This window comes from Cryptomeria japonica, chromosome 6 (assembly GCF_030272615.1).
Source record: "Cryptomeria japonica chromosome 6, Sugi_1.0, whole genome shotgun sequence".
NCBI classification, from domain to species: domain Eukaryota; kingdom Viridiplantae; phylum Streptophyta; class Pinopsida; order Cupressales; family Cupressaceae; genus Cryptomeria; species Cryptomeria japonica.
This window is the reverse complement of record NC_081410.1, coordinates 650,866,434-651,010,612: the sequence shown is the minus strand read 5'-3', so window position 1 is coordinate 651,010,612 and position 144,179 is coordinate 650,866,434. Positions and strand designations below refer to the sequence as shown.

General features: G+C 37.6%; 1 protein-coding gene across 2 annotated transcripts; it reads right to left on the bottom strand.

The window, feature by feature from the left end:
• Positions 1-32,545: 32,545 nt before the first annotated feature.
• Positions 32,546-143,644, bottom strand: LOC131033161 (indole-3-acetaldehyde oxidase). 2 transcript variants are annotated; one of them, XM_057964296.2, is made up of 10 exons: positions 143,323-143,644; positions 140,773-142,512; positions 134,398-134,657; positions 133,964-134,173; positions 133,553-133,771; positions 77,385-78,353; positions 52,437-52,532; positions 52,259-52,357; positions 33,108-33,297; positions 32,546-32,981 (listed from the first exon to the last, which is right to left on the bottom strand). In XM_057964296.2, exons 1-10 carry the CDS (start codon positions 143,471-143,473, stop codon positions 32,773-32,775), a joined length of 4,143 nt encoding a protein of 1,380 aa, XP_057820279.1. In that variant the 5' UTR covers positions 143,474-143,644; the 3' UTR covers positions 32,546-32,772. The 2 variants fall into 2 exon arrangements, with proteins under 2 accessions (XP_057820279.1, XP_057820280.1); XM_057964297.2 differs by lacking the exon at positions 32,546-32,981 and having other exon boundaries at positions 33,177-33,313.
• Between the last annotated feature and the right edge of the window lie 535 nt (positions 143,645-144,179).

The window sequence follows — 144,179 nt, the reverse complement described above, 5'->3', positions numbered from 1 at the left end:
TAACAATCTCAAAAGGTGTTTTTCAGGTACTTCTATTCACTGAATTGTTGTAGGCAAACTCTGCTTGTGCAAGGATCAAATCCCAACTTCTGGTTTTATCTCCCACTAAACATTGATGAACTTATAAGACACTGAGAGGGGGGGTGAATTAGTGATAGTAAAAACAATACAAATTTGAATATCACCAACTTAAAACTCAATAGACATGTAAGAAATAACACCAAGTATGCAATCACCACACAAAGAATAAACCACATGACACAAGAGTTTATACGTGGAAAACCCAAATGGGAAAAACCATGGTGGGAGTTAGTACCCACAAGATCCATTATCTACAGTATAGAGATCTGACTGGTTAAGGTCTACAACACCCGATTAGGGGTACACCCTGTTAGAAGTGTCTAAGCCCGGTTAAGAGCTTTACAAAGGACTATGAGGACCAGCCCTATTAGGAGCTACCCAAGTAACTAGGATTCACAAACACAAGTTAATGTGTCACCTGGTTAGAGGATTTAATGATAAGAACTATTAGGATCTGACTGCACCCTGTTAGGAGTGACCTTGTAAGAGGATTTTCTTGCTACAACTGTTAGGGAGACAACAAGTATAAATCATCTCAGTATAACACCTTCTGTGTCTGATAAGATCCACTTTAGAACATTACAACATCACAAAGACTTCATCTCTCAACTCCTTTGATCATCACACTATGAGAAATACAAAATTCGCTCATCATATATCACACTATCAAGCTTATGTATATCTATCCTTTTATACCTCATCACACAATTAAAATCATCATAAGGTCAGCTAGAACCTTGTTACAATTCCCCAGGTTCAATGCATCTAGACAATCTTGCATTGTACGCTTTAGTTATGTCGGCCATCGACATAACAAATCCAATTATGTGTCGTTTTACCGATTTGAGTGATTTTCATCACTACCGGTTAAGTCTCCATCAACTAATCTATTATGTCAAACAAATCTTGTTCACTTGATCGATTCAACACATTTGGTCATGAACATATCTTCATCTAATAGTCTTTGATGCTTCTGCAAAACCACGTCATATCAATCTTCATGATTTTCATGTACCGGTTGTCAGAATGTAACATTGTCTATCATTTACCGGTTGAAGTCCTAATTATCGGTTCTGATAAAAATGTCTTTGCTTTACCAGTTAAGTCTATCCGATTGAACTGTAGGACTTAGATGACTCAAAGAAACATAATTGCCATCAATGACAACATACAAAATAGTCATCATACATAAATCAAATCTTGATGTACAACAAACATATACCGGTTGCATCAAGCAAACACACATTACCAGTTTAGTTCAAATGAACAAATTCCAACAATCTCCCCCTTTGGCATTGATGGAAATACTTAGGAAAATTTTGTCAACCAAGTGTGCAAAACAAAATAAAAGACTTCATGGCATACATTCCCCCTCAGCAATTGCATTCTGTTACAAAAATGAAATCATTACTCTCCCTTAACAGTACATACAAAATATACAAAATTTTGACTAGACTCTTAACTATTTCTTTTGACTGGACCCTTAATTATTTCTACTCCCCCTTTGACAACAATGCCAAATAAAGAAGTAAAATACATACATATCAAAATTGGTCAGCAAAACTACATGTATATAAAGAAATAAAAGTGTTAAGGTCTTTACAATGCAATTCTCAAGAAATTATCACTATAATGAAATTTCAACTATTTAAGATCATTGTCCCATGTTTCCAACAGTGTCTCAGTAATCTCAACATGTGTCAAGACCTGTGTTGTAAACTCCTTGATAGCGTCAATTGTACTCATCTCAGAAGTATCCAAAATTGCCTCTGACTCCTTCAATGCTCTCTGAAGAATATCTACTTTTGGAAGTAGTTGAATCTGGAGTTCTTTCAGTGATCTGACCCATTTCACTTGCTCATGTTCACAAAGCTCTAATTGGTGTTGTAGATCAACAACTCACTGAGTCTTGTACTGGTATGAAAGTTTCACTTAACTTTTGTATTTCCTTCTTAGTATTAGCTCTCTTCTTTCTCAAGTCTGCACAAAATAGTGAAAATTGGGAAATATTAGCCAAAATCTTACAGCCAATTTCCAATCTAGTCTTCAACAAGTCTTTATTCATCATTAAGGCTACTTTACCTTTATCAATCTCAACCATTAACTATTCTCCCCTTTTTCTTCTTGTAGTCCTTTTCAACAGAATTGTATGCAGCTTCTTGAAGGGTTTTAAGTTGTTCACCAACACTAACAACTAACTATCCAAGTTTGACAATAGGGGAAGCCAAATGTTCTGTATCAGTCTCTGGTAGGAGACTTGACAAAATAGCAGTCTCTTCTTCTTTTTGTTGTTCCTTCAATCTTTTCTTTTGTGCCCAAGATTGCATTGCAGTAGCAATCTCCATTAACTCTAAAGAACTCAAATTGTCCATATTAATAGGACCTTTTATGCTCACAAAGTCATCATCATCATCATCAACTATTGTTTTCTTTAGTTTGTATTCAGGAGGTAACTTAGGAGTTGTTTTTATTTCTTTTGTTCTCATCTCCTCTTCCACCTTCTTCATTTTCTTCTCTTCCTCCTTATCTTTTTTTGTCTCCTCTTAGTGGTGTCTTTGACTGATTGCTGATTTTCAAAAGTTTGTTCTTTCACTGGTGCTTCCTCTTCCTTATCAACTGAATCCTTCTGATTATCCTCAGTAGCAACATTTACATTTGCATTTGCACTTACATTGACTGGTGTAGTTTGAGTTGTCGTTGACTGTGCATTACCCGGTTGCTCAGTTGAGCTTTTGTCTGCTTCTTTCTCTTCTCCTTTGTTCTCAACCTGTTCCTGTTGAGTATCAAACATTTGTACATCAACTTCAAAAACATCTACATTGTCAGCAGTGTTAGCAACATTATCAACATCACCGGTATCATCATCTGTTTAATCTATAGGTTCACTATACATAGGATCATCTTGCATATACTTGTTGTCCAGTTCAAAGTCTATGATCTTTACACCTTCAGGAAGTTATTTTGAGTTAGGATTATCAGGATTAATATCCTCAATTACTTCATCTTTCTCCTCTTCTTCATTGGGAATGAGACCTAAAACCCTTTTCACCAAAATCTCAGTCTCCTTTTGAACTGATTTGGTCTCTCCAACAAGCATTCTTGTTAATCTCTTCTTTGATTTGAACAATGCTTTTGTATTATCCTTTATCTGTTCAATTTCCTCTTCATTTGCAAGTGTTTAAGTGTATAATCAATAAATTCTTTATCTTGGCTAATTTCCCCTTGCCACCTAGCATCAATCAAATTATATAAGGAATTTGGAATTTGCCCTTGTAATTAAATGAGGGCTCAACTAAACTTGTGCATACTGAAGATGACTGCATCTTCAATCTCCCTTCGTTGACTTTTAGACAAATGAGTAAAAAGTATGTTTAAACCTTTGTAAATACCATACTCCTTAATAATTCTAACCATTCTAGTGAAAGAATCTTCAAGTGTCAATATTTTCGTAGTTTCTTTACCTTTTAGAATAGTCTTCTTCTTAGCACTTGCCCTTAGTGCTCTCTTATCTTCTTATGATTCTATTTCCTCTATATATGTCACCGGTTTGTGAGATTTCTCCCTCTTTCTTTTTCCGATTTGGGCAGGCACAACATGAGGTTCAACATTTTTACCTTTCCTTCAGAATTGTATTTTAGAGGGTTTCCCTCTTTGGGATTCAGCAGGCTTCACCTTAGGTTCTTCTGCTTTCTTCTTCTCATCTTCTTTGGTTGCTCTGGTCTTACCAGTGGAGGTACTAGTTGGTACATTGGAAGTTCGACCTTGTTGAGCCTCATATTTGGCTCTTGCTGCAGCTATCTATTCTTTTGTGAATCTGTCCTACTCAACAAAGGCCTCAAGCTCTTTCCTTACTTTCTTTTCTATCACTAGTTGTTGTAATTTAGAGTGCACTTTCAGTAGTTTCTCCTTGTAGGTTCCAAACCTCTCAGTGGTGGTATCGACCGGTTGAGCTAACAAATGATCAGCATAAGCAACAAGTAGATCTTTATCTACTTCATAATCCATGGAAATTACCCATGTGGTCCTGGGAATAACAACTTCCATCAAGCATGTATTTGTCAAACATAAAACAGATAGAAACCTCATACCGATTGACTACCTCTATTGGTATGTATTCCCTAGGATGCATTTCCTTCTGAAATTTCTTAAAATATCCCATTGAAATATCATCAAACTTGTTTTTCAACATCCTAATGTTGTTCTTCATCTGCAATATAGTAGGTGTCTCGGTTATCCATTGTACATCACCAATACCAAGGAAAAAGTTTTGGAAATAAAAGAACAAGCCCATGATAATCTGTCCAAACTTAAATCTAATCTTATTGTCCTTCTTGACTGCTTCCAAATTTTCCACTAATTAACTCCTTAGAGCTTCGGTCAAGTCATAGTCCATATTTTCCTTAATCATCCGACATGCAGTGTGAATTGTCGCTGCCGGTATACTGTTCATTCTGCTTGAATAGAAAATTCTATAGCCAATCACCATAGATGAAAATTTAATAGTAATATCATTAATATCATTCACAGTCATGGCTCTTCTATCCCATCTAGATCCAATTAACTTCTCAACATAATCCTTAGGTACATACCTAAGCAATGGACTTCACCGACTAAGTAGAAACTGGTTACATGGAAACTACATGAAATGATCATAAATGCGGCTCAAAACAAATCTTACCAGCTCATCATCAAAATCATCAATGAAATTGATCGCATGATGAAAATCTTTATCGGCTATGCTTCTGAACTGTTCTTTCAATCTTCCCTATTCATTACATAGAGATCTATATTTCTCATAAATAATTGCAACTCCCAAGTCTTAAGGTTTGTAGTCATAAAAGCATCTTACATCCTCTACATGCAAAACACCATTCGGTACACCGGATAGGGCACCGATAGGGTTAGTTTCCTCCTACTTGTATCGATGTCATTTGAATTCTGGTCTTGCCCTCTCGGTTACATCGATGAGATGAGGTGTATCCATTTCAAATATGCAAATCACCAAGAAAATAGTAGAATTTCTCAGATAAATACCTCTTCTGCTTCGGTACTAGGGTTTCCAACCATAAAAAACTTTCAATACTCGATCACTGATTCAATCTTTACTTCGATTGCCTCAGATTGCTGGTAAATGGTCTGAATGCTGCTTGCACAAACTTATCTCTGTTCTGCTCACTTCGCTAAAATTTCTCAAGACATAAATTGACAAATGAAATTAAAAAAGTTCTATTTATTTGTACTTTAACTATTGCAATAAATGCATTTACCGACAAAACCCTAAAACACCTTAAAATACTCTAAAGCATATTACCAATAGCAATAACTCAATGATATTTACCAGTTATGATCCAAAAACACATCAAAACATCAAAATGCATTAGAATATGCAGATTTAACTTATAGTACATCATCTAGGGGTTCAACTCAAGATTTGACAATAAGCTCACTCCAAGTTGTAGATACAACTTAGTTCGCCGGAGATGGATTCTCCACATTCAGTGAAGAATCTGATTCCTCAAATGGTTTTCCATCACTCTTCTTCTTCCAAGTCTTACCCATATCTGCTCTGGTTTCATCAATATCAACCTTCTGCTTTCCTTTGTGGTCCACAGGATGGTTCACCAGTTGGTTCTTCTGTGTTCTGCAAAACTTGGCAATGTGTCCCAGTTTGTTGCAATGATAACATGCCATTCCAGATGCTCTCCAAGGTCTTGAGTTGCCTCTACCTGTTCTTCTTCTACATTTCATTGCCACATGTCCAAAATTGTTGCAGATTGAACAAATCACATTGACTCTCTTTTCCATCTCATAAGGACTAGCCCGGTTAACATAGGGTCTTTGCCAATTTGTGTTCCTCCGGTCAGTGAAATTCCTTCTCCAATCACCAGTAGGTCTTAGGTCCATGTGAGGTGCTGGATTTTTTTCTCCATATCCGCATTCAACTGATCTATCCCCATATATGTTGCATGTATAACAATAACCTTCAAATCTCCTAGGCACATATCTAGTATTAGGTCTATAACCAGTATTAGCATCAAATCTTCTTCCACAAACATTAGTAGTATGTCTTGGTTTATGATAGTTAAAGCAAACAGGTTTGTAAGCTTTCTTACCAGTAGGCTTCTGAGCCTTAGGAGCAGTTTTACCTTCATACATGTTGCTCTTGGTATCGAAAGGTTCTCCCTTCTCAGATGTATTGTATCCAAACCCAGATGTATCACCTTTTATCCTCTGAGATTGGAGCTGTTCATCTAGCATAGAGAAGCTCTTGTTGAATTTATCAAGCTTCTCATTGGCCTCAACAAGTTCCTTTGTAAGATCTTCATTTCTTTTCATGAGGGTCTCTCTAAGAGACATTTCCATTTCAAGATCTGACTGTAATGATTATTTTTCTTCTTTCTCCTCATGCCAATGTTCATACAAAGTTGCATTCTCCTGGTTGATCTTAAATATTTCATGCTCTTTATCTTGGATCTGATCCTTAGCCTTTCTTCTAGCTTCAAGTTCCTCACTCATCCGGATTGTAAGTTCTTCCAGCTCTCTTCTCAGGTTAGTGTTCTCACCATTCAACTTATCCACTTCTTCAACCAGTGCATCAATGTTCGCCTCATCTGAAGATATGCTGTCAGAGATCTCCAACAATTGTTTGGTTAGTTCCTTCCTTTTAGCTAGTGATGTCTTATACTTGCCTCTTAGGATTTTTAGCTCATCCTTGGTTTCAACAAGTTCTCTATCCATCTCTCTATAGCTCATTCCTTCACCCATATTTGCTTTAGGATTAGAGATCCCTTCCAAGCGGTTAAACCTTAAGGAGGTTAGGCTCTGATACCAATTGATGAACATATAAGCCACTGAGGGAGGGGGGGTGAATTAGTGATAGTAAAAATAATACAAGCCTGAATATCAATTTCACCAACTTAAAACTCAATAGACATGTAAGAAATAACACCAAGTATGCAATCACCACAGAAAGCATAAACCACATGACACAAGAGTCTATACATGGAAAACCCAAATAGGAAAAACCACGGTGGGAGTTAGTACCCACAAGATCCACTATCTACAATATAGAGATATGACTAGTTAAGGTCTACAACACCTAGTTAGGGGCACACCTTGTTATAAGTGTCTAAGCCCAGTTAAGATCTTTACAAAAAGGCCTGTGAGGAACAACCCTGTTAGGAGCTACCCAAGTAATTGGGATTTGCAAACACAAGTTAATGTGTCACCTAGGTAGAGGATTTAATGATCGGAACTGTTAAGATCTGACTGCACCCTATTAGGTGTGACCTTTTAAGAGGAATTTCTTGCTACAACTGTTAGGGAGATAACAAGTACAAATAATCTCAATATAACACCTTGTGTCTGATAAGATCCGCTTCAGAATATTACAACATTATAAAGACTTCATCTCTCAAATCCTCTGATCATCGCACTATGAGATACAAAATTTGCTAAATATATATCACATTATCAAGCTCATGTATATCTATCCTTTCATACCTCATCACGCAATTAAAATCATCATAAGGTCGGATAGAACCTTGTTACAATTCCCTAGGTTCAATGCATCTAGACAATCTTGCATTGTACATTTTAGTTATGTCGACCACCAACATAACAAATCCAATTTTGTGTCATTTTACCGATCTGAGTGATTTTCATCAATGTAAGTTAAATCTCCATCAACTAATATGTTCTGTCAAACAAATCTTGTTCACCTAATCGATTCAACATGTGTGGTCATGAACATATCTTCATTTGATAGTCTTCAATGCTGCTGCAAAACCACATCATCTCAATCTTCATAATTTTCATGTACCAGTTGTTGGAATGTAACATTGTTTGTCATTTACCGGTTGAAGTCCTAATTACTGGTTCTGATAAAAATTGTCTCTACTTTACCGGTTAAGTCTAGCTGATTGAACTGTAGGACTTAGATGACTCAAAGAAACATAGTTGCCATCAATGACAACATACAAAATAGTCATCATGCATAAATCAAATCTCTATGCACAATAGACATATACTGGTTGCATCAAGCAAACACACATTACCGACTTAGTTCAAATGAACAAATGTCAACAAACATATCAACAAGTTTCCCAAACTTTGGTTAACAACTTATGTCTGTCCATCAGTCTATGGATGAAAAGTAGAACTAAATTTCAAATATGTCTTCATCTTATTTCAAAGTGTTCTCCAAAAATAGCCAACAAACTTCATGCAACCTTAGCACTTCCTTGAAAAATAGGTCTACTACATGCAATGCATCTGATGTCTTCTTACAAGGTATGAAATGAGCCATCTTCAAGAATCTATCCACTACCACAAATATAAAATCATTCCCTCTTAGTCTTTTAGGCAATCCAAGTACAAAATCCATGCTTATATCCTCCCAAGGTCTTATTGGTACTGTCAAAGGTTTATACAATCCCCCATTCTAACTACTACCCTCTGCAACTTGACAAACACTACAAATTTTCACATATCTCTTAACATCCTTATGAATCTGGGGCCAAAAGTACCACTCACTCACCAATGCTATTGTTTTGTCAATGCCAAAATGTCTAGCTAGTCCTCCATTGTGTTTCTCCTTTATCAAATTTTCCCTCATAGAACTCTTAGGTATGCACAATTGAACTCCTCTGAATAAACATCCCATCTTGAATGAAGTAAATCCAACCACTTGCTTCTATCTACCATAACCAGTTCTCTACATGCTTTCCAAGGTTCTACAAAATTTGGGACATCATCATACAAGGTCTTCAAATCTTCAAATCCTAATACTGTCACTCTCATCTCTGTCAGGAAATTCCTTCTCCTACTCAATGCATCAACAACTTTATTAGATTTCCCAATTCTATGCTTCAACACAAAGGTGAAACTCTGCAAGAATTCTACCCATCTCATATGTCTCTAATTCAACTTACTCTGACTCTTCAAATACTACAAAGCTTGATGATCTGTATACAACACAAACTCCTTAGGAAACAAGTAATGTCTCCACTTCTTCAAGGCTTGAACTATGGCATAAAAATCCTGATCATACACTAAATATCTCCTTCGGCATCATTCAACTTCTCACTAAAATAAACTACTACTCTCCCTTCCTGACTCAAGACTGCTCCTATTGTTGTTCCACTTGCATCACAATCCACTTGAAATACTTTATTGAAATCCTATAAAGCCAACACAGGCTGCTTAGTCACTTTCTGCTTCAAATGTTCAAAAATTTTGTTTGCTATGGTGGTCCACTTGAATTACTTCCAATCTCCTCTCATAGTCTCAATCATAGGGTTACAAATTGAACTGAAATTTTTGATAAAATTCCGATAAAAACTAGCCAATCCATGAAATGATCTTACCTCTCCAATGCTTTCCGGTGTAGGCCACTCAACAATTTCTTTCACATTCTCATGGTCCATCTTCAAACCATCCTCAGATATCACAAATCCCAAATAGACTAACTCATCCTTCATGAAAGTACACTTCTTGATATTGATCAACAACTTCTCTTCTCTCAATCTCTGCAAAACTTGTCTTAACTGCAACAAATGCTCCTATTTTGTCTTACTGAAAATCATAATGTCATCCAAATACACAATAATAAACTTACCCAAGAATTTCTTCAATACCTCATTCATCAACCTCATGAAAGTACTTGATGCATTAGTCAATCCAAAAGGCATCACCAACCATTCATATAGTCCTTTACTTGTCTTAAATGTTGTCTTCCACTCATCACCTTCTCTAATCATGATCTAGTGATATCCACTCTTCAAATATACCTTTGTAAATTATTTTGCTCCACTCAAACAGTCCATTATATCATCCATCCTAGGCAAAGGAAACCGGTATTTCACTGTGATCTTGTTTATTTCTTTGGAATCAGTACACATTCTCCACTCTCCATTCTTCTTAGGTGCTAATATTCTTGGTACTGCACAAGGGCTCAAACTTTCCCTAATCAAAACTTTCTTCAACTGCTCCTGCACTTAACTATTCAATTCTTCATTCTTTGTCGGTGTCAATCATTGTGCATCTTTGTTAGGAAAACTAGCTCTGGGAACCAAGTCCATGCAATGACTAATAATTCTCATAGGTCGCAATCCATCAAGTACATTATCTGAAATGATGTACTCATATTCTGTCAGCAAATCTTTTATCTCTTCTGGGTGTTCTCCTTCCAGTTCTTGTTTCTCAGTCTTCTTAGGAATTACGACAAAACATGCATTCTCATTTCTCAATCCATCCAGGAATTTCCTTCCATCTACCAAATAGATTCTATCATTTGTATAGACTTCATTCTTCAAAGGTTCCTCCAAGGGTAACAAGTTTTGCTTCATACCATTGGCCACAATAGTGTATGTATTCTTCCTCCCATCATGTACTGCCTGTCTATCAAACTGCCAAGGTTTACGCAAAAAAATATGAGAAATAATCATAGGCATAATATCACACAAGACTTCATCATGATAAATTCCCAATTTTTAATTTCACCAAACATTGTTCACTTACTAACAACTTATGTTCATCCTGAATCCATGTTATCTGATAAGGCTTAGGGTGTTCCAATGTCTCCAATTTCAGCTTATTCGCCATTTCTTCTGAAACAATATTATCTGAACTACCACTATCAATAACAACCTTACAACACTTAACAGATACCCTACATCTGGTCTTGATAGATTCTTCCTCTGCAAGGGCTCTTCATCTCCTCCGGTATGACACAAAGCTCTCCTCATCACCAACAGTTCTCCATCTTCCAGTTTATTGTTTGATCTACTGGGGTTTTCTTCCACCACTTCTATTCTTCCCGTAGTTTCTGTCTTCTTACACTCGAATGCATGATGTCCTTCTCCTCCACACTTAGAGTAGGTTCCTCTAAATGTCTTCTTGTCTTGTCTTCCAAAATTCTTATTCCGATAACCATCCTCCAGTAGAATTTTCTATCATCGTTCTGATATAAATTACCTTCTTTGTTCACCTCCTTGTCCTTGTTTTGATCTGTACTAGTTTCTCTTCCTCTAGTATATCCTCTTCCTCCTTGAAATCTTCTTCCGATAAACCTTCCACCTTTGACTCTCTGCCTCTACTCATGTCTTTTGTTTTACTTCTCTTTTGCCTTTAGGGCATACTGGTAAGCCTCTTCAACACTCTCCAATTTGATCATGCTAAGTTCATCTTGTATAGACATCTGCAATCCATTCAAATATCTCACAACTTGTTCAATTTCATCATCAACATGTCCATATTTGATATTCAACTTGTAAAATGATTTGGTGCACTCCTTTACACTAGATTCCTTCTATCTCAAATTTTGCAACTTCTGGACAGATCCACTTGATAATTCGTTGGCACAAACTTTGACTTCAACTTAGAAACCATCTGATCCCATGTCTTAATCTTCTCTTTAACTCTTCTCTATCTATCAACTTGTAAATGCTCCCACCAAAGAGATGCATGACCTTTCAACCGGGTATAGGCATATTTCACCTTCCTCTCTTTTGCAGTGTTCAAAATCAAAATACTTCTCCATCTCTGAGATCCAATCCATCAATTCATCTGAATCTAACTTCCCATCATATTCTAGTGGGATAAAATGAGGTTTAGTATTCACCCTACTCAAAACCCTCAAAAACTTTTCCTCATCCAGATTAATTGCCGGTAGCTTTTCTTGTTTTGTCGGGGCTTCTTCTCCTTCATCTTCACTTACATCTTCAATATGTCCACCTCTTCTCTAGGATGTCTCCACGACTTCCAACTGGGTTGCTATACCTCGCAATATCTCCAACACAATAGGTTCTGCATTCTCACACACTCCACCATTCCTAGCTCCTCTTCACACCATCATTCATGCTGGTCCTTTGCAGCTACAAGTCGGATCCACAATCCGCCACCCTACAGCAAAATTCAGGACACACAACCTCTGAAATGAAACTTCACTTTGATACCACTTGAAGCAGTCACTGGTGAGGAGGGACCTAAAAGAGATCAATCCAGACCGGTCAGCAAGAGTAAATACAATGGAAACACAAAGATATGATGGAGGCAATGCAAAATAGATTGTTTTATTGCATGAAAATTGATTACAACCAATCGGTAACAACCGGGTTATAGCATACCGGTTCATAGGACTAGTAGAACATACATAATAGGTCACAATCAGGACCTTGAATCTTAAGATCTATCTTCTATGCACAATCTAGCTACTTGATTCTATCCTTGATTACATTTTAATGCGAAATTACAATTATATCTATCCAAAGGATCTAGTCAGCCCAAAAGGGATCAAAACCCGAGAACAATACCTAACGTGTAAAAATAACAAGGTCGGCCTCTGCCAAGAGATTCCTCCAAAAAATCCAAAGATGAAACGTAGATCATGGGAAAAGGTTGGTCACATGCAAAGGAACATCGGAATCAATGCCCAAGGCTCCGCAAGCTTCAGAAGGGGTTCCAGTGGATCACCAAAATAGGTCCAGGCAACCGGTAACAAGAATTGCCAACCGATAACAGGAAACTATCAAGGAAACCAATAGTGATATCTTTCCGAAAAATGATCCAAATGCGATGCGGTCTGGAAGCAAGAAAGATGATCAAGTCTTAAAGTGTAATCCAACTCCATAGGATCCAGTGAGCGAAAACCAGGCACACAGAATGGAAAATTGAAACTGCAAACAAAAAGGAAAACATTTTTGGTTGATGCAAGATTGCTATGAACTGGGGATGCTCCTGCATCAAGAAGACCAGAGATGGTCAGCCAAGGATTACAATTGATTTGTCTCTATCATACTACTTTGACATACACAATATATTTAAAGGACCAGATAGTTGTTAAGAGGAACACAATCGCCAATCAACTAACATTATAACTACTCGAGAGTGACGATAACTTAATTTAGACAATTAATACATTGTTGGATAACCAATAATATCAAACATAACAATCGGCTGACTGCAATTTCTAAGAGTGAAAAGAGGTTATAATTCAATCTTTATTTTAGCTAGACCAATTTTTTAAAATAGTATATTTTATGCTTTGAATCTCAAGTTATTAATTTATCCTTTAAGGAAATAGTAAGACTCAATGGATTACCAAAGAACATAATCTCAAATCAAGATACTTATTTTGTGAGCCACTTTTGGCATATGTTATGGAGGAAATTGGACATTAAGCTAAGCTTCAATTCAGCTAAATGGACAAATGGATTTTGTTAATAGGAGTTTGGATAATTTGTTGAGTTTGGTTGAAAAAAGTCCACACAATGGGATTTGGTCTTAGCAGAAGCTAAAATTTCTTATAACAATTCAATTAACATAAGTATATATAAAAAAAAGACTTCTTTTCAAATCGTATATGAGCACCATCCAAAGGGGATAGATAAGGATACTGCGTACTTTAGAAGAAAAAGTGTAGTAGTAAAACATTTTGCTAGTTATCCATCCTTGTCGAATGGGTTTTTATGCCCTTGTTTGAATGTATTGGGAAAACAAGAACCTATCTTAGTGATGACTAAATTTCAGTAGGATTTCAAAGGGAATTTGGAGAAACGTGCAATGAAGTATAAGGAGCATGCGGATCATAAGAAGAGGGAGCAATAATTTCAAGTTGGGGAAATTGAATTAGCATATTTGAGAAATGAGTGGTTTCCTCATGGAACTTATAACAAATTGAAACAAAAGAAGATCGGATCATGTAAGGTCTTAAAGAAAATTTTAGCAAATGCCTATGAGGTTAAACTTCTTGAAAGTATTGACATTTCACAATTGCGGATTTATATCATTATTATGAAAAGCCAAATTGTGGAAATCAAAGTCTAGATTCCTATAAACAACTAGAATGGGTACAACAATTGCCTGAAAAAGAAAATGAATAAATTGAAACTATCTTTGACTTTCAAACCACCAAGAGAACAAGGAGAGAAGTGTCCATAGAATATTTGAACAAATAGAAAAATAAGGCAATGGAGGAAGCATATTGGATGCAAGAAGTAGAAATGTCCAAGCAAAGAATTTCAATTCCAAAATTCTTAAAGATGTTGATGAGTTTTAGATGCATGGAATATTTCCTTCTACCTAGGGTGTCTCATGTAAGAGCATATTTAGGTGATTTATGAAACTCAACTTGAGGAGGCGGTTCCTTTTTTTGACACGTTCTTTAAAATTTGTGGTGGTTTGTCTTTGTAGCTTTTTCTTTAAGTCAATCAAGTCTAGAAAAATTATGGTGATCACTATTAATAAAACTTTGGTGGCTAGTAGTGGTAGGGTTGGTCTTAAATTAGAGGTTTTTTCACCATATGTACATGGAGAAGCTCTCCATGTTGAAGGGGAGAAGGTGAATGTTTACAATAAAATTTGAAATCTTGGAAGTCCTAGAGGGGAGTATGGTAGTGCAGGAACTCAGAGCTTGATTGAAAAGTTTGAAGTTTGGATGTCATCATGTCTTCACACACATTTTGGCCATCAAGCTTGTGTGAGCTATTGTTGATTCAATTGTAGTGTTGTGATCTATTGAGGAATTTAGGTTTTATTTTTCTAGATGTTAAACGAGTCTATTTTGTAGTCTCTATTGATGTTATTGTTGTCCGTATTTTTGTATTCACAAAAATGGACAACCCCTTTAAAAATTTTGTTAAAAATGAAATTTTTTACTCTAAGGCATGCTTCTCGAGGTAGAATTTTGCTTCGCCCTTGGACTGGCTTAATCCTCAGTCCACGTTTCAAATTTCATCGCATTCTGAGTTCGTTTCCTATGAATTTTCTTCAATTTCAGGTTTTTTCTTCTTGACTGCAAGTGGGAAATTTTCCTTTGATTGCAAGTTTTATTTTCTCTTGTTTTAGTGTCGTAGGGAAATTTTAAGTCAATTACAAGTGCACTTTATGTAATTTTTAAACTTGTAACTTACTTTTTATTTCCCTCTTGTTGCTTTATGTCTTTTAAGTCATTGTAGGAACTTTTTGGACATATTACAAGTAAATTTAAAATTATAAGTTAAAAAGAACTTGTAATTTCTTTTAAAAGATCCTACTTAAGTGATTCTAAGTTCTAATGGGGATTTTATTTCCCTATTACATGTTTTATTTTTCTTTCTAGTCAACTTGTAAAGGGAATTTTATTTCCCTATGGCAAGTTCTTTTCTGAGTTAAGTCATTAAAACTTGTAAAGGGGATTTTATTTCCCTCTTACAAGTTATTTCGACATGTTCTTTTCTCTCACAAACCCGATTTGCCTAAGAGATGAAAAGTGAAGCAAATTTAAGCTTGTAAGAGGATTTCTAAAACCCGATTACATGCCTTTTACAAGGCATTTTAAACTTGTTTCTTTTCCTCAAGAACCCAACTTGCTCTTCTCCCTTTAGAGTTCAATTTTGTCACAACTACTAACCGATTTTGGTGGAGGAATCTATGGGATGAGGGGGCATTTTGAATTCAAGGTGGATTTCATGCTTTTTGAAACACGTTGTAGCTCATATGGTTTCCATTTCATTGTTCTTTGACTGTGTTTTTCCCTCCATAAGCCATTTTTGGAATGCCACGATTTGGAGTTGGACTGCCACGTTTTGCAGTTGGAACTTAGACATTTTGGTTCGTATTCATCCTACATGGGTTTTCCATGAGGTTTTGACCTATTCTTCCTCCATATTATAAGTCATTTTTGCTGCAATCTTGTTTCTCTTTGGACGTGGCAAGGGTTTCAGTTTTATGGTTTTATTCTTTATTTAAGGAATTGGTTCTTCCATTCAAGGATTGTTTCATCTTTTGAAAAGGCATCTTGATTAAGCAAGGTAAGGTTTTTTTTTTCTTTTTTCTTTTTTGTTTGCATTCGTTGTTTGATCATTCTAGATGTATGTTTTGTTTTTGTTTTAGTTCGGGTTTGAGAGAGATCTTCCCCTTTCTTTCCAAGTCTTGAATATAATTTAAGGATTGCATTGTCTTTCCCCTTCTATTTTTCCCTCTTTACTTGCATTTCGAGTTTTTAAAATTTGATTGCAAGTACAATGAAAAGTGAGTTTTTTCCCCTTTGGTTGAAAAGACTTAATCATCTTTTGCCAGAAGTTCAAGTTTCAAAGTTGTTAAAAAGTTTGTCTTTCCAATTTTGGGTTTTAAAAACCTGATTATAAGTGAAGATTTTTTCCATTCTCTTGAGGTTAAAATAGAGACGATCTTCCAAAATTATTTCCTATTTCATCCACATTCATTACCCTTGTTCACACATTCCATTCTCATTATCTTTTCCATGTCAAAATTCCATTTTCACACATTCTTCCATTTTTCTTATTACAAGTATACTTGCATTCGGGTTTTACAAAATCGATTGTGAATATGTCCTACCTCACTTACATACTTGTAACATATCTCCCAAGATCTGAAATTGACCAAAAGCCAATTTCCAAGTGTTCCTATTTATTCATCATTTTCCTCTCAAAGAGGGATATAGTTTTTCCCATTGAAAAGAAGAAATATGTTTCATTCGGCTCATCTCAATGTTGCTTTCACACTTCTAGATCTTCATCACAACGTGTCAGTCTCTTGTTCAATTACTGGTCTATCATCATCTTCCTCTCAGAAGAAGATGAAATATAAATATGATAAGTACCAAAATGAGATCTCTCCATCTCAAGTTTCCATTTCCATGGAGCATATCAAAGATATGGAAATAGGGCACGTTGACATGTCAGAGTTTGTTAAACGGGTGGAGGATCCCAAGGATAGCAATATGCAGCTCTTGTTGGACAACCACATTCATCATGCTTCTTCCTTTCTGGTGGCTGCCCTAGAACCTGAGTTTGTTCTTGCTTGTGCCAATCATTTTGACAAAGAGACAAGAACTATCAGGAATGATGATGGGGAAGTGATAATCCAACTTGATGTAGATACTATTGAGAAGGTTTTCAAGATACCATCGACACCTATTTACATAGAGATCTCCAAAGATAGTGCAGCTGAGTATTATGCTTCAAGAGAAAAATATTGCAAATGTCATATCAATAGATGGATTAGTGAGCCACTGATTACTTTTACAAGGTGGGCAAAGTTGTACCGTAGTGATTTTAAGAGGGATATTGGAGACACAATCACTCTTCTCGGTAGGATGATGGGTTTAGAACATTCTAATATTTTTGAACCATGGATGTATAAGTTCATCATGCTCATAAGATAGTCTCAACACATCTGTTGGGGTGAAATCATCAGTGATACCCTTTGTGAACAACTTGTAGCATTCCTTCCACCATGATGTTCTACATGAACTCATATTTGGTGTATATAGCAACATCACTCAGACACTTCCTTGGTCTTTCTACCAAGGGTGATCGCTCACTTATATCGATGTGACATTATTATGACCAATTGCCTTTGAGACCTAGCAGATTGCACTTTAGGAGGGTCCATGATGCCTTCTTTGGTCATTATATGTTCCTATTTGATAAGACATTGAAAAATGGGAGAGTATCAAATTCTACCTGGGAGAAGGTGAATGAATATGGCTGCCTATTCCTTCAATTCCCAACTTTCACTTACATGAGAATTGGATGTTATAGCGGCCAGCCATATATGCTTCCTAGATATCCAACCGATAAGATCATTCTTATGGAGTTGGGAAGAAAGATCACGGTTGTCCATGCACATCAATCTGTTAAACATAAGGTTGGAATGGGAATTTCTACAAATAACCCATTGAAAATTGGCCATTATTCCCCTCATTACATCCACCAAAGCCAAGACCATGGAGATCAAAATGTGGGAAATAAAAGTTAGGAGGTTCAAGACAAGAGTAGATTTTGATTACTAAGGCATGAAGGAGAAGATCAAAAAGTCCTTCATGCATGTGCATCAGATAGAAGACATTTGGGTTGATCTTTGTATAGAAAAGGAGGTTCATAAGATGGATTATTGCAGACTCACTCTTGAACAAATTGTTGACCTAAACTTGGTAAACATTCCAGAAGGAATGATTGATGATGGAAAGGTACTTGATCCTGAATATGTTGAAAAGAGAGTTGATGAAGCATCACTTCCATCAATTCAATGGTCGCATAAGGAATGCACTTCCATTCTTGATAGATTTCAGCCTATCTTAGCTAATACCAATACTTGGCTCAAGGGTAACGGTGTTAGACGCATTAAGATCAAGGTTGGAAAAGAAGACGATTCTACAGGACTTGTTAGACTTAAGTCTGAAATCAAAGTAGACAACAAGGAAGGTGCATCATCTTCAAGTATAAGAATCAAGTTGAAGGTTCGTAGAGCAATGGTACTTCCTCTTGAAGAAGTGGCAGTTTGAGGGAAAGAAAAGCATTAGCTTCATATTCATGTAATTGATGCGGAAGATCCAGAGGAGGAACTACAATCATATAATGCTCTTGAGTCATCCATTTCAGAATCACCTCATGAAGCTCCCCCTCAGATTCCTTTGGAATTACCTATGTCATCTCTTGATGCGAATGTGGATGCTTTTTCCATTGTTCTTATGGTTCATGTTTCAGCAGGTGGATCTCCTCAGAGAGTCATTTCGATTTCAGCAGCAAAGCCGTCTCTTGATCATCCTCAAGAGAATTTGGTGAATATCTTTGAGGATAATTCTAGATATGCCCCTTTGTTAGGGATTGATACTTTTGTTTCTAGTTTTGATGAGTTCATGATGCAGTCATTAGGGCCTTTGACTAATGAGCAATTTATAGTTGTTCAAATAGTAACTTCTCTCAGGATGACAACTGTTGTTCAAACAAAAACTATTTCTCCCTCACTTTTAGCCGTTGCTTAAGGAGAGTTGATGACTTTACCTCCATGGCTTAGTTCTTTTACGCCTAAAAGATAGAAGCAAGAAATCTCTCCTGGCATCTTTGATTTCCAACATCTCAAGCAATCAAAACCCAAGGTTGCCAAAAGGGCTAAGACGATCTCAAGGGTTACAATTGATAGTAATGGGATGAAGGTGGCCTAAATTGTTGAGCCAAATGTAGACAAGCCACAAGAAGAAATGCAAACTGTTGATTACAGGATTACAAGAGTGGAGTTGGGCAAACAAACACATGAATAATTCAAACATGATGCTCAACATTCTGTAGCTTCATTGGTGCAGCGGTGTGACGAACTTCTAGCAAAGAAGGATAAGCTAGAAGAGGAAAATGTGCAACTTGTTGCAGCAATCCAAAAGATTACCAAGTCCTCCAGTGAAGATATCAATCCTTCAACTTTCACAAGTACACAGGAACCAGTCCAAAGAGTTGAAAGAGTTGCTCAAAAGGTACAAGCATTAGACTCTTGGGTGGATCAACTTTATTATCTGTGTGCAAAAGTGCTGAAAGACATATTCCAAATGATGGTTAAGTTAGAAACCATTGGAGGAAAGTTGAATCAGGCTTATGAGACTTTCAAACAAGACCTAGAAAGGGTTGAAGGTAGCTTGACGATTTGGTGCAAGATGCTTGAACAACAATTGAGTATTCTTTAGGAGCATGACATTATTCCTTCCAGGGTCATGTATCTAGAATTTGAAGAGCTCCTAGAGAACAAAGCCCTCGTTCTCAAATCCCTCATTGAAGATATGGATGACACTATGAGATTGTGAGTAGAAGTATTCCAAGGTGTTGTTTCTCACTGTGAGAAAGCCTCTTTCAATATCATGGATCAGAATGGGGAGTTGCTACCAGAAGAAGAAGTTCTCGTAGATCTATAGATGAAGATTAATAACGAGTCCAGAAGTTAACAATTTTCAGCTACCTCAATTCAAGTTTTGATGAAACATCAAATCTTCTTGCAAGAAATCCAATCCACTTTGGAGAAGAATAACCCTATGCTTCTTCTGTGCCATGATACCATTGTGAAGACCATGATTGTTGCCAAGAACACCCATGAGCCAAATATTGCTGAGCTACGAACAGTTATTCAGAAGTTCGAAGGATTCATGTCTAAACATGTTGCAACTTAAGTGTTTTTCAACACTTATTCGTATTTTTAGATTTGTAATTTCATAGTTGTAATTTCCTTCTTGACATGTTTGCTTGTAAAAGCATTTTTGTAAAATGCAAGTCATCACTTGCACTTTTGTAATTACAAGTCAATTTAAAATAGGACTTGTAACTTTGAATAAGTTTTAGTTAGTTGTTGAATAAGTCATGGTGGTTGAGAGAATTTCTCAAGTTAGTTGGGATCCTCCCACCTTTTTCTCAAGACTCCTCTCCTATAAATACAAGAGGGGGTCTATTGTAATCTGGATCTTTTGAGAAAACAAGTAAAAACTCTGCTAAATTTGTAGCAAAGAAGTCTTTGAGCTTTTATGTGTAAATTGAAGAATTGAAAGAAATAGAAAAAGATTGCTCAAGTGTTGAAACTGTGTGCTACATTCTTGAGTTTATGTTGAATATTATCTTTCTTGCAAGTGTTTCTTGAAGAGTTTAATCAAATTTTATTTGCAGACTTTGTGCTGCATGTATTGGAGATTAATTTTAGTAAGAATAGAAGTTCTATTGAGAGAAGTTGTAAGACTTTGTGCTTACACTTGTTCTTGAGAGAGATTAGAGGTAGTTTTTGTGATAGGAAATAGCTATGAGACTTTGAGCTCACACTAGTTCTTGTTGTTCTGTGTAGAAAGAAATAAGTTATTTTAGACTTTGTGCTGTTATATTTGGTTCATGTTATTATTAGTATAGAAAAGGGTAGATATGACTTCACATATCCAAGACTTTGAGCTTAATATTGTTGTCCCATCCCGAAGGAAGTGACAAAAGTTTTTGAGCTTTCAGGAAACTTCATTTCCTTTCTCTTATTTTATTTCAAAAGTTGTTACTGTTGTTTTACATTAAATTGCTATCACTTTTCTATGAAGAGAAAAGGATATTGGCTTTCTTGAAAAAAAAAAAAGATTGTTGTTCCATCCTACTTTAGTTTTAGTATTAGATAGATAGGTGAAGCCTTCCCTTAATTAGGAGAGTTTATACTCATACACTATGGTTTGAAGCCACAATTGTGTATATTTCCCCAAGTGTACAGAATTTTCAACCAACAGTTATGAGTATAGTTGTTGCTAGAAGTCAGTGATATTCTGTGTTGGATCTTTTCCTGTTTCTATGATATGTTGATTTAATGCAAGCATTTTCTGGTTTTGATCGATATTGTTGAACCTGCCTTTCTTAAGGCAACTTATATTTGGTTGCATCAATTTTGTTTGGAATACCACTTAAATGACTTGAAATACTCTGCAGAGCAATAAGAAATCTGACTTTGACTAATTTTAATGACCCAACAAAGGTAGAAAACTCTCGAGCTCAATGCCCTAGTAGGGTTTTGAACGTTGGTGGCTGCCTCACCAATTGAGTGTTTCTACCACAACACTTAACGTCTGAAGACATATATGATATATATAGATATAGATATATGATTTTTAATTTATAATTGACACAGTTAATTTTTGCTCAAACAAAGACATACAATTCATTATGTGAATAATATATCCAAAGTGCTCCACGAAATAAATTTGAATGACAACAAACAAGCTTACATAGTTGTAATAAAAGAGCCTCTAACACAATCATTAAAATTTGTCTCTATCTAAAATAGTAGTTGCAAACTAGGTATTTGCCAAAACCAATCGCTTGCTAATCTTTTACTTCAGCTAAACAAATGTCTTTCGTTGAATTCTACCCCATATAAAAGACTTATTAATTGCCATTAGGGAATATAAAGCATTGCAACTGTGTAATATGATTTGATAAGCTTTCTCAAATTTTGAACTACCCCTAGAAAACTCCCTACCTCAATCACAATGAAAGTCTTGGATCACTTCAAAATGGCTTCCAGTTTTACTAAATTCCTAACAATTGTTGGATCTTTGTCTAATAAATTTTGATCTCAGCTACTTCATAGACTTAGTTAATCTTTGATCTCAGACTTACACAACTATTTGGTGTATTTGGTGATTTCCTTTTTAAAAAGTTAAATGAATATTTGCCTATGTAATCAGCAATATGAATATAAACAACAAAAATCTATTTTCTTGTGTTTATTTTTCTACAATTTTTTACAATCCATTTTTTTACCCATTTTTTCAAAAAATCTTATACTTCTGCTTTGCCAACTTTTTCCCCAAACAATTTTTGTTGCTATGATATAAAGCATTGCAATTGTGGAATATGATTTGATAAACTTTCTAAAATATTAAATTAACTCTACAAAACTCCTTGCCTCAATCGGAATGAAATTCTTGGGTCACTTCAAAATGGCTTCCACTTTTACTATTTCTCTGTTAACTTTTGTTAACTTTTGATCTCATTTACTTCATAGACTTAGCTAATATTTGATCTCAGACTTAGACAATAATTTGGTGTATTTGGTGACTACACTCTTAAAAAATTAAGTAAATCTTTGCTTATGTAATCAGCAATATGAATATAAACAACAACAAAACTATTTTCTACAATTGATGGGTTAAACTTTATTTTATTTTCTCTTTATATCTCTATGCTATGGAAATGCCCTTTAAGCTTTTAAAAAAAATAGAGTTTGTCTCTTTTTCTATAAATTTTTTTATGTTTTTTTTAATCTGATTTTTTCTGCATTTTTTTGCTGATTTTTTCAAAAAGATTTATACTTTTGGTTTGCCAATTTTTCCCCCAAACGATTTTTGCTACTATGCGAGTCTATAAAAGTACAGCTCAATAAATATGTCTTTCTTAAATTTCAAAAAGAAAAAGAAAAAAACCTATAGTGATTTCAAGATCTTTATACATTTCTGCATGAAGAAAACAACAAACTATACTGAGAACTTAAAATCTGCATGAAAACAAGTACATTAAATTTTGAACAGTTTTTCTTAAAAGTGCACGACATGAATGACAGAGATATTTAACATGGAGAAATCATTCCTTGATGAAAAATCTGGAACTTGTTTTAATCTTTTTAGAACACCTTGTTATGAAATTAATTGAGATATTATTCCGCATTTACAAAAAATACTATAATAATGTTATCAATGGCCTAGTAGGGTTTTGAACCTTGGTGGCTGCCTCACCAATGGAGTGTTTCTACCACAACACTTAACGTTTGAAGACATATATGATATATATAGATATAGATATATGATTTTTAATTTATAATTGACATAGTTAATTTTTGCTCAAACAAAGACATAGAATTCATTATGTGAATAATATATCCAAAGTGCTCCATGAATAAATCTGAATGACAACAAACAAGCTTACATAGTTGTAATAAAAGAGCCTCTAACACAATCATTAAAATTTGTCTCTATCTTAAATAGTAGTTGCAAGCTAGGTATTTGCCAAAACCAATCGCTTGCTAATCTTTTACTTCAGCTAAACAAATGTCTTTTGTTGAATTATACCCCATATAAAAGACTTACCAATTACCATTAGGGAACATAAAGCATTGCAACTGTGTAATATGATTTGATAAGCTTTCTCAAATTTTGAACTACCCCTAGAAAACTCCCTACCTCAATCACAATGAAAGTCTTGGATCACTTCAAAATGGCTTCCAGTTTTACTAAATTCCTAACAATTGTTGGATCTTTGTTTAATAAATTTTGATCTCAGCTACTTCATAGACTTTGTTAATCTCTGATCTCAACTTACACAACTATTTGGTGTATTTGGTGATTGCCTTTTTAAAAAGTTAAATGAATATTTGCCTATGTAATCAGCAATATGAATATAAACAACAAAAATCTATTTTCTTGTGTTTATTTTTCTACAATTTTTTACAATCCATTTTTTCACCCATTTTTTCAAAAAATCTTATACTTCTGGTTTGCCGAATTTTTTCCCCAAACAATTTTTGTTGCTATGATATAAAGCATTGTAATTGTGGAATATGATTTGATAAGCTTTCTAAAATATTAAATTAACTCTACAAAACTCCTTGCCTCAATCGGAATGAAATTCTTGGATCACTTCAAAATGGCTTCCACTTTTACTATTTCTTTGTTAACTTTTGTTAACTTTTGATCTCATTTACTTCATAGACTTAGCTAATATTTGATCTCAGACTTAGACAATAATTTGGTGTATTTGGTGACTACACTCTTAAAAAATTAAGTAAATCTTTGCTTATGTAATCAACAATATGAATATAAACAACAACAAAACTATTTTCTACAATTGATGGGTTAAACTTTATTTTATTTTCTCTTTATATCTCTATGCTATGGAAATGCCCTTGAGCTTTTAAAAAAAATAGAGTTTGTCTCTTTTTCTATAATTTTTTTTATATTTTTTTTTATCCGATTTTTCTGCATTTTTTTGCTGATTTTTTCCTGATTTTTTCAAAAAGATTTATACTTTTGGTTTGCCGATTTTTCCCCCAAACGATTTTTGCTACTATGCGAGTCTATAAAAGTACAACTCAATAAACATGTCTTTCTTAAATTTCAAAAAGAAAAAGAAAAAAACCTATAGTGATTTCAAGATATTTATACATTTCTACATGAAGAAAACAACAAACTATACTGAGAACTTAAAATCTGCATGAAAACAAGTACATTAAATTTTGAACAGTTTTTTTAAAAAGTGCACGACATGAATGACAGAGATATTTAACATGGAGAAATCATTCCTTGATGAAAAATCTGGAACTTGTTTTAATCTTTTTAGAACACCTTATTATGAAATTAATTGAGATATTATTCCGCATTTACAAAAAATACTATAATAATGTTATCAATGGCCCAGTAGGGTTTTGAACCTTGGTGGCTGCCTCACCAATGGAGTGTTTCTACCACAACACTTAACGTTTGAAGACATATATGATATATATGGATATAGATATATGATTTTTAATTTATAATTGACATAGTTAATTTTTGCTCAAACAAAGACATACAATTCATTATGTGAATAATATATCCAAAGTGCTCCATGAATAAATCTGAATGACAACAAACAAGCTTACATAGTTGTAATAAAAGAGCCTCTAACACAATCATTAAAATTTGTCTCTATCTAAAATAGTAGTTGCAAGCTAGGTATTTGCCAAAACCAATCGCTTGCTAATCTTTTACTTCAGCTAAACAAATGTCTTTTGTTGAATTCTACCCCATATAAAGGACTTACCAATTGCCATCAGGGAATATAAAGCATTGCAACTGTGTAATATGATTTGATAAGCTTTCTCAAATTTTGAACTACCCCTAGAAAACTCCCTACCTCAATCACAATGAAAGTCTTGGATCACTTCAAAATGGCTTCCAGTTTTACTAAATTCCTAACAATTGTTGGATCTTTGTTTAATAAATTTTGATCTCAGCTACTTCATAGACTTTGTTAATCTCTGATCTCAACTTACACAACTATTTGGTGTATTTGGTGATTGCCTTTTTAAAAAGTTAAATGAATATTTGCCTATGTAATCAGCAATATGAATATAAACAACAAAAATCTATTTTCTTGTGTTTATTTTTCTACAATTTTTTACAATCCATTTTTTCACCCATTTTTTCAAAAAATCTTATACTTCTGGTTTGCCGAATTTTTTCCCCAAACAATTTTTGTTGCTATGATATAAAGCATTGTAATTGTGGAATATGATTTGATAAGCTTTCTAAAATATTAAATTAACTCTACAAAACTCCTTGCCTCAATCGGAATGAAATTCTTGGATCACTTCAAAATGGCTTCCACTTTTACTATTTCTTTGTTAACTTTTGTTAACTTTTGATCTCATTTACTTCATAGACTTAGCTAATATTTGATCTCAGACTTAGACAATAATTTGGTGTATTTGGTGACTACACTCTTAAAAAATTAAGTAAATCTTTGCTTATGTAATCAACAATATGAATATAAACAACAACAAAACTATTTTCTACAATTGATGGGTTAAACTTTATTTTATTTTCTCTTTATATCTCTATGCTATGGAAATGCCCTTGAGCTTTTAAAAAAAATAGAGTTTGTCTCTTTTTCTATAATTTTTTTTATATTTTTTTTTATCCGATTTTTCTGCATTTTTTTGCTGATTTTTTCCTGATTTTTTCAAAAAGATTTATACTTTTGGTTTGCCGATTTTTCCCCCAAACGATTTTTGCTACTATGCGAGTCTATAAAAGTACAACTCAATAAACATGTCTTTCTTAAATTTCAAAAAGAAAAAGAAAAAAACCTATAGTGATTTCAAGATATTTATACATTTCTGCATGAAGAAAACAACAAACTATACTGAGAACTTAAAATCTGCATGAAAACAAGTACATTAAATTTTGAACAGTTTTTTTAAAAAGTGCACGACATGAATGACAGAGATATTTAACATGGAGAAATCATTCCTTGATGAAAAATCTGGAACTTGTTTTAATCTTTTTAGAACACCTTATTATGAAATTAATTGAGATATTATTCCGCATTTACAAAAAATACTATAATAATGTTATCAATGGCCCAGTAGGGTTTTGAACCTTGGTGGCTGCCTCACCAATGGAGTGTTTCTACCACAACACTTAACGTTTGAAGACATATATGATATATATGGATATAGATATATGATTTTTAATTTATAATTGACATAGTTAATTTTTGCTCAAACAAAGACATACAATTCATTATGTGAATAATATATCCAAAGTGCTCCATGAATAAATCTGAATGACAACAAACAAGCTTACATAGTTGTAATAAAAGAGCCTCTAACACAATCATTAAAATTTGTCTCTATCTAAAATAGTAGTTGCAAGCTAGGTATTTGCCAAAACCAATCGCTTGCTAATCTTTTACTTCAGCTAAACAAATGTCTTTTGTTGAATTCTACCCCATATAAAGGACTTACCAATTGCCATCAGGGAATATAAAGCATTGCAACTGTGTAATATGATTTGATAAGCTTTCTCAAATTTTGAACTACCCCTAGAAAACTCCCTACCTCAATCACAATGAAAGTCTTGGATCACTTCAAAATGGCTTCCAGTTTTACTAAATTCCTAACAATTGTTGGATCTTTGTTTAATAAATTTTGATCTCAGCTACTTCATAGACTTTGTTAATCTCTGATCTCAACTTACACAACTATTTGGTGTATTTGGTGATTGCCTTTTTAAAAAGTTAAATGAATATTTGCCTATGTAATCAGCAATATGAATATAAACAACAAAAATCTATTTTCTTGTGTTTATTTTTCTACAATTTTTTACAATCCATTTTTTCACCCATTTTTTCAAAAAATCTTATACTTCTGGTTTGCCGAATTTTTTCCCCAAACAATTTTTGTTGCTATGATATAAAGCATTGTAATTGTGGAATATGATTTGATAAGCTTTCTAAAATATTAAATTAACTCTACAAAACTCCTTGCCTCAATCGGAATGAAATTCTTGGATCACTTCAAAATGGCTTCCACTTTTACTATTTCTTTGTTAACTTTTGTTAACTTTTGATCTCATTTACTTCATAGACTTAGCTAATATTTGATCTCAGACTTAGACAATAATTTGGTGTATTTGGTGACTACACTCTTAAAAAATTAAGTAAATCTTTGCTTATGTAATCAACAATATGAATATAAACAACAACAAAACTATTTTCTACAATTGATGGGTTAAACTTTATTTTATTTTCTCTTTATATCTCTATGCTATGGAAATGCCCTTGAGCTTTTAAAAAAAATAGAGTTTGTCTCTTTTTCTATAATTTTTTTTATATTTTTTTTTATCCGATTTTTCTGCATTTTTTTGCTGATTTTTTCCTTATTTTTTCAAAAAGATTTATACTTTTGGTTTGCCGATTTTTCCCCCAAACGATTTTTGCTACTATGCGAGTCTATAAAAGTACAACTCAATAAACATGTCTTTCTTAAATTTCAAAAAGAAAAAGAAAAAAACCTATAGTGATTTCAAGATATTTATACATTTCTGCATGAAGAAAACAACAAACTATACTGAGAACTTAAAATCTGCATGAAAACAAGTACATTAAATTTTGAACAGTTTTTTTAAAAAGTGCACGACATGAATGACAGAGATATTTAACATGGAGAAATCATTCCTTGATGAAAAATCTGGAACTTGTTTTAATCTTTTTAGAACACCTTATTATGAAATTAATTGAGATATTATTCCGCATTTACAAAAAATACTATAATAATGTTATCAATGGCCCAGTAGGGTTTTGAACCTTGGTGGCTGCCTCACCAATGGAGTGTTTCTACCACAACACTTAACGTTTGAAGACATATATGATATATATGGATATAGATATATGATTTTTAATTTATAATTGACATAGTTAATTTTTGCTCAAACAAAGACATACAATTCATTATGTGAATAATATATCCAAAGTGCTCCATGAATAAATCTGAATGACAACAAACAAGCTTACATAGTTGTAATAAAAGAGCCTCTAACACAATCATTAAAATTTGTCTCTATCTAAAATAGTAGTTGCAAGCTAGGTATTTGCCAAAACCAATCGCTTGCTAATCTTTTACTTCAGCTAAACAAATGTCTTTTGTTGAATTCTACCCCATATAAAGGACTTACCAATTGCCATCAGGGAATATAAAGCATTGCAACTGTGTAATATGATTTGATAAGCTTTCTCAAATTTTGAACTACCCCTAGAAAACTCCCTACCTCAATCACAATGAAAGTCTTGGATCACTTCAAAATGGCTTCCAGTTTTACTAAATTCCTAACAATTGTTGGATCTTTGTCTAATAAATTTTGATCTGAGCTACTTCACAGACTTAGTTAATCTCTGATCTCAGACTTACACAACTATTTGGTGTATTTGGTGATTGCCTTTTCAAAAAGTTAAATGAATATTTGCCTATGTAATCAGCAATATGAATATAAACAACAAAAATCTATTTTCTTGTGTTTATTTTTCCTACAATTTTTTACAATCCATGTTTTAACCCATTTTTTCAAAAAATCTTATACTTCTGGTTTGCCGATTTTTTCCCCAAACAATTTTTGTTGCTATGATATAAAGCATTGCAATTGTGGAATATGATTTGATAAGCTTTCTAAAATATTAAATTAACTCTACAAAACTCCTTGCCTCAATCGGAATGAAATTCTTGGATCACTTCAAAATGGCTTCCACTTTTACTATTTCTATGTTAACTTTTGTTAACTTTCGATCTCATTTACTTCATAGACTTAGCTAATATTTGATCTCAGACTTAGACAATAATTTGGTGTATTTGGTGACTACACTCTTAAAAAATTAAGTAAATCTTTGCTTATGTAATCAGCAATATGAATATAAACAACAACAAAACTATTTTCTACAATTGATGGGTTAAACTTTATTTTATTTTCTCTTTATATCTCTATGCTATGGAAATGCCCTTAAGCTTTTTAAAAAAATAGAGTTTGTCTCTTTTTCTATAATTTTTTTTATATTTTTTTTTATCCAATTTTTTCTGCATTTTTTTGCTGATTTTTTCCTTATTTTTTCAAAAAGATTTATACTTTTGGTTTGCCGATTTTTCCCCAAAACGATTTTTGCTACTATGGGAGTCTAAAAGTACAGCTCAATAAACATGTCTTTCTTAAATTTCAAAAAGAAAAAGAAAAAAACCTATAGTGATTTCAAGATCTTTATACATTTCTGCATGAAGAAAACAACAACTATACTGAGAACTTAAAATCTGCATGAAAACAAGTACATTAAATTTTGAACAGTTTTTTTAAAAAGTGCACGACATGAATGACAGAGATATTTAACATGGAGAAATCATTCCTTGATGAAAAATCTGGAACTTGTTTTAATCTTTTTAGAACACCTTATTATGAAATTAATTGAGATATTATTCCGCATTTACAAAAAATACTATAATAATGTTATCAATGGCCCAGTAGGGTTTTGAACCTTGGTGGCTGCCTCACCAATGGAGTGTTTCTACCACAACACTTAACGTTTGAAGACATATATGATATATATGGATATAGATATATGATTTTTAATTTATAATTGACATAGTTAATTTGTGCTCAAACAAAGACATACAATTCATTATGTGAATAATATATCCAAAGTGCTCCATGAATAAATCTGAATGACAACAAACAAGCTTACATAGTTGTAATAAAAGAGCCTCTAACACAATCATTAAAATTTGTCTCTATCTAAAATAGTAGTTGCAAGCTAGGTATTTGCCAAAACCAATCGCTTGCTAATCTTTTACTTCAGCTAAACAAATGTCTTTTGTTGAATTCTACCCCATATAAAGGACTTACCAATTGCCATCAGGGAATATAAAGCATTGCAACTGTGTAATATGATTTGATAAGCTTTCTCAAATTTTGAACTACCCCTAGAAAACTCCCTACCTCAATCACAATGAAAGTCTTGGATCACTTCAAAATGGCTTCCAGTTTTACTAAATTCCTAACAATTGTTGGATCTTTGTCTAATAAATTTTGATCTGAGCTACTTCACAGACTTAGTTAATCTCTGATCTCAGACTTACACAACTATTTGGTGTATTTGGTGATTGCCTTTTCAAAAAGTTAAATGAATATTTGCCTATGTAATCAGCAATATGAATATAAACAACAAAAATCTATTTTCTTGTGTTTATTTTTCCTACAATTTTTTACAATCCATGTTTTAACCCATTTTTTCAAAAAATCTTATACTTCTGGTTTGCCGATTTTTTCCCCAAACAATTTTTGTTGCTATGATATAAAGCATTGCAATTGTGGAATATGATTTGATAAGCTTTCTAAAATATTAAATTAACTCTACAAAACTCCTTGCCTCAATCGGAATGAAATTCTTGGATCACTTCAAAATGGCTTCCACTTTTACTATTTCTATGTTAACTTTTGTTAACTTTCGATCTCATTTACTTCATAGACTTAGCTAATATTTGATCTCAGACTTAGACAATAATTTGGTGTATTTGGTGACTACACTCTTAAAAAATTAAGTAAATCTTTGCTTATGTAATCAGCAATATGAATATAAACAACAACAAAACTATTTTCTACAATTGATGGGTTAAACTTTATTTTATTTTCTCTTTATATCTCTATGCTATGGAAATGCCCTTAAGCTTTTTAAAAAAATAGAGTTTGTCTCTTTTTCTATAATTTTTTTTATATTTTTTTTTATCCAATTTTTTCTGCATTTTTTTGCTGATTTTTTCCTTATTTTTTCAAAAAGATTTATACTTTTGGTTTGCCGATTTTTCCCCAAAACGATTTTTGCTACTATGTGAGTCTAAAAGTACAGCTCAATAAACATGTCTTTCTTAAATTTCAAAAAGAAAAAGAAAAAAACCTATAGTGATTTCAAGATCTTTATACATTTCTGCATGAAGAAAACAACAAACTATACTGAGAACTTAAAATCTGCATGAAAACAAGTACATTACATTTTGAACAGTTTTTTTTAAAAGTGCATGACATGAATGACAGAGATATTTAACATGGAGAAATCATTCCTTGATGAAAAATCTGGAACTTGTTTTAATCTTTTTAGAACACCTTGTTATGAAATTAATTGAGATATTATTCTGCATTTACAAAAAATACTATAATAATGTTATCCTTTATTTATTGCCTATTTTCCTCCTTGGAAATGACCTTGTATGATGGTTGTGTATATATAATTTTCATCAATTATTTGTTTCGTAAATGGAAGGCAACATAATATTCTCATCTTCAAAGAGGCATCCTGACTGTGGCCGTCAGTTACTTCATATCTTTTGGAGAAAGAGGAATTGTTGGCCTGTCTGAAACTGAATTATGGACTTGTCAAAGTTTCATCTTCAATTTATTTTCATGTTATTTTTCATGAGTTGCAACTACCTAACATTGGAAAGACATTTCACCATTTAACCCTTGGAAATGTTTTAAGATTAGTACCTATTTCTTCATGTTTGGAGGTATAAGGGGTGCTGCCCCTGCCCCTGCCCATGCACCTGCAAGGGGCAAATGAAATAAGGGGAAAAAAAGACGTCCCGATTGGCATTTTTTTCAGTGTTGTGAAAAAAGTCTTGTGTGTTTGTTGTCATCCAGGAATATTCCTGTCCTGAAAGGATATTGTTGCTATCAAACATAGGTACAGTTCATTGTCATCCATTGCAAGTCTGTCAGCAATTTTTTGGTGTGGGTTCCTGGGTTGCAGGCTTGCAAACTTTGTTGGCTTAAGCTGAATCCTTCCACATATCACCATAACTCTCCACTGTATTCTCTCTAGCTTTCAATACAATTGGATAAATATCTATTCTGGGCATGTGATGATATTTCTAGAATTTCTTTAATTCTTTCAATTATATGATTAATAGAAATAGTGCCATTCCTATTTTTGTTGATAAGAAAATTATAATGAGGAGATTGCAGTTATACTTGATATAGTGGGGAATTAGGAGCTATCGTATCATGCCTTAAAAGTGAATAAATGCCTTTCAATCCTTGCACCAAACACGGTGTTTTCCTTTTCCCGAGTCTGTATATTTAACTAGTATAGATATCTTAAATACATCTATCCAGAAAAAAGATATCAATTTTGAGCCATCTTATTTATTGAAAATTTATTTGATTATTAAATATCAATAGTTTGACATGTAAATGGATCTCAAAATTAAGATAAAAGGTAAGAGCTTTTGTTTACACATTCACACCATTACACTCCACCCTTTGGTGCCATTGTAGAATACCTCTCAAATTTAATAAGTATGTCCAAATAAATTGTAATTGTAAAATATGATTTCAGAATTATCATGCTATTGTTTAGTAGAAATGCACAAGCTCTTTAAATAAAGTTCTACGTTATTGAGGCCACACAGAGATTTTATGACATCCATGGAGGCAGGGGTGTCCATTCGGAAGTGTTTGTTGTTATCAGTTGGGAGCTCCTTGCGTGCTGCTCTTATAGCTTCTCTTATTGCACAGTGAACAGATGCGGCTAGAAGCAAAGGTGGTTCACCAGAAGCTGTAACATAATTGTTCATGCACAAAACACCATGTTAAATAAATATCACCATATTAGAGAACAGATTCTATGTTGTATCTACAAATAAAATGTATCTATAGTGCTTAAGGAGACTTAAAAACAAACCTTTCGAAGAGAGAATACGTTTTTGGTGAAAAGGGCTATTAAGTATCTCAACATTGAACTTTCGAGGTATGGTGTCAATTGTAGGAACTTTGTATGTCCATGTTCCATCAGATACAAGCTTTCCATTGTTGTCAACATGATGTTCCTCTGTCATGAAGAACCCAACTCCTTGCACAAAAGCACCTTCAATCTGCATCATGTACTCTCTTTCAAATATTAGACTATTAGTTGACCATATAAACTAACTTGTCATCTAAATCCTTCAAACAATGAGAATGCTGCATGGGAATGGAGAAGCTTTTAATAATTATTACTATAAGGCATTCTAATATGGTAAAAAAATATTAGAAAGGGAAAACAATTCTTTTACATTCCATCATTGCATCCTATGCATTCATGAAGTGTTGAATTTACCTTGTAGGTATTTTCCTTGTTTGCATGAGCTGCTACGAATGCATATTACTGTGGAATTATGATTCAAGAATGACTGCAAACTTTGTATATGAGGTCTTTTTAACCAAGTTAAATTAAGATAAACTTATGACTATTGTCACTGAATATTTGAGGAACCCATAGGACAATTCAACAAAATTCAAGAAAATACAATTAAGGGGTTTAAGAGACAACAACAAATAATTTCAAATTTACAAATAATCTGGAGGGTGAACGTGTTTACCAATCCTTAATTATGAATTGGTAGCATACATATGGTTCTGAATTCTTCTTGATCGGTAAACAGAAAGCATTGTTTTAATATACCAGAAGTGCATAGTGCAGACTATACATGTTGATGCTAATATGTAACAGAGTAGATCTGAAACCAAATTTGACTGTTGTAACACATGGTGCTAGATCTAGGAGTAATATAGATAAATAAAAAGTTATACAGTAGTAGCAGCATACCCTTGGTCTTGAATTTGGACAACTTCCATTTTCATTCCTTGGAACAACTGCACATTTCTAATCTCAAAACAAGGAATTTTCCTAGTCTAGACGGTGGATTGCACATTCAGTTCCTATCCCGGACTTGGAATTCCTGACTCAACTTACTTATTCTTTACCTAAGACTTAAGTGAATTTCCTGACTCGATCTATCCAACTACAAGGACAAGGTATCACACTCTTATTCATTTCAATGATTGATCAACTGTTCTTCCCAGACTGACAAGACAAAATCTTCTTTAAGAGCTAGGAGACACAACTATTACCAAGCTATGCAAACTAAGCAAAAAACATCTGCTAACAAGCAAAAAGGGGGGTCCCCCTTTGCAATGGGGTGTGTGTGTTTGCAACACAACACATAACATAAGAAACATATACACATATATAATATATATCCATTATTAGGCTTAGTCCATAACACATGATATTCATATAATATCTATAACATCATTTCAAACACATTAGGTTGTGGGAGAAGAAGCATGATAGGTCCATCCGAAGCCATCCCACACTAAGCCCAAGAGAGGAACTTTGGTCCCTTGGCCTTGATGGCAGGCAACATGGACATCCACTTGGGGTATCCTACCTAGTGGGGTGCTTGTACCTGCTTTCCCTATCCATGCTTCATCTCCTAAGATTAATAGCCATCATAAAGTCGGAGAAAAGATCGTAATAGAGGTTCCTCAATTGTCCTATCTAAGCCCAAGAGCAGAACTTTGGCCTTCTTGGCCCCGGTGGCAGGCAACATGGACATCCATCGGGGTATCCTATCTCAATGGCAATCCTCATGATTTCCCCCTTCCTTACACCTCCTTCCTTCTATACATGATGGGGGCTTACAAACAGATTTATTAATCGGACATATGCAATTTATATCCAATCATACACATATGTATATAAGAAATAAATATTGACAATTAATAAATAAGCTAGATATATACCACAAGAGCTATTATTCAAGTTATTAGATGCTGATTATAACAGATCTGAATCAGATTAGTGAGAGTCTGATCCTAAGTATGTGTTGTTTGCCACATACAGGTAAACGATTAAATGCAGAAAGTAAATGCACAAAACATAATGGAAATATATTAAAGAACTAGGCTCTGTATTAATTCAATAGTCCATGTACATCAAGTGCTTATAACATCACACCCAGATACGACTATCATGATCCCACTTCGAAGGAAAGGTACGCAATATATAATACCCGAAGGAGTACGACCAACCGTCGCGTCCAACTGCCCTTCGGGTAGACTAGCTGACTGCCGTAACCCATAATTACCGACGACAACATAACATAATGATTATTCCCGACAACATCATCCTCCCCAAGAAAAGAAGTTGTCTCCGGACGACTTAATACAAAATAGAGATGATGTTCATACACTAAACAAAATCAAGGTATAGAAGAAGAAGGGGGCTGAGGGGGCATCCCTGAAGCAGCAGGTGGTAGGGTTGATGATGATGCTGGGGTCAGTCGTGCTCGTAGATCGTACACTTGTTGTGTCCACACCTGCAGGTCTCGCTCAACAACCTTTCTGTGCTCAATTGCAGACTTAACCATCCGGGCAGCCTCCAGGAGCTTTCTCTCCTTGGCCTCCACCATCTCTCGTGCCTATCCCAGACTAGTGTGCAAGGTCGCCTGCTCTGCCCTTGCATCCTCCAGCTCTGCAGCTAACTGTGCCTTCTCGGCAACGAACTGAGCCCTCTCGGCTTCCCACGCTGCCTCTCGGCGATCCAAGTCTCTCTACACAGCATCAACCTAGGTGGCCAACTCCTCCCGAGCTCTCTCCGTGGCCGCCCTCATAGTCAAATGTCCTGCAGACACAAACTCCGTTCGACGAAGAGTGTAATACGCTTCCCTGAAGGTCTGCTCAATCTGCCTCCCGAGAGACTCCACTCCACTCTCCACTACTGGCGTGCTCACTACCCATGCGGCCAACATCTCTGCCGTCTCAGTTTCTGGCCATCCGCTTCTCTCAAAACAAGCAGCAAATGCCTGCAGACAACCCTCCCGCATAAACCTGAGCAGCCGCTCCAACTCCTGAATGGTGTTGTCGAGGCCCTCTAATTGAAGGGAGGCGATAACCTCCCACCCTCAGTGGACCTCCTCCTGTAGATAAGTCTATACTAGTTCTTGAAAGTAAGTCTCCCCTCAGCCCACCATATCTTGGAGGTACGCCTCCACGTCTACCAAACCTTGCTGCCTGCTCTCTATGTGGCTCTCTACCCTGCCTCGCTGGCTGTCCACGTGGACCTCTGCCATCTGCTCCAATGCCAACTCCCTGCCCTGTACCTCCGTCGAGTGTGTCACATCCCTGGGAGAACCTTCGCTATCTAAGTCCACAACCTCTACGTCTAAGTCCTCTCGAGGGTCACCGTGCACGGGGGTAGCCCGTGAGGGAGAAATGGTAGTAACCAGCTGTAATGTCCCCTACTTGGTCCAAGACAGTTTTAACCGTAATTAATTGATTTCCAATATATTTACAACTTAACTAAATCGATTAAGAGACAAAACTATCTTAACACGAATCCAACCTAGGATGTTCTACCTTTTCTTTAGTCCATCAAGTACTAGCTATCTCACCATACTAATTAATTAATCCTATTTTTGTTTTATAAATCATTTACGCATTTATTAATTTATAATTAAGAAATATTTATTATTATCAATCAATTAATAAATACTTTGTTTTGGTGGTTTGATAAATATTTATTAATTTACTAATTAATAATTACTTTTTAATATTAACTATAATTATTATTTTAATATTTATTATTATCAATATCTATATTTAGAATCCTTATATTATTCTTTATACCGGATTGAATATATATATATATATATAAAGAAAGAAATGAATTAGATTATATAATCAATTATTTATGTATCTATTAACTTCTTATTATGTAAGTTATTAATATACTGCTGCTTAAATCAGAAACAATCACCATATTCAGTGGTTGTAAAGGCAGACAGATCTGACGCACGTCAGATCTGGTCTGCCACTGTATGTGTAACTCAGTTTGGCTGTCATCATATTGCAGTCTATACTGATATTACTATTAAATTTTGCATACAGACATTATCAAGCTTCATATATTAGGCATACGTATTAAGTTACAGCTTCTATACAAATTACAATCTTATCGTACTTGTTCTATGCCGTTATCGGTTTAGTGTTTTGCTTCACAAATTAAAGGTTCTGTTCAGTTCTGAGTATGAATCGCATACCTGAAAATGAAGCCCGTCACGTGGAATACAGACCTGATTTTTGTATTATCTTTTTAAATCTTTCTTTCCCGGAGTGATGCTTACAGTTTCCCTCTCTTTAAATATTTAATTTCATATTGTTCTCTTCTTTTTCATTCTGCTCTTCTTACTTTTCCCTAGCTGATATGATAGACTATCGTCTAATATGTCTGGGATATCACCTTACAGGCTGGTAAACAGAACGATGCAAATTGTTCCTTTTCCAAAAAATATTAAAACTTATTTCCCTTTTTTTCCCTCCGTATGAGACTCCTGCCCATGATATAGTAATCAGGGCTGGTGGTCTTAATGGTCACGTCTAAGGTAGAAGGGATGTGGCTCTTATTTGAGACATGACGATTGTCCAACTACCCAGTCTGGGTCGTGCCTGACTGAAAAGGTGCTTCCCATGCGGTGGCTAAGTTTATATATTAATTTCATAGTTAACAATTTTATATTCCGTAATACATCCATCTTAGTTTGCTAAATAGTAAGGTATTGATTAATGTAATACATCAATAAATAATTTTAGTATAATAAATAATAGGACATTAATTAGTGTAATACAAATTAATATCAAATTAATATTCAATCGTAGTTGATCAACTTAACATCATAATTAATTAAATAATGATATCTAATGAATAAACAACTATTTAATAATTTCAATTAATCTTTCATCAATAAATATTAAATTAATAATAATAATTCAGGTTTTATATTCGCTTTTCTTAAGTGTGGTTTTTAAAGAGAGCATAAATAATTTATATTGTATATCGGTTCTATTAATGGCATTGTATTAATTCGATATTATTTCAAATAATACTTATAATGTATTTTGACAATTCATGTTTATATTTTATATTTATTAAATAACACGTTATATGGTAAGTGTAATATATTCAATATATCTATTTTATGTTTTAATAGTATTTTATGGTAAAACTTCTTGTAATAGTTAATATAATATTAATAATTGAAACATGAACGTTATATTAAATAGTAATCATAACAAATAATAAACATTAATAATCATATATTAAAGGAAAATCGTGAAGTCTCATAAATGAGACGATTTTTCAATATTATTAAATGTTAATTAATAAATGTTTTAATTATCGTCTTTATTTAATCACAATAATCCAATGTCCAAAGAGGGGTTATGACACTAGCCTAGGCGACATGGGTATCATCTCGAACTCCCTGCTCAACCAACTGTCCTCCTCGAGGGGATGTAGTATCCCCCCACCTAGTGTTGTTGTTGTCGCTGTCTGATCGTGCCCCTGCACTTTCCCTGTGGGTACGGATTCACCCACTTCTTCTGATGGAATTATCTATGTCCTCCCTTCCTTGGTCCCTGATGGCGGCCCCATTACTACTGGCGGCCTCGGCTCCCTGAAGGCAAAAATGGACACAATGCCACTCGTAGGCGGACTCAAATGTGTTGAGGCAGTCAACATGGGTGTGGCGAACAAGACTTGGGGTGGGGGTGTGGATGCTAGTACGACCTCGACTAAGCTTGCCCCACTATCTATGTCTGAATCACTCGAGGCTTCAGAGGTCTCTTCCCGCCCGCTGTCAAAGTCGTTAGACTCAGACACATCCTACCTTCGCCTCTTCTGCCCTGTCGTAGGTGTTAGCCCTACATCCATATGTCGCCAATAGAAGATGGGTGGCTCCCCTCGTGCCAGACTACCTACCGGTTTGATGTCTACTTCTTCCTCCAGCAGCTGGGAACGCATGGCCTCCAGGAACAATCCAATGGCATAGTGCGGCATGTAGAAGGTGCGGTGGTGTAGAGTCATGAACTCATACATCCTGTCAGCAAGTACTGTAGCCCAGTTGTACTGCACCCCATTTGTAAGTCCATTCATCAAAATAATCTGAGGTAGGGCAATATCCGATGCACGACTAGACCCGGTAAGTCGGCTCTTCACGACATCCATGATACAGCGCCAGGAACCTTCGGCTACAAATGACTTTTTCATTCCTCTATTTTTTGTGGCGTTGGTCACAAAGGCAAGTTCAGCCGATGTAAGGTTGCGGGAAACCATCTTCACCCAGTGCTCCTTCGTGTCCTTATTCATTTTCTTAGCTTTTAACTCCACTTTTTTCCCATTGCGGCCTGGTATGCCAAATACCCTTGTAAAGTCGGCTGTTGTGAAGGAAACCCTTAGCTTATGGTTGCGGTCTAAGTCACCAGGTTCGAATTTGAATTCGAAGTTCGACAACTTTGAAATTCGAATGAAGTTCAATGTGGAAAAAATTCAAAATGTATAAAATTTGAATTAAATTCGCCATATGTAATTTTTAAATTTTTTTAATAAATATATGTAATATATCTATAAAATTGCCTAAATAGTTTAACATTGATAAATAGATTTGAAATCATTACAAAAAGATGACACATTTATAAAATATAAACCATAGGAAACATATGCTTTCACTATTGCAAAGATGTTCTTTTGTCAAAAAGGTACAATAACAGTCAAAAACTTTAGAACTTTAAAATAACTCTAAGTCATCAAGAGCACTTGGCTGGGATGCCAAATCATCATCATCTATATCACTACTCAGTTCATCATCTGCAAAGTCAGGCTCATCTGCATCTGGAATTGCTATGCCTTCAAGAGTTTGTTCTAAAGAAGTGTTCTTTGCTGATTTGTTCATCAGCAATTTCAAATTGTTGCGAACATAGACAAGATCTCCCAACTTTCCAGTCAGCAATTTGTTCCTCTTTTTGGAATGGATGTGGTCAAAGCAACTCCAGTTCCTCTCACAAGCTGATGAACTTGCTCCCTGACTCAAAATTCGAATAGCAAACTCTTGCAGTTCAGGAGCTAATGATCCATAAGCGATCCACCATCTATATCCAGGCATACGTGGCGAGTCATATTTGGCTTCTGCCCCTCCAAACATCCCTTCTCTCTTGTATTGCCAACTTTGATCCCTGATTAATGCTGCAATTTCTGGATCTGGTACATACTCGCTAATGGCTTGGTAAAGCCCTGCCATGATTTCATTATCACCCCTTCTATCAATAGAAAACAACTTAGGCTCCAAAAAGCAAGCTGCTGCATGTAAAGGTGTGTGCATCATTTTCCATCTGCAATCAACTATCTCCCATATCTGCATATATTCTGCTTCTTCATTATTTAGTGCTTTTTGAATAGATTCCTTACACTGGTCCATGCTTTCATAAAGCATGCCAAGGCAAGGAGTGTCACCATCAACCATACGAAGCACATCAACAATTGGTTCACATACAAGCAAAACTTTTGCTGCACTTTCCCAGAAATTACTGTTTAGGATGATTTGCTTTATGTTTTTCCCCTTAGGGCCTTTAGAAAGCACTGAACTTTCCCACTGATTGGAACAAATAACAGATCTCAAAGCTTCTTTTTCTTCAACCACTCTTTTCAAAGTGATATAATATGAAGCAAATCTTGTTTCACAAGGCCTCAACAATTCCTTTGATGCATGATGCCTATAAATACTCAATGTGAGATGATGATTCCATATGAAATTTGCAATTGCTCTCCCTCTATGAATAGCTTCATTTACCCATGGGAATTTAGCCAAGTCATGAAGCAACAAATAGAGATAATGGGCTGCACATGGGCTCCAATATATCTGTGGGTACTTCTCTACAATCAGCCTCCCAGCTCCCACACAATTTGCTGCACTATCAGTTACCACTTGAACCACATTTTCCACCTCTACTTCAAGAATGGCTTCCTCTAATATTTGAAAAATATACTCTGAAGTTTTCTTGTGGTTCATGGTGTCAATGACTTTCAAAAACACAACACCTTCAAGACAAGACACCAAAACATTAATCAATGGCCTTTGACACATATCTGACCATCCATCACTCAATATAGTGCAACCTGTTTCCTTCCAAGTGGCTTTGACATCAACTAATTTTTCGGTCACTCTATCTTTTGACCTCTGCAAAAGAGTTGTCCTGATAGCCTCCAAACCTGGGGGTGTGTACCCTTTGCCAAACTCTGCAATTTTCTAAACTGCATTAAAGAAATGAGGATTTCTCGCAACATTGAATGGAATAGCACTTGTGTAAAACAAATCAGCAACTACATCATCCACCTGTTGTTTCTCTACTGGTTTCCAAAAGTTGTTCAAAGTTCCACTCTGTTTTGATACACTCTGACTCACCGGTTTGGATTGCATAGAAGAGGAAGACATGACAGATGTGAATCTAGATATATCTCCTTCAATTCTCTGTTTCTTTTGTGCCTTCTTCATTTTGCCTACCGTTGAAGCAGCTAACTCTTTCTCTAGAATAGCTTTAAGTTATGGAGTCGCACCTATGCATGCTTGAACACTTCCACCTGGACCCCCTGTATTAGCAAGGAAGTGGTCCCTAAGCCTTGTTAAAGTTCCAATCATAGTTCCCTGACATAGGTTACATTTGATGTGAGCTCCATTTCGGGTCACATGCTTCCATGCCTCAGAAGTTGATTTGGGAGGAGCCATTAAATGAAAATCTGCATGTTTGGAAAGAAAAATTAAAAAAACACACTACATTTATTTCAACCTTTCAAAATAGAAATACTTTTAAGTTTTAAGTTTTAACAATTTCACAAATGACCTCTTAAAAATATATAATATTAAACAATATAATAAAAAACTATTATATAAAATTATAAATTATATAATAATAATATTAAACAACATTATAAAATATAAACATTATAATTATTAAACCTAAAATTTAAAACAAACATTATATTATAAAATAAATATTATAATATAAACATTATAAATAAACATTATTAATTTATAAATAAACATAATTATTAAACCTAAACCTAAAAAAAAAAAAAAATGGTGGCGTACTTGTGCAGGTCGCGCAATGGTGGCCGGTGGGTAGCAAGTTGAAGTAGCAACTGTGGTGGACTGCAACTCCCATGGGCGCCGAGCGAACTGCAACTCCCGTGGGCGCCGGGCGGACTGGGCGACTCCTACGGGCAATGGCGACTCCCGTGAGCGTGGCGGACTGGTAGCAGTTGCTAGCGTGGGCAATGGCGACTCCCGTGGGCGTGATTGCAACTCTCGTGGCTGCTCTATTTATTAAAACCGCGACGAAACCCTAAAATGCAAGCGAAAAAAACCTTTTTCGGCAACCCTAAACTTTAATTTGAATTTAATCAATTTTTTTTGGGTTTTTGCAGAATGTTTCAAGTTCGGCGAATTTCGAACTTCAAGGTTGAAATTCGGCCGAACTTGGTGACTTAGGTTGCGATAGTCGAACGTGCTAGTTTTGGAGGTGGCATCAAACACGTCGACCATCATTCGCAGTGGTACCTCAAATTTCTTTATGGGGAAAACAGGCATCTGGATAGCCCAATTAACTCCTACTCGCTGTAAATTCTTTTTCACTTCGTGATCGGCAGCATTCTCCTGCCACCACTTACGACACTCGGCTCCATTCACACCCTCGAACACAATAGTGTCGGCGGTGACCTTTCTCATGGTTGTGGCTATCTTTGGCCTGTGTTTCTGTTTGTTGGCGCTGGTGCTTGTATCGGTGCCTCCTGCAACTCGAACTCCGGATGGTAAAACCCTCGCGGTCTTGTCCATGTTTGTCTACAACTTTGCTCGCCAATGGCATTTGCCAGCTGAATGCATTCCTTGTAGTTTGCCTCTCTTTAACGTGCCAGCTGAGATATGGCTAACCGTGGAACTGTTACACCACTTCCCCTTCCGTACAGCAATGGTTGCATACCCGTGTGGCTGCACGGCCCCTTTCTACCGTGGCGGATATGCCAAGAATCCCTTCTTCCATGGGACCATCGCCTTTCTCTTCAAGCCGAAGGCCTACGGCTGTGTGTGTGCATAGCTTTGGGCAGCTGTGTGCGGCTGCATGTGCGTGTTTGTGCAGGCTGCATCTTATTTATGGCGTCGTGGTCTGTTGAGGCGGTGGTTTGTGCGGTGGTTTCCACCGCACGAGGTTCCTACCTTTCGGTGGTTCCCGTGGGTGGTCCCACCGTGACTTTTTTATTTTTTAATTTTCTATATTTTTTTCCATATTAGTTTTATTTTTCAATTTTCTATTTTTTTTCAATTATTTTTTTCCCTGAGGACTTGCTGGTGCAACTATCGCTCATGGTACGGTTTCAATTTGGAGTCGTTCACAGCCTCGGGCACCTGTTTTCCGTCCAACGTTGTCAGCGGGATGGCCCTGTTGGCCCCGACTTCGCGAATTCGGAAGGGTCCTAGCCATCTCACCTTAAACTTCCCTGGTTTGATCTCGTTTTTCCCGTTGTATTTCAAAACCAGCTGTCTCGGGGTGAATCTTACCCATTTTAAATGTTTGTCATGCCATACTTTTCTTCCGGCTTGTGCGGCCTCCATGGCCCACTGCGCCACCATTCGACGCTCGTCCAGCTTGTTCAAGTTGTAAAGCCTCTCCTGCAGGCTTTCCATGTCTCCGAGTCTATTTTCAATTGCTATTCGCAAACTTGGCACCATGAATTCGACAGGCACCACTGCTTCCTGACCATACATCAGTTGAAATGGAGTTTGATCGGTGGTCACCTTGTAAGTCATTTTGTAGGCCCATAATACGGAGGGTAACTTCTCCTCCCAGTCTTCCTTTTCTACCCCGCAAGACTTGGAGATTACCGACACCAATATTTTATTAGTGGCCTCAGCCTGCCCATTCACGTGTGGGTAGTACAGGCTCGATAATGAGTGGAAAATCTTAAACTCAGTGGTCAACAACCATATGACATGGTTCACAAAGTGGCCCCCTCGGTCACTTGTCAACTGAATAGGTATGCCATATCGCGTAATAATTTGTTCATAGATAAATTTAGTCATGCTTACTACAGAGTTATCTGGAAGAGCCCTCGCCTCCACCCACTTAGTCAAGTATTCTGTGGCGACCACAATATAACGGCACCGTCGTGTATAGCTAGCCTTAAGAGGCCCTACAAAATCAAGTCCCCACCGTTCGAAGAGTTCCTGTGCATGCGAAGGGTTGAGGGGCATGAAGTCTCCCTTCAAAGGTTTACCCACCCGTTGGCAAGTGTCGCACCCCGCGACCCACTCCCTGGCGTCGTTGTGTACGGTTGGCCACCACAGCCCTACCAGTAACACCTTGCAGGCCGTAGTGTCCGGGCCCATGTAATGAACCTAAGTCACGGAATTTCAGTAGTCTAGATTAGTGTTGTGCTCTATAAGAGAGGAGACTATAGATTACTGACTATAGACTAGATTTCCTAATTCTGAATTGTTAATACAATCTTTTGGCAATATATAGACTAAACTCTTGTTGGGGATCGTATTTCCAAGTCCTATCCCATTCCTATAGTGGACGGTAGAATTACTGCCCTTAGGATGGCAACAACCCACAGGCTCCCATGGTTGGTCTAGCCCCAAGATGGTTGCCTTGTCCACTAGCAAACTCCTAGTCCATTATAGGCAATGGTATATTATGGAGATATCATCCTACAAGGGTAACTAGCAACATATTACCCAATACTAAAGTAAATCAACATATATTGCCAAACATCATTACGTAATGTCTCTGAATATGGCTACCATATTCAGAGACGTTCATTGTTTAATTGATATTATATTACTGTTGTACCCTACTGTGAATGCATGGTAAATGGAATTTGCAAACATCTTTTTGTGTAAATAGAAATGCATACAGAATTAATTATGATTTATATACTCTGCTGTCTAAGAAATGATAGGAAATTTGCCCAAGTTATGACTTCCCATAATCCGTGGCCAATTCAGTGAACCGTAAGTATGCATAACCAAAGACATGAAATACTTTGCAAGCAGTTGTTCAGGACCATTATGGTGCGTACCTGTATTGGCGATTATCTCCGAACTTCCTTCCTCTATTTCCTGTGCTTTTTCTTATACCTCCTTCCCGTATTTGTATGTCAGCTTGAGCCATGACTGTTCGTAATTGTTGCCGCTTCGGAAATAAAACTATTGTTTGCCAAAAAATCGTTTTAATATGCTTCCCTACGTTTATTCGTATTATGGCTTATGTTTTCGTTTTTGCACTATGGCGATTATTATTATGTTATCGCATATTTTATTTACTAACATATCATAGCGTTTATTATATTTGATCGATGTTTTTAAATAAATAATATTTTATTAATTACAATAATTACTAATCAGTGTTAATTGTATATTTGATGGATTTAAAATAAAGGAAGCAAAAATTATTTTCAATATAAAGATAAGTTTGTATGTAAGTAAAATAATAAACAAGTATAATATAGTATAAATATATAAATTATTATTAATTAAAAATAAATTTACAACTAAATGTATTAAAAATAATTTCAGTGTAAGAATATGTAATGCACATAGTTACACACAAAAAGAAAGCAAATTAAAAGGACAAGGTGTTTATATAAATTACAAGTGAGGAAAATAAAATGGTTTTAACAAGGTATATATTATAATGATCAATTTGGAATATGGTATTTTATTATTTTGCTTAATTGATTATATTAGTATTTAATTGATTATATTATGTTAATATTAATTATATTTATATTAATTGATTATATTATATTGCTTGATTATATTATTTGATTAATTGATTATACTATATTAATATTAATATATTATTATTAATATTATATTTATATTATACTAGTTTATTTTATTAATTGAAATAGATTATTAATTAATTGATTAATTGATGTCGATATTTGCAATAATTAACAAGTATATATGTATTAATATATCAGTTCATACATCAATTTATGGGTTCGTGACAGCCCATATGTCCGCCTGCGGGTCCTTCGTGTGCCTCCCTCAATACATTGGGGACTTCCTCCTCCATGACACAACGCCTTAGAACCTGGTCTGGTCACATTTTGTAGAGTAAACCATTGATTAGTGAAAAGGTCATGCTCCTTAATACTAGCTTCCTCCGTTCCCTTGGGGGCATGTCCTCCGGGAATTAGGACGTCGACGGGTACTCTCCAATCTTCTTGTACCACGAAGGGAGTACGGCTATTTGGAACAAGTGCGCATCCGGGAAATCATCATTTACTCCCTTCAGAGGTTCCCCCGACTTGATCCGGGACAGCTGATCGGCTATGACATGGCTTCGCCCTAGTCTTACCACAATTGTAAACGTGAACTCCTGTAGTAGCAATAGCCAACGGCTTATCCTCCCTTGGATAATAGGCTTGTTTACCAAGTACGTTAGTGCCTGGTGGTCTATGTAAAATGTGAATGGTGTAGCGAGTAGGTAATGTCAGAATTTTTGTAAGGCGTAGACCATGCCGAGGGCTTCGCGTTTCGTGGTACTGTAGTTCTTTTCAGCCTTGGAGAGCAACCTGCTCGCAAAATAAATCGGATGGTCCAACCCATGTCCTCCTACCTGGGCTAGTGTAGCCCCAATGGCATAATTTGAAGCATCCACATGAACGTGGAATTCCTTATCCCAGTTCGGGTATGCCAGTATGGGTGCTCCCATCAATCTCGTTTTCAGCTCTTCAAATGCGTTGCTTTGTGGCTTTGTCCAGATGTATGGCTCCCCTTTCCGTGTCAAACTATCCAACGGATGGGACACCTCAGCGAAGTTCTTGATGAACCTCCTGTAGTACCCTACATGACCAAGGAAAGACTTTACCCCAGTGACGTCTGTAGGAGCTTCCATTTCTACTATGACCCGAATCTTGTCAGGGTCCATTTTCAATCCTTCTTTGCACACAATGTGTCCAAGCAATCTTCCCTGTGGTACCATGAATCTACATTTCTTCGGATTAAGGGCCAACCGTGCCCTTCAACATCTCTCCAGGCACTCCTCGAGGGCCTTTAGGTGGATGTCTTGTCTGCTGTAAATAGACCAATCGTCCAGGAAGGCTTTGAAGTTCCCTACGGACATCTTGTCGAAGATGTGCAAGATGATGCATTGAAAGGTCACCGATGCATTACATAGGCCGAAGGGCATTCGGTTGTATGCATACACACCGTCCTCCACCACGAAGGTCGTTTTCAACTTATCCTCCTCGGCGATGGATATCTGGTTGTACCGTGAGATCCCATCCATGAAGGAATAGATTTCATGTACAACCACTTCCTTGAGGATGCTGTCGGTGAAGGGTATGGGAAACGGGTCTTTAATAGTGACAGCGTTCAGACATCGGAAGTCTACACACATCCGGATCTGATTGGCCTCTTTCTTGAGGGAAATCACAATGGGAGACACCCATTCGCTTGTCTACACTTCGAAGATTATGCCCGCTTCCAACATCTGCTCAATTTCGTCATTCACCCGTGTAGCATAATTTTTGTTCATACGGTAAGGCCGCTTCCTTACCAATTGGGCTCCCGGTACCAATGTTATGCGGTGTACACATAGCTCTGGGGGCACGCCCTTCAGGTCCTTGTACGTCCATGCAAAAACATCCTTGTATTCAAGGAAAATTTTGAAGGCTGCGGCCTTCAGCACTGGATTCCAGTCATCTTCGACAAGGATGATCTTGGGGTCACTCGTCCCCCCAAGATTTGTCTCCTTCAAATTGGCTTCCTGATATTTAATAGGTTCTCCCTTCGGGAACTGGTGTGCGGGAGTGTCATTCACAGAGGCCTCCCCTTCCTTGTACTCTCCGTATTTTGGAGGAGATATATCTAGTTCTTCCTTGATACTCAATGCATTGCACGAGGGTGTAAACAATTCATAATCTCCCATTTGCCAGTGGAAGAGGCCATTCAAGGAGTCTCTGTCATCCCCCGAGCATGCTTCCAGTTCTAACACCCCTCCGTCATTGGGCTCCATGCAGCGTCCATCTCCATCCTCACCCAACTGGTCTCCCTCAGATTCCGAGTCGGAGGAGGATGCTAACTCCTCGCTCACCATCTGCATACGGAGATCAATCACGTACTTCCTCCCCACGTTTTCCAAGGAAAGCGTATTCCGCTTCCAATTATGATTCGCCTTTGCTGCAATGAGCCACCCGTGTCCGAGAATGGCGTCGTGCCCTTTCTGCTTCAATGGAATCACTACAAAATATAGCATGAATGGTTGTGTGCCAATCATCACTTGCTGGCCCATGAGGGTACTGAGGGGCTTAATCCCATGTTGATCTGCCCCTAGTAGGTTGAACGTGGGAGGCCACAATGTAGGCTTTCCCAGTTTTTTCCATGTCTCTTCTGGGAGCACATTTACTCCTGACCCTCCGTCCACAATGGTGTCCATCAAGGTAGTCCCCAGGATGCCCATTTCTACCACTATCGGTTGGCATCCGTTGTTGACTACTTACAACATAGGGTCGACCATGGGGCTTACGACCTCCCTCGTTTTGGCTTGTGTGGGTACGGAGTTTAAGATGGCCGTTTTCAACTACGACATGGTTTCAAGGAGGTCTTGAATCTTTACGAGTACCTCTATTTGCAATATTTGTCATAGGATTCTCTCTTCTCCCCTCGTCCGTGACGGGCTTGTGGCCTCGTGGTTGTTTTGTCCTTGTGCTGCCATTTCCTTTGTGATCTCGACTCTTGCTTCCAGCACTCTCTCGGTCTTCGTGCGAGGATATGGGTATGTAGCCTTTTTGGCCTGTGCCCTTGTGATTGCCAACACTTCTGCCTTCGTGGGTTCGATGTTCAAAAGGTTTACTCCTGGCTTCGGGCAATTTGCATCCTCATATGGTCGCCTGGCCCACACCATCGACAAAGGTGCTGAGGGGTGGCTTCCTTCGTGCAATCCCGAGCGAAGTGCCCCCACTAATTGCAAGCCCTACATTGGATCATTGGTCGGCCCTTGGCGTCATACTGGACACGGCTTCAGTTATTGTTATTGTTATTATTCCTTCTGCCGCCGCGTCTGTTGTCCCGATAACCTCGAGATGATGTTGTTGTGTTGGTTTGTTGGGTCATACCTGCTGGTGCGGATGTTGTTGCCTGCTCAGTGAACAACACTTACGTATTTCGGGTCTTCATATTGTATGGGCACTCCTTGATGGAGTGTCCCATTACTTGGCAAATTTCGCAAAAGGCCTTCTTCGGGCATGTACCCTTCGCATGTCCTTCCTCCTTGCAGTCCGTGCACCACACGTCTCCTTCGGTCCGGCTAGTAGAGTCTTTCATTTCTTTAAATTCCCTCATCATATGCTCCATGTCCCTCTGCAGGGCCATCACTTTCTTTTTCGACTCCTCATTACCACTCTCATAAGAGGAAGAGTCATTTTCCTCGGAGGACTTCCCCTTTTTCTTGGACGTTTTGTATTCACTTTCTAAGTCCATAGCCCTATTGTATGCATCATCGTATGACGAAGGAGGGACTATCTTCATTTTCTTCTTCAAACTGGGTTTTAGGCCTTCTACGAACCACCTCTTCTTGAGTCCGTCGGCCGGCTGACTCTCCATTTTCCCAATTAGCTCCTTTAGGTGCCTTCTGTAGGCACGAACTGATTCCTTTTGTCCTTGTTTCGTATTGTATATCTCTGCTACTATTTCATTATCATCCCGGAGTAGGTAGAACTCCTCCTCGAAGGCTTTCCGCAGCGTGTCCCATGTGGCCACTGCAGTTTTATCAATATCCGAGTACCAATCGATGGCAACTCCCCATAATGTCGCTGGGAATTGCGTCGTCCATTCGTCTTGGTTCGTGACACCATTGGCCGCCCATATGGTTTCGTAGGTTCTACAGTGCCTTACAGGATCCTCCTTCCCATCGCCGGTCAATTTCGGCAGCTTCTGCCTATTGGCCATTGATGAGGGTCGTGTCCCCAATGGTGGCTTTGTCTATTGTGCACCCGCGCCACTCCCTCCCGCGCTGGTGGTGGTGTTTCCTGTTTGAGTGGATGGGGGTATGGTGTTTTGTACCCACGTGCTTGGTGTGATGGGTCCCAAGAGGGGGTCCTGTCTGCCGTGTGCCTATGCCTCCTCCGCACCTACGGTCGTACGGTTGCCCTCTCCTCCGTTCTCACCCTCGTGCTCTATTCGCTCCCTTCGGTGGTCCTCCGTGTGCGGCATAAGGGATAAGTTCTTGAACTGATCCCGGGTCTCTTCGACCAGATATCTTCGTAGCCTAGTTTCCTACAAAAACTCTTCGTGGCTTCTCACCCTACGGTGTTCTAGCGATGCGTAGAAATCTCCTTCGGCTTCTGCACCCCCTGTGACACCTCCTTGGTTCCCTTCAGGCAGCCCTTCGGTAAGTTGCCTCAGCCTCCGTCTACATTCTACTTCTTGTTCCAAAATCAAGGCCCTCTGTGCGGCCTCCCACTCCTCACTTTGTGCCTTCTTATTTTTGTCCTTATTTAATAAGTTGGGCATTAATTCCCGTACATCTTCATAAATAGCAACAACACATAAAAATAGAACACTTCTTTATTGATTCATCCCATCGGATACAATTTGTGTCAATAGTACGACACCATTATTATAATATAGAATGTTCTTTATTCCTCCTGGAGGTTCAGGGTTCAATTTCCCCTTGGCCTCTTGCCATCACGCTCCGCTTCCTAATGATGACTGTTTTCTTCGTACTATTGGAGGACCTGTTGCCGTCACTCCTCACGGGCAATCTCCTCCAGGTGAGTTCGTTGTGCCAGTGATGCTTGTGCAAGCAACCAAGGGAGGTGGTTCATCAACTAATTCGCTGCAGGGCTAACTTCCAGTGCGGTCCACACGACACTTGTTGGGACATCAGCCTCTGTGGCCTCTCTTCGGACGTAGGTCTCGATGGCCACCTGAAGAAGGATTGAGAATTCCCTCGTTGCAGTGTCTTCTCCGTCGTAGAGCTTTGTTTGCACGTCGTCGGCCTCACAGTTAATCTCACCAACGGGTAGGCCCATCGTGTCCATACGCCATCCGCTCCTTCCTTTCCCGAGTATGTCTAGGCAATGGCGCCAAATGTTTGCCACATACGGGTAAACGATTAAATGCAGAAAGTAAATGCATAGAACATAATGGAAATATATTAAAGAACCAGGCTCTGTATTAATTCAACAGTCCATGTACATCAAGTGCTTATAACATCACACCTAGATACGACTATCATGATCCCACTTCGAAGGAAAGGTACGCAATATATAATACCCGGAGGGGTGCGACCAACCGTCGCGTCCAACTGCCCTTCGGGAAGACTAACTGACTGCCATAACCCATAATTACCGACGACAACATGTGTCTGCTGTTTACAAGTTTTTTATTCTCATTATTGTTCCTTGTTCGCTGATTGCTGTGATTGGTTCTTAGTCGATGATCCACTAGATGTATTATTGAATGATGACGGATGATGCAATTAGCCTACTAGTCTAACTTGGTGTTGTTTCAGTCTGATTATTGTTTGAGGACTTGGTCTGCTGGAAATGACTCCTTGGTGATTTCAATTATTCCTGATGCTTCCCTTCTACCATCCCATCCTCTCATCATATACCCTTCTCTTATTGTTGAGAAGTCATGTTATTTTGGGTGGAACCTTTTCTTGAAAGATGGTGTCTCTTTCTGAATCTTAATCGCTGTCTTTCCCTAATAACTATTCACAGTCTTAATGAATCATTGTGTCTAGTCAGTCCTTAACAAGTTGTTTTCCCTTAACCACTCACTGTTGTTGAGGAGCGAACTATGTGCACTCGATAATATTCAGACTTTCCTGATTTTATATTCATTTGCATTGGGATGCCCAGTTGGGGGCACGACATGCTACCCTTTATGTTTTTTATGGTTGAAATCTGACGTTAGATAGGGGAAGATAATTTTCAAGTTGTTTAGAGAATCCTTAAAGCAAGAGATTTTTCAGTGACAACTTTTGCGCTACGCAAATTAGTAGTCATTAACACATGATCAGAATTCTGCACAAACTACTCCAAATTTGTTCATTGCAGGAACACATTATTTAAAACATGAGACAGACATTGAGCTTATTCAAATTTCAGACAAAGGAGACAGTTTAACACTACTTGAATCAGAGTAATTCAACATTCATTTACCCAACCTGTCCAAGGTCCACAGCAGGATTCAAGCTTCTTCCACAGTCATAGATGATATCTGTCTGAAGGATTGTAGTTGCTCCTGAAAGGAGATCAATCTCAACCTGCCAAACAAGTTTGACATGAATATTTCTGTAATATTACAATAACAATAAAAATCAGGAAGTTAGTTTACATTCTCACCTCACTTGCTCCAGCGCCATAATTGAGATATTGTGATGCACTTGAATCAGGAACCCAGTAAGTTTGTGCAGAAAGATCCACTGATTGACTTTTAGCCTGTGAATGAGAAAAAACCTCAGGGTTTGTGTTCCACATTTATTTGAAGATTTTCAAACTATTTCTCAAAGTAATGCATAAAGTGGCAATACACATACTACTAGTACTAACATCTTCTATCTGTTTTTGTAACAACTGTGATGAGAGTTTCAATTTAAACAAAGCTATTGACACGTTGAAGTATATGATCTTTATTTGTGAAATATGTCAGTGCAATATGTGTACTTTTTATTTTATCATTTAAGTTCAGAAAATAATAGGGTCATAAACAAATTGGTAGCATCTGTGTCTAAATCCACCTAACACTATACAAAGTCCATGAATTTTTCCATGCTCTTGTGAATCTTTTAAGAAGTAAAGGAGATTTTCTCCCATTAAAATAAATAGATAGGGACTAGGAGAAACTACCTTGTGTACCCCTTTAAATGGATTGAACCATTTACCCGTGTGCCCATTTACTGAAATTGGGAAGGTATGAGTTGTGCATTTTTTGATCCAACTAATAACTTGATTGCTAAATCCAACAACTCCTAGAGCCTGAGTTGAAAAGGTCCATTTTTATCTATTAAAGGCCTTTGAAATATCTAATTTAATCACGAGACTAGACTATATTGAAACTTGGTTGAATGGAGGAGTTCTTGGACTATCATGAAGCCCACACAAGATTGAGCAAAAGAGTGGTCGCTGAAGCAAAGCTCCGGATTTTATCATTGACGTAGTGTCCCTTTGACGAACAACTAATTATATGCGATTATTAAAATGTATTGTGCAATAATCACGATGCCGGGGATGGGTTTTGACAAGAAACAGGATTCTGCGATGAAAGGCTATCTAAATCGATCTGACCTCTCTATGGGGCGCTCTGACAATTAAGTGTCCTACCGAAGCTAGGATCCTAGAAGCAAAAGGTTGACAAACTTTGACTTTGTATACCAATGTCGCACAAAGAACACAAACTCCCTTTCAAAAATGACAAAAGATTGAACCTTCAAAAAGCGAACTCAAACTGAAACAGGAAACAAACTAAACTAAAATGGGGAAGCAGAAAGACTACTCTAATATCTACACAGGAAAGGTTTCAAAAGAAACCTAAGGCTGGAAGTAATGCTTAAGGAATTGACCGTTTACAGGCAAGCGAACGTCCTCACCTGTTAAGGTCCTCAATCGGAATGCATTCTCTCCCAGAATTTCAGAAATTTGGAAAGGACCGAGCCACAGATTGTCAAATTTGTCATGCTCTCCTTTCCGCTCATGCGCTTTGTCCCAGCAGAGAACGAGGTCAGAGATATGGAAGGCTTTCACCTTTGCTCTCCTGTTAAACCAACACTTGACCACCTCCTGGTGCTTGGCAAAGTTATTAATGGCGTTGTCTCTTTTCTCTTCCAAATATAGCAGTTGAGACAACCTGGCCTCTATAGTGTTATCAATCCCCCAATACTCTTGCATGAACTGCAGGGTTGGAATTCTCAGTTGTATGGGAAAAATAGGATCAAGTCCATATACCAAATGGTATGGTGAAGTTCCAATGGCCGACTTACATCTAGTGTGGTCTGCCCAAAGGGCGAACCTAAGCTGGGTGTGCCAATCTTTCAAGTTTTTGTCAAGCAGTTTTTTTATCACTTGCAGTAGGTTCTTGTTGGTGGACTCAGCTAGACCGTTCCCTTGGGGATAGTAGTTAGATGAAAGCTTTAAAGTTATCCCATAATCAAAAGCCTAGTTAGAAAATTTTAATGATGCAAATGTGGGATCGTTATCACAAACTAAAGCATGAGGACAGCCAAAGCGTGTAATAATGTTCTCTTATAAAAATTTAATAACAGCATCAGCATTGCATTGCTTTAAAGATTGAGCCTCGGACCACCTTGTACAGTAATCAGAAGCAGTTAGAATGTACCTGTGCTGCGCAAAGGAGGGTGGATTGATCATACCGATAAAATCGAGCGCCCATTGAGTGAATGGTTTCACCTCTACGACTAGCCGCAACGGCATTGCTGGGGTTCGCTCCTTGGTTGCAGCTACCTGGCAAACGTGACAGGTCTTCACGTGTTCATGGGTGTCCCTGAATAGGGTGGGCCAATAATAGCCTGCCCTTAGGATTTGATGGGTTATTGCCAAGCCTGACCCATGACTTGTTCCATACTTAGTGTGGAACTGCTCTATGATGTGACTTATCTCTTCTCTATTTACACATCTCAAATAAATCCCTTCATGATTTCTCTGATACAGGACAACTCCTTGCAACATAAAACGACTACTCTTCATCCTCAAAGCCCTTTTCTGCACTGGATTGAGGTGTGATGGACATTTTTGATTGAGAAGATAAAATGTTATGTCATCGTACCATTCGTTTGGTGAGACTTGTTCCAGTAGGTACTGTTGGTGTACAATTCCTGAGCATTCCGACAGGAGGGTCCACGTCAGAGCCTGACCCCTTACTAGCTTCATGGGTTGGATCTCAATATCATACTCTTGGATAATGGTGACCCACTTACCCCTCCTTTCTCCCAGCTCATTCTGCATCAGCAATGTCTTCACAGTAACATCCGACACTATGGCATGTATCTTACTCCTTAGTATATAATGCCGGAACTTCTTAATGGCCTTAACTAATGCATAAGTCTGCTTCTCGATATTGGGGTACCTCAACTCAACATCTTTCAGCGGAGTACTCATGAATGCTATTGGGTGTTCCCCTTCTTCCTCTTTTCGCTGAGTTAGAATTGCTGCACAGGTGTGTTCATAAGCAAAAGAGTAAATGTAAAATGGCCTTAGATAATATGGGCTTACCAAAACTGGTGCTTGGACAATAGCTTGTTTGATCTCTTCAAAAGCTTTTCTGGTTACCGGGGTCCATTCTATCTTGGCATCCTTCTTGAGCATGTCATTGAGTGGGCAGACTATCTCTGCAAATCTGGTTATAAATTTTCTAACAAAATTTATCTTCCCAAAGTATGACTTCAGTTCCTTCTTGCTTGCAGGGAGGTTGATCTGTAATATGGCTTTGATCCTATCAGGATCAATTGAGATCCCCTTTTCTGAAATAACGTGACCGAGAAGCTTACCTTCGGTTACTCCAAACATACACTTTTTGGGATTTAGAGATATCCCAAACTGGCGGCAGCGCTGAAAAACTTTCACATGGTCTTCTCTTTTTTTGGAGAACATTGTTAGGTCATCCATATAAATGATTATGCACCTGCCCGCCAGGTCCTTGAAGGCGATGTCCATGGCACGCTGAAATGTTGCCCCTGCGTTGATCAAACCAAAAGGCATTCTTCTGTAAGCCAACACTCCCCACTTGGTGGTGAATGCAGTCTTCAGCCGGTCCTCGTACTCAACCATTACCTAGTTGTACCCGAAATATCCGTCTAGAAACGACATCATTTGGGACCCATTGACCATTTGCAAGACCTCATCCAATGAAGGTAGTGGGTAGTTATCCTTTTCTGATGCTCTGTTCAAATTGCGGAAGTCTACCCACATTCGGATTTCACCGCTCTTTTTCCTTACTGGAACCAGATTGGCTACCCAGGTAGAATGTCTTACTGGAAAAATAATGCGAGCAACCAACAACTTTTTTACTTCTTGATAGAATAGAGGCTCTAAGAGGGCGTTTACTGGTCGCTGGCTTTGCCTAAATGGTTTTGAATCTGGCCTTAGCAGTATAGTATGTGTTATGACTGAAGTGTCATAAGTTTAAAGGTCCTTATACCCCCAAGCAATGATGTCTGGGAATTCCTTCATATTTTTGAGGATTCCATCTCTTTCTTGAGATGTGCATACCTTCCCAATCAGCACATTCTTCTGATTTTCTTTCATGCCAATGTTGATCTTATCACAAATGCCTCCTTCAGAATTACCTTCCTTACGAGATTTGAGTTGATCCCAGTCAAAGATCCTTTCCAGTTGCACTATACCTCTAGGAATAGTGTTTGTCTTGAGATTCAAGACCCCTTCGATGTCGATCTTAGCTTCCTGAAGTTCTTCCTCATCAATAATTTGTGCTACAAACACATCTGAGCTCGTGATGAATTCGATGATGTGCTTGTCGTCATCGAACACTTGGAAATTAGTGACATTGTCTCGAATGGGCGGGACTAATGTCAACTGAATCGTGAATTTCTTTAAAATCTGCATTGACAGGGGTTCCAATGAGCTCGCAGCTTGTGCCAATGAATCGGCGACCCGATTTTGTGACCGGAGAATAGCTTTGATGTTGAAAGCATCAAAACTTTCCATTATATACCACACATAGTTGCGATAGCCATTGAGTCTTTTATCGTGACATGTGTAATGCTTCCTAACTTGTCTGGCCACTACCTCTGAATCCCCAAAACAATGCAATATCCGGGCTCCCTTTTTAATGGCCAACAACAGTCCATGAACTAAAGATTCATACTCTGCTATGTTGTTAGTGCAATGAAATTGCAGTCTGTAGGCAGGGAAATAAGTTTCGCTAGTAGGGCTTATTACTTCTATTCCTGCCCTGGCTCCTCACTTGGATTTTGAACCATCAAACCTTAATGTCCAAGTCTGATTTGGGTCAGTCACCCTAATGGTTGGAGTCTCTGGGTTCTTCATTCCATCCTTTTCTGATTTAGGGACTTCCTTTCGGGGAACTACGGGCGAAGCGGTACCTTCTTGGCTAAATGTATGGGTCCTTAACACATCCGGGTGTTTCTTGCATACCTGGTTTAATGCTGCCCTACATAATGAACAGGTTATTTCAGAATGGGCAACATTGTGGACCCTGCACCATTTGGGTAGAAGCAGGTCTTCAATGAAAATTCTGCAGTTCAAGTGTTGTATTTGTTCTACGCATTTGCAGAAAAAGTCTCTGAAGCTACTAAACAACTCGTTTTCCTCTGGTGATGATGTCACATCATCATGATCCTCTACAATTCTTTCCAGATTCAGAACTGGATTCGAACATTGAACCAACAAAACTTCATTTGTTGAACTTATGTTAGCTCTGTAAGTTCCCATATCAGACTCCAAAAACAGAGTCTCATTGGTCTGGTTATACTCAGTAATCATTAGCTTAAGCCTGGGTTCAGACCCAATTCGGATTTGGTTTGCTACTCCTCTCCATGGCAGCCACATATGGGTAAAGCTTGAATGTAGCCAGCCGTTAAGGATGCAGGTCCAGTCTCGGCTGAGTAACATACCATATGCTCCTAGAATGTCCACTACCTAGATATCAATGTACATCTGGACGCGGATCTGCCATCAGCTGCATATGGATATTATTTAACTCACCCACCACACTTACCTCGGATTTATCTAATTGTGTCACTTTTTGGTTAGTCTTGGTGGGGGTCAGGCCTAAAGCAGTGCATACAGACAAGCGCATAACATTAGCTGAAGCTCCTGAATCTATGAGACAATTGTGTAGATTTTTGCCAAAGATTCTAAGTGTTAGTAAGAAAGGTGGGGGCTCCAACTTTTCCGTGAACAAATTGATAGTGGGTTCTATCGGGACTGTATCATTGTTCATTACCGAAATATCCTGAGCTCTTCCCCGTGCATGCACTCCAAAACCAGTTCCCATGGACTGATCAACCGAGGATTCCGCCTATGCAACATAATTAACTGTTGCACCTCTAGGATTTATTGGTCCTCTTTCCCTTACTTCGTTATTGACTTTCGGAGGTTGTTTTGGTGGAGCTCTTTGTCCTGGGTTCTCATCGCCTCCCTTGGATTGAGCCGGCAATGACTCTCTAAGGCTGCCCAAGACTGTATCTCTGACCTCAGAAACCCTCATTAGTTCAGCAAGGGACAAATTGATTTTGACCTTCCCGAATTCATCTACCACCAATTGGCCTAGCCTAATAACTTCTGCATCACTAGAAGGCTACTCTACTTGAGAGGGTTTAGTATTTGGGCTTTGGTTTGTGATAGCAGTTAGTTGGTTAGGGAAAATAGGTGCCTTAGGGGAAGCATGCGCTTTTTGCGGCTGACCTTGGCTTACATACTGTTGCGGCGCCTTGGGATAAACTAGGTTATTATTAGCGTTCTGGTCTGGAGGAACTTGAATATCCTTTGGAGGCGTGGAAGTAGTGTGTGGGCCACTATTGTTGTTCTGATTGCTATTGTTATAATACCCTTGGTTGCCGCGCTGGTACTGCTGGAAAGCATTTACATCTGCGGGCTGATTTGGGTCTGCCACTTCATTTTCATCCTGATCAGGAAAGAAGAAGGGTGGGATGTAGGTTTCCAAAACCAGGGCTGTATCATACCTAGGTGACGGAACTATCTCAAATCCAAGAGGAAGCATTGATTGGGATACTGTGTTTTCAACCTCCCGCTGAAATATGTTAGCTGCCACTTGAAATTCATCACACTGCAGCTCTGAGTGTTGGTTGGTATTATGTAGCCTGCACCAATTGGATAGAGCTGCCTCTGCTAGAAATACCTTGTCTGTCGGCCTGCTTTTCGGTGTTGGTGGGTTATCTAATGGAGTAGGAACTCCATCATTGTTAGGACGGGTATTCCATGTTCTAGCTGGCCTCTGATAACCTTGGTTTTGATATTGATTTTGGTGTTGGTCTTGGTGCTGATTCCTCTGGTTATTCTGCAATTGATTATTCTAGTTTCGCAGATAAGTAACTTCAGAGGAAAGCTTCTTCATTTGATCAGTCAACTCCCACATCTCATCTTTTTCCTCCTGCGTTCTAGAAGATACTACAGTGTTCTGCAGATACACGGGCTGATTAGGAGGGATTTGAGATATAGGTGGTCCAGGATGGAGCAGCAGCTGATTTGCAAGTTGCAGGGGCTGATATGCCAATTGCGGGATTGGATTCATGATAGGTGTTTGGTGGGCCAAGGCCTGACTGATCTCTTGAATTTGATTGGGCATTGGGGGTGGTCCCAATTGCAGCAATGGTCCCGCAATATTCTGGCCTAAACCCTTACTGATCTCCATGGTCTTAGCATATGCTTCTGTTAATGTAGTTGGTGGCAGTTGGGATTGTTGAACAAACATTGTTGTTAGATAATCCAGAGCTGAATAATAAATCTCCCTTGCCGAAGCATCGCTCACCACATACGGATCTTGCAACCGGGTGAAGGCCTTGTGAAATCTGTTATTGAAGGAACTAATTGGCTCGTGGCCTTGTCTCTTCACTTCTACGAACTGTTTGTACAGCTCGGTGGGAGTTGTGGGAATACCATATTTTCCTGTAAAAGTTGTCTTCAGCTTTTTCCAAGAATCAATAGACAATACTGGCAAGTGGATAAACTAGTAAAATGTGTCTTCTCCTAAAGAGTAAGGGAAGAGTCTACATGCAACATCTGCATACTCAATCCATCTGTTACGCAACGCATCCTCAAATATTTTGATATGTTCTTATGTTGTTCTATTTAGATCATTTACATGAAAGATTGAATAGAACCTATCCGGACTTTTGGGCATATCATGGTAATTAGTGAAAACTATTGGAGCAGGTTGATTCCGCGCCATCTGTGGCTGAATTAGTGGAATAAAAGGGGTAACCGGAGTTGTAGCAATTGGGACTGTGAAAACAGTGCTCTCTGGGACAGCAAATTGCTGGTTTGATGAATTGGGCTCACTAGGGTCTGCAACCCCGCAATAATTATTACACCTATAGAACTGAAATCCAGCGAATCTTTCCCGTTTTGGGCTGGACTTCAGGACTCTTTCAAATCTCTCCGGAGAGAAGGATCCAATTCGTTCCAGCTTGGCCTCCTTCTAGCGCCAATTTTGTTGACGTGTCTAAAGTTGCGGAACTGCAACTTCATTCGGCCAACGCAGAATAGAATGCTAAGAATCCTATCCTGTCTTGAGATAAGGAAATCCCTAATGCTATGTTAAATTGATCAATGGGATGACCTCAATGTTTCGGTTGTCAAGTCTTAACTGCAGGATAGCTTAGTAGTTGATGTGTTTTGCTGGAAACACAAAGGGGACTTACGGTTAGACGGAATTGGTTTCGCACAGGTTCCCTAAAATCTTAGAGTCCTATTTCATCTGATTTGCTTTTAATTGATGCTACTTCAGCTTGACTTGCGGGTTTCTTTTAATAAAAAAAGGGAAAAAGGGGGGGATAAGGATAAAGAGTAAATAAGAACAGCTAGCTGATTTAACTAAGACATCATATTTGAACACATAGATGGAAGTCTTAAAATAACTAGAAATTACCTTGCCAGCTAATTAGCACAACTAGGTAAAAACTAGTGCAATCATCTAAGGATTTTGAATTTTCAAGCTGCTAAATACAAATGATGGATCCTTAAACCCACTCATTCAAATCTAACAACCGAACTTAGCTCAAAAGGGGCTCAAACTAACCATGCAGAGGGAATAATAATCAACTATTTCCTAATGGCATGAACCACGATTTCGATCAAATACATGCATAAATAAACTGTTTGAAAATAAATACAGTTGCAGAAATATAAAATAGATGGAGAAGAGGACCATGGACTCACAGTAAAAAAAGACATAGCTTTAACATCCGTTGAATTCTGTATATATTTTGCCAGAGTTTTTGCAACAATCTTTTTTTTTCTGCCTCAAATAAAGGAGAAACTAACTCCTTTATATAGAGTTCTCAAAAATGGATGAATGGCCAAGATTAAACTTAGACAAGTGGGTCAGATTCATCCTCTATCAAAACTGCCCATACCCATAAATGGGAGGCAAAATATCAACAACAACAAAAGGGGAAACAATAACTACCAAAAAGGTAATCAATAACTACCCAAAAAGTGCACATGCACGGAGCTCAAAATTTACAACTTTGGTAGTTAGGAATGAACTTTATGTCTGAAAAAGTGCATTTTAAGATTTAAAAAGGAACATATACTTTAGGAAAGCACATTTTCCTTCTTTGCTATGGACCCTTTTTCCAACAATTCAGCCTCGTCGTGCAAATACTCCTTCCAGATGTCCCGACCTGCTGTATGCTTTGCTCGGACGTAATCCTGAAATTTGATGCATAGTTAGAACAACACCTTGCTTAGAGGCATAGGAGGATGGCGTATTTTGTATTGCATACCCTTCAGGTGGCGATCTACATGCTTCAATCCATCCTTCTAGTCAGACCGATGAGCCTCAAAACTTAATATGTCTGTATGCAGCCCACTGGCAAATTCCAGGTCCTCTATGGAGTATGCTACCTTATCAATTCTCAGCCTATCCTCCCACCTTGGTTGTACTTCATTATCGGACATACTATTCTTCCAGCCAAGGACCATTGATCTGAGGATCTTTCCACCAAGATCCCTCATGTTTGACAAAATTTCCTCGCAGTCCTCCTGCTCTTTATTAATGGTATCTTTTGTATCATTTTTCATGTTGGCAGTCCAGTACCACTCCTTGAAAATGTTGATGTCATAGGGATCTAGGATGGTAGGCAATGTGGGAATTTGAGTGTGGATCCTGAAAAGAGCCCTTATGAGGGGAAGAATCACACCAACCACCTCATGGAGCTTGAAACATTCCCTTTTCACTTCAAACATCTTGACATGAATGGTCTCTCGGTGGTGGGCCATTTCCTTCACATCTTCATTGATCTGCTCTCCCTTTTCTTTAATGTCCCGAATCCACTCCCTGACGGCCTTGGCGGTATCACGTACTCCTTCAAACTCGGTTGTAGTCCTTTATGCCAATGCCAATGGGTGAACATGGGATTCAACGGCATGTTGCAGCGGTTTCAACAGGTGATCAATGTACCTCTCAGCTTGCTCAGCACAAACTCGGTACATGTCTCTCTCAGCGGTCATTTCGTCGAGCTGTCTGAGCATATTCTGCACGGAATCTTTGAACTCTTCCCTTTCCTGCTCTTTGGTGGCTCGCCCTATTGTGATGGTCGCAATACTATAATCAACTAATGCAATCTGATCCGCTGGTTTATCTGTAGGTGGGGTGGCAATATGAATGGTGCGGTTCCTTTGCTCATCCTTAGTGATCCTAGAGTAGGTCTTGGGCTTTTTCTTACCTTTGGATTTTATTTCTCCTATGCGAGAGAAGATATCCTCCAGGTTAATAGGTGGCTTGACGACTGCCTTTCAAACATGTAAATCAAGTAGGAAGTCATGGAAAAGTACTTCTTTTCTTCAAGCTCGATCAGCTGTGTATGGATATTGTAGTTGATGATCTGAGCCCAATCGAACTTGGACTTTCCAGCGAACACCTGCTCAATAAAGTAGAACATCCATTCCTCAAAAAAATTAGATTGAGGGAGTCCCATAACCTAGCTGAGTAAGGTGACCATATCACCATACTCGTAATGAAAATCACTTCTGGGGATCATTTTACTGATCCTAATGCTTGGGGGTCTTCTTTCTTTGTACCATTCTTCGTTTATCAACGTCTTGCATTTAGCAGGATTCATGTCATAAGCGACCTACGCCTCATCAATAGTTGTAGCAATAGGATTATCGGGAAATGGGATATCAAATGCCTCCCCAATGGCCTTAGGTGTGAAATCAGCTAGCACCATCCCCTCTAGCACCACTAATCTGGTTTCTGGCTGATAATGTCTAGCAGCCTCAACCACTAGTTCATAATTTTGCACGGCCAGAGGGAAACCAGCTGCCTAAGCAATACCACTCTCCATCATCCGCCTGGGCTTGCCATAGGCATTTGGAGAGTATACCCTATTCCTGAAATCTTGAATGTCTATGTCACACAAATCCGTGTCTCCTATGTTCTCCCATACACTCTGAACCTTGGACTCCCTAACTCCTCCCCTTTGGTATTGGTACTTCATTTTCTCACCTCTGCGGGGAATGTCAGACTTGGAAACCCGAGACGTTCTGGTTGCACCAGGTGTCTTTGAGGATTCAACCGTCGATCTAGGCATCTATCTTGCACAATCGGACACGGATTACGAGACGAGATAAAGCAACGGAAAAGGGTTAGCCAAAACAGAGGATGACGTTAGTGCATAGAACCAATGATCAACGGGAAAATCGAATTTGAAAAAGCATGACGCTTCAATAGATAGAGACTGATTATTTGGAAATGAAATGCTATTTGAAGTAGAAAATTAAGTTGGTTTCGTTTAAATTTCGCCGCTTGGAGCGGGTTTCAAAAATGCTACTTCCGATTGATTATGGCGGCAAGGGCAAATGTTCTAGCTTGCAACTCAGGGTTCGAATGTTTTTGATGATTGCTGATCTTTCGCACTTGGAAAAGAGTTTTTCTTAAGTTCAGATTTAAAATATTCAAAATTTCTCTAAGTCTGAATTTTTTATTTCAACGATTAATTTCCCTAGCTGGTTTTTGTTATTGCATGCTATGCTTGATGTTTCTAAAAAAAATCATGACCTACAAAACTTCACTTTTTGATCCACTCTCTATCATCCGGTTAAACATCATGACCAATTTTGTACAAATTAATGATTTGAAGGAGATAATCGAATCATACCTGGCGGACTGCCCAACGTAGAATGATCTTCGGCCAAAAACGACCTTTTGCAAATTGCGATTCTTGAAACTTCGGAGACTTGGGCGATTTTGCAAAGTCTAACGCCTTTCAACATTTCCCTTTTACGCGGCTTTGGACTGCAAGGGTTTTTCGGGCTGAGGGAGGCTATTGAAAAGCTTAAGAACAACGCCCCCCTTGGCCTTCACGCAATTTTGTATTTCGGTATAAAAGAGGTGAATGCAAAATTTAACGTCTTTACCACACTCTCCAACTTCGTATTTTCGGCATAAAGAAAGGCTTATGCAAATTGCGGGAGTTAAATACTTCTCTTCATCACGCGATCTCGAGCTAGGAGAGGCATTTGAAAAGCTTTATGTTTGAAAAAAAAAACCCTTGGCCTTCACGCAATTTTTTATTTTCGGGCCAAAAGAACAAAATGTAAACTTTAACTTTTTGGTTTCCTGAGCGTTTTCACAAATTTCGGCCTGGAAAAGGTTTTTGAAAAGTTTAGTTTTAACGCCCTCACTTGACTTGCATTTTCAGGCCAAAAGAACAAAATGTAAACTTTTAAAAACTGACGCCTAACTCATTTCGTGATTTCGGCCTGGAAAGGAATTTTAAATTTTTTTTTAAGTTCTACGCTTTCCCTTCATTTTCATTTTCGGGCTGAGAGGCAATTTTGGAAAGTTTATAAAAATAACGCCTTGTCTCATTTTCATTTTCAGGTTGGGAGGCAATTTTGGAAAGTTTATTAAAAATAGCGCCTTTATCATGACTTGAGCGATTTTCATGTTTGCCCATTTTCGAGGTTTTCGGCCATTTTGCAAAGTTCGTAAAAATGATGCCTTACTCTTATTCTCTATTTTCGGGTCAAAAGGCCATTTTTATTAAAAGTTACCAAGTTAAAACTCTCCTCCCTAACTCACGTTTTCCGGCTCGGAAGGGTCCTTGGAAATGTTTTAAGTTACAGCCAAATTCGGCCTGAAAGGCCTTTTTTGCAAAACTCACGGGTAACTGACATTTTTGCCTACTTAGCTGATTTTCAAACTCATGCGAAAATTAGTCTCCCTTGTGAGAATTTTGAACATCTAAAATTACGAGACTCTGCAAATTCATCCCTTGGCCTTGCGACTTAAATTAACAGACACCCCATCTCTTTGCATGGCTCATGATTCAACCTTCTCATCACAGACGAGATCATGCCTGACCTCTTACGAACTCCTCAGGACCTAAGGAACCCGGCGGGCTCACTCTCCTGCAGGATCATTTCTTCACTACTACCTACTGCATCTCAAATGGCGGATAAAAATCAAAATCCCACACCAGGGGCGAGACAAAAATCAAAAAAGAGAAAGGGGGGACCCTGTCGGCGACGAGGAGTGTGTGCAACGCACAACAGATTCCTTCATCACATCTTGCATCAAACTTTCCTATATCCTCATCTCTTTTGATATAACATTTGCTTCCAAAAATTCTCAAATATCTAACTGTAGGAACATGACCAAACCATAACTCATAAGGAGTCTTACCAGAATCACCTTTTATATGCACCCGATTGAATGTGTATACAAAAGCACTAACAACTTCTCTCCAAAAGGTCTTCGGAACATTCCCTTCAATCAACATACTCCTAACAACATCCAAAATAGTTTTGTTCTTCCTTTCAACAACTCCATTCTACTGAGGGGTTCTAGGAGCAGATAATTGTCTTCTAATTCCATGCTTTTCACAAAATCAATCAAACTCACCGGATGTGAATTCTCCTCTATCAGATCTCAGACATTTTAGCTTCAATCCTATCTCTGTCTCCACCTTAGCTTTGAATATCTTGAATTTCTCCAGTGCTTCTGCTTTCTCCCTTAGAAAAGTAACCCACATCATTCTAGAATAGTCATCAATCAACAACATGGAATATCTGTCACCTTGCACACTTCTCACTCTTGTAGGACCACACAAATCAATATGCACAAGATCTAATAATCCATTAGATGTATACTGCTTACTCTTGAATGACATTTTGTTTGCTTTTCTAACTAACATTCTTTACATACCGGATTAGAAGGTTTCACAATCTTAGGCAAATCTCTAACAACTTGAGTAGAACTTATCTTAATCATGCAATCAAAATTAACATGACACATCCTTCTATACCACAACCAACTTTCATCTATCTGAGCAATCAAACAACTTTTCTTACCAGCATTCAAATGAAAGATATTACCTTTAGTCTTAGTTCCTAATGCAATCTCTATACCGGAGGCATTCAGAATCTTACATTTACCATTCTTGAATTGCAAATCATATCCCTTATCAACCATCTATCCAACACTCAAAAGATTATGCTTCAAACCTTCAACATATAAGACATCATCAGTATTATGCTTACCATCAAGAGAAATAGAACCTCTACCTCAAATTACACAAGCTTTATCATCTCCAAATCTTACTATACCGCCATCATACTTCTCCATATTCACAAATCTACTTCTATCGCCTGTCATATGATGTGAACAACCATTGTCAATTACCCATTCATCTTTCTCTTCAATCTTAGCAACCAAAGCTTTCTCCCCAACAATGCAGCTTGTAGAATCCACTGGTATTGGATTATCTTCCTTGATAGCAATAAATACAGATTCATTTTCTGAATTCCCTTTCTCAGACTCTTCATCTGTCACACCTTCATCAGTAGCATAATAACATTCCTTCTGATATTTGTACTTCTGGTTAAGCTTATAGGGCTTATCATTCTTGTCATGCTTCTCATATCTATCATGCTTATCATACTTTGACATTCTTTCAGGACACCTAGAAGCAAAATGTTCGATCTTATTACAAGAGAAACATTTCAAAGGTAACTTCCCATCATATTTACCGGCTCCCTTAGGTAATCTCGGAGCAATAAGTGCTTCAAGCTCTTCCAACTCTCTTTTCTGTTCTTCCATCCCTCTCATTTCTCTTTCATATCTAGAAACCCTAGATGAGCTTTCTCCCGAATCATACCTCTGCTTCCTGGATATAGAGGCTTTAAATGCAATCTCAAATTTACCACGTGATTCTCCAAATTCACTTAACTCAAAAGCAACAAGTTTACCAACCAGCATGTCTCTTGTCATAGTGGTCACAGTTCGGATCTCATCAATAGCAACAACTTTAGGTTTGTAAGCAGGAGGTAAGGATCTTAGCACTTTAGCAACAATCTCATCTTCTTCAAGAGTTCCACCAGCACATCTGATGTTTAGGACAAGTTCATTCACTTTAGCCATAAAGGATGATATGTTCTCATCTTCTCCCATCTTCAGCATCTCATACTTTCCTTTCAAACTCTGCAGTTTAGCAACTTTGACATGTTTATATCCTTCATACAAGGTCTCTAACTTTTCCTAGATCTCATGTGCAGTCTGCAATCCCATCACATTAGTCATCTCTAAATTGGTCGAGGCACTAAGCAATGTTTTTTTAGCTCTTATGTTATGTTCAGCATCCTTGATCTCATTTGCAATAACAGGACCATTCTGAGGAACATTGTAGACATTCTTTGTAATCTTCCAATAATCATCTCCAAGACACTTCAAGTGACACTCAATCCGGTCCTTCCATAGAGTGTAATTGCTTCCATCAAATCTCAGACTCTCTTTCTTGAAAACATAGGTTGCCATCTTGGATCTCCTCAAGCAGTCAAGCTCCTTGTGGAGGATCTAGATCTGATACCAATTGTTGGCAACAATAGTGAAAGAAAACTAAGAGGGGGGGAGTGAATTAGTTTTCATCGAATCTAACAATTTAAGCACAACTTCATATCTGATCAATTGGAACATGAACAAAGATAAGCACAATAACAACAAGACACATAACACCAAGATTTTGACGTGGAAAACCCGTTTAAGGGAAAAACCACGATGGGAACCTACCCACAATAAAATGATACTCTGTAGTAGCATGTGAAAATATTACAATGGGGAATGCACATGCATTTAGGCACATTGCCTAGAGCTCACTATTCAAAACAACAAAGGGCAACAACCCAAGGAAGACTCACTGCCTTACAAAGATCAGACAACAATCCAAATTACATGAACTGAAAGAATAGCATCTCCTAATGCCTGATGACAATTCCGGTCAAGCACATTTGCCTGCTCTGCAACACTCTCTGCTCTACACTTCTCATCGAAAGATGAATTCACTTGTTCGCACATACACCTCTCTGATAATGCAGACACAACACCAATATCCGAATTACATGAATATGACACCTATTTATACAAATTATCAACCTTGACTACAAGGTCGGCTCAACCCTTAAGACCTAAGTACAAAATTACATCATGCGATACAAGATCAACCACCGAACCAATACAATGCCATGACGGCATAGCATGGACCCAAATCAAATCCACGAACATGCAACACCACCAGAAATCTCGCCAAGATCATCCACAACACGCTACACCACCGAAAATGTCGCATAACACGAAGAACATCACCAGACCCATAAGATCCTCAATAACGCACACAATGATCAATGCGGACCAGCAAAAAAAATAGGACACGATTAGGAAACACCAACAAGCACATTAGAACCATTTGCAATAGCTACACCAACACCACTTAATCAAATCTTCATCAATTAGCATGCTGATACTCAAGAACACTCAACAACAGCAACTGGGACTAGAAAGATAACTTGCTGAGCACCAAATCACGAACCATCTGAATTGAAGATATACATGAACATCCCAAACACTCTCTAAAATCCGCAACTCAAGATATAATCATTCTGGAGCACAACGGATCAAATACCAAAAACACTGCAACACTGAACACTAAAAACCAATCCTCATACCGGAATCCATAACTCGATCAAATCACCACATAGCATCATGAAACCAACACTGAATCAACAAGAGATACTTCATTACTGGAATCACAAATCTGCACCAACACATCTGGAACATACCAATTGAAACAACCAAACCAACTCTCTGCAATATCGGAACATAGGAATATGTTGACATCAATGATAACATATCCTAGCAGGAGCAATATCCAACAAAAGATCTAGATACTACCGGAAATAGTGGTAAGAGAGCCTACTTCATGGTGTTGGAGTCATTGGATGATAATAAGGGAATGGGAGTAGATGATGAAGATGATGATGGTTACGTAGTAAAAGAGTTACTTTTCTCTGAAATAAAAGGACTAAAGAAGACGATACTTGAGGAAGTGAAAACTCTGAAAAATTATCTCGAAATTGGAAAGAAAAGAGAGAACTATAAATGAGTTGTACGTTGAAATAGAAGAAGCAAAAAGGATTGAAGAAATACTGACAAAAAGATAGTGAAACAAAGATAAGGACTGTGAAAAACTAGGAGAAAAAATTGTTGCATTAAGAAAAGATCTTCATCTTGACAAAGCAAATAATTAGATAAAGATGAGGTTTGAGAAGAGCACAAAGATGTTGGATTAGATTATTGGAAGTCAAAGATCACCACATACCAAAACCGGCATAGGCTTTACTAAAGAACATAAAGGAAAGAAGGTAGAGCAATCTGTGGGGCTGGAAGCAGTGTGTGCGGAAGATAAAGGGTTCAAAAGTTCAAAAACAAAGCAAGTTGTGACAACTAAAGAGAGAAAGAAGATGGATGATGGCATAGTTGAGCTACTTGCCATTAGCAAAAACTCGCCAAGGCCTGAAAAAAAAACTCGGGAAAAACTTGGTCAGTTCTCGGCAACTTAAAAAAATGCTTAAATTTAATTAGAAATGCATTTTTTTTGCAAAATTCAATGAGAAGATGCATCCCATGAGTCAATAAATGAGAACGCAAAAGAAACAAGCGGAGTCTAGATATATTTAAACGCAAAGTGAGTACAAAATCGCATCCTCATAAAGGATGCTGATGGTTGGAAGCAAAATAGCAAATAGTTTTTGTAGAACTAAAAGTAAATAAATAAATACAATTACATCTTCCTCTTCCCAACTCTAGTAAAAACTAAGGGAGAGTTAGAACTAGAGGGTCTAGTCCTAGAATTCTGTTGTGGGCGTGATTGTGCCTCCTTGCTCGGTATGACTAGCTCAATTTATGGCTCATCCTCCATCCTAGATGTAGCTATGTCTCTAGCTACACCTGGCACTGGCAATGACTCCTCATCCTTTTCATCCTCCTCAATGTCATCCAGTGTGAAACCAAATCCACCCCCCTCCTCCTCCGTAGCCTACCTCTCCAAATCATTGATGTCATCCTTTATAAACAATGGAGGCTACTTCTGTGATATCTAATCACTGTAAGGATCTATATCATCCAAATCAATTGGACCAGCTGGTGCTACCTCTACCTTCCTTATGCATGACCGAAGATTATATTGCACAAAGACAAGGTCATTGAGGCATTTTTTAGCTAACTTGCTGTTTGGTCCCTTAAGTGTCAGTTTAATTCACACAGTATAGAGAGTAATACACAGACAATTATTCAGACAATTTCATAAAGTGCTTAATAGAAGATCATAGAATCACATAGGCAAAAAGATATGTCCTTTATTGCATTCCAGAAAATTCAGTACATTATCATTACTACCGTCGAGGTTCCCTTACCTAGCAATATATACTACTTGGCAGTTGGTCGAGGTACCAACCGCCATAACTGACACTGACATAGGAACCCACATGGCTAACTCATTACAAAAGTATTATTAAAACATAACTAATAGTATTATTCCTATTTTTTGCCTAACACTTGCTCCTCTTCTTCGTGTCGATGGCCTCAAACAAGCTCCAATTGCACTCACAACTAGATGAACTACAAGGTTGACATAAGATTCTGAGGGAAATTTTTTTGAGATTTGGGGTATTTCCACCCCAACTTTGCCACCAAGCATCTACAATTTAAAATTAGGTTGAGGGTAGCACCCCTCGCCGAGGTCTGAGGGTGAGAAAGAGAGGGGTAGAGAGATAGGTCTAGATCTTGGGGGAGAGAGGAGAGAGTGAGATGGAGAGTGGTAGAGAGGGGGATAGAGGAAGAGTGATAGGGAGATAGATAGATCTAAAATTCAGGGCAGATAAAGTGAGAGAGATAGAGAGAGCGAAAGGATATTGATAGGAGCATACTGATTACTAAAATCTGACTATCTGAAAAATTAAAAGATATTCTAAAACCTAGAATTTGCATTATTACTCCTAGAGACCTGAAACCACTCTCAAACATCCTGCCAATATATACATGAAATATAACTTAAAGTACACTTATACTTAAATGTTATGTTTCATGTATATATTATGATGAAGAGAATGAAACTGACCTGAAAAAACAAAAATAGATAATTTTTTGACATGCTTGGGCCTCTTTTTTTAGTGTTGCCAAGTTTTTTATAGAAACTTGCCGAGTTTTTGTGAAAAACTTTTTGGTGAGTTTTTATGGTGAGTAAAAGTCGTATTTACTCGCTAGGCAAAAAAACTCAGCGAGTTTTAACTACCCGCCGAGTACTTGGCGAGTAGTGCATCTATGGATGATGGTTTCTTTCAAGTTTGGAGGCAACATAGAAGATCCAGAAGGCAAGTATGAAGAGGACAAGAATTCAATACCAGGTTCAATTATTCTTTTTCTAGTTATTGTTTTAATTGCAATAATTTTGGTCATAGGGAAGTGGATTGTAGAAGAGATCCAATTAGATAAAATAATTTTGTCAGTAGAAATGTGTTTGCTCCATTATTCGATTTTAATATCATTTATCATAAGTGTAACAACTTTGGTCACCAAGAAATTGTAGAAGCCAATTTGTGAGTAGTTTTGTACCAAAATACAAGGGGATAGTCTTGTAAGACAAAGAGATGATTCCGAGAAGGTTTGGAAGAAGAAACCAAAAGAGCAAAAGCTCGAGAAGTCTTTGGTAGCTCAGACAACAGTTCATGCTCAGAAGGAGAAGAATTTATTGATTATTGATAGTGGATGTTCAAGTCACATGACCGGAGATAAAAGCAAGTTCATGAATCTCAAACTATGATAGAGATGTTACCCTTGGTAAAAAATTTGTTCCTTAAATCGCCGGAAAGGGTACTTCGAGTCTTGGTAAATACTAAAAATAGGCTGGATGAATCCACTACATGATCACTAGGAAAAAGGGGACATTACAATTTTTCTTTGCTTCTTGTGAATTTCCTAAGGGGCATAACCTTCATAATATTGTGACACGGAAATAGGATAACTTCATAGTCCAAAGCATAGCTTTAAAACTGGCTCAATACTTGTGAAACATTTTGACAACCTAGAAACTCACCCATTTACACAAGTAAGCTTTGGAGAGTTTTAGAGAGAAACTTGTGGTAAGGACTTGATGAGTTTGCATGAGAAACATGTGTACTTTGAGTTTTTCCAAGTTGTGAGTTTTGAAACTATGGTCCAATGCATGCTACCAATTTTTCCTCCCATGTCCAATATTAATCTTTGTGGAGAAGGATCAAGGTGACACAAATCCATGAATGTTGAGAACTCCTAAATTTCTTGTAAATTTTGATGCTACTTTGTACTCATCAATGGCACCCCCAACCTTATTTAGAGAGTTTAGGTGCAAATGTTTACTTAGAAATAGAGGCAACCTCCTTAACCACATTGGGGCAGTACTTGGTAGATCCTCTAGTAGATCGAAATCAAGAGACCAATGTTTCATAAATAGGTCTGATTTCTTCATGAACCATGGCCCTTTGAAAAACTTGATCTTTCACATGTTTTGATGAATAAAAATGCCTGGAAATATCCATTAAGAATCATCATTTCTTTACAGCCTAAGGCCTTATAGTATTCCTAGACTGTGTTAGTTCAAGGAAGGCACAAATGAATCTCATATGAGAGCTCTTTCTTTTAGCATCAAAATATTTTTCTCCATTTCATTTATGGAGAAAAACATCATTGGCAAAGTTTCCATTTTAAGATAGTAACTATTTTCCTTTTTCATGGGGAAATCGGGCCTAGTGAATTTTCTACTACCACAGTGCTGAAGGATTCTTGTAGATCTTCTTTGAGGATTTTTAGTGCTTCTTGAAAACAACAGATCTAAAATTGTAGTTTGGATTAGAGGGATACTTCTCCAAAAGGAGACCGTAAATTTATGTAGGAAGCAAGTATTATGTTGAATGATCTGCTGGTTGTATGGGTAAGATATTTTTTGGATTTGTATGGAAGGGCATGTATAGGATGGGATTCCAGCTAAGAAAAATGGTAGAGAAGGGACATATTGGATGTTCTAGATCACAAATAAAGTGTTTCTATCAAAGAGGTCAACCGTTTAAATGGAGCTCACTTATCGTCTGACAAAACTATCAAGTTCTCTTTACCTGGTATAAATTCATCTCCTAAAGCTCTGGACATCTTCTTGGATATGGTAGAAATATCAACTAGTACAGATAGTTATAATGTTCCTTGTAGCGTAGTTAACTGAAAAGACTGAAAGAACACAGAGATATCATCAACCCTTCTTCAGAAAGAGGAAATTTTCAAGAATACCATTCTTTTGCAGTTAATTCTCAATTAAGTGTCAAATTGAACACAAAAGACATATTTCAACAAATGAAATACAAACTCCAAATCAGATCACAAACTCTCCTCTAATAGAGAAAAAAGATGAATTGTATAAAGTTATAAACCCAATGAATTGAAGATATGATTCAAACCAAAGTGCAATACCTCTTGATGATAAATAGTTGTTTTCTAGCCAATGATTGAATATATTTTGCACACTTTGACATCTACTTGCTCCAAATCAAGATGAAGAAATGATAGATTTGATTTCAATTTATGGAATTTTGATGAGATGGATGAATGGCTAGGATTTTGTCTTGAATTATGAATTTACCCCCATTACTGGTGGAATGGATTTGTGATGTCCCCATCTGAATGATAAAGCCCCAAAATCAAACAGAAGAAAGCTCCTTGTACGTAATGATCAGGAAACAAACCCGTCTCTACTCATATGTTATACAGATGCAGCAATAACATATGCAATTTATGGGGTATATAAATGATGAGTTCATAAAGGGCAGCGACTACACTTTAGTAAGAATGACCAAGATTATTGTAAGATATGATAATGCAACAATATAATATTCAAAGAACGGGTGGTGACCGACTCTATATGATATCTGGGTAACAACGTATATGATTCATGGTAGCAATAGACGACACTAATTCTTTCTGTCAAGATGCATTCACTAATACCAATCACAGGGTGGTTATGATATTAACCGATTACTTAATATCCTAAAGTTGCGTATGAAGGGATGTGATCTTGTTAATGATCATATTAGCCATGATTTTAAAAAAGAATGATGCAATAGGTAAGAGATGCAATGCTAGATGGAAACCTCCTCTGCAAGGGCACTTTAAACTGAATTTTGATGGGGCCTCTCGTGGTAACCCTGGGCCAGCTGGGGTAGGCATGGTAATTTATGATCACAATGCAAATTTTATTCGAGTTAAGTGTCATGCTATTGGTTTTAAAACTAACAATTATGCGGAATTTCATGCTTTGTCTTTTGGATTGGATATGGCAATCTCTTTGGGAATTAAGGACTTAATAATTGAAGGTGATTCTATGGTGATTATTCAATGTGTTATGAAAAAGAAATCGAATTGTTGGAATTTGCAGTATATACTTGATCTCATTTTACAAAAATTAGAATTGTTTGAATCTTTCTTGTTATCCCATTGTTACAAAGTTAATAAGATTGCGGATTATTTGGCAAATTTAGCTATTGATAGCAATGCTAATCAGCGAGAGGTGGGTTTTGAGGAAATTCCTTCTAGGGTATGGGAAGGTTTGCAGCAATAGTTATGTGATTTTCTTGAGTAATGTTAATGTAAAATTTTATGATGATAATTATTCCCGCTTTCCCCTTTCATTTCAAGTATCCATGTTCGTTGTCTGGAGGAGAGTTCGAGCTCATGGTCTTTGATACAATAGTGTTTTTCCAAAGGTTTTTTGATACTTTCTTTTTTGGCAGGAGGGTTTTTGGCTCATAGGATTTGGCACAGGGCTTTGGAAAATTCTGTCTTTTTCCATTGATAGCAGCTGTGGAGTCTACATTTGAAAATTATCTGATGGGTTTTACATATGGGCTTTATGTAAAACTGATATTATATGTGTTGTGATTGCATTTTGTATGTGGTTTTGGGCGGGGTGTATAAACTGATCTGTTAGATACTATAGGTTTATTTTATGAGTTGTGACCAAAGGTTTTCTTCCCAGGGTTCTTTCCTCTGGTATGCTCTTTGAATCTTGTGTAAAAAATAAAAAATATTAATAAAAAAAGTTAGTGGAATAATCCACTTTTATTGGAAAAAAAAAATATTGTTACCAACAAACAAATCGTATCACACAACCTTCAAAGGAGAAGAGGCACGATTGGGTGAGGAGTTCCCACGCCTCTCCAAAGAGGCACGAAAATGTATAAAGTATATCTCATTTCCATTCGCAAAGGAAAAAGAAAAGGAAGGACAACATCAATTTATATGCTAATCGGTTTACAGCAATAATATAAACCCATTCCATCGTGGAGGATTACGGGATTATTCTAAGGGAACTTATAGCAGATTGTGTAGGCTGTCAAGGGGGAATTTCATTCTATTATGGAATTCGAACTAAATGTCTAGATCATGTCGCAGACTTGTGAAGTTATGGATGTATGATTTAAAAGAAATATAAGAAGACAGCGCTTATTTACAAATGACAAAAAAGAAGGTGTAACGTGGTTAATAAGGTGGTATTCTGAATCTGCAAAAGGTATAGGCAGACCAACCGGATGAACATCAATCACATACGAAGACCCAAACAAATATATATCTGACTGAATCCAATAATAGGAATGGAGAAAAACATATATTAAGTCAGTAGGCTTTATATTTATCTTGCAATGTGGAAGCAGACTAAAAAGGAAGGAATACCACGTGGAGGGGTCTTTTATCTGACATAGATATCAAAATTAAAGAAAGAGGACTTCAATAGGAATTCAGATTTATTAATATTAGAATAAGTTTACCAACAATGCTTTGTGGGCCCCAAACAATAATTACTCAGATTCTTATAGTAAAGGGATGCTCAAATGCTGATTGCATCAGTTAGAAAAGATTTTGGAGATTCCACAATTATTTTGTGTTTTTAGCAGCAGCTCCACTAAATAGGATGGGACCCACTTGGAAGACTTTTGATGTTTAAGATTGAAACATATTTGTGAAGAGTTATAGGAGACTTGGAGCTGACCAAATAGCAGATTTATAACTTCAACAACAATAGAATAAACAAAATGAAGATGATTTATGGTCAAATAATAGGAGGTTGAAAGGGAGAACTATTGCACAAGTTATGAAGAATCTATTTTATTATGGCTCCAATTTGGAGGTTCAGTTGAGCAGAAGTAATGTATAACATAAGGCATATATCTCAAGTACATGAATCAGAGAAAGTAATCAAGATAAGTCCTATCCTTGAACTATTCTAAAAATTTTAAGTTAAATATCATAATAAAATGTCTTTAGTTTGGATAATTTTTGTATTACAGTTCTCACCTTAAGTTGTAATTATTGTTTCAGGATTAAATTAAGGAAATTCCCAAATGAGGACATTACAGGATTTATAGAGGTGGCAGCTATTAGCCATTTTCATGGAGGAAATTAGCTAGTTATCTCATTTAAATAAGCAGATAACTTTGTTGATTGATGAGTTAATTGATTTAATTGAATAGTTAACTGAATTTATTGATTTGCTAATTATGTGGATTGATTATGGAGAATAAATCATAATTGTTATTAAATTATTTGTGGATAATAGAATTATTTGGATTAATTTTAATATTTCAATATTTAATCAATTTGATTTTGATAACGCCAATTAATTAAGGTAAGATGAATTATTCTAATAAGTGGAAGAGTTATATTGTTTGGTGTCAATATGGGAACAATGGTATGAAGATGAGCATGTGTGAGATTTCAATCCCTACACTCAAAATCAGTCCAAAACATAAATCTTCAAAGATGAAAAATTAAGAATTTAAGTAGATCTCTTCTTCAATGCCAAGAGTTGCTTGTGCAATCAAAAAAAAATTCACTGTTCTTTTGTTTGATGCCAATGGTTGCTCATACAATGAACAAATTCCTGCTGAAATGAAACACACTAAGCGAGGGAAGCAATGGACCAAAAGTAGGAATGATGATAGAAAAAAATTCATCCTATGTATAGAGAATTATAAAGTTAAATAGAAGATATAGCATAAAAAAAATCACGAGTTAAAAAAAAATGTTCCTATCTTAACTTTTTTTATAGCCAGGATCTTTTATGCTTAGACTTACAAGCATATCTGAAAAATTAAATCCATCCAAGAGAAACCATTTGGATTGCTCAGTTAAACAAGAAATGTACCTATCTTAACTTTTTTTATAGCTAGGATCTTTTACGCTTAGACTTACAAGCATACCTGAAAAATTAAAGAATTCCAAGAGAAACCATTTGGATTGCTCTTCTTTAAGAGAGTCTGAACTGGCTGAAGTTTCTGAACTAATATGTCACAAGCATGTCGAACTGCTTCACAGCTTTCCTCAGATGTGGTGCTTCCAGCTGTAATGCCTCCATGTGCTAAGCTGATACTGTCTGACTGAAATAGTCTAACTTTTGCCATTATATCTGCACTTAAACCTGGCCATAACTGACCAAGAGCATATGCTGTCATCTGCTTTACCTTAGTCCAAATTCCCTGACCTAACTCAACTCCTCCCACCTCTACAGCAATAGAACCATCTTCAAATATGGTTACTCTTGCTGGTCTAGAAGAAAGTCTTACTACGTAAAAGCATGGTACCAAGGATAAGCCTCTTTTAAACCATCGGTTAGTAGCATTAAACTCTCTAATATTCTCCATTCTCTCATAGAAAGATGCAGATTGCTTTAGTTTCTCCCATATTGATGGCAATGTATAACTAACAGGACTCTCCACAGAAGATCCATAGAAGAGCTTGGCACTTTCAAGAGTGTGAATGTTCTTCTCTCTTACAACAACTGAATCCAAACCTAGAATTGAGGCAACATGCTCAATAATGGTTTCAGCAAAGAAAGATCCCTGTGTTTCTCCAGGGCCCCTCATTGCAGACTTGCTTGGTAGATTTGTTTTACATACTTTATAGTCAACTGAGAAAGCTCCCCAGTTGTATTTCATCATTGTTTTTACTATAGTATAGGGAAGCATAGGGCTAAAATCAACCGTAAATCCTGCATCAATGAATAAATCCACATGCAAAGCTGTAATTTTTCCATCATTTTTTAACCCAACTGTATAGTTTGCCTTGATAGGATGTCGTCCACCACTCATAATCATGTCTGTTTTACGATCAAGGTACATTCGGACAGGACGCTTCAATTTGTATGCAGCCAATGCACATGAAACTGCAGCCTGCAAATGTTAAAGGAGAAATTGAATTCAATACAACATATACTTGAAAGGAAAGCATGGTGCAATCTGTGTGGAAGTATACTAGAGGTTCATTCAAACAAACATATAAAGCAAATTCTGTTATCTCTCCAAAAAAAATATTCTGATTAAATTTGCGGGGCTGCAAAATTGTGAAATCAGACTAAATGACTAAAAAGTAAAAAATTGACTAGTTAACATAAAACCATTCATACATTTTCAATTCAATGGGAATTACTTCTTTCATGCAAGAAACAGCAGTGGTGAAACTGTTGATGAGATTCATGTTTGGCATTGGCTGGTCAGCATAACTGTAAACACATTCAAAAAGATGTCTTCTTCCTATACACCGTCAAGACAACTTGTAATTATTTTATTTTCATTATAGACTGCTTTGACAAATCCTTTATGTAGCAATGAATTTTTCTTGAACCACCTTAATATACATTAGAAACACACTCCATTAGTACAAGATTTTCTCAGTTGCTTCTAATTTTTTCAATTTAAGTTCCTAATCACATCTTTATCAAAGTGAACTCTATCACAGAGCATTATTCTGGTTTGAGAGTCTTGTATAATCATTAGCAAAACCAATAATGGAATGTGTTCTTTCCGTTCAATTTTTCCTGTAAATTTTGAAGATTTAAAATGCCCCTTATTGCTCAAGATCTAAGTGATCCAAAAGGATCTGGTATTGAAAATTCTTCATCAACTTGAGGCTTTCCAGAAACAATCAGCAATAGAAAACACTTAGTTTTATCAGCAGAATGAGAAGGCAATTTCCCAAGAGGGGAATAGGATTTGAAATCATCAGTTCTCTAATAGGGGCAGTTCACAACAGCTGAGGCAGTTACAAAAATTTCTATCTCCTTAAAGGGGCAGCTTCACGAATACTCTGATGCTGGGATCTTCAAGTACACAAGGTCATCCCAGCATCTATATAAAAGCATGAGGAGAATAAGTTGCATCATCAGAGGCTTGTGTGAGTGTTGTAGTTGTTGAATTGAAAACTCAGCTTTGAGAGACATTAGAGACTTCAAAAGTGAGCAATTGGAGCAGCTAGAACTTGTATATACTCTCTATACTTGTTTCTTGTTTAAGAATATTTGTTAGAAATATGATTGCCTCTGCTAGCTGTTTTTTCCTAATGGGGTTTCCTAGGATAAATTTTCAAGTTATGTTTTGATTACTTCACCATTTCTGCTTTTAATAATCAGAACTGCACAACATTCTAGTATCTAATACTTTCATTTGGATTGAGCAAATGGGACAATTGTTTGAATTGGTGATCTGGTAGTTTCTATAAGCATTTATCAGTAATTATAGATCACTTTGGTACAAAAAAGATTTCTAATATTGGAGAAATAAGATACGACCGAACTATAAATAACAGGTCACATAGTGGACTGATAGCTTAGTGGTAGACTAGCATAGAAACAAATGGGAAGTCCTAGGTTTGAGTCCTAGTTAGTCTAAGGAAAGTTTTATTGGCACCCGATTTTTCTTCTTCTAAAAAAAATGTTTTGAATCATATATATAGCCAAATGTTAGGTCATTCTTGTCAAATCAATCTCGACCATGTTATGTTTCATGTCAAAATGTCTAAATCATTAGGTGTTAGTATGTCTTGGTCTACTAACCATGGTTGATAAACTTGCAGAGTATTGACAAAACTCGTGAGTACTTGCGAGCCAAAAGCCATGGTGAGTTACTCGCCAAAAAACTCATCAACCATTTTTTTAAAAACTCACAGCAGTTTTTGCCAAAAACTCACAGTTTTTCATGAAAAATGTGCCTAAACTAGTATGCCTTTGGTTTTTTCACCTAAATTTGTTATGTTAAATATTTTATATGATTTTTGAAACATTTTTGTAAACAAAAAGTGAAAAACGACTAATTTTGCTCTTAAGTGATAAAATTGTGAAAATGGTGTGCTGCCCCTACACCTTGTTTAGGGTGTTGTCGCTAGACCCCCACAAGGAGTGCTACCCTTGATCCTATTGGGGACATTGCCCCCAAACCTTCACAAGGGGCAATACCTCTTGACCCCTTTGGAAGCATTGCCCCCAAAACCACCATGAGGGACACTGCCTTTCAACCCTATTGGATGTTGCCCCCCAAACCCCCATGAGGGACATGACCCCTCAACCCCATTGGGGTCTATGATATATATTTAACTATAATTTTGATATATATATTATGAAAATCAATAATATGTTTTGTAAATTTAGTAATACGTGTTTTTTGAGAATATTTTTAAAAATATATGTATTTTAAAATGTTCAATAAAATTGCCAAGTTATTGCTGACTTTGTTGGCGGTAATATTGTACGAGAATAAAACCGTGGTTAATTAAGTAGTACTTGTCTTTGTTAGTATGGTAACCGAGGGATGGTAGTTACGGGTGCGACGGGAGTCTAACACAGATGAGGAGGATGCTGATAGTGGCAGGGAGGAATCCGCTGACACCTCCCAGGTGAGCGGAGGGAGTTTTCAGTTGGCAGGTAGAGGGGGTGACCAATTGCCAGAGGAGGAGGTAATGGAATCGGTGGGTGTCAAAGGATCCTCACCAGCAAACACTACTCCAGCATCGAATCCGGCTAGGGTTCAGTTTACACCAACACACCTACCAAAGACTTGCCAATTGGTGGTGCCACGTTCAATGGGGACACTCAATACAGTCACCACCGTGCCAGTACCTGGTTTTGGGCAAACATTGAGAGGGGGAATCAATGTCTAACCGGTTAATGGAATATTTGAACTTATTTATAACTTTGCAACCCAAATTAATGTACCGGTAAACAAGTAATAATGCAATAAAGAGAAATAACAGAGACAGCATAAATGCACACCATAACACAAGATACTTTGGCGAGGAAACCCGGTAAGGGAAAACCCTCTGTGGGATTTGTGACCCACAATATTTACTCACTGGCCAATATGAATAAATATTACTTACAATAGGAGCCTGCACATGCAGGAAGTCCAACAGCCTAGAGCTCACTGCTCAATGAAAGAGTCTCACTGACTACAAAATGGATAATTAAATCCAGACAATGTACTACTCAAAATAGCATTTGCAATGCTTGATTTAGTACCTGTTTAAGCTCTGTTAGAAACCATAACCAAAAACCTACCGACGAATGATATTCGCTCACATAACCTATCTGCCTTATTACAAAATATTTTTGCTATCTTCTAAATAATACCATATCAAAATTGTCTCTCTATTCTATATCAAAAATGACCTATAAGATCTCATACATATATGAGTCTTTACAATACAACATGTCGGCTTACAGATAATTAATTACATTACCATACTACCATCCCTCGGTTACCATACTAACAAAGACAAGTACTACTTAATTAACTACAGTTTTATTCTCATACAATATTACCGCCACTAGACTTTTCCCCCAAGTTATTGTCATGTCCCAAGTTTTTACAAATTTTGGGTCTATCAAGTAATTGTCATGTTTGAGTTTTTCAACTATGCTACTACTACTAACAATGGATGCAGATTGCTTGTCACAAAGATTATCAAGTTATGAATTTTGAAAGAGGCTTTGACACTATGAAAGAAAAGAAATGGTGTAGTTTAAAGATTATGATGACAAATACTAGGCATATGCAAGAAGGATTGAAGCTAAGACAAATCTTCTTTGGCACATTGAGACAGAAATATTTATGAGCATCATCTTCCAAATATAAGTTGTCACTTTGAAATGTCCAATTATCAAAACAAGAAGTTTTCGTAAGGCCCAAAGATCAAACTTTCTACTATTAAAATAGCTAATTTTTTTTAGGATGTCTTGAATTGAGGAGGTAGGCATGAAAATCATATAATCTTTTCTATTTTTTCAAAGAAAAATGGTGGGTCATGTTGATGTATGTTTTAGGCACATACGAACACAAAATAAAATACCCAAAAGTATCTTATCCTCTCTTGAACAAAGTTACTCAAATGCTGAAGATTCGCATAAGGATCACTTGAGAAAACTCCAAGGTTTATAAATGTCGGGTTACGACATGTGGATAAGCTCAATGGTTGATGTGATTATGCTGGAATCACAAAGGGACTTACGTTGAATTGTTGAATGCTTGAATTGTTGGAACTTGATCATCTGATGTTGCAATCTTGTGATGCTTTTTATCCTAAACTAGCTTGAGTTTTTTTAATTAAAAAGGACAAAAGGAAAGGGTTTAGGAAGCCTATTCTAATCCTAAGAATGCAAGAAAGTGGGTGAATGATTCAATGGAATCCTACTGGGTGTTTACCCTTTGGGTGAACAGTTTAGAACATACAGATAGAATGCTTAACGAAAGACAATAATGCCATAGATACTAGATAAGATCACGCAAATATAAGAGATACTATTTCCATTCATAATCATGTGTCTTTACAAGTGGCCTTCCATGGTATATAAAGGTACCGAGGGGTGCGGGGGGCAACCATCGCACCCGTAACTACCATCTCTCGATTACCATACTAACAAAGACAAGTACTACTTAATTAACTACGGTTTTAATCTCGTACAATATTACTGCCAACATCATCTCCCCCAAAAAAGAAGGTCGTCTCCAGACGACTTACAAACAAAATGGGGAATACATTGCTACAACAGAACCCAAAATCAAAAACTAAGGGGGTGCAGAGGGCATCCCTGATGAAGAAGGCGTCGGTGGTGGTGTAGTGGTGGAAGCCAATCGCCCACGCAACTCGTACACCTACTCAGTCCTCCTCTTCAGATCTCATTCTGCCACCATCTGCCTCTCCATTGCAGTCTTAACCATATAAGCTGCCTCCAACACCTCCTTCTCCTTCCTATCGATGCTCTCCAATGCACTAACCAATCAAGTCTCTAACAGAGCTCGAGATGCGCTCTCCTCCTCCAACTGTAGAGCTCGGGATGCTCTCTCCTCCTCCAACTGCAGAGCTCGGGATGCTCTCTCCTCCTCTAACTGCGTCTCCATCCTCGCCCTAGTTGCCCTTTCCTCTTCCAGCTGCATAACCAAGGCAGACTTATCTGCTACCAAAATGTCCATTGCTGTCCGAGTCTGTGCCAATGTAGCCTCAACCTCCTGAAACCTAGCAGCCAGCTCCTCCCAAGCCGTCACTGCTGCTACGCGCAAGGCCTCAGTAGTGGATGCCATATGTTGTGTCCTCCAGAGCTCAAAGTAGCCTTCTCGGAAGGCCTGTTCCACTTGCCTCAATAAGGACTGCATCTGGGTCTCTCCAACCCCATCAGTGAGGCGCCAAGCCTCCAGCATCCCCAAGTTCTCTGTCTCAAGCCACCCGCCAGACTCAAAACAACTCGCAAACTCTTCTCTGCATCCAGTGCGGACAAAAGTCAACAACCTCTCCATCTGTTCAACGACGACGGCATCCTCCTAGAGTCTCACAGAGGTCACCAAACCGCTGAGCCCCTAGAGTCATATCGGCAATGCACTGCTCAAACTCTCCCAAACCTTGTTGTACTCCAACCGTCACCCCCTCATCTCTGTAAGGAATCGTCACTACAACCGCGGGGGGTGAAGCATCCCTCTGAAGCTCCCTACTACTAGGAGAACTCCCTTCCTCGACATCAATAATATCTAGAGAATGCATCTCCCAGCGTGGACATAGAGTAGCCTCACCTACAGGTGCCATGGGTGTGAGCTGATAGCGGCTCAACCAGGCACTGAGGTCATCCTGCAATAAGCCTGTTTCCACCATTTCCCCCTATATATGACTCGGCACCTCCTGCTGAATAGAGGCCCCCGCACCCTCCAAGATACCTTGCTGCTCTACGGAGTCCACCAAAGGGACTCCAATAGTAATAGAATCGGTCCCTAATGTGGTCTCGACCCTCGGTGGTGTCATAGCGATTGTCACCCAAGATTGCCGAAAACCAGGTACTGGCACGGTGGTGACCGTACTGACTGTCCCCAATGAACGTTGCACCGCCAACTGGCAAGTCTCTGGTAGGCATGCTGGTGTAAACTGGACCCTGGCCGGATTCGATGTTGGAGCAGTGCTCGCTGGTGAGGATCCTTCGACGCCCACCGATTCCATTACCTCCTCCTCCGGCAATTGGTCACCCCCTCTACCTACCAACCGAAAACTCCCTCCGCTCACCTGGGAGGTGTCGGCGGATTCCTCCCTACCACTATCAGCATCCTCCTCATCTGCGTCAAACTCCTCTGTCTTTGACTCCGTTTCTGATATGGCGGGCTTCTTCCTTTTCTTGCCCAAACGTGCTTCAGTGCCATGTGTCAAGACATCCAAATGCGACCAGTAAAATATAGGCGTTTGGTCAAGTGCAACATGACCCTGTGGCTCCAATGGCTGTGAGCCTAGGGTAATCTGTGTGCGGACTGCATCAAGAAATAGCCCAATGGCGTGATGTGGCATGTAAAATTTCTTATACTGGAGGGTCATGAATTTCTCCATCCTATCTGCCAACAATGATGCCCAATCATACACCACTCCATTGCGCAGCCCATTCATTAAGACAATTTGTGCAATAGCTATATCAGATGCACGGCTGGCACTTGTAAAGCGACTCTTCACCACAGACAACAAGCATCTCCATACTCCTTTCGCCAAAAATGATTTCTTGACCCTCCTACCCTTACCAGCACTTTTGAGGCTATCCTTTTCTGCTTGTGTGAGGTTATCCCGCAACATCAATTGTAGCAAGGTGGCACGGTGGTGCAGGAGCACCTAGGACTTAGGCCATTTAACTTTCACAATTTTGGCTTGTACTAACCCTAGCCAAGTTAGTGGTGAATAAGGACTCCAGGAGGGTCCAAGAGTGAGTATTTAGTGTCAATGTAGGCCTAGGTTGAGTTCATTTTACTTAGGTTTGCATTTTTGTATAAATAGTGTGTTTGAGTAGGTTTTTGGCCTTTTTGTTGGTCAAAAGTGTCAAAAGTTGGTAAAAGCATTAGAGAGGGCTAAATAGGTCTTAGGCATGTTTGAAATGCCATATGTGATGATTTAGGACAGGTCTCATGAGTTGTAGAGGCCAAAAGTGGAAAAAACACAAAGTTGCAAAAAGTTGTCATCACAATTTTTGTCCTAAAATTGGTTCAACGTTGAGGCTAGGGCTTTCTCAATGCCATGGAAGGACTCCACACGTGGGAAGTCTATAAAAACCTTCTCTTACATGTTTACCAAGGTTGGTGTACTTGGATTTTGGAAGCAATACTCAAAATACAAGATTTTGGACTGCACTTTTCATTGTTTTTGTCAATTTTTGCAATCTTTGAGGGTTTAATGGATTGAATCCATGAATCCAATGATGGATTGAGGTTTAGTAGTGTGTTTCAGGGTAGACTTTCCATTTTCAAGCTTTGTATTTAGCATTTACTTCTGTTTAAGGGATTTGATTCACAAGTAGCCAGTTTTGGCTTGTAATTAGCAATTTCCTTGTAAATATGGTTGTCCCATGAGTCCCACACGTGCTGCCATCACGGCTAGTTGGGATATGGTTGGCAACCACCTGTACATTGTACATATGCAGGTTCAAGTGCCGGAGAAGTGCCTTGATATAACTGTCACCTCATTCTAGGTGAGTCCAGGAGCAACCCGGCTAGAGAAAAAGAGGTGAAAAAGTGGCATAAAGTGCAGGGGTGAAAGCAAGATCACCATTTCAGAGTTTGGAAGGGTCCATGGGGTTGGGGCAGACTTCTATGCACAAGGAGGAGCTTTGAAAATGCCTTTTGATAGCAAAACCCCAGTTAGTTTACTCACTGCCGGTTAAAAGCCTTGAAAACCCTACAAACCCTCATTTTGGGGTTCATACCTTGTACGGACAGTCCAGGACCTTAAACCACAAAAATCTTTGAGGGTTGGGTGTGTCATTGAAGAAAAGCTAAACTTGTTTGGGGGTTCTTTGAATCGTTTTCCTCCAAGCCCTAGAAAACCGGTTCTAGGAGGCCTAATTGGGGCTCTTTTCCTTGTAGCCCTTCCTAGACCAATTTTTGAAATCGGTAAGAAACCTTTGGTTTGCAAACCACAAATGGACTTTGAAACCATCTAAAAACATGAAAGAAGAACCCTCTACACCTCTGCAACATCCCAAGACCATTAGAGGGCAGTTTGATGAATTTGAGCCAAGAAGCCATCATTGAGCATGTGGGAAACATAGCAAATTGGTAGGGTTCCTAGCAAAGACACTTAAAGTAAACACCTTGGAGTAAGTAAGAGCAAGCCCTAGAAGAGATTGAGAAGGACTTGTTGGTCTAGAAAGCCACTAGGCCTGGTGAGTTGGTGAAATTGAGCAACATCAACTTGGAGAAGTGTTGAGCAGGTTAGGTGAACCCTATCACATGGACATCTAGAGTGATTTTTTGCGAAGTATCAATTTTTTTTCCCTTCACTCCAGGTATGCCAAAAACCCTTCTGAACTCGCTTGCCGTGAAGGAAACAATTAACCGCTGGTGCTGGTAGTCAAATACGGACTAGTGGCGGTGTCTTTCATAGGTGTCAATCATGGCACGCAAAACTACCTCAAAATCTTTTATACAAAAAACTGGCATTTGTACAGCCCAATGTACATGTGCCTGGTGGAGATTTTTCTTTATTGGGTCGTCATGAGGTGTCTTCGTCCACCAATTCCTGCAATCTAGTCCATTGAGACCCTCAAACACGATGTTGTCCACTGTTACCTCTTCTGTCATAACCCCTCTTTTGACATTGGATTATTGTGATTAGCTAAATACGGTAATTAAAACATTTATTAATTAACATTGAATAAGATTGGAAAATCGTCTCATTTATGAGACTTCACGATTTTCCTCTAAAGTGAGAGGGTTGTCATAAACCCACATCCTAGTGATGTAATCAATAATAGATTTTGTGATTCTTCATCATAATAATAAATTATCATTTATTATGTAATTAATAATATTAATATATAATTTAATATATAATATTAAGGTAATTTCAATGAACAATTAAGTCCGAGACTGTAACTTGTGGACTTTGGCTTGAGATATTAGTATTACTCCAGAACTGTGTATTAATGTTTCCTGTTCAACAATACACCAACAATGATTGCATGCATTAAACAATTCCTGATATGTTTCTGAGGCATTCAAACAAATATAAGTTGAGGAATTTTACAATTTTCTCCAAGTTTTTGAGTTTGTAATATCCCTTATATTTTGAGTATATACATTCTATTTGAAGAAGATCTAAACTATTTATTTGTTCACAAACCAATATTCATAATAATTATTAAATAGATATTGATTTGCATTTTATAATCATAATCTATAATTATTGTTGTTAACTAACATTCACAATAATTATTAAATAAATATTAATTTGCATTTATAATCACAATTAATAATTATTATTAACTAATATTCACAATAATTATTAATAGCCACAGTAAATATTAACTTACATTAGTAATAATTACTGTTAAATAATATTTAAATAACCATAGGCAAGTTCGTATAAAACATTATCAAGAATAATAAGGATATATAACCATACACGTAAACAATGATCTGTCAAAGTCCATAAGCAAGGGCCATCAATTAATGCCACTCCGCCAAAGTAACATTGGCCCACAAAGAATTAGCGAAGAAAAGAATTATATCTTAATATTTATTGGTATACTACTATTCAAACAACCATATTATGGCCCATAATAATCAGCGATTACTATATGGAAGCAAACAATAGTGATTAGTCAAAAGCAAGTAAAAAATAACAAATCGTAGTTAAACATAAAAGATGCGATAAGGGATAATTAATCAGACAGCCATGAAGAGGTGCACTTAACAAAAAATACATCTCTTACGTCTAAAGGATTGCAACCCTTCAGCATGATAACATATATAATGGATACCAAATCCATTTTCTATAGGGTGGGGGTTGGGTGTGAAAAAAAGAAGGTAAGTGCATACACCAAGAGAGTAAGCAGAATTTTTAAGAAGAGATTGGGATCTCTTTGGAGAATAAGAAAAAAGAGGAAATAAGGAACACATCAGCCATCACATTGACTGGGAAACACTACGGGTATGAATATGAGGTTGCTGGTAATATTATTAAAACAATTTAATATTATTAAAGCAAATTAATAATAGGCTGCTATTAATATAATATAATATTGTTAATACAATAATCTGCTGTTAATATAATAATATTGTTAATACAATATGATGCTGATAATATAATATAATATTGTTAATTCAATATAATTAATATGACATAAAAGGGGGAAATTTACTTTCGTTTATTATATTCTATGGGGATCGAAAAGGAAGGAATATTACCAATACGGAAGGCTGTAATAATGAGAACAGAACTGTTATAAGCTACAGGCAGTAACATCTTTGTTCTCGGTAGTATGCACAGGGATATGCTTAATACATATGCTTAATATATGAAGTACGATAATGTTCTTATGCAGAATTTAATGAATAAAATATTAATAAATTATAATTAATAAATAAATAAATACTAATAATAATATAATAATTATAATAAACAAATAAATTTTGATAATTGTATAATAACTATTATTATGATATTAACTGAGTAATGCTCTACAGACAAATGTAATAATAATAATATATAAATACATAATATATATATATATATAGAGTAATGATTTGATCAGAGAAATAAATATTATAATATAAATCAAAAGAACTCTTAAGTTAATATCAGGAAGAAGAATATGTTTTCTGTCTGTGTTTAAAGAAGTGGGGAAGGAGATGTTCCTAATAGGGGACATTATAATTGGTTTGATACTTACATTAAGAACTAGGGATGTTTGATAGACGAATAATTTATTTATGAATATTTAATTGACTGATTTGCGAAATATCATTAATTTGATGCATGTTAAGGTGGAGTTGTCTCCTAATATATTCAGTCTGAGTCATAAGTATCTTGAAATTGATTAATTATGGCTAAAGCATAATTAAACCCATAAGGGGACATTACATCTTCCTTCTCCTTTGCTGACTTGGTCTTTGGACGATGCTTCTTGCCTTTCTGAGTGTTGCTCATCCCTAGGATGCCTGCAACACGCACTCCTGATGGCAAAATTCTCTTCCCTGTGTACTTGCTTGATTTAGGGGTTCGTCTCCCTCCCTGCAACTTTTCTTCTAACGGTTGCAACCATTTTCTCCAATCCCCCTTATTCCTGTTTGTGTCCATTGAACTGAGATTAATTATTTTAATCTGATTTATAATGCTCTTTAATCTCCCTGCACGTGCAACAAATGTCGTCCCTCCTTCGAAATGTCGCGTTTTTCTTTTCAGCTGTACGGACAACAGAGTACGGCGTACGACTGCGAGTGTACGGCGTACGGGCTGCAAGTGTGATTCCCTTCAGTTCTTTTCTCTATGTTTGTCATATGGCCGATGCTTGCAACCTTGTCTGGCGCAGGGTGTTTTCTTTCCCTTTTTTTTTCTCCATACGGTGGGAACCATATAGTGTTTATGCTCATACGGTGTTTAAAAATTATTTTTTCCCTTTTTCCCTATGGCCCCGTATGGTCGTACATTTGCTGCCGTACTTTGTTTTTAAAAAAAAAATTAAATTTTTTCCATACGGCCGTATGATTGCCTGCTGAATGTTTTTTTTTTTTTCCTTTTTTTGAAAAAAATTCTATACGGCCTCGTACGGTTGTACGGTTGCCTGTCGTACTTTTTTAAAAAAAATTATTATTTCTTTAGGAGGATTCGGGGTCTGTCGATCGCCTCAGCTCGTGATACAATTTTAATTTCGACCCATTGGTGCTGCCTGCAACCTCTCATCCATCCAGTGTCCACAACTTCACTGCCCCGTTCTCTGCCACCTCGCAGACTTTATATGGTCCTGACCATCGTACCTTGAATTTGCCTGGTTTAATCTCATTACGCCCATTATATTTCAGTACCAGTTGTCCTGGAGCAAACCTTATTCGTTTCAAGTGTTTGTCGTGCCACAGCTTCCTCCTTTGTTGGGCTGCCTCGGTAGCCCACTGGGCCATCATTCTTTTCTCATCCAGCTTGTTCAAGACATACAATCTCTCCCTCAGGCTCTCCATGTCCCCCAGTCTGTTCTCCATTGCAATGTGAAGGTTTGGTACCATAAATTCCGCTAGCACAACAGCTTCTTGCCCGTACATGAGTTGAAACGGAGTCTGGCCGGTGGTCACCTTGTAGGTTGTGCGGTAGGCCCACAAGACTGAAGGTAATTTTTCTTCCCAGTCTTCTCCCTCAACACCGCAAGACTTGTGAATTACCCCCACGAGAATCTTGTTGGTAGCCTCGGCCTACCCATTGGCTTGCAGATAATAGGGGTTGGCCAATGAATGAAAAATTTTAAATTCAGTAGTGAGGAGTTTGATGACGTGGTTCACAAAATGTCCACCCCTGTCGCTGGTCAAATGCATAGGGATACCATACCGTGTAATGATTTGCTCATAAATGAATCTTGCTATACTTACGCCCGAGTTGTCAGGCAGGGCACGTACTTCAACCCACTTGGTTAAATATTTTGTGGCTACCACAATGTAGCAACATCTCCTAGCACAGCTAGTCTTGAGTGGCCCAATAAAATCCAACCCCCAGTGCTCTAACAGTTCTTGAGCATGCGAAGGGTTGAGGGGCATGAAATCCCTTTTCAACGGCCTCCCTTCTCTCTAACACGTATCACAACCTACTACCCATTCTCTAGCATCATTATATAATGTGGGCCACCACAGGCCTGCTAGCAACACCTTTCTTGCCATAGTGTCTGGTCCCATATGGCCTCCCGTGGGCCCCTCATGTGCCTCCCTCAAAAGGCTTGGCACCTCTTCCTCCATCACACACCAACGTAACACCTGGTCAGGTCCCATTTTATACAACAATCCATTAATCAACTGAAACGTGCGGCTTCTCAACACGAGTTTTCTTCACTCTCCCGGTGGCATACCTTGGGGGAACACGGAGGTGGAGAGATATTCCCCAATGGCAGTATACTGTAATATCCCTTGCCCAAACTGACTGATTTTGGCTCAAGGAATATTGTCAAACACTTTGTATGCTGTCTTTCTCTATTCTGATTTTTGTATTTCAGATTGTTTGATACACTTTGAAAGTTGCCAAGAAATTTAGGAAGTTCACCAATGATGTTGACAATACCTCTTACAATGAACTAGTATGCGAGTGCAGTTCTTTTTGGTATTTTCAATGCATATACATGAAAACTAGATATGGAATGCATACCTACAGCCAACTGACATTTCGACAAACAACTGGCATGCAACTCTTATGCTGACCATATATGCTATTAAAAGGACATTTCGTCAAACAAATGGTATGCAACATATATCTTCTTTATTGAATTCATTCCTAAGTACAATGCTGCTATGGATTTGCCAAGACTAATTGGCTTACAAAAAGACTACAGCAATGCCAAATCTGATTTTAAGTTATCACTTACAACAGCAAAATTATATGCCTAAGATTTCAATACTAGCTACTAATAGTTGCAAGAGGAACCTGATAATAGTGATGCTCGATGATGGAGATGAAAGTTGCAATCGGAATCAAGCACAAATACTGTAGCGCGGCACTGTTCACATGCACTGTTCATGCGCACTGTTCACGGGTACTGTTCACGCGCACTATTCATGGGTACTGTTCATGCGCACTGTAGCAGCAAGAACAAACTTTAAAAAGAACGATTACTAATGGCTGCCAATGAATCTTCAGGTCTGCACTCGATAGTCCTCAATATTCTTCAACCCCTTTCTGTTATTCCTTTACTTTAAGCACAAATAGAACTCCAGAGTGAAGCTCTCCTGAAATGCCAAATTCAGTGGATATTTCACCACCTCAAATGGTTGCAACACTGAAGAATTGACGTTCTCCAATGGCTAACTGAAATCAGAAACCCTTGGCTTCTTCTCCCAATTTCATATCAAATGCAATTGACAATAATCCCATAATAAGAAAGAACCTCTCATGTTAATTTATTCTTTCCTTGTAGGAGCTCACTTACTTTTCTTCCCAATGTGGGATAAAAGATTTTCTTATGTTTGCACCTTATAATATTAAAGTGACTTTATTATTATAAGTTACTTTATAACTTTATAATAACATTAAAATATTTAAATAAATCACTTAAGTCACTTAAACTTTAATATCTCTTGAAATACTTGTCAGATTGCTATGCCGTCTGAAATAGGAATCTCTCCTCATAATTCTCCATGTGACCAAACACACTTTCTAGTATGGCAAATGGAGTCCAAATGATATCGAACAAAGGCCAATTCCCTGAATGTTGGAGAAGAAACAATCCTCAGAAGACCCTCTAACCATCCACATTAGCCTACGAGGGTCCAATTATAGGCTAATCATTGGCTAGCATGATGTCACTAGCTAGAAAGGGACATCACATATACCATGGTGGCAGTACTGCGATCTTGAATAGGTGAGCATCTGGAAAAGTCGTCATTCACCCCCTCTGGCGGCTCTTCGGACCTAATCCAGGACAACTGGTCAGCAATGACATGGCTCTTGCCTAGCCGTACAATTATTGTGAACGTGAACTCCTGAAGCAGTAGTAGCCACCTGCTTATCCTGCCTTGGATGATGGGTTTGTTTACCAGATACATCAAAGCCTGGTGGTCCACATAGAAAGTGAAGGGTGTCGCCAGCAAGTAGTGTCGAAATTTTTGTACGGTATAGACCATTCCGAGGGCTTCCCTCTCAGTGGTACTGTAGTTCTTCTCGGCTTTCAACATCAATCGATTGGCAAAGTAGATGGGATGATCCAACCCATGTCCCCCTTCTTGCGCCAGTGTAGCCCCAATGACATAGTTTGAGGCATCCACGTGTACGTGGAATTCTCGGTCCCAGTTTGGATAGGCCGGAATGGGTGCTATCACCAGTCTCCTCTTGAGTTCCTCGAATGCTTCCCCTTGTGCCGATTCCCATATGTACAGTTCACCCTTCCTTCTCAGTTTGTCTAGTGGGAAAGAAAGTTGGGCAAAGTTCTTGATGAACTTTCGGTAGTATCCAATGTGTCCCAAGGACTTGACTTCCATCACATCAATGGGTACTCCATTTCTACAATTACCCGTACCTTATCCGAGTCAGTTTTCAGTCCAGCTTTACAAGCAATATGGCCCAGCAACTTCCCTTGTGGTACCATAAATTTGCATTTCCGTGGATTTAAGGTGAGCCCGGCCCTTCGGCATCTCTCCATGCACTCTCTTAGCGCCACCAAGTGAGCGTCTTCGCTACTAAAAATCGACCAGTCATCCAAAAAGGCTTTAAAATTTCCCACAGACATCTTATCGAAGATGTGAAGGACTATCCTCTAGAAGGTCGCAGGAGCATTGCACAACCCAAACGGCATCCGGTTGTATGCATAGACTCCGTCCTCCACCACAAAGGTGCTCTTCAACTTGTCCTCCTCAGCTATCGAAATCTGGTTGTATCTCAAAAAGTCATCCAGAAATGAGTACATTTCATGGCCAGCCACCTCCTCGAGGATGCTGTCTGTGAAAGGTATAGGAAACGGGTCCTTGATGCTGGCTGCGTTGAGGCACCGAAAATCCACATAGATGCGAATATGGTTGGCCTCCTTCTTGAGTGAGATTACAATCGGCGAGACCCACTCACTTGTCTCCACCCGAAATATGATGTTGGCCTCCAGCATCCGTTCGATCTCTTCGTTCACTTTGGCAGCATAGTTCTTATTCATTCGGTACGGCCTCTTCCGTACCGGTTGGGCTCCCGGGACCAATGGTATCCAGTGGACGCACAATTCTGGCGGGACCCCCTTCAAATCCTTGTAGGACCAAGCAAATACGTCCTTGTATTCCATGAAGATTTTGAATGTTGCGGCCTTCAGCACCGAGCTCCAATCATCGCCTACCCAGATATTTCGAGGGTTGGCAGTGTCTCCTAAGTTTGTCTCCTTCACAGCGGGGTCTTGTTGTGACGTATTCACACATCGCCCCATTGCAAATGGGGACCCCTGCTTTTTGCCTTCTGGGGTTTGCTTTCTTGGTCTTTTAGGGTTTTGTTTGTTAGCCTTTGCAGGATGAGTGCTGTCGAGGGGATCGTTGGATTGCAAGCTTTGCTTGAGCCAGGGTGAGTCCACAGGGCCTCAGAATTAGGATTTCTTTGAGAGTCTTCCTTAGGGCCTAGTTTTGCTCTTGTTGCTATTTGTGTCTTGCTTGGTGAGTGAGTATCATTCTTGAAGGTCCGAGAAAGGTCAAGTTGGTGAGTGATGAAGTATGGAATGTCATCCTGATCTTCAAATGCCCTGAAATTTGGCTAAGTCTGGAATGTCCTGATCCTGAAATTTGGCTAAGTCTGGAATGTCCTGATCCTGAAATTTGACTAAGTCTGGAAAACTGATGAATCCTCCAAAAACTAGATTTTGCAACATAACTCCTAGAGGTCCGAAACCACTCTCAAACATCCTGGAAGTATATATGGAATATAACTTAAAGTATAAGAAATGTCACTTATACTTAAATGTTATATTCCATAAAATGATCCTGACGGAGAGTTCAAAAAGTCAAATTTTGCTCCCGACTCTTCCAGAGGGTCAAAAGGCGAATTTCGCTCCTGACCCTTCCAAAGGGTCCAGAGCGAAATTCTCCATAAGACATTCTACTTTGACCAAAACCTAGAACTAACGCATTCCCAGGCTTGAATGAAGGTAAAAACGGTTGTTTGAATGAAGAAATGTGAAAATGAAGTCAGGATCTTGGCCAAGATTAGGAATTTCGCTCCTGACCCTTCCAAAGGGTCCAGAGCGAAAATCTTTATAACTCTTGTTTTCCTCCTTATTTTGGCTAGGCGTTGCCTTGAAAGGGAGTTTGATTGATTTTGAAGAACAAGATTTTGGCCTAAAGGAGAATTTCGCTCCTGACCCTTCCAAAGGGTCCAGAGCGAAATTCATCATAAACTTCATTTGCTACCTTGTTTGACCTTGAAACCTTCTTCCTCAGGTGGAAAATGATCTAAGTTTGCTTCTTGAAGTGGTTTGAAGTTTGAAAAATGAGCAATTTAGCCAGGAATGAGATTTTCGCTCCTGACCCTTCCAAAGGGTCCAGAGCGAAAATCTTCCCAAAGCACATTTCATCTTAAGTTTGGCTAATCTTTGACTTGCAGGGTACCTTGGAAGGAAGCTGGGACATTCTTGTCACCTTTGAAGATTTGAAAGCATGAGAAAATGAAGATTTTGGACAAGAAAGGCAATTTCGCTTCTGACCCTTCCAGAGGGTCCAGAGTGAAATTTCCAAAAGCTCTTATTATGCAGTGAAGAAGGTCAAGTTTTGGGTATGAATGAAACGAGAATAACTTGGTTTTGCCTCTTGAAGATGTTTTAACTTGGAAAGTGAAGGATTTTGCCCAAAAGGAGAATTTTCGCTCCTGACCCTTCTAGAGGGTCCAGGGCAAAAATTCCTCAATCACCTACTTTCTGGCAAAACCAAGTCACTCTTTGGTTTTTATGGTTTGGATGAGAGAGGAGTAGTGTTTTCTTCCTTTGAGAGGTGAATTCAACTTGAATTGATGATGGAATAAACCTAAAGCCTAAAAATCGCTCCTGACCCTTCCAAAGGGTCCAGAGCGAAAATCTCTCTAAGACACATTTCTTGCCTTATTTGGCCAAAATTTGATGTCCAAGGCATGATGAGATGAAGTATGAACATGTTGAAATCCTTGGAGATGATTAGAAGATTGTGGAAATGAAGAATTCTGGCCAGGAAAGGCAATTTCGCTCCTGACCCCTCCAAAGGGTCCAGAGCGAAATTCCTTATAAACCTATTTTTTTAGCCTTTCTTGGATATGAAACCTTAATCCTAGCATGATGAAACATGAAATCCCACTTGGCAAAGAAGTTTCAAGGTGAAAAAATGAAGATTTTTGGTCAAGATTGTAATTTTCGCTCCTGACCCTTCCAAAGGGTCCAAAGCGAATTTTCTCAAAATCACTTTTTGCTATCAAATTTTGCTAAGTTAAGTATGGGATAAGGTGAAAAAATAGAAGGAATTGCTCCTGTGAATGACTTGAAGTGCTAAGAAATCAGTGAAAAGTGAAGGAATTTAGCCAAATAGTGAATTTCGCTCCTCACCCTTCCAAAGGGTCCAGAGCGAAATTCCTAAAAACACCTAATTTCCTTGCAAGGTCAAGACAACTTTTTGGTTTTTATGGCTTGAGTGGGTGTGAGGAGGTGAATTTTTGCCTTTTGAAGATGATTGAGTTGAAAAGATGAAGCAATTGAGACTAGAACATGATTTTCGCTCCTGACCCTTCCAGAGGGTCCAGACCGAAAATCCTCAAAACTATCCTTTCTTCCAAATTTTGGACAAAACTAAGCTTAGACATGGGTGTGAGAAGGCATTTGAATTGTCTTGGAGTGGAATTGGATTGCTAAGAATGCAAATTTTGAAGTCAAGAGAGAAATTCGCTCCTGACCCTTCCAAAGGGTCCAGAGCGAAATTTCCAAAAACCTCCTTTTTCTTTGCAATTTAAGACAACATTTTGCTATTCATGACTTGGATGGGAGTGAGGCGTGATGTTCTATGCCTTGGAAATGATTTGAAGATGAAAGGATGAAGGAATTGCCCTAAAACCTAATTTTCGCTCCTGACCCTTCCAAAGGGTCCAGGGCGAAAATTTCAAAAACCTCTTTTGCCTTGCAAAAGCAAACCAAGCTTGGATGGAGTGAATGAAGAAGACCATTGCCTAGCCTTGAGAGGTGGATGGAAGTCAGAATGATGGAGGAGTAAGCCTAAGCAAGGAAAATCGCTCTTGACCCTTCCAAAGGGTCCAGGGCGAAAAACACTAAAGTCACCTTTTTCTTCCAGATCTGAGTAAGACTAGGCATGAACTACAATGAAAGAACCTATTTGGAATGCCTTGAAGAGGTTTTGGACCTTCAAAAATGAGAATTTTGAGCTCAGGAGAGAATTTTGCTCCTGACCCTTCCAGAGGGTCCAGAGCGAAATTCCCAAAAATGCAATATTTCCTTCAAAGTTTTGATGAGCTAACCCAGTGATGGAGAGAAATGAACCCTAGAGAATGCCTTGGAGGAGTTTAATGATCAAACTAAGGTGAATTTTGGCCTAAAATGTAAAAATCGCTCCTGACCCTTCCAAAGGGTCCAGGGCGAAATTCACATTTTCACCTAATTTCCTCATGAAAAATGATAAAATTTCGAAATGCAAGACTTTGATTAGGTCAAAGCAAACATGAGCTCACCTTCCAGGAGATTTTGGAATCAAGAAATGAGAATATTTAAGACCTAATTGGAAAATCGCTCCTGACCCTTCCAAAGGGTCCAAGGCGAAATCATCAAAAAAACCTATCATTCAACCTTGATTGATTAAGTTTAGAGATTGTACAAACAAAGACATGGAAATTTGCAAATATAGGTTGAGAAAATTTCAATTTCATCAAGAGAGCAAGCATGGATAAGGGGTTCAAACAAGTCTTGAAGTGAATCTAGACCTTCATCACTTTGAATATTTCAAAGCCTAAAGAGAAAGGAAGCTTCATTAGGCCTCAATCAAACCTCCATATTCCCAAATTTTCACCAAATTTGCTAAAATTAAGACATTTGGGGAGGTTAGATCAAATTCGCATGAATTAAGGCCATTACAATTGAATTAATTAATTTTTAAAGCCTTAAAGCAAATATAAAATCCACCTTGGAGGCCTTGAAATTAATTTTAAAATTTAAAAAATAAAAGGTGAGCGCTCAAGTTCATTTCTTTGCTTTTACAAGCAAGTCGGCCTCTTTCCAAAGGGAATTTTATTTGTTTTATTGCTAAAAAACCTAGGTCGGCCTCATGGTTAATTAGGGTGAGCGCCCTATTTAAGGGAGATGCTTTGTGGTGAATTCAAATCATTCATTCATTCCTTCTTATGCGAATTTAGAAGAGCATATTGGAGGAGCGAAATCTAGCAGATTGGAGGCGAATTTCTTACTAAGTTGGAGGCTAAATTTCTAGAATTCCTTGCTAAGTGTTGGAGGCTAGTGAAGGTGAAGCTCTTTTGAAGGCTAATTGAGGTGTAGTTCATCCAAGGAGGGCCAGAAATTCAATTTTTGTCCAGCAAAATCTGATCTTCTTCCTTCCATTTTCTAAGGTTCATAGTTAAGCATTCCAAGAAGAGGTATGAAGAATCATTTTGAAGTTCTTATTCAAGACTTGTTTTGATTTCCATAGCAATCTTTTAAAGTCTAAGTCTTGAAAAATCTAATTTCCATTCATAATTAATTTGAAAATTTAGAATTCGTGATTTATCATGTCATTTTCAAATTAATGTTTTGAATTATTCCCTTGAAAGGTCTTAAATTCTATGCTTTAAGGTATGATGCTCAAAGACTAACTTTAATCTTTTGTGTAGGCATCAAATGGCAACCCCCAGAGCCGGAGGATCAACTACTTGGCAGACCCTCATCAAAGAAGATCAAGTCAAGACAAGGATGATCTCCTCCAGCCCAGCATCATTAAGGGCGACCTTCTCCATCTATCTTCCAGTCCAGCATTTGAAGGAAGGCATCACCAAATTGAGCATCAACCAAGTGTTGGACAAGGTGGCATCCCAGTCATCACTCCTCCATTTGGGTTGGTCCACCTCAGCATGTCTAGATTCAATGTACCTGGCTCATTAAAGGTGGCACAAACTTCGATGTACCTACCCCAGCTATCCATTGGTCGAATATTCCAGAGAAGACATGTGTCCAAATAATGCAATTATTTCATTGGTCAGAATTAAGTTTGTTGTAACAAACCCTAATTAGGGTTTTCATTGTAAAATCTCAGCCATTGATCTCAAATTGATCTAAGCCATTGAATTGTATTGTGGGCACTATATAAGCTCTGCCTCCTCATTTGTAAAGGCTAATAGTTAGTTCATAGAGGTTAGAATAGCTAGTAGTGAATAGTCAGAGAATAAGAAGCAATTAGAGTAGACTAGGAAGAGAAGACAAGACATTGTTGCCTTAATTGTAAAGACTTCTTTTTCATTGAAGATATGGTGAAATATGTCGTTTCGTTGCAATATGCATGGTCTCTTGTTGAATCTTCATTTTAGATGATAGATAATTAAATTGAATGAAAGAAGTCGTTGAATGCACCTGTTTGGAATCCGTCTAGTCCATACCACTAGCCTCTTACTGATTGTAAGTGCGCCCTGCGTGGTCAACTGGCATAAAATGAGCTTAATCTTAAGTCGTTACACATCTATTGTTCATGCATTATCTTGAATGGTGATCAGTGTCTGATGGCATACGATTTGAACATATTGGAAACATCCCTTAGAAGATCGCACTGAGTTGGTGTCAGATTGTTCAAGCCTGATGGTGAGACCCAGCCCAATAGGACTCCACCTAGTCGTGCATCCATCTTCTCGCATTCTAGGTAGTAGATTAGACTTCCTGAACCCTGTATCTTTTGCCATTTGTTTGTCTTCCAGTTAGTAAATAGGACTTGTGATTCCAGCAAATCAGACGTTTAGGTCGTCAAGTGTAAGTCCCCTTGTGATTCCAGCAATATCACATCATACCACAGAGAGCTTATCCACACGTAGAGATCCTACATAACAGAACCTTGGAGTTACTCCGACTAATCCTTCGGCGAGATCTTTAGCAGTCAGGAACTTTGTTCAAGAGAGGATAAGATACTTTGGTATTTTATTCTGTGTTCGCATGTGCATAAAAACCACATCAACAGGTCTTCGTACCGCATTGGTCTGTCCTTTGAAAATTCATACGCCGAGACATCATCTACTTTGGCGTCTCCTTCCTTATACTCTGTGTACTCTGGCAAGAACTCCTCCTCGCCTAGCTCGTCCTCAATTTGTAGCATGTGACAAGCAAGGTGAAACACTTCATAGTCTTCCATTTGCCAATGGAAGAGTCCATTCAATGAGGAAGTGTCATCTTCTGAGCATCCACCGAGTTCAAGCACTCCTTCCTTTTTTGGTTCCCTCTCGTCTTTACCTTCATAGGAGTCCCACTCCCATCTGTTTGAATCCTCCGAATCTGACTCAGATGACGCAAGTTCCTTGCCGACAACCTGGGTCCTCAGATCAATGGTGTACTTCCACCCCTTTTCTCCTTGGAAAGGGTGTTCTTCTTCCAGTCGTGGTTCACCTTTGTTGTAACCAACCACCCTCTCCCTAAGATGGCATCATACCCCTTCTTAGTGGGATTACCACAAAATCTAGTAGGAAGGGTTGTGTGTCGATGGTCATTGGTAGGGCCATTAGGGTGCCGAGTGGCTTGATGTCGTGTTGGGCTGCACCTACCAAGTTGAGGGTGGCCATAGTGTTGGCTTCCCCAGCTTCTTCCACGTATCCTCCAGCAGCACATTCACCCCCGAACCTCCGTCCATGATGGTGTCTTTGAGGATAGCCCTGAGAATTCCCATCTCTACTACCGCAAGATGCCGACCACTATTTCAAGCCAACAACATTGGGTCAACCGAGGGGCTGACCGAAACTTCCGCCCATGTCGCACCCGAAGGTGCCTGCGCAGTGGTTTGTATGGGACTAAAAATGGCGGTTCTCAACTGTGGCATTGTGTCTAGAAGGTCCTTCACCCTTATCAGCACCTCCATCTACAGTACTTGCCCAATTATGCTATTTTCGGCTTCAGTACGGGATGATGTACTCAACACCTCTTTGTTTCGTCGTTCGGCCGTCATCTCACGCTCAATGTTGGCTTTTGCCTCCCGTAATCTCTCCTTCTCCATACGGGGGTCGGGATAAGTGGCCTTTTTGGTCTAAGCACAGGTGATTGCCGGTACTTCTTTCTCGCCAGTCTTCTCAATGTTGAGGAGGTTCACCCCTGGCTTGGGGCAATTTGTCTCATCGTGGTCTCCAAGACAACACCATCTGCACAAGTGCTGGGGTGCCTCCTCTTTCTGGCAATCCCGCGCAAAGTGTCCCCACTGGTTGCATGCCCAACACTGAATCATCGGTCATCCCTTGGCATCATACTGCATTCAACTCCGATTATTGCTATTATTGTTGTTGCCTCTTCCTCCCCTTTGGTTACCTCTGTAACCACCAGATGATGTCGTGGTGTTGGCTTGAGGCTGCGATGTGCCTGTTGTCGCTGATGGTTGCTCTTGGGTGAAGAGCACTTGGTTCCCGCGTGTCTTCATGTTGTAGGGACATTCTTTGGTAGAGTGTCCTGACACTTGGCAAATATCGCAGAAGGCCTTTTTTGGACAAGAGCCTTTTGTGTGACCTTCCTCCTTACATTCTGCGCACCATTCTTCCTCATTTTTGTTGGTACTTCCCTTCATGCTCTTGAATTCCTTCATCATGCAATGCATATCCTTTTGAAGGGCTTGCACCTTTTTAGTCGAACCCTCGTCGCTACTACTTCCGTCAGAGGAGTCCTCCTCTCCAGAGGATCTGTCTTTCTTTTTCCTGGATGTCTTCCCTTCACTCTCTAGGTCCATTGCTCGGTTATAGGCATCGTCGTAGGATGTGAGGGGTACAATTTTCATTTTCCTTCCGAGTGACAATTTTAAGCCCTCCACAAACCACCTTTTCTTCAACCCATCGCCGAGCTAGTTATCCATTCTTCCCAACAATTCCTTGAGGTGTCGGCTATATGCTCGGATGGTCTCACTTTTCCCTTGCTTGGTGCTCAGGATTTCTGCTACAATTTCATTATCATCTTTGAGGAGTCGAAACTCCTTTTCGAAGGCTTTATGCAATTCATCCGAGCTTGTTAGTTGGGTTTTGTCAACGTCTGAGTATCAACCGATGGCTATTCCTCGTAGGGTGGCGGGGAATTGCACCACCCATTCTGCCCTGTCGACAACGCCATTGGCCGACCAAATTGTTTCACATGTACGGCAATGTCGTACGGGATCTTCTTTCCCATCTCCGGTGAATTTCGGCAATTTTTGCCGATTCGCCATTACATTTCTTGGCAGCAGCCCGATCTACCCTCCGGAATTCGAATTTGACCCTCCAGGAACTCCTCCTCTAGACACTAGTCCCCCGAAGGTACTCCGCCGAGATTTGGTCCGTTGGGTTCCACCAAGTTGCTCTGACTACCAGGGTATGATGAGCCTGCCCCGAACAGATTGCTTCTACTACCGTGACCTTGTGTCCTCCCGACACCTTCGGCCACACCGATATCCTCGACCTCTCTGTTCTCAGTCTCTGTCTCATCTTCCCTCCTAGTCTCGGCACCTCTATATGGCGTGTACGACTCTACCATACTCCCGTCACCGATCTCCTCCAATGTTAGGGAAAGGTCCCCCAACCGTTTCCTGGTGGTTTCTATTAGTGTGGAAACTTGGCCCTCGCTAGAGCCATTGTTGTCATTTCCGTCGCTTCCTTCCTCAACAATCCTCTTGAATCTTCTTCTTCGTTCTACTTGTTCGAGAATTAATGCTCGTTGGGCGGCTTCAGAGTCCCCTATGTATTCCTTCTTATTTTTGTCCTTATTTAGCAGATTGGGCATTAATTCTAAATTCTTCTTATGCAATAGAACAAGGCATCATATTAAAAAGAACACTTTTATTAATTCATCCCTAGTATACAATGTATGTCACTATAATGGGGGTGTTCTTTGTTTTATTCTCCTTCGCTCGTACACATTCAGGGATTATTCACCCCTCAATCGGTTTCATTGCGCTCCTCCTCTTGGCGCTCGTGAAACTTCTGTAGGATTTGCTAGCATCGGTTCTCCCAATAGGTGTCTTCCCTGCAGTTTTGGAGAGCCAAAAATGCATGTGCCAGAAGGTTGGGCAAATTGCTCATCAATCGGTTTACTGCCAGGCTTACACCAAGCGCACTCCACACAGCGTCCTCTGGAACATCCTCGGTGGTGGCTTCCCTTCGTACATGTGTTTCAATCGCCACCTGGAGGATGCAGGAGAAATCTTTTGTGAGTGCTAGTTCTCCCTCGAACAGTTCTTCAGGTTCTTCGTTTGGGTTACTGCTCGTTCCTTCGGCCAATGGTTGTCTCATTATCTGTGTGCCATGTAGTATACTCCTGCACTCCGGATAAATTTCGGCAACGGTGCCAGATGTTTACCCTCTGGGTGAACAGTTTAGAACATACAGGTAGAATGCTTAACGAAAGACAATAATGCCATAGATACCAAATAAGATCACGCAAATATAAGAGAGACTATTTCCATTCATAATCATGTGTCTTTACAAGTGGCCTTCCATGGTATATAAAGGTACCGAGGGGTGCGAGGGGCAACCGTTGCACCCGTAACTACCATTCCTCAGTTACCATACTAACAAAGACAAGTACTACTTAATTAACTACGGTTTTATTCTTGTACAATATTACCGCCAAGTTGCCAACAAAGCTTTCTCACAATGAGAAACAACATCTTGCAACGCTTCAATGTGTAATTTCATGTCATCGTCAATATCCTCAATGAGTGACTTGAGAACAAGGGCTTTGTTCTCCAAGAGTTTTTCAAATTCTAAATACATGACTCTGGAAGGAATAATATCATGTTCTTGAAGAACATTCAACTTTTCTTGAGGCATCTTATGCCAAACCATCAAATTGCCTTCAACTCTTTCCACGTTCTGTTTGAAAACCTCAGAAGCCTGGTTCAATTTTTCTTCAATGGTCTCCAACTTGACCATCATTTGGAACACGTCTTTCAACACTTGGGTACATAATTCGTGAAGCTGATCTACCCAAGAATCCAACGCTTGTACCTTTTGAGCAGCTCTTTCAACTCCTTGGACTGATTCTTTTGCATTTGAAGAAATTGAAGGATTGTCCCCTTCATTAGAAGACATGGTGATCTTTTGAATTGCTTCAACAAGTTGCACATTTTCCTCTTCTAGCTTATCCTTCTTCGCTAGAAGTTCATCATACCACTGCACCAATGAGGCTACAGAATGTTGAGCATCATGCTTGACCATTTCATGTGTTTGTTTGCCCAACTCCACCCTCGTGATCATGTAATCAGCAGCTTGCATCTCTTCCTGTGGCTTGTCTACAATTGGTTCGACAATTTCAGCCACCTTCATTCTGTTACTATCCACTGTTACCCTTGAAATCATCTTAGCTCTTTTGGCAACCTTGGGTTTTGATTGCTTGAGATGCTGGAAATCAAAGATGTCAGGAAAGATTTCTTGCTTCTTTCTTTTAGGAGTAAAAGAGCTAAGCCATGGAGGTAAAGCCATCAATTCTCCTTCAACAACAGCTGAAAGTGAGGGAGAAGCAATTTCTATTTGAATGACAGTCGTCATCCTGGGAGAAGTTATTGTTTGAACAACAACTATAGATTGCTCATTAACCAAAGGACCTAATGACTGCATCATGAACTCATCAAAACTAGAAGCAGAAGTATCAATCTCTGACAAAGGGGCATACACAGGATTATCCTCAAAGATATTCATCAAATTCTCTTGAGGATGATCAAGAGACGGCTCTCCTGCTGAAATCGGAATGACCCTATGAGGAGATTCACCCGCTAAAACAAGAACAATATTAACAGTGGAAAAAGCATCCACATTCGCGTCAAGAGAAGACATAGCTAATTCTAAAGAAATCTAAGGGGGAACTTCATGAGGTGACTCTGAAATGGGTGACTCAGGAGCATTATCTAATTGTAGTTCCTCCTCTGGATCTTCAGCATCAATTACATGAATATGAAGTTGAGGCTTTTCTTTCCCTCGAACTATCACTTCTTCAGGAGGAAGTAGCATTGCTCTGCTAACTCTCAACTTGATTCTCGTGCTTGAAGATGATGCACCTTCCTTGTTGTCTATTTTGATTTCAGACTTGAGTCCGACAGGTCCTATAGAATCATCTTCTTTTCCAATCTTGATCTTGATGAGTCTAACACTGTTACTCTTGAGCAAACTATTAGTGTTAGCTAAGATAGGCTGAAATCTATCAAGAATAGAAGTACATTCCTTATGTGACCATTGAATTGATGGAAGTGGTTCTTCATCAACTCTCTTTTCAACATATTTAGGATCAAGTATCTCTCCATCATCAAGCATTCCTTTAGGAATGTTCACCAAGTTCAAGTCAACAATCTACTAAAGAGTGAGTCTTCAATAATCCATCTTACGAATCTCCTTTTCTGTACGGAGATCAACCCAGATGTCTTCTATCCGATGCACATGCGTGAAGGACTTTTTGATCTTTACCTACATGCATCGGTAATCAAAATCCACTCTTGGCTTGAACCTTTTGAGCTTTATTTCCTGCATTTCAATCTCCGTGGCCTTGGCTTTGGTGGATGTAATGAGGGAATAATGGCCAATTTTCAATGGGTTATTTGTAGAAATGCCCATTCCAACCTTATTCTTAACAGATTGATGTGCATGAATAGCCATGATCTGTCTTCCCAACTCCATAAGAATGATCTTATCAGTTGGATATCTAGTAAGCATATATGGTTGGCCGCTATAACATCCAACTCTCATGTAAGTGAAAGTTGGAAATTGAAGGAATAAGCAGCCATATTCATTCACCTTTTCCCATGCCGCATTTGACACTCTTCTGTTTTTCAATGTCTTGTCAAACAAGCACATATAATGACCAAAGAAGACGTCTTGGACCCTCCTGTACTAGTGCAATATGTTGGGTCTTAAAGGCAATTGGCCATAGTAATCCCACACGGGTATAAGCGAGCGATCACCCTTGGTAGAAAGACCAGGGAAGTGTCTGAGTGATGCTGCTATATATACTAAATATGAGTTCATGTAGAACGTCATGGCGGAAGCAACTGCTGGAAGTTGTTCACAAAGGGTATCACTGATGATTTCGCCCCAAGAAATGTGTTGAGACTGCCTTATGAGCATGATGAACTTATACATCCATGGTTCAAAAACATCAGAATATTCCAAACCCATCATCCTGCTGAAAAGAGTGATTGTGTCTCCAATCTCCCACTTGAAATCACAACGGTACAACTTAGCCCATCGTGTAAAAGCAACCCGTGGCTCATTGATCCATCTATTGATATGGCATTTGCAATCTTTCTCTCTTGAAACATAGTACTCAGCTGCACTATCTCTGGAGATTTCTATGTACATAGGTGCTGGTGGTATTTTGAAAACCTTCTCAATAGTGTCCGCATCAAGATGGATTATCACTTCCCCATCATCATTCCTGATAGTTCTTGTCTCTTTGTCAAAATGATTGGCACATGCAAGAACGAACTCAAGTTCTATGGCAGCCACTGGAAAGGAAGAAGCATAGTGAATGTGGCTGTCCAACAGGTGCTGCATATTGCTATCCTTGGGATCCTCCACCCGTTTAACGAACTCTAACATGTCAACATGCCCTATTTCCGTATCTTTGATGTGCTCCATGGCAATGGAAATTTGGGAAAGAGAGATCTCATTTTGGTACTTATCATATTTGTATTTCACCTTCTTTTGAGAAGAAGATGACGGTAAATCAGTCATTGAACAAGAGTCTAGCGCACTGCAACGAAGATCTAGAAGTGTCAAAGCAACATCAAGATCAGCCGAATGAAACATATTTCTTCTTCTCAATCGGGAAAAACTCCATCCCTCTTAAGAGGAAAATGGTGAATAAATAAAAACACTTGAAACTTGGCAATTAGCCAATTTCGGATCTTGGGAGATGTGTTACAAGTATGCAAGTGAGGTAGAACATATTTGCAATCGGGTTTTTAAAACCCGAATGCAAATAGACTTGCAATAAGAAAAAATGAAAGAATGTGCGAAAATGGGATTTTGACATGAGAAAAATGATGGGAATGAAGTTTGTGAACAAGGTTAATGAATGCGGATGGATATGAATTGAATTTTTGGAAGACCAACTTCATTTTAACCACATGGGAATGGGAAAAAACTTTACTTGTAATCAAGTTCTTAAAACCCGAAATTGGAAAGACAAGCAGCTTTGAAACTTGGAGTTTTGGCAAAAGAAGATTAAATCTTTTCAACCAAAGGGGAAAAACTAACATTTCCATCTTACTTGCAATCAGATTTTAAAAATCGGAATGCAAGTAAAGAGGGAAAAAAGTGAAGGGAAAGACAATGCAATCCTCAAATTGCATTCAAGACTTGGGTAGAATGGGAAGATCTCTCACAAACCTGAATTGAAATAAGAATAAAACAAACAACTATCACGATCAATCAAGGAATTTCAAAACAACAAAATAAAATAAAGACAAAACTGAAAACAAAACATACCTTGCTTGATCAAGATGCCCTTCAAAGAGATGAACTTAACTTTGAAAGAAACATTCAGCTCCTTAAATAGAAGGCAAAACCAAAACGTTGAAACCCTTGCCACGTTTTTAACAAACTTGGATTTCAACCAAAAGCACCAAAAACGGCATCCAAAGAGGAAGAAGATCGGGTCAATACGCCCAGCAAACCACATATGGAAGCAAGGAAACCAAAACCTCCATTAATGTTGTAAATATGGATTGATAGGGTACCAAAAACGTGGCAAGAAGGGCCACGACTTGCTGTTTCAAAACGCCTAAGAAAGGGCAAAAACGTGGCAAGAAAATCACCAAAAATGGAAGCAAAAACTCCCACGCCTCTTTCCCTCAACACTTGGCACCATCAAATCCGGATTCAAAGCAAAATAAATGGATTCAAATTCGAACTTCTTGGGAAAAACTCAGGTTGGGTTGTTGAAGAGAACAAGTTTAAAATGCTTGCAAAAGACATATAATCGGGTTTTAAAAACCCTTTTACAAGTTTTAATTGTTTCACTTTTTCACTCCTAAGGCAAATTCAGGGTTGTGAGAGGAAAGAGCAAAAACAAATGTCATAACTTGTAATAGGGAAATAAAATCCCCTTTACAAGTTTTAAATGACTTAAAACAAAAGACTTGTAATAGGTAAATAAAATCCCTTTTAGAAGTTTGAAATAAAACAACTTAAAAGACATAAAATATGTAATAGGAAAATAAAAACCCTATTACAAGTAAAAAGAACATTAAAACTTGTAATAGAGAAAAAAAATCCCTATCACAACTTAAAATCACTTAAGTAGGAGCTTTTATAAGAAATTACAAGTTCTTTTAAACTTATAATTTTAAATTCACTTGTAATTTGTCCAAAAAGTTCCTACAACAACTTAAAAGACAAAAAGCAAGGGGGAAATAAAAAGTAAGTTACAAGTGACAAGTTTTAAATAAAGTGCACTTGCAATTGTTTTAAAATTTCCCTACAATACTAAAACAAGAGAAAAAAAAAACTTGCAATCAAAGGAAAATTTCCCACCTGCAATCAGGAAGAAAAAACCCGAAATTGAAGAAAAAACAAAGCAAACAAACTCAGAATGCGATGAAATTTGAAACGTGGATCGTGGATGGACTGAGGATTAAACCAGTCCAAGGGCGAAGCAAAATTTTGCCTCGAGAAGCATGCCTTAGATTAAAAAATTTCATTTTTTAACAAATATTTTAAAAGGGGTTGTCTATTTTTGTGAATACAAACATACGGACAACAAGTTTCCTATAAATAGGACAAAAATGCTTTGACTTCAAAAGAGCAATCTCTCATAGAGATTGTAATTTGCATTGAAAGGCGTAAGTTGTAAACTAGAAAATTGTAACAGAGTTTTTAAAAAAAACCAACATTATATGTTACAATCTTTGTCATGTAAATAGTATGAAGGTTATTTCAGTATATTTTTTATTATGTTTGCAAGAGTAACTTGGAAAACGTACAGACCATGCCTGCACAAACATCCAAAATACAGTAGAAAGTAACTAGCCAACTAAACTAATGGGTGGGACTAACACCACAAAAACAATTTTCAACTGGTTTACAATTCATTGCATCCATGAGGCTATTAAAAACCAAAGTGGAGAAACTGAGACAATGACCATGCTAAAGAAACTCAGCACAATAAAAGAATTAAAACTGATGTCAAACACATGACGAAACTCTGGTTAAGAAAGATTACTTCAACCAACTTAGACATAGACAAGTCTCCCTAACCTAGGAAGCAAAACAAACTGATGAAATGTGTGAACCAAAACAAGAGAGAAAAATTGATTCTGAAAAAAAATCAGCAAGAAGCTGACCTGTGTACATCAATCTGATTAATAAAATTGAAAAAATGAAGAAAACCAAAATGAGTTAATAAAAATAGGTCCCCTGAATTTGAGTTAGACTTGGGTGTGTTGTGGCCCCAACATATTCCCCTAGAGATATTAAGGAGAGACACGAGGAGGATCCTAGATTCTCTTAAAGACAATAGCAAGCTTAAGTATAAAAATTACGCTCTCTCAAAATGGCCCACAAAATGGTAATGTGAGATGAATACCCCACAATAGTATGCACTTAGCGCACAAGGGCTTTGCATCATGCAATGTTTCAGAACAAAAGAAAACTTCAGAATCCTTGGTCTGTATGTCTACACCTTATATAGGAGACATATGGGGTCCTAACAAAGATGCCAAACCGTTAGTTGAATACTGGCTTGGTATTGACTCCGGAAGATCTATTATTTTACACTAAATATAACTCCAAAAATTGAAGTACAAGTTGCTGTTGTCATGTAGTTAATAATGTTATTTTCTAGAAGATGGTGGGCTGTTATATATGTGCACATATGTAGTGTGCAATACAAATTCCTTTAGTCGGCCTAGAGGATTCCTCTTTTTCTGCTGAGCTTTCTTATTTATTTAGGTCACTATGTCTGAGAGTGATGCTGATTTCTATTGTGTTTTCTTTACTTGATTTTCTTCAATACTGTTTTCTGGTCACAAATTAGACTTATTATATTGAATATATATATGTATGGATGTATATGAGTATGTAAATTATTAATTTTTTACCTAGTAGTGATTTACAGGAAACTCATTAGTCACTATTCTCCTAACACTCTCACACCGAACCAGTTTTCACATTCCATTTATTCAATCCATCACTACTCCGTGAATAGTCTAAGGCTTTGCAAGCATTGGTAAGACTAACTTGTTGCAACACAGCAAATATTGCAAATTTATATGCCTGTATTGTTGACTTCTCTTTCAGTGTTGTTGTTCTTGTCCTTGATGACAAAACTATACTTTGGTGAATTACATATTGCTCTCATGGTTTAATTATTGTTGACACAATGTGCAGATCCTGGGTTTTATTCTTGCCATTGTAGTATATTACTTTGTAGATTTATGATGTTCTATGATTAATATTTGACGTTACATTGTGACAGCAACACATTCTTATTGAATCTTTGACTGATGAATCATCACTAAAGTCACGTGGATGTGAATAAAGGAATGACATGGCAGGTTCTTCAAAGTTCACTTAATGCCTTCATGGGTAGGCTCCACTTCATTTGTTACAATCCTATGTCATCGTAAGTGTTGAAGCAACGAATAGGACAAGTAGTATTATTCCACTTAGGCAGATTTTATTTCATTAGCATCAATATCACTGCCGGACGCCAAATATCATTGTGTTTTGTATTAGTATTTGGGAATCATTTTAGGGTGGATGTTTTTTGGCTTTGAAGTGCTTCAAACCCTAGCCGACACTATAGCAACTTTGCAGGCAGCTTTGGGTTCTTGATGACTCTCTTCAATATTCAATGGGTTTATTTGTTCTTCAGGCAGGTTTGTAAAAGATTTTGACTAATCTTGAACTGACTCTCAGCTGGATGCGGAAGAATGTAAGTTTTATTTTAAAATAGTCTTCAATTTTTTTTTGCCGTCTGAACAGGTACATCTTTGAGGTTCTGCAAGATTTATTTGTTTCGTATTAAGAATATTGTTGGCAGTTTTGTTTCAGTAAATGAACTTTCTATTTATCTTTGTGTGCATTTCAAACAAATGCAAACCAAGGTAAATGAGAAAGGGGTTTTGCTCAATGAACTATTCTATAGTATTTTGGCGGTATTATTTGAAGAATAGTTTTTCAGATTTAATGTATTTTATGCACAAAAAAATCAGTTTTCTGATTTACCGTTTTGGGTTCACTGAAAGAGGAATCTTATTCGTTTTATATCAGTTTTTCAGTTACAGCGGTTAGGTTAACTTCAACTCAAGGAGGTGATGACCTTGAGTTGGTGATGTACACGTATGGAGGATGGCTTCACTGCTCTTTCTTAATATATAAATTCTTTTCTTAAAGCCATTGGGTAGGATGTTGAAAAATTCGAATACAAAATCTCTTGAAAAACAGAAAAGCTTTTTGAATACCTGCAGTAATTGCAGAAGATATTTTCAGTTTCTGGGCTTTATTGAATATCTTGTGTAATATTAAGATTTTGTAGTTGCATAAAAAGAATAATGCAATTACACAACCTTAGTATTTTGTAAACAAGCAAAGACAGTATAGAGAAAAGGAGTTGATGCTCTTATGAAAGCAGATGTAACAGAGTTGATACACTGAAGTTAATGAAAAACAGGTTCGAGTGGTTTTTCTACCCCATGAGGGTTTTCCACTCCGGGAAATAACTGTGTTGTGTGATGTCTTATTGTTTTGTGAATTTCAGGTTATCATATTACTTGTTAAGCTCTGATACTTAAACTTTGTCTTTCATAATCATTATGTTATTTGTCATTTTATCAATCTTGTATTTGCAAGTTTTTAAGTTACTTGAATCTGATTCATATATCAGTATTTTGTTTTATTACTGCACTCTGGTAATTTTTCAGATTCACATTAAAGCACAAACAAAGATTGTTACCTTCTCAATAGGACAATCTGTTTGAATTCTTTGTACAACCTTGAGTCATATTCTTTTTGAATTTCCAAATTTTAAAAAGGCAAAAATCTTAACACTGTAATTCACCCCCCCCGCCCACCCTCTTAGAGTGTTTCCACTTCCAACAAGTGGTATCAGAGCGTAGGGTCCTCCATTAGATCTTTCCTAGGATAGGTCCTAGTCTTGGAAGTCTTTCTTCATGTCAAATGTTCAAGAGGGGTCTTCTGTTACTAGAGCTCCATTATTTGATGGAACCGATTATGTGTTCTGGAAAATCAGAATAGAAACATATCTGATTTCTATAGACCTTGATGTGTGGAATATAGTTTGTAGTAAGTACACTGTACCTGCTACCATACCTACTACTGTTGATGAGAAAAAACAATATGAAATGAATGCTAGAGCCAAACATGCCATCTTGTGTGGCTTGACCAAAGATGTCTTTGTTAAAATCATGCATTGCAAATCTGCACATGACATTTGGGAAAAACTAGAAAACATTTATCAAGGAAATAAAAAAGTCAAACAGTCAAAAATACTCAATCTCAAAACTCAGTTTGAGGAAATGAGAATGAAAGATGATGAAAAAGTTGTTGAATACTTTCTAAGGATTGATGAAGTTGTAAATGGGATGAGAGGATTAGGTGAAGAGGTCGATGAATTCACAGTGGTTAAGAAAGTGATTAGAACTTTATTGCCTAAATACGAAACTAAAGTTTCTGCCCTTGAAGAAAAGAAAAACTTCAATAAGCTAACCCTAGATGATCTTCAAGGAACCTTGACTACATTTGAAATGAGAAATAATAAAGTTGACAATGCTAGTTCATCATTAAAAGAATCTACCTTCAAAACAGAGAAGAAAGAGGATGTAGATAGTAAATCGGAATTATCTGATTCTTTAGAGGCTCTCTTAGTAAGAAAGTTCAAAAAGAAATATAGAAGCAAACTGCCTCTGAAATGCTTTCCCTGTGGCAAATCTGGTCATTTTGCAGCCCATTGTCCTTATGCTGAACAAAACAATGATGATGATCAAAATGAAAAAAACTATAAGAAAAAGGTTTTTAGTCCTAAGAAGAAATTCAACTTTAACAACTTCAAGAAGAAAAAGAGTGTATTCAGCAAGGAAGACTCTGATGATGAGTCAGATGACTCTCTAGCTAATGAAGGAGAAACCTTATTCATGGCAGAAATTGATTCTTTTAAAACTGCAAGTGGTAAAATGGTTGGTAAATTGAATAGTCAATCAGATTCAGAGAATTGTGAGATAAATCTTGAAGGTGAACTGCTTTGTGCTCTTTAAGAAATTAAAAAACTCAAGAAACTTATTTCCTCTCAGGAGAAAAGTTCAGATAATTTGACTATTTCTCTACAAACTGAATTAGATGACTCAAAGAGTTAGAGGAAATCTCAGATCAGTGATTTCTGATAACGAAAAGGAGATTCAAGCACTCAAACAACAGATTAACTCTCTCAAAAAACAAGTTGAAGATCATGAAAGACCCATTCACTTGCATAATATGCTAGGGAAACAAAAACAGATTGATGACACAGGTGAATGTTCAAAATCTGCAGATCAGAATGTAAAAGCTGATAGTAAAAAGCAGCTATTTGAAAACAAGTGGAACAATTTCAGATTTAACTCATTTTTCAATGGGTATTGCTTCTTCTGTAACAGATTTGGTCACAAAGTGAGCACATGTAAATTTATGATGTCTAGAACACCAAGATTTAGTCATAAACAATACTTTGGTTTTTCCAATATGATCAGATGTTTCAAATGTAAAATAATTGGTCATACTTCTAGACAGTGCAAGCAAAGCAAACCAACTACAGAAAAGGTTTGGAAACCTAAACAAATCCAGAATATTGAACAATCCATGCTTGTTCAAACTGCTTTTCTCTCTAGTAAGAAAACTTTATGGGTTGTTGATAGTGGTTGTTCTAACCACATAACAGGGGATAAAGACAAGTTCTTAAACCTTGAAGATCATGCTGGTGGATTTGTGAAGTTTGGTGACAATTCTAGGATTCAAATAAAAGGTAGAGGATCTTTACTTCTTAATGATGATACACCTCTTCATGATGTATATTATGTAGAAGGCCTTAAACATAACCTTTTAAGTGTTAGTCAAATCTGTGATAGTGGATGTTACTGTAGGTTTTTTTATTTTCCTTATGTTAGGGGGTATTTATTTTTCCTACACATATATTATTTAAGCTTGCTTATGTTAATAGGAGTGGTTTATATGAGGACACATGGCGAAATACTTCAGCTACATGTGTAACTCTCCACCTCACATGGGTAGTTGAGTTACACACCCTCTTTTGGCTTGTTGTGCCACCTCTCATAACCACTATTTTGTCATTTCCTAAGTGGGTTATGGGGTAGTTGGGTTTCACACCCTCTTTTGGGCTTATGTGCCAACTTTCTCAACTCCTTTTTTGTCTTCATGTAAGGAGGTTATGCCACATGTTTTGGCATTTACCAAGAAAAATAAAACCTCCCACTTTTTATGGGGAATAGGAGTTAATGCACCCCTTGGATGTATATGCTTATATTTTTCTATATAATAAGCACTATACTCTCACCTTCACTAGTTAAGTTAGTGGAGTGATAGCTCGATGAGAGTCTTCTCCAAATTCTCCTCTTTGTCTCTATTTCTCTTTCATATTGAAATTATCTTCATTCAACTATTTTGATCCTTGATCATCCGTTGTGTGAGGAGTTGCATGTGATCTACGACCGACATCAGATCTTGGCTCGATTCTCGCTTCTCGCAGAATCTCACATGGTATCAGAGCTTATTGTCTGGTATAGCTCATTGCTTTTTTTTTAATTTATTTGAGGGATTTGAGACTTTTATATAGCTAATATTTTCCTTAAAAACTAAGTATGCTCTTCTCCTGCATTTTCATGTGATCTGGAGAATCAGAACAGTTTAAAGGAAAATAGCTTCTAGTTAAATCTGGTTTACATGTATGTGTTCTTGTAAGATCTGCGTGATTGCAGCTTTGTGGTAATATTGGAAGCTTAATAAGAATTTCCAAAGTGTCCATAAGGCTTGACAAAGTCAAAAGTGACTTTTACTTCACCAAAATCAGAGTTTGGAGGACACAGTAAAAAATCAGAGTAAATTTTTTTTACTGGAGTTGTTTTCATTTCGGCTTTAGTATTCCAACTTCTGTTCACTTTCACAAAAAACGATTTCTGGGTTTTCTTCCTAGCATCGAAAAACTTTTGGGTTTCGGATGGTATTTCCAGAAAATTAATAAATTTTGCAGAAATCGAGCTTGAATAGGGCCTAAGCCGTTTTTCTATCAGGGAAATTCAGCAACATTTCTTAAAAGTTGCACAACTTTTGCCTCGGGTGTCAGATTTTTGCAAACAAATACCTGACGAAAAGCTGGAAATGAGCACTCTCCATTATTCCAGGTCTAATTGAAATTTTTTGTCTTTGTCTATCAGATATTAAAGGTTGTATCAGCTGCTTCGTTTTCTCTTCAACTGGTCATATCTTTCTCCTCACAACTCTGTTTTTCAAAAACTAACAGTTGTTGGAAAGGTATTGAGATAAATTAAGCAGTTATAAGGCTAATTTGTTTCAGATCTTGTCTCAAATTATTTGTATCTAAAATCTCTATTGGCTTCTTAAAAGAATTGTAATCTGATAAAAAGCCTTGTAAATGCACTAATTATAAAGTGCCAACCTTGTAATATTTTTTTTTGGGGGGGGGGGGTGATTTCTGAGACTAGTGAAAAGGGGGGGTGTCTCTTGTGCCTTCTTTCTTGCACTTTTCCTGATTCTTTGCAATCTTTTTTTCTACTATCATGGATGCATCTATAGTTCCACTTTTAACACCATATAATTATTTTGAATGGAAATCTAAGATGATAATATATCTGAAAAGACATGGATACCATCATGTTACTATGGGACTTGAAATTGAACCTCAAGATGCTGCAGAAAAGATTAAATGGTTTAATAAATGTGATGAAGCTTTTGGTACTCTATGTATGTCAGTCTCTCCACACCTCCTTTTTCACATTGAATCTGCCACTACACCAAATGCAGTGTGGACCACTTTGGAAAACCTCTTTGGTAAGCAGGATGAGCTAAGAGGTCATCAGTTAGAGAATGAACTCATAGGTTTGAATCCAACCAATTTTGATACTATACAAGACTTCTTCACTAAACTTAAGTCTGTAAGATTGCAGTTGGAACGGTGTGGAACTAAGAAAGATGATAAGCAACTGATCTTGAGTATTCTTTCTAAGCTTGGTCCTAACTATTCAGTGTTTGTTTCTACATTCTAGGCTACAAAATGTGCCCTAGGTACCACATTCAAAATGCCTTCTCTGGATGAATTTGCTGCAGAACTCAATAGGGAGCAAGACAAATTGGTTCAAATGGGTACAATAAAACCCTCTAAGTCACATGCCTTAGTTGTAAATCAAGGCACAAAAGAACAAAAAGGGTCTAGTAAGTGTTGACGTGTATTTTGTACACAATCATACACAGAATAAAATACCCAAGGGTACCTTATCCTCTCTTGAATAAAGCCTCTGATTGCTGAAGATGTCGCAAAAAAGGATCAATCAGGGTGACTCCAATGTTCTTTTATGTAGGGTCTCTACGTGTGGATAAGCACTAGTGGTCGTTGTGAATGCTGTTTCATCAAGGGGCCTTACATCATCCGAGTTACAGGAACAAGATTTCTCTAAACTTAACAAGTTCTCAAAAAGATCAAAAGGTAGAGTTTGTGAGGGGTAAATTCTAATCTAATCCTAAGAATGACCCAATGTAGGCTAGACTTGGCAAGATTCTACCAATTTCAATATTGCCATGAAATAACAACTCAATTGAAATTGATGCGATCTTCTAAGGTAACAAATGATTTTTCAATTCATCAAGGATCATGGACACTACCACAAAGGCACATATCCAAAGCTCAATGACGATTGAAGGTTTAAGTAATTCAAGTCTCTCCAGTTGACCACACAAGGCGTTCCTACAATCAGTAAGAAGCTAGTGGTTTGGAACATGAATCTCACCAAAGATCAAGCCTAACACTTAGTGCTTCAAACTTAAATACTACTTCGATTGAGAATGATTCAAGAAAACAAACAACCATGAAGATAGCCACAAGAATTGCAATAAAACACCATAACTTCAATATTTTATTGATCTCAAAGCCAAAATAGACAACAATTGCTTAAATTCTTTCTTCAAAACTCAATCTTGCTACAAAATACTTTCTTCTCTCCAAAAGCTCTAATCTTCTAACTATTTCTTATTGCTCTCTATTTCCTAATTACAAAATGAAAGTGAATGAGGGTATAAATAGCATCCTCAATTACAATGAACGGCCCAGATCAAAAGAAGATCAACGGCTGAGATTCTGACACCTAAACCCTAATTACGGTTTTATTACAAAAGTTCTCTTTTTATTGAACAATATTAAATGCATAGCCAAATATTTAATTTGGCACAAAAATCTAGGAAACATAGACCAATGACAATTAAGATGCCACGTCATCTATAACAACCTCTTTTCTAGAACCTTGTTCCCTTTCCAATGTTCCTTTTTAGCATATGCAATGAATCTGGACACGATTCCTTCAATCTCAGCCATAGGAATCTCGGGAAGATTCCTCATTCGTTCCTCCAAGTGGATAATCTGATCAAAGGCCTTGAGAAGAGCTACGTCCCATTCAGGTTCGAGTTCCTTGATCTTCTCAATCAGGAGCATAGTAGCAAACATTTGATCTCTTTGCTCATCTGTAATAACATTCTCATCTTTGCAAAAGATGACCTTGACCCTTTCTTCCAATTCTTGAAGATCCACATCTGTCTCAACTTCGATTCTTCTGCCAAGAATAGTACATAAAACCCCAAACACCTTGTCTTGGATTGGATGGATGACCTCCTCCACTTGATTGCATTTGGCGCTGGTGTCTTCGAAAAGAACTTCCTTCATCTGGAGTAAAGTAGACCACTGGAGTAAATTATGAGCTCCTCCATCCATTATCTTTTCTTGTGCTAAGGTCTTCCTTGGTGTTTGCCTGATTACTTGGAGAACAGGAATGATAACATCTTTAGTATGAGCAAAGGCGGCTACTGTTATCATTAGGTTGTGGATGATCTCAAGGACCTGGATAGCCCGATGAATGGTCTGCATCATTCTTGTTGCAAACTCAACTGCCACTGTATGGGATTTGCCAATCCAAGAGCTCATAAGCTGGACCAAGCTCTTGACTCTCTCTGCCTCACCAACTGATTCTAGGGGAAGTGCTTGCACAGGAGATACTGCTGGATCCTGGCATCCCAAAGGCTGACTGAGATGGCTAAAGTAGCCTCTCCAAGCACCGACCTCTCTCTCAAGTTTTCTACTTTTTTCCATTTCTTCCTTAAGTTTATCTTTAAGTGCCTCAAATGAATCAGTTGCCTCATCCAATGCCTGCTCAGTGGTGAGTGGACCAAGCTCAACGGTTTCTACATCATATTCTTCTGCAAGGATTTCACCCTCATACTTGTCCACTGCCGGTGTAGCTATCTGCAACTTCCTGGACCCTGTCTCATCTCTGATCATCTTGGACATTTTGGTGGCCTTCTTCTTTTCTGTTACTCCCTGAGAATTTCCAACAAGGCTATCTAAATCAATCACACTGTCTTCGTCTTCGATCACGATCACCCTTGTTAATCTCTCCTTCAACCAATCTGGAATAGCGGACCTTGTCTCTCTAACTTGTATTTCTTTAGGCAATGGCTCTTCTTTCCGGAGAGGAGATGTCGCTTCATCATCATTCTTGTCTTCATGTAGCTCATTAACCTGGGGAGATTGACTTGATGAACGTTGAGATGCCTGTCCTTCTTCATGTTTATCATTCTGAACCATTGATTCCATAGATTCCTCAACTCCAAGTGTCCTCTTCTCTTGTCGAGAAGATGTGTCGGATGAGCGATCTCGATTGGCCTCTTGCTTCTTCTTGGAAGATTCTCTTTTCTCAGGTCTTTCCTTCCTCTTCGCACCTCTAGGATGAGGATTGCCTTCACTTACGCTTCTGGGGTGAGGATTGCCGTCGCTTGTGCTTTTAGGATGAGGATGACCTTCACTTGCACTTGCTCCTCCTTCTGTCGATCTTTCCTCCAAAGTAAAAGTCATACATATATTTTGCTCTCTCAACTTTTGATGTTGCACATCAACCCATCTGCGAGTACAGGACAAAACTGGAGCCATCAAAGTTTTTAAGTCTACTATCTCAAGTTCGTTCCAATCTATCTTTACTGCCTTGTCATCTCTATCATAAGATGACTGGAGGTGCCTGCCACTGTCCTGAGCTTGATCGGCCACTCTGTAAACTTTGCATTTCCTGATGAAATCCAAAGGCAATCTGGAATGCATCTTTCTTTTCACTTCTAAATCATCTGAGAGATTCATCCAAAAGTCTTCTACCTGACATTCATGCTTGTACTTCCTACCAATTGTCTCCTCTATATACCCATAAGGATCGAAATTCTCCCTTAATGAAAAGAATGAAAATGAATATAAGGCCAACTCTCTTTCTGCATCATCTAAAGCTGGAGCATTAGGACATACCTCAACTGAATTTCCTAGTATGATAGGTACAGGAATTCCATTTCCATGCCTGTGTCTGAATGCCTTTGCATAAGCTGCCAACTGCCTAGTCACCTCAAGTAATACTATCCGGTCTGTCGGATATCTTGGCAACATGTATGGAGGTGAAGGACATCCATGAACTCTAATATATGTAAACTTCTGGAATTGGATAAACCAAGCACCGTACCTCTTTACAAGCTCTTGTGCCTCTTGAGATATCCGATTGTGAATCCTGCCTTGCAGTGTCCTGGTGATGTTCATCGTGAAAGTATCATTGACTAACTTGTAGTTGCTTCCTGGTGGATGATGCAAATGAACATAAGAATCACAAACTCTGACTTCTCCAGGTCCTCTTCCAATTACTCCTCTGTGAGGTAGTCCTGCATATTCAAAACTCCTGATCAAGGCATACATGATGTACAAGCTCATGTGGAAGGACTTGGTAGCCTTCAGTCTCCTCAACTGCACGTCCAAGCAATGGCTAATGATTCTAGCCCAATGAATTGTTCCTTTTCCTTGAACTATCACTTGGATGAAGAAGAACATCCACTTCTCAAAATAGAAGGCTTGAGGAGCCCCTGTAACTCGATTGAGTAAGGTTATCAAATCTCTGTACTCCTCCTGGAAGTCGATCCTATGTGGTGTGTTGGGAATCTTGCTCAAGCGAGGATGACTTTTGAGTAACCAATTCTTGTTGATGATGCTCAAGCAAGTGTCTGGATCATCTTCGTACATGGATCTAGCTCCTTCCAAACTTTTGTAAATCATATCTTTATGTTCTGGTAGGTGAAGAGCTTCACTGATAGCCTCCTCTGAAAGATAAGCTAAAGTGTTTCCTTCCTTGGACACGATCGATCTTGACTGTGGGTCGTAATGGCGGGCACACTCGATCATCAGCTCATGGCACTGGATTGCTGGAGGGAAGCCGGCCGCCTTGATAATGCCACTTTCAATTATTCTCCTTGCGACAGGTGATGGCTTTCCAATGTAAGGGACCTCTCGAAACTTCTTCACACTGAAGTTTCCCAAGTTGGTATCTCCAATGTTGCTCCACTTTGACACGATCTTGGTCTCCATTTCTTCATTCCTTTGATCTTCCTTCATGAGGGCCGGACGACTGGTGGATGCTCCTGCCTTTGGGGTCGCCATCTTGACACCTACATAACATTTCATAATGAGCAATATACCTTGGAACGTAGGAATATAGATTGGATTTAAGTTTTGAAAATTTAGGAAACTTCATGATAAGTCTTTGAATTATCATTTCCTAAATATGACTATGCAATTGGAAATTCAAAATTTCAAAAAATTTGAACGAAGGAGATCTTGCCATACCTCTCTTTGAGAACTAGCTCTAAAAAACGATGCAAAAAATATAGAAATTTGCTAGGCAAAATAAAGATCGAAGTCCTCTAGCAAATGCGCCTCCTTCATCAACTTCACCACCCTTGGGGTCTTCAATGCCTTGAGGGAAATTTCGCTCCACTTCCAACAAAATTCGCACTCCTTCTTGGATTGAAATTCGCACCTCCTTGGATGAGATTTCGCTCCTTCTATTGCTTCTCCAAATTGCATTTAAACAATGATTGAATGATGGATTAAAATGCCATAACATACCTCCCTTATATAGGCGCTCATGCAGTGCAATCCCCATAGGCCGACTTGGAAAATAAACAAAAATAAACAAAATTTAAATAAAAGAGGAGGCCGACCCTTATTAAAATGTTAAAATAAAACCCCAAGCGCACTCCTTTTTTATTTAATTTAATAATAATTAATTTAAATGCCTTTGCAATTAAAGTTTCGATTTTTTAAAAGGCTAATTAATTATTAAATGCCTTATGCGAACTCATTAAATGCCCATTTAATTAAATATTTCACGTTTTAGCAAATTTGGCATTTAAAGTAATTCAAAAAAATTATTGGCGCCTAGGCATGGGAGATATAAGGGACATCTATCAACATCGCTCTGGTCCCTGGGAGAGGGACAGGAGCGCCCATGTATTTTGGTCCTCCATCCTTCATTTTTTACATTTGAAACTTCATTCTTGATGTTCGAAATGGCGTTTTCTTCTGGAACTTTAAGTTTAAATCATGTGATCCTTGGAAGGGGCGAACCTTGGAACATTTTCGCCCTAGTCCCTTGGAGAGGGACAGGAGCGATTTTCTACTTTTACCCTTGATCTTTATCTTCTAGATCACCAATTCACGTTGCAGGGCAATCAATGATCTTCCTCATTTGCTCTAACTCGTTTCTTCAATACCAAATGAGTTCCTCAAGGATATTCGCCCTGGTCCTTCAGTGAAGGACAGGAGCGATCTTTAGTCCATGGCACAAATCCTTAATCATATCCATGTCAAATCATCTTCAAGGCGCAAAACATTGTTCCTTAATCCATCTCGAGTCCTTTAAACGAAAGTGGCACTCCAAAATGTTAGGTAATCAGGCAAATATGATGATTTCGCTCTAGTCCCTTGGAGAGGGACAGGAGCGCTCTACCTTTTATCCTTGGACTTCATTTTCCAAATCGCCAATTCATGATGTGAGATAGGCAATGATCATCATCTCTCGTTCTATGCATGTTTTGCTTGTTTTCTCAAGGCAAAATTGACCTTCTTAGGATTTTCGCCCTGGTCCTCCAGTGAAGGACAGGAGCGATTTTTCATTTGTGCTTAAGTTAGTCAATTTTTTGGGTTGGTTCCTTGTTCATTGCCCTTCGAAAGACATTCTGACTTTTGTATAATCCTTGCTTTGGCATGGCTTTGGAAGGGAATGATTGTTTTCATGAAAATCGCCTTGGTCCTTGAGTGAAGGACAAGAGCGCCATTTAGTTCTTGGTACAAACCCTTGATCGTGTCAACTTCCAATTGCCTTCAAGGTGAAAAAACGTCATTGTTTACTCCATCTTGAACGTTGGAAACGAAATTGGCATTTTAAAATTAGGCATGCTTGAATATTTCGCTTTGGTCCCTTGGAGAGGGACAGGAGCGCTTTGGCCACTATTCGTCCAGTTGTGTGGTCTTTGCAACTTTGTTTTCCCTTGAAGCTTTCCAAATATCATTTTCATCATGTGCCTTGGCTTGGATTCGACCACAGTTGGAAGGGAAACTTGATAATGCATTTTTCGCCCTGGTCCCTGGGTGAGGGACAGGAGCGCCTTGGCCAAAATAGGCTCCACTTGTGTTTTGCAAACTTTCGAAATTATCTTCAATGGATCGATTATGCCTTCCTTTACTCATCCTAAACATAAAAACTTGCTTCACCTTTGCCAAAACTTGCCTTTTGAGAAAATCGCTCTGGTCCCTGGGAGAGGGACAGGAGCTTCCTTTAAAATCGCCTTGGTCCCTGAGAGAGGGACAGGAGCGCCTTAGCCAATTTGGATCGATTTTCTCCATTGTGGTCCATTCAAGTTATATTCAACGGATAAAACACACTTTCCTTGTTCTTCTCAAATCGGGAAATCATTTAAATCTTGCAAGGATAAGGCGAACTTGGAATTCAAGCTCCGGTCCTTCAGTGAGGGACAGGAGCGATTTTGTCATCTTAGCATATTTCCTTGCTAGTTGGTCGCTTAAATTATATTCAATGGACAAAACGTGTCCTTCCTAATCTCTTCCAATCATAAAATTGTTTTGGTCCTACAAGGACAGTGCAAATTTGAAAATCAAGCTCCGGTCCTTCAGTGAGGGACAGGAGCGATTTTTGTCTTAAAGGTCAAATCTTCAATCTTTCATTGCCAACGACCAAATCTTGATACTCCTTTATGCTCATTTCATCCTTCATCGCGTCCTTGATGCTTCAGTTCGATCAAATGAGGCCCAAAATGATCTAGATGAGTCATTTCGCCCTGGTCCTTTAGCAAGGGACGGGAGCGATTTGGCCTTAAACCTTAAAAACTTGTCATTTTGAGTCTTCAAAATCTTCAAAATCTTCAATTCACGCTCGATTGTCTCTCCTGGCGACCCTGCAAAAAGCAAATAAAACAAGTCAATAACCAAAATGCACAAAATATCATTTTCGCCCTGGTCCCTGGGAGAGGGACAGGAGCGATTTCGCCCTTTTGGAGTTAAAATATCAAAATCTAGGTCTTCAGATCACTTCATCACGCAGGGCTAGGTCGTCTCCAAGGCCAGGAATCAGTTACCTTACTTCCAAAATTTGGTCAAAATTCACCCAGACAAAATGCATAATTTAATCATCAAAATGCTATCACTTAGACCTAACTTGAATTTGCCCTCAAAATCTTGATTGGACTCATCCTGAGACATACTCAACTTCCTGACAGGCTCATCCTATTTCCAAAATTGCAATCTACGCGAGGATACTTAATAATCTTTCAAAATTTGACTGGACTTCGGCTTGAAAATATCAAAAAGGAAACCCTAAGGCTTAACCCTAGTCCAGACGATTCACTTACTCAAAACCCTAAAAGCAAAGAGAAGAACAGGCAAAACAAAATCAAAAAGAGGGGGTCCCCATTTTAATGGGGCGATGTGTGAAATGGTCACAACAGTAAGCAAGATAAGAAACAAAAGAACCAAGAAGAGAAGAAAAAAGATCAGAAATCTGCTACTTCAAAAGTAGATAATCAGACCTCTTCATCAAGAGGTGAACAACCTAAGAAGGAGAAGGTCAAGTGTTCTTATTGTAAGAGGCCTGGCCACGATGAACATAAGTGTTTAAAGAAACAAATTGATCACCTTTCAAATCTTCTTGAAAAGAATAATATCAAGGTGCTTGATTCAGTCAAACAGAGTTCATCAGAAGGATCTTCTAAGGATACAGATAAGAGTAAAGGGAAAGGAAAGGGTAAGGCCCTAGTTGTTGTTGCTTCACAACCCAATTCTTGGATAATTGACTCGGGTGCTTCGCACCACATGGCTTCTTCAAAAGATGATTTCACCTCTTTAGAGCCATGTTCTATGCCTTCCATACTAATTGGTGATGACACTCCTGTTGAAGTGCATGGGAGAGGGTCTGTTGATGTGGGCGAAGGAACATTTAAGGATGTCCTTTGTGTTCCATCTTTATCAACTAATCTCCTATCTGTTTATTAGATCACTCACACTGGTTCTAGCAAGCGAGTTGAGTTCACACCAGATACAGTGGTAATCAGTGAAATGCATAATGGGTCTACTATTGCTGTGGGAAAAGTAGATCATCAATCCAGATTATATCAGTTTTCTCACTTTGTTCCTGACTCTCCTTCGACAGTTTTACTCACTCATGCAGATGAGATTAGTTGTTTGTGGCATCAACGATTTGGCCACTTGAACTATCGTTACTTGCAACAACTCAGAAACAGGACATGGTTTCAAGGTTGCCTTCTATTCGATTTTCTGATGGAGTTTGCCAGGGATGTATTCTTGGTAAGCATCCTGAGGAGAAGTATGATAAAGGCAAAGCATGGAGAGCTCCATAGCTATTGGAGTTGGTACATAGTGACTTGGCAGGACCATTTCCACAACCATCTTTTAGCAGGGCTAGATATGTCTTAACATTTATTGATGACTTTTCCAGATTTACATGGGTTTACTTTCTCAAACAAAAGTCTGAGGTATTTGAGAATTTTCTAGATTTCAAATCTTTTGCAGAGAAACAATCTGGGAAGTTCATCAAGATTCTGCGTACAGATAATGGGGGTGAATATGTTAATAATCAGTTTGAACAATTTTGTGCTTCAGAAGGTATCAACATGCAACACACAATTCCATACATCCCTCAACAGAATGGTGTCGCAAAACGGAAGAATAGGTCCTTGAAGGAGATGGCAAATTGTATGATTCACTCCAAGTCTTTGGCACCTCAGTATTGGGCAGAGGCCATCAATTGTGCATGTTACATCCAGAACCGAGTTCCTCATAAAGCTGTGAAGGGGGTAACTTCGTTTCAAGCTTGGACCGGTCGGAAACCTACAGTTAAGCATTTCAGAGTGTTTGGTTCTCTTGCATGGGCCCACATTCCAGCAGAGAAACGCAAGGCTATGGATCCGCAGAGCAAGCCTTGCATATTTGTTGGGCATCCAGATGATGTCAAAGGGCATAGACTTCTCCATCCCTCTACACATGAGTTGTTCATTGAGAGGAGTGTTCGTTTTGAGGAGAATTCTTCTATTTCTTCTCATACCACTTCTCCATCCACTATCACATTGGAGACATTGCATGATGATGACAGTTCTTCTGAGGATCTTAATCCTCCTAATCCTGTTGAGGAGTCTTCTTCCTCCACTTCAGATGGTGACAGTGATGGTGAGGATTCACATTCTTCTCATAGTCATCCTTCAGAGGTTGATGATTCTCCCCCAGACTCTCCAGCTTCAGTGCCTCTTTGGGCTCGACAAACTTTTGAGTCAGCAGGAGATTGGCTTGGTGATCCATCAGATTCTAGAAGAACTAGGTCACAATTTCAGCAAGCTCCACATCTCTTCATTGCTTCAGCTTCTGATCCATAGTCTTTTTGAGAAGCTACAGGTGTTCCCGAATGGGATGCTGCAATGCAAAAAGAGTTTAATTCCTTGGAAAGGAATCACACATGAGATTTAGTTCCTCTTCCTAAGGGAAGGAAACTTGTTCGATGCAAGTGGATCTATCGAACAAAATTTGCAGCAGATGGGTCGGTTGATAAGTATAAGGCTCGCTTGGTAGCAAAAGGCTTTTCCCAAGTTCCAGGGGTTGATTACTCTGAGACTTTTGCTCCAGTTGCTAAGATGAATTCCATCCGGCTTGTCTTTGCTATTGCTGCAACCCATCATTGGGAAGTTCATCAGATGGATGTCAAGAGTGCATTTCTTCATGGTGACCTTCAGGAGGAAATCTACATGGAGCAGCCACAAGGGTTTGTTCAAGATCCTTCACTTGTGGGTCGACTTCGAAAGTCTCTCTATGGCCTCAAACAAGCTCCTCGAGCTTGGTATGCCAAGATGGACTCCTTCCTTCTGACAGTTGGTTTTACTCGATGCCATTCTGATCCGAACGTCTACATTCTGCACCAGGATGATACTCTCACATTTCTAGTTCTCTATGTTGATGACTTGTTGATCACAGGGAGTCACTCATCCACCATCAAGGTAGTGAAAACTGCTCTACATGATAGATTTTTGATGTTAGACTTGGGTCTTCTACATTACTTCTTGGGAATTGAGATTACTCAATCTTCTTCAGGCATCTTCCTTGGACAACCCAAGTATGCACTCGATATGCTCTCTAGATTTCGCATGGCTGACTATAAGCCTGCACCTACTCCTTTTTTGTCTCGGGTCAAACTTGAGGCTAAGTGCTCTTCACCCTTGGTTGATAGCACTTTATATCGACAAATTGTTGGGAGCCTCATCTACTTGACTCATACGAGACCTGACATTTCATATGCGGTGGGCATGGTCTCTAGATTCATGCAGGAGCCACATGAGTTGCATTGGAAAGCAGCTAAGCGGATTCTCCACTACATTTAGAGTACTCACAATTATGGAATTCAGTATGCAGCAGGCATGGATATTGACTTGGTGGGATATACGGATTCAGATTGGGCGGGTGATTCTCAGGATCGCAAGTCCACTTCAGGGTATTGCTTCTCACTTGGTTCTGGTCCAGTTTGTTGGTCGAGTAAGAAGCAGTCTGCAATTGCTCTTTCATCAACAGAGGCTAAGTATCGAGGGGCAGTTAATGCCACCACTGAGGCTATTTGGCTTCAGAATATTCTCACTGAGTTTGGTATTCCAATTAGGAAGCCTACTATCATCTTTTGTGATAATCAAAGTGCTATACAGATCTCAAGAAATCCAGTTCATCACCAGAGGACGAAACACATTGAGATACATATGCACTATATTCAGGAGCTCATTCAGGAAGGCATCATTGATCTTAAGTATTGTTCTACAATGGAGCAAACTGCGGACATCTTCACCAAACCCTTCACCGAAAGCAAGTTCCTTCATTTGCGATCTCTGCTTGGGATACGACAGGTGTCTACTTTAGGAGGGACTTCTTAGTCCTTCTTTCTTTCTCTCCTTATTTAGGGGGAGGCTATTCCTCTTATGGGGGGCTTCTTCTTTTGGGGGGGCTATCTATGTACATGGGTACCTAACATGGTTGCATTTGCCAGGACCCATATTTTCACCCACCTAAGCTACGCTTAAGGGGGGGTGTTAGTGTAGGTTTTTTTATTTTCCTTATATTAGGGGGTATTTATTTTTCCTACACATATTATTTAAGCTTGCTTACGTTAATAGGAGTGGTTTATATGAGGACACGTGGCGAAATACTTCAACTACATGTGTAACTCTCCACCTCACATGGGTAGCTGAGTTACACACCCTCTTTTGGCTTGTTGTGCCACCTCTCATAACCACTATTTTGTCATTTCCTAAGTGGGTTATGGGGTAGTTGGGTTTCACACCCTCTTTTGGGCTTATGTGCCAACTTTCTCAACTCCTTTTTTGTCTTCATGTAAGGAGGTTATGCCACATGTTTTGGCATTTACCAAGAAGGTAAAACCTCCCACTTTTTATGGGGAATAGGAGTTAATGCACCCCTTGGATGTATATGCTTATATTTTTCTATATAATAAGCACTATACTCTCACCTTCACTAGTTAAGTTAGTGGAGTGATCTCCAAATTCTCCTCTTTGTCTCTATTTCTCTCTCATATTGAAATTATCTTCATTCAGCTATTTTGATTTTCGATCATCCATTGTGTGAGGAGTTGCATGTGATCTACGACCGACATCAGATCTTGGCTCGATTCTCGCTTCTCGCAGAATCTCATAGTGGATACAATGTTTCATTCAATTCACAAGGTTGTGCAATCAAAACCAAATCTGGCAAAACTGTTGCAACAGGATTAAGGACACATGGCAATATATATAACCTTCATGACTCATCTAATTATGAAAGAAATGAAGGTATGTGTCTCATGGGTCAAGTTGAAGATAATTGGTTGTGGCGTAAACGGTTAGGGCACACAAATTTTGATAATTTGGTTAGAATCAGCAAATTTGGAAATGTAAGAGGTTTACCAGTGCTTAATAAACCAGAGAATATTGTTTGTTCAGGGTGTATCAAAGGAAAGCAAACAAAAGTAAGTTTTAAATCAAAGGAACATTCTTCTACTAAACCGTTGCAACTAGTTCACACCGATCTATGTGGTCCTACGAGGACAAGATCTATTAATGGTGAAAAATACTTCATGTTATTTGTTGATGACTACACTAGAATGGTTTGGGTAACCTTTCTTAGACATAAATCAGAAGCGTTTGAAAGATTTAAAATGTTATGCAAAATGGTTGAAAAAGAATCAGATTTCAAACTTAAGTGTTTGAGGTCAGATAAAGGAGGTGAGTTTACATCACAAGAATTCATTGAATATTGTGAAAATCATGGCATTAAAAGGCAATATGTTGCTGCTAGAACACCTCAACAGAATGGGGTGGTTGAAAGGAAAAACATAACAATTAAAGAGCTGGCTAGAACAATGTTAGATGAAGCCAAGTTACCTGATAGATTCTGGAAAGAAGTTGTTCATACAGCTGTTTACATCTTAAACAGGGTTCAAATCAGAGTGAAATCTAATTTCACTCCATATGAAGTATGGTATGGTCATTCTGCCACTATTAAATACTTCAAAATTTTTGGTTGCAAATGTTTTATTAAAAAAGATGATGGAAATTTGGGCAGTTTTCAGCCTAAATCAGATGAGGGTATCTTTTTAGGATACTCTACACATAGCAAAGCTTATAAATGCTTCAATTTAAAACTGAATTAGATCATTAAAACTATAAATGTTACTTTTGATGAGAAGGTGTTTCTAGATAGCAATCATGTGCAGGATATTGAGGAAGAACCCATGTTAACACTTGAGAAAACTCCTGAATCTGTTGTAGTAGTAGATAATTCTCAACAGGTAATTGCATCAAGCTCTGACAAAATCACACCTCAATGCACACCTTCTAGGATTATCACTAAAAGGCATCCTCAAACTCTAATTATTGGAGATAGAGATGCAGGAATATTAACTAGAAGGAAAGCTAAGATTGAAGAACAAGCTCAAATTGCTGAACATTTCTGTTTAGTAACTGAGTTTGAGCCTAAAAATGTAGATGATGCTTTAAATCATGATTGTTGGTTGAAAGCAATGCAAGATGAAATCAATCAGATTGTGAAAAATAAAACTTGGCAGTTGGCTCCAAGACCTGATAATAAAAATGTGATTGGTGGCAAATGGATTTTCAGGAACAAACTAGATGAGTCTGGTAAAGTGGTACGAAATAAAGCACGCTTTGTGTGCAAAGGGTATGCTCAACAAGAAGGTATAGACTTTGGTGAAACTTATGCTCCAGTTGCTCGTATTGAGTCCATTAGAATATTCTTGGCTTATTCTTGTTTTAAAATTTTCAAAGTTTATCAAATGGACGTAAAAACAGCTTTCTTGAATGGCTACTTAGATGAAGAGGTTTACATAGAACAACCTGAAGGTTTTGTATCAAAGGACAATCCTGAATTTGTCTACAAGTTGAAAAAGGCCCTCTATGGTCTTAAACAAGCTCCTAGAGCCTAGTATTCCAGATTGGATGCACATTTAACAGCCAATGGGTTCACTAGAGGTGGTGTTGACAGCAATTTGTATGTCAAAACTGAAGGTGATGATATTCTTGTGGTTGAAGTTTATGTTGACAATATTATTTTTGGTTGCAACAATGATGCTTTATCCAAGAAATTTTCTAGATTAATGGAAACAGAATTTGAGATGTCAATGCTAGGAGAACTAACATTTTTCCTTGGTCTTCAAGTTTCACAGCTTAAACAAGGCTTATTTTTATCACAAACCAAGTATGCTAAAGAGATGCTTAAAAAATTTCAGATGGATGATTGTCATCCAATTAGTACTCCTATGATGACTGGTTGTAAGTTATCTAAGTCTGATGATTCACCTGATGTTGATCAATCTGCATACAGATCAATGATTGGTAGTCTATTGTACTTAACAGCCTCTAGACCAGATTTAATGCAAGCTGTTTGTATGGTTTCACGATTTCAGTCAACACCTAAACAGTCTCATCTTAATGTTGTTAAAAGGATTTTTAAATACATTCAAGGTACTCTAGACTATGGTCTTTGGTATCCTCGCAACAATGACTTTACATTAATAGCTTTTACTGATGCTGATTGGGCTGGTTGTCTAGATGACAGAAAGAGCACAAGTGGTGCAGCATTTTTCCTTGGTGACCGTCTTGTAGCCTAGCAAAGCAAAAAGCAAGATTTTGTTTCATTGTCACCAGTGAGGCTGAATATATTGCAGCTACATCATGTTGTACTCAACTTCTCTGGATGGCTCAAACACTTTCCGATATGGGTATTACTGTTCCTAAACCCATCTCCATTCTTTGTGATAATACTAATGCCATTAATCTATCTAAGAATCCAGTTATGCATTCCCGCACTAAGCATATAGCCATTAAATTTCATTTTCTTCGTGAGAAAGTCTTGGCTAATGAGGTCTCAGTGCAATATGTTCCTACTCAAGCACAGGTGGCAGATATTTTTACCAAACCTTTGGCAAAAGATGTGTTTGAACAACTAAGATCTCGATTGGGAGTTGTCTCTCAATCTATACTTTCTTGACTGGATCATTGGCTTAGGGGGAGCTTTGCTCTCCACCAGCTTGTCTGATGTTTACTGCTCTATCTTGCAGTTGAGTTTGATTATTCTTGTTTCTTTTCCTTTGTCCTTGAGACAAAAAAGGGGGAGAATATTGGTTTCCATCTGGCACAGTTAGTATATGGTTTCAGTTATTGGTTTCAGTTTTCAGTTGGCACATGGTTTCAGTTTGGTATATGGTTTCAGTTGGCACATGGTTTCAGTTTGGTATATGGCTCCAGTTGGTATGGTTTCAATCTGGCATTTGAAACTTGATTCACAGATTCATTGGTTCACTCTGCATTTGATTTAGTATTGAGATGGCTTAGTTTTTGCCATCAAGGACAAAGGGGGAGTTTGTTGACTTCTCTTTCAGTGTTGTTGTTCTTGTCCTTGATGACAAAACTATACTTTGGTGAATTACATATTGCTCTCATGGTTTAATTATTGTTGGCATCATGTGTAGATCCTGGGTTTTATTCTTGCCATTGTAGTATATTACTTTGCAGATTTATGATGTTCTATGATTAATATTTGACGTTACATTGTGACAGCAACACATTCTTATTGAATCTTTGACTAATGAATCATCACTAAAGTCACGTGGATGTGAATAAAGGAATGACATGGCAGGTTCTTCAAAGTTCACTTAATGCCTTCATGGGTAGGCTCCACTTCATTTGTTACAATCCTATGTCATCGTAAGTGTTGAAGCAACGAATAGGACAAGTAGTATTATTCCACTTAGGCAGATTTTATTTCATTAGCATCAATATCACTGCCGGATGCCAAATATCATTGTGTTTTGTATTAGTATTTGGGAATCATTTTAGGGTGGATGTTTTTTGGCTTTGAAGTGCTTCAAACCCTAGCCGACACTATAGCAACTTTGTAGGCAGCTTTGGGTTCTTGATGACTCTCTTCAATATTCAATGGGTTTATTTGTTCTTCAAGCAGGTTTGTAAAAGATTTTGACTAATCTTGAACTGACTCTCAGCTGGATGCGGAAGAATGTGAGTTTTATTTCAAAATAGTCTTCAATTTTCTTTTGCCCTCTGAACAGGTACATCTTTGAGGTTCTGCAAGATTTATTTGTTTCGTATTAAGAATATTGTTGGCAATTTTGTTTCAGTAAATGAACTTTCTATTTATCTTTGTGTGCATTTCAAACAAATGCAAACCAAGGTAAATAAGAAAGGGGTTTTGCTCAATGAACTATTCTATAGTATTTTGGCGGTATTATTTGAAGAATAGTTTTTCAGATTTAATGTATTTTATGCACAAAAAATCAGTTTTCTGATTTACCGTTTTGGGTTCACTGAAAGAGGAATCTTATTCGTTTTATATCAGTTTTTCAGTTACAGCGGTTAGGTTAACTTCAACTCAAGGAGGTGATGACCTTGAGTTGGTGATGTACACGTATGGAGGATGGCTTCACTGCTCTTTCTTAATATATAAATTCTTTTCTTAAAGCCATTGGGTAGGATGTTGAAAAATTCGAATACAAAATCTCTTGAAAAATAGAAAAGCTTTTTGAATACCTGCAGTAATTGCAGAAGATATTTTCAGTTTCTGGGCTTTATTGAATATCTTGTGTAATATTAAGATTTTGTAGTTGCATAAAAAGAATAATGCAATTACACAACCTTAGTATTTTGTAAACAAGCAAAGACAGTATAGAGAAAAGGAGTTGATGCTCTTATGAAAGCAGATGTAACAGAGTTGATACACTGAAGTTAATGAAAAACAGGTTCGAGTGGTTTTTCTACCCCATGAGGGTTTTCCACTCCGGGAAATAACTGTGTTGTGTGATGTCTTATTGTTTTGTGAATTTCAGGTTATCATATTACTTGTTAAGCTCTGATACTTAAACTTTGTCTTTCATAATCATTCTGTTATTTGTCATTTTATCAATCTTGTATTTGCAAGTTTTTAAGTTACTTGAATCTGATTCATATATCAGTATTTTGTTTTATTACTGCACTCTGGTAATTTTTCAGATTCACATTAAAGCACAAACAAAGATTGTTACCTTCTCAATAGGACAATCTGTTTGAATGCTTTGTACAACCTTGAGTCATATTCTTTTTGAATTTCCAAATTTTAAAAAGGCAGAAATCTTAACACTCTAATTCACCCCCCCCTCTCTTAGAGTGTTTCCACTTCCAACATGTATATGAATGTTCAATGCACTTATGCAAATATATAGAAAGTTGTATAAAATTTGATCAAGGTAGCTCTAAAACTAGTTAAAAGAAAACATGGACTAAAATGAAATTTCTGTTTGCAAGAACTTACAGGTATAGATCTAAATGCCTTCCCACCAAATCCACCACCCACTCTTCTTGTTATAACGCGCACATTATGAGTAGGAATGCCTAGACACTTTGCAATAGTTTTTTGTGAAACGTCAGGGTTCTGGCATGCGCTGTAAACTACCATGCACTCATCTTCATCTGGTATAGCTAACACAGTCTGGGTTTCTAGATAGAAATAATACTGAGATCCAGTTCTGACCTGTTGAAACAACTGTTCAAGTTAGATATGATTTCCAAAAATTATTTTACGTGTATCTTAAAGGACACCTTTGCTTATCATCCTATCATAGACCTTAAAATTGAAATGTGCTTCAATTGCTTTTACAGTGAACAGTGCTGCAGGTCTTTAGCCGACCTTAGAACATGAAGATGAATTTTTTGAACAAATTACCTCTGCAGATTCAATCCTAATATCTGCTTCTGACATTCCTTTTGCAAGATCTCCTACGGGCTTAGGAGCCACAATTTGGGGAACACTATAGAAACTGTTTTTCGCTCCTGCATCTTCAACAGAGAGAATAGGAGGACCTAATGTCTCGCAATCATAATCTACACTCACTTTATCAGCTGCCCTTTTTGCATCATGCCAAGTATTTGCAACCTACCAAATTGCATGCGAGCAATGTAAACTTATAAGACAAAATTGTAAAGAAACGAAAAAAAAAATGTTATAAATTACAATAAAAAAGGATTTTAAAGGTGAAATTTAATCAAGCTGGTGATGAACAGATGCTACAATAAGAGAACTAAACTAGTAGTCTATCGTCTGTATGGAAATGTAAATATTTTGACAGCTCAACTAGCAATTCCTTGTAACTTAATTACCATAAGTCCTATCGGTTGACCAAAGCACTCCACAGTATCTTCAGCAAACAGAATTTCTTCACCATACCATCCATCGACACTAATATTTTTTCCTTGTTTAGGGATATCACTATAAGATATGTAGGAAACTACACTTGGAGATTCTAATGCATCTTTTACATCAACCTTCTTAATTAATGCCAAAGCCTTTTTGCTGTAAACAAATGCCCCGTATAGGCAATTATCTGGAGAAGGAATGTCATCTACAAATACAGCTTCTCCTGCAAATGTTAAGGCAAAGTCAGGCAATTCCATTAAACTTCATTTGGGACATAATGAGATGCAAATCTTGGAAACCTCAAGTCATACGACATCATATCACCGATTTAACTTAACTTACCAAACAAATTTATATGATCCATTCACATATTGCTCCAATTTGAGCTGAAAATACAGGTTTCTTTAATGTGTTACTGTATGTTTTTCTAATTTATGTCCTCACGGTATATAGCAATTATGAACTGAAATTTGAACGGCTGCTTATCCAATCGTGGAATTCCTTTCTGCCTTATGCAAAACTTATATAGAAAAATTAGTACCAGCACTGCTCCTAGGAACATTACTATGGAAGATGTCAGCAAAGTCTGAAAGAAACATCAATTTGGGCAGAGAAGAGCTGGAGTAGAGTGTATGACGAATAAACTCACAAAAAAATGAAACTACTTTGAAATTTCTTGGCTCATTGAGAAAGGGTGTTGTGCTCTAGAAATCAGTTCTTGCATTGATAAAATAAAAATGCCAGAGTCTATTGTTTTCTGTTTACTGATATTTGAAGACATCAGAAAACCTAGATAGAGATTGTAATGTTCACAAAGGACCAAATTATAGAGCACGGTAGGACGCAAAAGTACATTCAGTTATAATGGAGAAGTACTGTGATCTGCCACAAATTTCATTTCCTTACAGGAGTAATACTTGTCATAAAAAATGTGTAGAATTTACCTCTACTAAATATGCAAAAACTACTTTAATGTTGTAATGCATGTATTTGATAATGTGTTTTAGACATCAACCAGAGATAAGGTGAAGGCATTGAGGGCTTTTATTAAGGTTATTCACATGGTCGATAGGTATAAACCACCAAAGGTTCATCATTGATGAGGCCATATGCAAGGCCGAGGAAGATGTCACAATTTCTTATCATAGAAATATTGAAAAATTGTGTGGTATATGGGATATTATTCGCAGGTGGCGACCACCACAATTCAATATGAAACTCGCTGCCTGTACATCGTCTTCTCGTATTTAATTGAGTCATCTGTAACAACCGCGAACAGAAGAAATGGGATCGCGCGATTGAAGGTTGTTGGCGGCAAGGTTAGCACAGTCGCGCGATCAGAGACCAAAACGACAGCAAAACGCATAGCAATTGTGCCAATCCATCATTCCTGTCCACCAATGACATCAAAATCGCGCGACTAAGGTTTTTAAAAATCGGCCAAGAGCTTTAAATCCCCGAGATCAACAAGTAGGCAGCGGCAACCAGATAGAAGTTGCAGAGGAGGTGAATGAATTTTCAACGAGCATATGATCAGAAAAATAATTGTTGTCCGTCAACGTTGGAGTGTATCGCTCGAGTTTTCTTGATCTAAGACAAATCAAAAAACCCTCTTTGTCAACATGATATACTCTTCATATTACCTCGGGAATAAAAATTTTTTATAATAACTGTGAGAATTATTATGAGAAAATAATTCAGGATTTTATCTTGTGTATTAAAAATAATAATAAGAAAAAATTACTAGGCAGCAATCAATAAAATTCAGTCTAAAGAGAAGTTTGTACAAGAAAAGAACAAGGATATCATTTCCATCACCATAAAAGCCAGTTAGAATTGTGGAAAGGAATAAAATTCAGTCTAAAGAGAAGATTGTACAAGAAGAAGAAGGTCATCATATCCATCATCATAAAAATCAAAACCAATTAGAATTATGGGAATTTTTTATTCATAATAGATAGATAGATAAATTGGCAATGGGAATTATTATAAAAATTTAACAATGCAAAAATGTTACAAAGGTGGTGGAAGATTCAAATGATTTAAGAGTTTATAAGATTGCAATATTTTGATTAAAGGCATTAGCAAGAAATTATTGCTCAAGGATTATGGGATGTTAATGTTATATTTGTTATTTTAATGTTTTATTTTTTTATTGAATTAAGAAGAAAATAATACATTTAAATTATTGATATTTTTATAAAATAGTAAAAAAGATAAAAAATAAAAAATGAATATTTTTAATGTTATATTTTTTTATTGAATTAAAAAATAATATTACATTTACACTATCAACTATTGTTGTTCAGTAGCAAAACAAAAAATAAGGAAAGACAATATCACATGAGTAAGAAAAAATCAATTTTAATATTATATTTGTTAATAAAGAGTTGAGGTATGCTTTTATGTTGTGTTTTAAGTAGTGTTATTTCACTAGTTGTTTGATTTAATTTTCCTTTTAGATTTATTTATGTATATTTATTTAAGATTTTATTTTAAAATAATAATTTTTCAGAATTAAATAATTATTATTTTAAGTTCTTTAAATTAGAATTTTTTTGGTTATATATAAATAAGTGTTTTAAACACATATAACGTCTCTTTCTTAATGATAGCAAGTTGTGGATCTCATTCACTTATTTTAGCAAGCATGGTCTAGTGTGTGGATGGCCATGTATAGGAGTAATAAGTATAAGTGATTATATGCACTTGGTTTATATCATTTTTCTATTGAATAAAATGAAATTTTATATATTTTATATATCTTCCTTTTTTGGGAGATAGAACTAAAAATTGATTGACTCTAATGGGGAAATATGAAAGGTGAGACTAAGTTTTGATTGGCTTTAATATGATTAAACTGTGGCTTTGAAAGGTTTAGTTTTATTTTTTTATCCTATGTTTGAGGAGGGATACTTTGTATGTTGATATCCATGTAATCATCAAATTTGGCTTAAGTCTTCTAAATTGAGTTTCCAACCTATTAGATTGTCAAGATGTCAATCTCAAGTTATAACTTTTGAGCAAAGGTCTAATATTTATAGACTAAGTATGTTTAATTTAACATATCATTATAAGTGTATTATAATTTTGATTAAATCCATAAAGAAAATAATAACTAGTGACATTTAATAATAAAGGGTGTCATTTTAATACCTTATACTTATGTTTAAAATGTAAAAAATGGCATTCCTCTTACCTAGAATTGGTGGCTACATAGAGTGGGGTTCAAGGGAAAAAATGCACACTTTTAGATTTAAAACTAAAAATATTCTTTTGTTCTTCATGGCGATGGTTGTGTAACATTAGAAGTTAATAGATTTGATGAAGAAAATATTCAAATCTCAAAGCTAGAGGACATAGTTTTTTGAATTTGGTAGGGAATTCCATACATATATTTATGCATTCAAAGATAGTTTAGCTATTGTTTATGGATGATTTAGTTGGGATTTTGCTTGGAAAAATTTATGAATAGATTTAGTCTTAATTCTTGAATTCTAAAGTTATCAATTCTAATTGTCTATGCTCACTTTCTAGATTTCTAAGGTTGTATCAATGAATAACATGCTCTTCTTTTATAATAACCCTAAACATCATTAAATGGATGCAAATACCAAGGGTATTATTTATAGTTTATTTAGGTGTTCAAATTGTTTGATTTAATTGCATTGTATTCAATTCAAATAAACATTCAAAATACAAAAAAAATATTGGTGTTTGTAGACTTTATGTTGGAAACTCTATATTTTGACTTGGAAATTTGCATATTAATTTGTATTTTTGTCAAGAATTTTTACAACATATGTGATAGTTAACGACAGTTCAAGTTATGCTTATGTTGCATAAATGGTAAGCATCAAATATGTCTTCTATGTATGATTAATGTTTTTGGATTCCATTAATTGGTTTAAAATTTGAGAAATAGCATTAGGCTTTGTATTAACACTATGGTGCATCTTAGCTATAGATTTGAATGCATATAAGTTAGTCAATCTATGAAATATTGCATTGTTTGTGTGTGTCAAAGGCAATTGACTTATTCGATTTTCATGTATGTAAATTTACAAGTCTCTAATTAAATAGCTAGTAGAAAAGTGTTTGGTGTGTTTAGTTCACTTGGTATTTCATGTTGAAAAATACTTGTTCACATTTCTAAGATAAAAAGATAGTGCATTACTCATTTCAATTATTTCATTTATACAAGCCCCTTTAGAGAAATCTTGTATGTATAGTTTTGATAAGTATACTTTGTTCATAGCTTAGAATCTAGAGTTATTTTAGTATTTTTTGGATTTTCCTCTTAGAATTTGAAGAGAAGTTTATCCATAGATACTATTGCATTTTGTGTTGTCTCATAAGAGACAAAATAAAATGCTAATAAAACTTATTTAGTAAGGATTCTCTTTTTTTAATAAATACTTCTTTTCATTATTTATTATTTGTAGACCTTTGTTTGTTTTGAGGCACTTGATCATTTCCTTTAAATTTTATGTTCATCCAAAATATTGAGTTCTTATTTCAAACGACCTCCTTGCAAGCACAAATTGAAAAAAGTAGAGAGAGTTTCTCTTGTTAAAAATTAATTACTCTTCAGTTACTTTCAAGTTCCTAAAATATTGCTTTCAAAAGATACAATCCAATAAGTCTCTTGCGATTTTCATTGTTTAAGGATAACAAGAATATTTTTTGGCATGTCTTAGACTAAATTACAAAAAATGAATTACTAATACAACATGAAATCCATAAAAGAAATTGATAATCTTTCAATGTAGTTGGCAATGCTCGTACCAAAGTTATTATTCTATAGCTACATTCCTAGTAGTTCTTGTTGCTTAGCTCTCACTTGCTGACAAGAAAAATGGTGGCTAAAGGTTATTACCAAATTGATGGAATGGACTTTGGTGAGAGATTCTTGTAGCTATGTTTAGTTTCATTAGACAATTGTTATGCATAGCTATGACATATGATTTAGTGATAAAGCAAATGGATGCTAAGACCACATTCTAGGTGATTTAGACAAGGAAATTTACATGAGATAACTCAAAGAATTTGAGGTAATAGGTAAAGAGAATTTGGTCTATAAATTGAATAGGTCTAAATTGAATGTTAAGACAATCACGACATATGTAGAACCAAAAGAGAAGTGCTAGAGATAGGATGACCACTTTTGATGGTGTTCATGTTAAAGATTGTTCTATTTCTTCATAAAATAAAGTAACTTGTGAATCATAATTTCTTTTCTTAGTATGAAGCTTTTCATTGCTTACATGTCTAGACTATAGCATAGCTCCTTGTCATACATGGGATCCAAACTACCATGGTGAAAGTTTGTTGTAGCAAGAAATTGGGTGGCCATGCTGCATTAGGAATACTCATATTAAGAGACATCATTTTCTACCTCCAAATTCTTTCTAAAGCTCTAGTATAGAACAGAGTTTGTATTTTAATGCATCACATGTTTTATGTTATAAAATAGCTCAAGTGAATTTTTTTATTTAAGTCATATTTAGTGATCTTATTCAAGAGCTACGTAACCTAAGAGAAACTAAGCAATATAAGAATCTTGCAAAAGTTTGTCAATCCAAATAAATTATGGAGCTCTATAAGATTAGATGGTGTAGGCCACTCTTAGATGACAAAAACTTTGGTTGAGTCCACATGTACTCCCATGCTTCCATAATCTATCTTAGACACTATATTTCCTTCATGAAAATTGAGTATTTTTTCATATTAACATAGGGGTTTTGTTACCACCTTGTGTGAAATACCTATCGGATGTGGCATAGATGTTAATCCAATGTTTGTTGAAGATAAGAATGGAACCAATGTAGATAATAATGATCGAGTTAGTGAAAGGTCAAAGTATATTGTTCATCATCTACATAAATCATTGTAGAGCATTGCCCAAGATGGAAGGTAAAACCAATCATAAGAATATGTCATCATTGAATTAAAGCTTGCATTCTAGATATTTGTAGACTTAACAAGATCTAATGATATCCAAACTTTTGTTTTTATTTTTTTTAAATTGTGATAGTTTGAAGTTTTCATAACTTCTAACGATGATGCAATTTTAGATTGTGAGGCTCTAATTGAAAATGACTTTCTATATGAAACCGTGTTTTAGTAAAAAGGTTATTTGTCCAAAATAAATTACTACAATCCTTGAGGAGATTGCTCTAAATCCTTTATGGCATTAAGAGCCGCTGCACAAAATAATACTTGGAGGATCTAATTGTTTCAATTCGTTTTCAATATGTAGCTCTCTCTACTATAAAGCAAATAACTACTCTTATTTGATATTTGATAATTTAAAGTGAAAAAGGAAAGGGAAGTACCTGATGCTTGAAGCTCTGCAGCAACTTTTTTAGAAGGCTGGCCTACTGGAGTATACTCATCATGAAATTCCATTGTTTGTTTACCATCTATAATGCTTTTTGTTTTGAAGGAGCATTTCTTATGATTAAAAGTATTGCCACTCTGGTTGTTGTTAGCTTCCAGAGAATCAGGGATGCAAGGGGGAACTATATCTTTGACAAGAGGACTAATGAAGTCAAAAAGAAAACCGACAGCCACACTTTGCCTGTAAGCAGATTTTGGGGTACCTTCCACAGGAATGATCTGTAGTTTAAGCATTTCAATTGCCTCCAGAAGAACACCTGGTGATATAACTTTATTGACTAAGAACTCTTCTACACTGGTAGCCCTAATAGCATGGCTCACCCCAAATGCACCAAAAGCAAGTCGAAGACTCTTTGCAACCAGATTTCCTTGATGTCTACTGAGAGAAATTTGAGCGAGGAAGGCAGCATTAACATAAGACACTGCATTACCAAGCGGTCGAATGGCTGTCCTGTATGTTTTGAACAACAATTTTTCATCAAATTTAGCAGAGCCATTGTTTCCAACAGGATTGCTAACTTCATTCCAGTTTGGAATGAATACCGAGAGCAATAGGACCCTTGAATCAAGACAAGGCTTATCAAGGAATTCCTCCATGGTTAACACAGATTCTACTCTCTCAGTTGAGATAATTTTGACTGATGCATTAGCTCCAAGGAGAATGGTTGCAACATCTGAATCAAATGATAATTTCTTGGCCATAATTATGTTGCCACCGATGCTAGCTGTATTTCTAATAAATGCAGAGGCTACCTTTTTCAGGTGATTGGCAAGGCCCTCAAAAACTAAACTTCTAGTACAGTTTTCTTTCCCATGATCCAGAGTATCATCTGCAATGGCATTTGTATCCTCCAATGCTTTTATAAGCTTGGCAATGGTTACAGCTGCTCCAACTTCAATCCCAGAATCATGCCTTTTAATAATCTGTAGCTCTGAGATGTTTCTGATATCAACAAAAACTTTAGGCTCTATGCTTTTGTAGATTCCAGCACTTGTGTTACCTACTACAAGCTTGGGTTCAACATTTTCCTCAGCAGCTTTTTCCAGAGCCCCCAAAACCTCATCCAAGGTGGATGGTCTAATCCAAACACGTTCTTCTCCACTGAATTCATCTTTGTAAGAAAAATTCAATGAGGTTGTTCTAGCATCTTCATATCTTGGTCCACAGAATTTGGAATCTGTAGAAACTCCAGTTGGATTGTATTCAGGCAGCTTATTTGGGTCAAGAAGTTCATCTTTTTTCCAAAAGGTGTTGAGACCCAAGTCTTCTAAATCAACATCCCCTGCAAAACTTTTACAAACATCAGCAATGGGTCGGTAGCCAGTACACCTGCATACATTCCCTGCAACAGCTTTCTCAGCTTCCAAACTCGAAATATTTGAAAACCCATGTCTATGATCATTGTTTCCTTTGGCATCAGCCTGACGAAGAGCACCATAAAGAGACATACACCATCCTGGAGTGCAGTACCCACACTGTGATGCATGAAAACCTGCAATCCTTTTGTGGATAGCATGATGTCCATCCCTGCAATTTCCAAGCCCTTCAGTAGTTGTGATGGAACAACCATCTATAGATCCCAATAGTGTCAAGCACGAACTTATTGAAAATTCCTCTGTCTCTTTTGTATCAGTGTTGTATTTTGATAAATGCACAACACAAGCCCCACATCCCCCTGCAACAATCAGATGATTTAGGTCAAATTGGTCTGTAGAATCTGGCAAAGATTGTCGGTAATCAATATGTACTAATGTAGATGATTGTTTCTGATTGTTTCTGGTTCTAAAATAAATGCATCAAACTTAAATTCATGTAGCTTTCACAGTTCATGAAGATCATTACTAAATTTTTGGATTCAATTGTGTGTAAATTTTTTTCATCAAGTTTTGGATCAGATCACATGTTCTATCATCAAAATGAAATGCATAGAAAACAGAATTATGATGAATCATATAATCTACTCCAAAATATTGATAAGAAAAATCTATCCACAGCTCAATCCAAAAAAATTACTAATTTTCATCAAACTTATTTAATTGTCTACGAATCTCTAAACCTTTGTAGATACTAGATAAAACAGATTCTCCAAAACTTGTGAAGTTTTAGCTGTTAAAAAATGAAGTGTGTTGCACGTTAGTTTTAAACGTCATGCTCCGTGCTTTAACAGTTAAAAGGTTCACTATTTCATCTGAATGAGGTACAGAGTGTGTTGCATACTGTATAGATTTTAATCTAGATTCCTTAAAAATCCTATGATATTGAAGAACTCAAAAACAGTGTTTCTTGGGTGGGTATGTCTATAAATAGATCCTGCTAAATCTAAAAGGCCCAAATTCACTAGAAAATCAATAGATAAGAAAAACAGAGATGATGATGCGAAAGAACCTCACACAGTTGAATTCAGCAACACTCTACAAATAATTTCAAAGATAAACGAGTTACAGAGCATAGAATTTAAATTAGATTTTGTGTCTGATAAGCATACCTTCTCCACAGCCAAGTTTGGCTCCTTTGTACTGAGTGTGATAACGAAGATAAGAAAGCAGAGTAGTTTCTGGGTGGATTTGAGATAAATCCACTTCAGTCCTTTGGCCATTCAGCACAAAAACCAGACGATTTGCATTTGCTAATTCCATGATGTCACTTCTACTTCTTCTTCTGCACTGTCACTCCAATGTTAAGAGTTCTCAGTTTAATCAGTTTTAACGGTGCGTGTTAAATTGGAACTGAAAGTCAATTGACGAGCTGTTCTTGTAAACCCTCCCTTCCTATTCTGCTAGAAAATAAATTGCAAGATACAGGGCATATATTAGCCATGTTAAATTTATATTCATATTTATATATAGATATGACTATTAGTAAATTTAAAAAAAAAAAAGATTCCCTAAATTGAATAATCAACTCTCTTTTGTCCGAAATGCGTGGAAGTCGAAGTTGCGTGTTGTACGTAATTAGTCAAAGTTGAAGAGTGAAATTTATTTGAACACGAGAACAAAATTATTTTAAAACAAATTAAATTGGATAGTCAAAAGTTGGAGGGCAGAGCAAAACGACAGGAAAATATTGGCTTATTACGACTTTATAGGGATGGGGACTGATTGAATGCCAAAAAATTGAATGTCAAGAAGAAAGATCAAAGATAATATCCATATTATAATATGATAAAATGGAATGGTGACATTTGTTTGGTCAATATACAACTGCTAGTAAAATAGTCTAATAAAATTTATCTTTGAATGTTGAATCTTAAATTATGAGAGGATGATCCCACAATATTATGTATCATTTTTAGGTCAAAGGAGGACTTCAAAATCAATATTTTGAGCCAAAATTTCATTTTTT

Excerpts from the sequence above, each read along its gene's own strand:
- LOC131033161 (XM_057964296.2), bottom strand. The coding sequence starts at position 143,473 with ATGGAATTAGCAAATGCAAATCGTCTGGTTTTTGTGCTGAATGGCCAA. Across the intron at positions 52,533-77,384 it reads GGAATTCTTTAATTTTTCAG|GCTAAAAGTCAATCAGTGGA; the intron begins GTATGCTTGTAA and ends TCTCATTCACAG. Across the intron at positions 32,982-33,107 it reads ACGTATTCTCTCTTCGAAAG|CTTCTGGTGAACCACCTTTG; the intron begins GTTTGTTTTTAA and ends ATTATGTTACAG.